This window comes from Salvelinus namaycush, chromosome 2, assembly GCF_016432855.1.
Source record: "Salvelinus namaycush isolate Seneca chromosome 2, SaNama_1.0, whole genome shotgun sequence".
NCBI classification, from domain to species: domain Eukaryota; kingdom Metazoa; phylum Chordata; class Actinopteri; order Salmoniformes; family Salmonidae; genus Salvelinus; species Salvelinus namaycush.
The window spans coordinates 27,119,662-27,263,840 of NC_052308.1; the positions used below are offsets into that span (position 1 = coordinate 27,119,662).

The following is a 144,179-nucleotide window of genomic DNA, read 5'->3' on the forward strand; positions in this document are numbered from 1 at the left end:
AGAATACTGCTGACAGATCAATACCATAGAGATAAAGATACTCTGATAGAATACTGCTGACAGATCAATACCATAGAGATAAAGATACTCTGATAGAATACTGCTGACAGATCAATACCATAGAGATAAAGATACTCTGATAGAATACTGCTGACAGATCAATACCATAGAGATAAAGATACTCTGATAGAATACTGCTGACAGATCAATACCATAGAACCACAATCACATTTCTGCAAGAAATGACTTAAATATGATATAATCGATTTCTCCTATGCTATTTTTATTATTCACGGAACCTATGGCCCAGACAATTTGTCAGTCAAAGGAAATAACACCAATTTGCCTAAAATCTAGTGATCACTCCATCTCATTATACGTGGACAGTGTTTTGCTAGACAATGTATCTCAATCGCTTCCAAACGCATTGAAGATCATAGAGAAATTCAGCTTAATCTCAAATTATAAAATGAATCTAACCAAATCAGCCTACTGCCTCTCAAGACCCCAACGGAGGGCTCCATCTCTACTTTTATGGAATCCCAATCGTTTCCCCTTTAGAATATTTGGGAGTATATATACTTCCTTCCTTAGATAAAACCATTGGCAGAAACTTTTACAGAATGCCCAAATCAACTCAATCCGACCTCAGTAGATGGACTAACATCCCAGGTGCTTTAACCGTCAGAACACCTATTGTCAAAATGAATATATTGGGCTCATTTGAGTGGTAAGAGGTGGCAGGTAGTGGGGTGGCAGGTAGCCTAGTGGATAGAACGTTGGGCCAGTAACCGTAAAGGTTGCTAGATCAAATCCCCGAGCTGACAAGGTAAAAATCTGTTGTTCTGCCCCTGAACAAGGCAGTTAACCCACTGATCCTAGGCTGTCACTGTAAATAAGAATTTGTTCTTAACTGACTTGCCTAGTTAAATAAAGGTTACATAAAAAGGTTACCGCCACTCTGATATCCAAAAGTTATTTCTGGTTGTATGTAATAACACAGAAAATGTTCTGGGCTAATAATGTAAGAAATAACACACACCAAAAAAAAAAAAATACTGCAAAGTTGCTGTAGTAACCTGGTATATTTATGTTTACCAATAGATGGCAGTATTGACTCAAGACGGGGGTTTGCTTCCCGCTATCCGTAGCTATTTCCTATGTCTGCCTATTTAACTATGATTAAGAAAGCTTCAGGTAGTTTAAGCCAGGTGCATAAGAGAATGTAATTATAAGTTACAATTAAATACTAAACCGTACGTAAGTCTCATGAGTCGTAATTCTAAGAAGCCTTTAAGGATACTACATATTTGGCGATGGGGATAACTATGGAGAACTGCGTTGGATTATTTTTTTTTGAGTCATACTCAAGTGAACGGTGGAAGATTCTGAAGGATTGATTCCCTGGATACGGGTAGGACAAATTATTGACTGTGTGAGGGAAGAAAGAATCGGAAAAGATGGCTTTGGCAACAATAGGCTCGCCACCACCATTTGATCCTAAAAATCAGGAATGGGAGGAGTACTGTGAAATAATGGAACATTTCTTTGCTGCTAATGAAATAACTGATGCCGCTAAACAGAAATCCATACTCATAAGCGTTGTCGGTGCACAGACGTACAGCTTAATGAGAAACCTGTTGAGCCCAGATAAACCAGGAGAAAAGTCATTCATAGATTTAGTCGAGCTATTAAAAAATCACTTCAACCCCAAACCCAGTGAAATAGTACAAAGATTCAAGTTTGATTCACGCATGAGAAAACCTATCGAATCAGTGGGGGAATATGTGGCTGAGTTGAGAAAACAAGCATTGGACTGTAACTATGGGAATACATTATCGCAAATGCTTCGCGATCGGCTGGTGTGTGGGATTAATGATGACAGGATACAAATACGATTGTTATCAGAGCCTAATCTCACGTTTGAGAATGCACTCAAACTGGCCAGGGCCATTGAGTCCGCAAATAGAAATGCACTGGATTTGCAGGCAAGGGGCGCAACTGCGTGCCATACAATAAAAGGGAGCAGCGCTGAGCGCGTAGAATTTCAAAGAACAGAAAGCCATGGTGCAGCAGCCAATAGAGACTGTTATCGTTGCAAAGGCAAACACGCAGCGTTTGACAGTAAATTCAAACACGAAAAGTGTTATGCATGTGGGATAATAGGCCACATTGCGAGGGCGTGCCGCAATAAAAAAAAGCCACGGGCTGCAGAAAAGAGGACGGACAGAAAACCGAATACCTCCAGACGTGCTAGCTACAGCTCTAATCAAGTGATAGAAAGTGAAAGTGAGTGCGCAGACGCAGAGCAAGCATTCTCAATGTACAGTGTACAGGGGGCGAATATGAAGAAGGTGGAGCCTTTCATTGTGGAAATGGGAATACATGGATTGAAGGTACCGTTTGAACTAGACACAGGATGTAGTGTCACACTGATGAACAGGTCCCAATTCTATAGGAAGTGGAAAACCGTTGAAGTGCCTAAACTGAGAGACACCCCCATTAAACTCAAAACGTACACTGGGGAGAAGATCACTGTGATTGGAGTTGCTGATGTTCAAGTGGAATATCATGGACAAAAGAAAAATCTGCCTCTTAGTAGTGGAAGGTACTGGCCCCAGCTTACTAGGAAGAGGGTGGTTGGAGGAAATAAAATTGAACTGGGATGAAATCAAACATGTCACCACAGAGACATTGACACTACAGCAGGTGCTTTCAAAGCATGAGTGTGTTTTCAAAGAAGAGCTAGGGACATTAAAAGGGGTCCAAGCTACCATTCATGTTGCTGCTGATGCTACTCCCAGATTCTATAGGCCAAGATCAGTTCCATATGCCATGAAGCCTAAAGTGGATGTGGAAATTGACAGACTCTTAGCAGAGGATATAATTGTACCTGTCAAGTTTTCTGAGTGGGCAGCACCAGTTGTTCCCATACTAAAACCAAATGGTTCAGTCAGATTATGCGGTGACTATAAGCTGACTGTAAATAGAGTTTCCTCTCTGGAGCAGTACCCCATACCCAAAGTGGAGGATTTGCTTTCAACGTTAACCGGAGGGCAACAGTTTACAAAACTGGACATGAGTCACGCATATCAGCAAGTGCTAATGGGTAAAGCTTCACAGAAGTACCTGACCATAAACACCCACAGAGGGATGTTTACCTATAAACGCTTACCTTTCCCGGGTGTCTTCTGCACCAGCTATCTTCCAAAGAACTATGGAGGGAATTCTGCAGGGGATACCCAAGGTAGCAGTTTACCTCGACGACATTCTTGTCACGGGAGTCACGAAGGAGGAACATCTCAGAAACTTAGGTGAAGTTTTGAGGAGGATGGAGGATGCCGGTCTCCGGCTGAAGAGGAGCAAGTGTACACTGTTAGCTGATGAAGTGCAGTACCTGGGTCACAAGGTGGATGCCAAGGGGTTACACACTGTCAAAGCTAAAGTGAGGGCTGTTGTGGAAGCTCCAGCTCCGACAAACGTTACAGAGCTGAAAGCCTATCTAGGCTTACTGAACTATTACAATCGCGTCCTCCCGAACCTCTCTACCCTCTTAGCTCCTCTACATCAACTGCTAAGGAAGGATGTGGCCTGGAAATGGTCAGAAAGACAGGAAGAAGCTTTTGCAAAGTCAAAGGTGTTACTGCAATCAGCTGAAGTGCTAGTGCACTACTCAGCAGACAGAGATCTCATCTTATCGTGTGATGCCTCATCGTATGGTGTGGGGGCGGTGCTATCCCACAGGATGGAGAATGGTGCAGAGAAACCTATCGGGTTCATGTCAAGAACGTTGTCGCCAGCGGAGAAAAAGTACTCTCAGCTGGACAAGGAAGGACTGGCTGTCATATTCGGAATACAGAGATTCCACAAATACTTGTACGGGAGAACATTCACTATTGTGACGGATCATAAGCCTCTGATCTCTCTGTTCCATGAACAAAAGCCAGTACCACAAATGGTCTCTCCAAGAGTTCAACGTTGGAATGTGTGGCTCAGGGCCTACGAGTACAGAATAATTTTCAAACCAGGTAGATACCATGGGAATGCTGATGCTCTGAGTAGGCTGCCCGTTCCAGAAATCATCATTCAGGAAAAAGAAAATGACCAGGTTTTGATGATCGATGTGTTGGATGATGCACCGGTGAACACAGCACAAATCAGGCAATGGACTTCAAAGGATGTGACGTTATCACAAGTGCATGAATTTATCCTGAAAGGATGGCCTAAAGTGACAGAGCCTCAGATCATGCCTTACTACACTCGCCGCTTGGCATTGAGTGTTCGAGATGGATGTGTTCTGTGGGGTTCAAGAGTAGTTATCTCACCACAAGGGCGGGGGTTGCTACTGAAGTTGTTGCATCAGTCGCATCCAGGTATGTCGAGAATGAAAGGCCTAGCGAGGTCATATGTCTGGTGGCCAAAGATGGACCATGATGTGGAAAATGAGGTTAGCCGGTGTGAAGATTGTCAGAATAACAGGAAGTCACCCCCCACCGCGCCATTACATCCATGGGAATGGCCAGAAAAACCATGGACACGACTACATGTGGACTACGCTGGACCTTTCCTAGGAAAAATGTTCCTTGTGCTGATTGATTCTCATTCAAAGTGGATGGATTGTTACCCCATGAACACGTCAATATCGTACACTACGAAGTTGAGACAAAGCTTCAGTGTTATGGGATTGCCTCAAATGTTGGTTAGTGACAATGCTACTTGTTTTACAAGCACTGAATTCACAAGTTTCATGAAACAAAATGGAATTCAGCATGTAACGTCGGCCCCTTTTCACCCATCTTCAAACGGATTAGCAGAACGTGCAGTTCAGACCTTGAAGGAGGGGATGAGGAAGATGCAAGGGCCCATCATTGAAACAAAGGTGTCAAGATTCTTGTTTAGCTACAGGATTACTCCTCAAGCTACGACTGGGTTGTCACCTGCAGAAATGTTGATGTCAAGGAGGTTAAGGTCAACCTTGGATCTCATCAGACCCGACCTGAAAATGAAAATACAACAAAAGCAATGGAATCAAAAATGTAATCATGACACCCGAGCCAAACTCAGAAGTTTCTCACCTGGAGATGATGTCTATACAAGAAACTATGGGTTTGGTCCTAAATGGATTCCAGCTACCATTGAGGATTGCTCAGGACCAGTATCTTATACTGTGATCATCGGAAGTGGACAAAGACTAAGGAGACACGTGGATCAGATTCGAGCTCGAATTCCAGTTCCATCCGGAGATCTGGATCAATTCTTAAACGAGCAGGACAGGACATTGGAACGTTCCCCAGAGTTGCAGTTGGACAAACCACCTGAGACCAACAATGCTCAACTTCCTGAGACCACCAGTCCGGGACGACCTCCTCCTGTGAAGTCTCCACAAAAGGACTTTGTTTCACCATCAAGGGGTGAAGATCTGGTGGCACCAGCTACACCACCTCTGAGATGCTCTATTAGAGAGAGACGTCCGCCAGACTTTTTCAGATCCTAAAGGAGATCATTTTTGAAAAAAATGTAAATAAGAATATAGCATAGCTCAGAAATGAATTACATTGGGTTATTAGCTTTAAAGGGGGGGGATGTAGTAACCTGGTATATTTATGTTTACCAATAGATGGCAGTATTGACTCAAGACGGGGGTTTGCTTCCCGCTATCCGTAGCTATTTCCTATGTCTGCCTATTTAACTATGATTAAGAAAGCTTCAGGTAGTTTAAGCCAGGTGCATAAGAGAATGTAATTATAAGTTACAATTAAATACTAAACCGTACGTAAGTCTCATGAGTCGTAATTCTAAGAAGCCTTTAAGGATACTACAGTTGCAAAAAGTGTTATCGTGTAAATGTTCTTAACTGCACATTGTGTGTTCTTGATCTGAATGCACTGTCTTTAGTCAGCTGTTGCACAACACAGCATTCTAAATTTTGTTCGTTTTATCTCTGATCTAGGTCTAGGATGGTCAACTCCAATCAATCAATCAAATGTATTTATGAAAGGCCTTCTTACATCAGCTGATGTCACAAAGTGCTGTACAGAAACCCAGCCTAAAACCCCAAACAGCAAGCAATGCAGGTGTAGAAACACGGTGGCTCTGAAAAACTCCCTAGAAAGGCCAAAACCTAGGAAGAAACCTAGAGAGGAACCAGGCTACAAAGGGTGGCCAGTCCTCTTCTGGCTGTGCCAGGTGGAGATTATAACAGAACATGGCCAAGATGTTAAAATGTTCATAGATGACCAGCAGGGTCAAATAATAATAATCACAGTGGTTGTAGAGGGTGCAACAGGTCGGTAGAGTAAATGTCAGTTGGCTTTTCATAACCGATCATTCAGAGTATCTCTACCGCTCCTGCTGTCTCTAGAGAGTTGAAAACAGCATGTCTGGGACACGGTAGCACGTTTGGTGAACAGGTCAGGGTTCCATAGCCGCAGGCAGAACAATTAAAACTGGAACAGCAGCACGACCAGGTGGACTGGGGACAGCAAGGAGTCATCAGGCCAGATAGTCCTGAGGCATGGTCCTAGAGCTCAGGTCCTCCGAGAGAGAGCGAGAGAGAGAAAGAGAAAAAGAGAGAGGAAAAAGAGAGCAAAACAGAGAGCATACTTAAATTCACAAAGGACACTGGATAAGACAGGAGAAATACTCCAGATATAACAGACTGACCCTAACCCCCCGACACAAAATATTGCAGCATAAATACTGGAGGCTGAGACAGGAGGGGTCGGGAGACACTGTGGCTCTGTCCGACGATACCCCCGGACAGGGCCAAACAGGCAGGATATAACCCCACCCACGTTGCCAAAGCACAGCCCCACACCATTAGAGGGATATCTTCAACCACCAACTTACTATCCTGAGACAAGGCCGAGTATAGCCCACAAACATCTCCCCCACGGCACGAACCCAAGGGGGGGCACCAACCAGGACAGGAAGATCACGTCAGTGACAACCCACTCAAGTGACGCACCCCTCCTAGGCACAGCATGGAAGAGGACCAGTAGGCCAGTGACTCAGCCCCCGTAATAGGGTTTGAGGCAGAGAATCCCAGTGGAGATTGGGGAACCGGCCAGGCAGAGACAACAAGGGCGGTTCGTTGCTCCAGTGCCTTTCCGTTCACCTTCACACTCCTGGGCCAGAATACACTCAATCATAGGACCTACTGACGAGATGAGTCTTCAATAAAGACTTAAAGGTTGAGACCAAGTCTGCGTCTCTCACATGGATAGGCAGACCATTCCATAAAAATGGAACTCTATAGGAGAAAGCCCTGCCTCCAGCTGTTAACTTAGAAATTCTAGGAACAGTAAGGAGGCCTGCGTCTTGTGACCGTAGCGTACGTGTAGGTATGTACGGCAGGACCAAATCGGAAAAATAGGTAGCCTTAACAGGAAGCCAGTGTAGAGAGGCTAGCACTGGAGTGATATGAAACAATTTTTGGGTTCAAGTTAAGATTCTAGCAGCCGTGTTTAGCACTAACTGAAGTTTATTTAGTGCTTTATCCAGGTAGCCGGAAAGTAGAGCAATGCAGTAGTCTAACCTAGAAGTAACAAAAGCATGGATTAATATTTCTGCATCATTTTTGGACAGAAGGTTTCAGATTTTTGCAATGTTACGTAGATGGAACAAAGCTGTCCTTGAAACCGTCTTGATATGTTCGTCAAAAGAGAGATCAGAGTCCAGAGTAACGCCGAGGTCCTTCACAGTTTTATTTGAGACGACTGTACAACCATCAAGATTAACTGTCAGATTCAACAGAAGATCTCTTTGTTTCTTGCGACCTAGAACAAGCATCTCTGTTTTGTCCGAGTTTAAAAATAGAACGTTTGCAGCACGGTACTGTCTTTCCAAGCTAGTCGGAAGACTTCCAGTTTGGTGTAGCGCCATTTCCATTCCAATTTTCTGGAAGCTTGAGTCCCAGAAAGAGGGCAAATTATCTACAAATTATATCTTTTGGGAGGGGCAGAGAACAGTTTTCAACCAGCGATTAAGTTGTGAGACTCTGCTGTAGAGCTCATCACTCCCCCTAACTGGGAGGGGGCCAGAGACAATTACTCAATGCCAACACATCTTTCTAGCTGATTTACACGCTGAAGCTATGTTGCGCTTGGTGACCTCTGACTGTTTCATCCTAACATCGTTGGTGCCGACGTGGATAACAATATCCCTATACTCTCTACACTCGCCAGTTTTAGCCTTAACCAGCACCATCTTCAGATTAGCCTTAACATCAGTAGCCCTGCCCCCTGGTAAACAGTGTGTGATCGCTGGATGATTCGTTTTAAGTCTAATACTGCGGGTAATGGAGTCGCCAATGACTTGGGTTTTCAATTTGTCAGAGCTAATGGTGGGAGGCTTCGGCATCTCAGACCCCGTAACAGGAGGAGTAGAGACCAGAGAAGGCTCGGCCTCTGACTCCGACTCGCTGCTTAAGGGGGAGAACCAGTTGAAAGTTTCTGTGGCTGAATGAGTGACACCGGTTGAGCATCCCTACAGCATTTCCTTCCAGAAGCCATGAGAAAATTGTTCTGCTGCAGGGACTGTGCGGGGGGATTTATACTACTATCTGTACTTACTGGTGGCACAGACGCTGTTTCATCCTATCCTACACTTAAATTACCCTTGACTAACAATTATGTCTGAAGCTGGGCTTGCAGCACAGCTATCCTCGCCATTAGGCGATCGTTCTCCTGTATTATGAGTACAGTGACTGCAATTAGAGGGCATAATGTTAATGTTACTACTTAGCTTCGGCTGGTGGAGGTCCTGACAAACCACGTCCAGATAAAGCGTCCGGGGTGAAAAAGTTGAATGAAAAAAGTTGAGCGAGGGATAAAATGTAAATATAAATCCATAATTAAAAAGTTAAAAACGTAAAGTTGGCAGGTAGCAAAGTAAGGTTAGCAACAAACTGCACAGCAGCACGTAAACAAGTCTACAAGTTGTGACCAGTCCTTGGGGGCTTGATTGGTGACACACTTTTGCCCCAGCTAGCTTGACTCCAATAATCAACTTATCATGGTCTTCAGTTTAGAATGCAATTAGTTTAATAAGGTGTGACAGTTATAGGGCTGGGGATGAATGATACCAATCAGGCCCCCGAGGACTGGAGTAGGCCTACCCTGATCTAGGTCTACATCTGAACTGGAGACATTCCAGAATCACATACTCATGTAGACAGTTTGCTTTCCCTTCTCCAGCCTGAGGCTGGAACCCTACTGGCAGCACTTGACTACAACCTTTGTAACCATCATCCAGCCTTGTAGAATGCGTAGGGCAACATGATGTAAGTGTGAGTTGTCATCTAGATTGTGAAAATTATTTGTATGATGTAAAACTAAAACAATTACATTTACTAGAACTCATGACATGTTATTGCTGTTATATTTTCATTAGGTGCTCTGCACACTACATTTCTGCACTAATAGTAATACAATTCTATAGACAAAATAATCACCAAATATTGTTATATCTTTCAGCTAAAGAAGACTCTACAATAGCAAGCCTTGAAGGTGAAGTGTCTACGTATTGAAAACTACAAATGACTACATTGACATCCCAGAGCTTCAGAGAGAAGTGTTGAGAAGATTGGGCTCTCAATTGGGGCTACCAAGGAGAATGATCCTGTGATCAGATGACCCAAGACTCCCTGAAGTGCCACATCAACAATGGCTGAGCTGCTACAACTTTGAGAAGTCACCACGCAACACAGGGAGCAGTAAGCACACCTTTGAGCTGGGAAGGACTGGAGATTTCCTTGCTGTCAGACTTGGGGATTCCCGGGAAGTGTGAAAATATACAGAGTACTCAGAATTGTTGTTAAAAGTGGTGGGCCTACAACCAAACATATAAATCAAATAAATCAGGGAAGTTTGTGTTGGCAAGCTAAGCTATCCTGGATAAAATTAACACATTTACAAAAAGGGAAATTCCTAGGACTATCCATATCAAACGATAAATTGTATTTCCAGGCACTAGCATTTTGCCCCATCCTAAATTGGTTTAGACATGATTCTTCCGTCCCCTTGGCTGAGTATAGAGAGACATATGGTATCTCTTATTGCCCTGGAAGAGGTGACCTTCACCGATAAATCCCTTAAACAATGTAAACTACACTTTGGTCCTAATATTGTTCACCAATAATAACACTGTATTCAGGACAAAAGTTACTTGCTTTGACACATTTTCTACAGTATTACTTGAATGCGTTATTGCAAACAAGATGCATGTTTTGGAATATTTTTATTCTGTACAGCCTTCCTGCCTTTTTTTAACCAATTTACCAATAGGTGCCCTTCGTTGCGAGGCATTGGAAAACCTCTCGTCTTTCTGATTGAATCTGTGTCTGAAATTCACTACTCGACTGAGGGACCATACAGTTAATTGTATGTGTGGGGTACATGTTAAACACCATATTGCACACAGAGTCGATGCAAATGATTACGTGACTTGTTAAGCACATTTTTACTCCTGAACTTATTTAGGCTTGCCACAACAAAGGGGTTGAATACTTGACTCAAGACATTTCAGCTATTCATTTTGAACTCATTTGTAAAAATTTCTAAAAACATAATTCCACTTTGACATTATGGGGTATTGTGTGAAGACTAAAGACACAAAACCTCAGTTTAATCAATTTTAAATGTATGTGGAAAAAGTCAAGGGGTGTGAATACTTTCTGAAGGCACTGTATATCTACACATAATACCCCATGATGATGAAGGGCAAACAGGTTTTTAGAAATTTTTGCAAATGTATTACAAATAAAAAACAGAAATACCTTATTTACATAAGTATTCAGACCCTTTCCTATGAGACTTGAAATAGAGCTCAGGTGCATCCTGTTTCCATTGATCATCCTTAAAATGTTTCTACAACTTGATTGGAGTCCACCTGTGGAAAATTCAATTGAAAAGGCACATGATTTGGAAAGGCACACACCTGTCTATATAAGGTCCCACAGTTGACAGTGCATGTCTGAGCAAAAACCAAGACATGAGGTCAAAGGAATTGTCCGTAGAGCTCCGAGACAGGATTGTGTCGAGGCACAGATCTGGGGAAGGGTACCAAAAAATGTCTGCAGCATTGATGGTCCCCAAGAACACAGTGGCCTCCATCATTCTTAAATGGAAGAAGTTTGGAATCATCAAGACTCTTCTGAGAGCTGGCCGCCCGGCCAAACTGAGCAATCCGGGGAGAAGGGCATTGGTCAGGGAGGTTACCAAGATCCCGATGGTCACTCTGACAGAGCTCCAGAGTTTCTCTGTGGAGATGGGAGCACCTTCCAGAAGGACAACCATCTCCGCAGCACTTCACCAATCAGGCCTTTATGGTAGAGTGGCCAGACGGAAGCCACTCCTCAGTAAAAGGCACATGACAGCCAGCTTGGAATTTACCAAAAGGCACCTAAAGAATCTCAGACCATGAGAAACAAGATTCTCTGGTCTGATGAAACCAAGATTGAACTCTTTGGCCTGAATGCCAAGCGTCACGTCTGAAGGAAATCTGGCACCATCCCTACGGTGAAGCATGGTGGTGGCAGAATCATGCTGTGGGGATGTTTTTCAGTGGCAGGGACTAGGAGATTAGTCAGGATCGAGGCAAAGATGAACAGAGCAAAGTACAGAGCGATCCTTGATGAAAACCTGCTCCAGAGCTCTCGGGACCTCAGACTGGGGCGAAGGTTCACATTCCAACAGGACAACGACCCTAAGCACACAGCCAAAACAACGCAGAAGTGGCTTCGGGACAAGTCTCTGAATATCCTTGAGTGGCCCAGCCAGACTTAAACCTGATCAAACATCTCTTTTTTTATTTAATCCAGGCTGTAATGTAACAAAATGTTGACAAAAATCCAGAGGTCTGAATTTTTTCCAAACACACTGTACATACCTATTTTCATATTTTTTTTACTTTCTTTGCTTCTAGGCCCACGGGGAAGGGGTGGTATGGTTAGGACTTTCTCTGGTTGCCGTGGAGGGGGGTGGTAGGGTGGATGTAAAAGCATCCTCGGTTGACAAGGAACCTTTAATGTTTATGGGGATGGGGGGGGACGGGACTGACAGCCATCCTGTGTTAGGGACTTGTGTGGTCTACATTACACCTTCACAGTAAATCACACATCATAGTAACGGGTAACGGGTAACACATAACTACCTACTGGTTCCTTAGTAAACACACAGCAGCCCTCACAAATCACAAGAGTTAATATGTCGGCCGTTCTCACACACACCATCACTTAAACATCTAAAAAGGCCACTAGCATTTAAAGATTTCAAGGCCTCCTGATCTGTACACCTGGTCTTCACTTCGCCAGCCTCTCAGAGAATAGGAAGTGTTATATCCCAGACAGACAGACAGACAGACCTGGCATGCAGTCACACACACACACAGCACAAGAGGTTGGTGGCACCTCAATTGGGGAGGACGGGCTCGTGGTAATGGCTGGAGCGGAATCCATGGAATGGTATCAATTACATCAAACATGGTTTCCATGTGTTTGATGCCATTCCATTCGCTCCGTTCCAGCCAATATTATGAGCTGTCCTCCCCTCAGCAGCCTCCACTGACACACACACACACACACACACACACACACACACACACACACACACACACACACACACACACACACACACACACCAGGGTCTCAAAAAGGAGGAAGTGTTACATCCAGTGGAGGCTGCTGAGGGGAGATAGCTACAACGGAGCTGAAAACAACAGAATACAACCGTGAAATGCTTACTTACAAGCCCTTAACCAACAATGCAGATTTAAGAAAATAGAGTTAAGAAATAAACGAAAGTAGAAAATATATATATTTTTAAAAGTAACACAATAAAATAACAATAACGAGGCTATATACAGGGGGTACCGGTACCGAGTCAATGTGCGGGGGTAATTTGTACATGTAGGTAGGGGTAAAGTGACTGTGCATAGATAATAAACAGCCAGTAGCAGCAGTGTAAAAACAAAGACGAGGGGGGGGTTCAATGGAGAAAAAATAATAATTTAATTATTCAGCAGTCTTATGGCTTGGGCGTTGAAGCTGTTAAAGAGCCTTTTGGACCTAGAACAGTCTATGACTTGGGTTACGAGTCTTTGACAATTTTGTGGGCCTTCCTCTGACATGCCTAGTATATAGGTCCTAGAAGGCAGGAAGCTTGGCCCCAGTGATGTACTGGGCTGTACGCACTACCCTCTGTAGCACCTTGCGGTCGAATGCCGAACAGTTGCCATACCAGGCGGTGATGCAACCAGTCAGGATGCTCTCGATGTGCAGCTGTAGAACTTTTTGAAGATCTGGGGACCCATGTGTTTGATGTATTTGATGCCCTTCCATCCAATCTGCTCCAGCCATCACCACGAGCCCGTCCTCCCCAATTAAGGTGCCACCAACCTCCTTTGGTTATATCCCTGTTAAACAGACATGCTGATGAGATCTGGGTTTGACCACTGGGGATCAGGTTACTGTCAGGGTCAGAGGTCAACAACTGATTTATTATGGGGCCACAGGGTCACCATCTGAGATGTTGGCTGTGTATGTGCATGTTTTTAAATATTTTTTTCACCTTTATTTAACCAGGTAGGCTAGTTGAGAACAACTTCTCATTTGCAACTGCGACCTGGCCAAGATAAAGCAAAGCAGTTCGACACATACAACAACACAGAGTTACACATGGAATAAACAAACATACAATCAATAATACAGTAGGAAAATCTATATACAGCATGTGCAAATGAGGTAGGATAAGAGAGGTAAGGCAATTAATAGGCCAGGGTGGCGAAGTAATTACAATATAGCAATTAAACACTGGAATGGTAGGATGTGCAGAAGATGAATGTGCAAGTAGAGATACTGGGGTGCAAAGGAGCAAGATAAATAAATAAATACAGTATGGGGATGAGGTAGATTGGATGGGCAATTTACAGATGAGCTATGTACAGGTGCAGTGATCTGGGAGTTGCTCTGACAGCTGGTGCTTAAAGCTAGTGAGGGAGGTAAGAGTCTCCAGCTTTAGAGATGTTTGCAGTTTGTTCCAGTCATTGGCAGCAGAGAACTGGAAGGAGAGGCGGCCAAAAAAGAATTGTCTTTGGGAATGACCAGTGAGATATACCTGCTGGAGCACGTGCTACGGGTGGGTGCTGCTATGGTGACCAGTGAGCTGAGATAAGGCGGGGCTTTACCTAGCAGAGACTTGTAGATGACCTGGAGCCAGTGGGTTTGGCGACGAGTATGAAGCGAGGGCCAGCCAACGAGAGCATACAGGTCGCAGTGGTGGGTAGTATATGGGGCTTTGGTGACATAACGGATGGCACTGTGATAGACTGCATCCAATTTGTTGAGTAGAGTGTTGGAGGCTATTTTGTAAATGACATCGCCAATGTAGTGGGCCAGTCTCCACATAACCTGTACAAAAGTGACCTCACATACCAATGCCCATACACAGACTAAACCTAGTCTCACACTGGCTGACCAGAAGAACGAGGGGGCCCTCTGGGGGTCAGTAGTCTGAAATGCATTAATGGTAATGGACTGGCCTACTGTTTTATAAGGATTGTATTGTTATTTTAAAATGACATTTTCTCCAACTCTAAACGTGCTCTACATTATACAGAGGTAACCCATCCATCACCATATCCATACACATATGGCTACAACAGAGCAACAAGTTGCACTTCCAGACTCAATCTCAATGCCGTACATGATGATAGGGATATGTATTTAGCTAATTATAAGGACCCCCCTATGGTGGGTGACCGTATAGATGTGTACAGTGATGATAGACTTATGTATGCTACTGAGCCACCCAGTTGCTTTTGACTGCTGTACAATAATGTCAAACTAATTCAACTATAGTGACTCTCTAGCCTCATACAACCCTCCTGAAATCTTGTGAGGTTACATTCTGTTTCGCTACACGAGAGCACAGTGGTCAGGATGGTCTTGGATCAGGCTAGTTTAGCTATCATTCCACTCATTTCCACTGCTGTCATGCTAAACATCTCAGACTGAAAAATCTATGAATGTGAGCTTTGAAGTACAGATTGTTTGCTCAGTCTCCGTCTGACACAGTGATACAGATATGGTACGTCACAAGCCCCTCCACACACACACACACACAAACACACATTTACAAACAAGACTTGGGTGTAAAGAGGGGTCAGGGGGTTGGTGTGGACAAGGGCAGACAAACTGTTACAGTATATACAGGCACTAGCCTTTTGGGGGCCCTAAGCGTGATTTGGTTGAGGACCCCCCCCCCCCCCACCTCGCGGCAAAACATTTTAGTGTCCCTCCTCTTGATGGTGAATAACATTCTTTAAATTAAAGTTCCTTTTCTTCAGTTGTATATATTTTGTCATGGTGCAGAGAGAAATAGTGGCAATTTGATAACAAAAGTAATGCAATTCGACTCACTTTGCCATTGAGGAGAGAGGAAAAATGTGTCGTTTTACAGCTAATTTCCTGCAATTCTACCCATTTTTCCATTTGTAGGAGACATTTTTGCAGTTTTAAAGCTAATTTCCACAAATTATACACATTTTGCCATGACTTATGTCATGTTAATATGATACTGTATCTGAGCGAGAATGACTAACAAAATCAATGAGGGCCCCCTGGAGGTCAGCTGACTAAACAAAAAAATCATCAAAAAATGTGCCACAATCATGGCTAATTGTCAGCTAATTGATTGACTGGTATAAAAAGAGAAACAATTCTGATGCACAACCACATTCGAAATTGCACCTGGAGTATTCTACTATTCTTGAGACCCTTAAGTTGAGACCCTGACTTGAGTTCCTTTTTGGGGTCCCTAAGTGACCTTATGTTGCTTATGCCCTGTATACAGATGTACAGTAAATGTAGACAGAGTTGGGGAGTAGTGAACTACATGTTGTTCAACTAGCAATTTAACTACAGTACCAGTCAAAAGTTGACACACCTACTCATTCAAGGGGTTTTCTTTATTTTTACTATTTTCTACATTGTAGAATAATAGTGAAGACATCAAAACAAACATGGAATCATGTAGTAACCAAAAAAGTGTTAAACAAATCTAAATCTATTTTATATTTGAGATTCTTCAAAGTTGCCACCCTTGCCTTGATGACAGCTTTACACACTCTTGGCATTCACTCAACCAGCTTTATGAGGAATGCTTTTCCAAGCAGTCTTGAAGCAGTTCCCACATACGTGACTCATTGTTAAAGGAATTTTAATTCCTTTATGTTTATCAACCAATTCAATTAAAACACTCTGTCCATACATAAAAATTTGTAAGATACTTATCAGCATAAAATGGACAGAAACCAGTCTCAAAATCAATCAATCAATAGCGTTTATTCTCGAGAGTACTGATCATAATACATTTTACATCAGGTTATATAATAAAGATGATGTCATAGGTTTTAATGTCCATCCTCCTCTCGGATACAATGGCAGTATAGTTAGCGTTCTCATTACTGTCTGCCACCTGTTAAACTATCTGCAACCAACCCAAGGTCTTTCCCCTCCCTGAGTAGATACATCATTCTAGCCTGTCTGAAGATAAACCCATTCTTTCTAACAAGGAACATATTACACTCAGCATTATGATTATAATAAGTTTCATTCATACAGTAACATCTAAGTCAAATGTATACATATTTTAGTCATTTATTCATAAAAATCCCATAACATATCCACCCTATGACTAAATATTATACCTTTAATCATACTTCTAGTTTTATTAGAAATATTAAAAAGCACAATTCTATTTTTATTAGAAATATTTCTTGTTTTCCAAATACTACCTAAATCAACCACAACATCTTACACTACATCAATATATGTATTTACAATGGCTGTTCCAGGCCTATATCAGAATCATAACTATAATATTCATCAAAGAAACAGTCTAACATAAAAAGTATCAACACAAGATGGGACCTAATATTTATAATGTCTCAAAGTAGTCGGATCCATCCTCGGTCTGGGAACCAGTATTCATCCTCCCACTGGTCAGAACTTGGAATCGGTCCGTATCTTTATCATCAATATTGTCCTTGATTTCTCCAGAGTCCTGGAAATGAGACCTTTCACACCCGGAATCAAATAGCATTCACACAGAACCAAAACACTCATACAGGTGAAATTGGCCCACGACACAGTGATTATGACATTTTTCCATTTTCCAAACATACTGTCAAACCAATTAGTCAGGGAAGTATCCACCCCATAATTTTCTGCTAATTCGTGAGTTAAGGTGGTTAAACCAGTCAGGGTCTTGGTCACTGATCCGTCTGGAGCTGTGTTATCAGGAATAAATGTGCAACATTCTGCTCCGAATAAGACACACACGCCACCCTTTTCAGCCAATAACATATCCAATACTATCCTATGTAAATACTATTGTCAAAAGATCAATAGAGTTCGGTCCAATTGGTAGGCAGGTCAGGCCACAGCCTCATCCCTCCACATAACAACCAGACATCCGCTCTGGGCCTTTTTATCTTACTGAAATCCCCGGAAGTAAACCATCCAGTCAGGTCTTACTTCCCCTTCATCCCATCCGTTTGTAATGTGCCAGGCCATACAATAATAGTGTCCTTCTGTAACTGTGAAAGGAGGAATGGAGGTAATGGGCACATGGGGATAAAGATTATGCAGATCAAAGCAACTGTCATTGTCTGGCTTCCCTGCCTTCATGAACAGCTTTATCATACAGGCCATTCCCCTGAGTATATCAATTCCATCAAATGGAAAGGAGATGGTGGTCAGCTGTGGTTTGGCAGTAGCACAGACATTAACATTCTTCTTTCGCTACTGATCTGGCTGTATATTGAATACCTTTTAACCAAAGTTGGAATCCCCAAACCCAGTCTCCACCTCTATCACTTCTTTAAGGTAACTGTCTGAACTATTCGTACAGGTCCTTTACCCTGGATGTTTATACTAGGAATGTCCGTGGTGTTAGGGAGATGAAGTGAACTCTGGCTGACCATAGTCTCCTTACCAGCTCTAACCTCTGCTACCTGGAATGGTACCATAGTATCAGTTGAAACCTGGTCGAAGCCAACATACCATAACCCGAAATCCTGGGACTTTACCGTTTTAATGTTAATTCATACCTTTATACAATACTTCCTCTGCTCGGGAACACAGTCAGAAACTCCAACCCTTACTATACTCCATCTGTTCCTAAATTGGATGTATGGGTTTACATAGCCCTCTCTCTCCGTGTGTGAGCTATGACCTGTGTCCATGAACCACGGGGACCTTCACAGATATATTCTATTGTGTGTATGTACTGACATGTACAGTGGGGCAAAAAAGTATTTAGTCAGCCACCAATTGTGCAAGTTCTCCCACTTAAAAAGATGAGAGAGGCCTGTAATTATCATCATAGGTACACTTCAACTATGACAGACAAAATGAGGGGAAAAAATCCAGAAAATCACATTGTAGGATTTTTAATGAATTTATTTGCAAATTATGGTGGAAAATAAGTAAATGACCTCCAGCAGGCCACAAATGTGCATGTGTCAGCATATGGTCTCACAAGGGGTCTGAGGATCTCATCTCGGTACCTAATGGCAGTCAGGCTACCTCTGGCGAGCACATGGAGGGCTGTGCGGCCCCACAAAGAAATGCCACCCCACACCATGACTGACCCACCGCCAAACCGGTCATGCTGGAGGATGTTGCAGGCAGCAGAACGTTCTCCATGGCGTCTCCAGACTCTGTCACGTCTGTCACATGTGCTCAGTGTGAACCTGCTTTCATCTGTGAAGAGCACAGGGCGCCAGTGGCGAATTTGCCAATCTTGGTGTTCTCTGGCAAATGCCAAACGTCCTGCACGTGTTGGGCTGTAAGCACAACCCCCACCTGTGGACGTCGGGCCCTCATACCACCCTCATGGAGTCTGTTTCTGACCGTTTGAGCAGACACATGCACATTTGTGGCCTGCTGGAGGTCATTTTGCAGGGCTCTGCCAGTGCTCCTCCTTGCACAAAGGCGGAGGTAGCGGTCCTGCTGCTGGGTTGTTGCCCTCCTACGGCCTCCTCCACGTCTCCTGATGTACTGGCCTGTCTCCTGGTAGCGCCTCCATGCTCTGGACACTACACTGACAGACACAGCAAACCTTCTTGCCACAGCTCGCATTGATGTGCCATCCTGGATGAGCTGCACTACCTGAGCCACTTGTGTGGGTTGTAGACTCCGTCTCATGCTACCACTAGAGTGAAAGCACCGCCAGCATTCAAAAGTGACCAAAACATCAGCCAGGAAGCATAGGAACTGAGAAGTGGTCTGTGGTCACCACCTGCAGAACCACTCCTTAATTGGGTGTGTCTTGCTAATTGCCTATAATTTCCACCTTTTGTCTATTCCATTTGCACAACAGCATGTGAAATTTATTGTCAATCAGTGTTGCTTCCTAAGTGGACAGTTTGATTTCACAGAAGTGTGATTGACTTGGAGTTACATTGTGTTTTTTTTTAGCAGTGTATATATCCATATACATACACATATGCATACATATATACATACACATACCTATATAGATATACATACTTTTTTTGTTGAATTTACCTTTATTATTCCCCGCAAACCCTACCACCCTTCCCCCAATTGGAGTAAACTAATATACAATAACACTTAGGCTTCTACCTTCAGTTTATACATCTTATATACACATTTTACAGACACAATCTATTTTACAATAGTTATATTTTGTTTGTTTTTAGTCCTTCCTCCATTTCTGATGTCCATCCAGTTCTACTTGTAACTGCTATTTCACAACATTTCTGAACCTATATACATTTTACAGACCCCGTATGTTTTACATTGGTTATCTTGTTATTAGTCCCACCCTTCAGCTCCATTCAACCCCTCCTATCTATCTCTCAACACCATCCATTTTGGATTTCTATTTGCCATATATTTTCAACTGTGCTGTGATGCTTCTCAAAAGTACTGAACCTTTCTATTCTCATAGCTTCTACAGATTGTAAATTAAAAATATATTTTTAAAATATATTTTGCTAAAATAATTATTATATTATTGATTGATTGACTATAGCTTTTCAACTCACCCAGTATTGCTATCTGCAGCGTTAGTTCTAGGCAAATGTTGCAATTCTTCAGCCATTCCTGGACCTGTGACCAAAAACGAGCTACATATGGACAATACGAAAATAAATGATCTAATGACACTGCCTCCTCACAGAAAAATCTGAAGAGCTGGGAAGATTGTATCCCCCAAATACATAACATTCTATTGGTTGCAAGAATTTTGTATAGTAATTTAAGTAGAAAAATTCGAAGTTTTGAATCCGGCGTTGTTTTGTGTATCAATTCATAAACCATGTGCCATGGAATGGGTACATCGAAAATCTCTTCCCAACTATTTTGCAACTTATATGGCACAGCTGTCAGTTTTTTGGTCCTTAAATGAAATTGGTATATGTTCTTATTTATCACACTTTTCTTTAACCATTTATGTTTTTTAATACAGGGCCGATATACAAGTTCCTTACTGTTTCCCTCTTCTACTTGCCTCGTCCATTTTAGTGGTAATGCTGCAATTAGTTGGTTGTAATTTTGGGTAGAGCAAAACTTACCCCCCCAAAAAATTACGCCCTCAACCGCAATGCTCTCCAGAGGGTGGTGCAGTCTGTACAATGCATCACCGGGGGGCAAACTACCTGCCCTCCAGGACACCTACAGCACCCGATGTCACAGGAAGGCCAAAAAGATCATCAAGGACAACCACCCGAGCCACTGCCTGTTCACCCCGCTATCATCCAGAAGGCGAGGTCAGTACAGCTGCATCAAAGCTGGGACGAGAGACTATAACACATATTCTATCTCAAGGCCATCAGACTGTTAAACAGTAATCACTAACTCAGAGAGGCTGCTGCCTACATACAGACTCAAATCATTGGCCACTTTAATAAATGGATCACTAGTCACTTTAAATAATGCCCCTTTAACAACTCATCTCATATGTATATACTGTATCTTATACCATCTATTGCATTTTGCCTATGTCGCTCGGCAATCGATCATCCATATATGTAACTGTACATACATATTCTTATTCCATCGCTTTAGATTTTGTGTACTAGGTAGTTGTTGTGGAATTGTTAGATTACTTGTTAGATATTACGGCACTGTCAAAACTAGAAGCACAAGCATTTCGCTACACTCACATTAACATCTGCTAACCATGTATATGTGACCAATAAAATTTGATTTGATATCTTAAGGGTAGATTTAGTATAGCTTAATTTCTTCCAAGTGTGAAGTAATTGGTAGATTCGTAAATAATATTTTCAGAGTAGCTTCCCAACACTGAATGTAGAATGATTTGGTAACCTCACGTTACCTGGGGTAATACAGTTCAAGCAGGCATTCACTGTCTATTCGCATGACCTTCACCTCTGGTTCTCTCTCCATTCCTCTTTTTCAAGCATAAAAAATGTATGTTTTTATTCTGTTTGTTTTGTTGTTTGTTCTGTTGGAAAAAAGCCAGACATTCCATCACTCAACAGGGGCTCCCGAGTGGTGCAGCGGTCTAAGGCACGGCACCTCAGTGCTAGAGGCATCACTACAGACCCTTGTTCGATTCCAGGCCAGGCTGTATCACAAACGGCCGTGATTGGCAGTCCCATAGTGCGGCGCACAATTGGCCCAGCATCGCCGGGGTACGCCGTCATTGTAAATAAGAATTTGTTCTTAACTGACTTGCCTAGTTAAATAAGAGATTAAAAAAATTATAATAAATAACACAGAGACAAATACGCACACAAACACAACTCTCAAGACCAGCCCAAACCAGATACCTGCTGATCATAGTTAAAGACTCACTGTTCTCTCAAGGAAAACAAACACGCTCACACACACGTACACACAGAGTAGTCCAGCCAGATGAACCCCGTTAGTCGTTATCTCAGTGGGGGCTGAGTTAAACTATCACTACCTGTATGCTGTGAGGGTGTATGACATAAGTGTTGTTAAACCAGAGGGGTATATACAGGACAGGGTCTGGGGCTGCACTTTAGAGGAGCCAGCAGACCCATACTTATTCATACCCGGACGGACTGACGGACTGACCTCACCATGAGGGTCGTCAATATTGTACGTATGACTGTAGAAAAAATATATTTAGCTATTACAGATGTAGGATCTTCACTTGATCAGCCTGTTGCAGTAAAACTTTCCTGTAATGCAGGAAATGTAAAGGTTTAAAAAGGCTTCTAAAGTTTTTAATTTACACTGACATTTCAGACCTGATTTTCCCTTACAAAAAATGCATCAAGGCCTACAATATTAATATAATATAATTAATATAACCCACACAATGCCTGTTTCTGCAGGATTGTTGTAGCAAAGGTGTCTGTCTAATGTGTATGTCTGTATGTGTCTGTCTATCATAAGTTTAACTTGGTGTCATTATGCATCTGATAATCAAATAATATTTTGTGTGATCTACTGCTACAGGTTAAAACTTTGTAGGTCTAATATTTCTATTTGAAACGTATGGTGTTTTCTATCACATTCGCCATGTTAAAATGTGTACTTTACTTTCTTTGTCTGTCCCTCTGTCTATCTGTTTCAGGGTCCAGACCCATCTCTAGCATACCGCCCCATCTTAGACCTGGAGCAGAAAGACAAGGACAAGACAGAATACAGGAATTTTGAGGTCAGCAAAGGAGTATGATTTTTTACCATGGTTGCGACATAATATTACTGTTTTAAGGCTGGTAATCACAACACATCTGTAATGTGTGTATGTAACAGAGCGGGAGTCTGATTGATCGTGTGTATAACACATACAAGCTGATGCACACCAACCAGACCCTGGACTTTGTCAAGCAGAAGGTGAGTCTGTCAAGACAGGTTCAGCGCAAATGCAAACTGTGTGTGTGTTTCAGTAGAGCAGGCTAAACCAACCTGTAATGTTTAACGAGGAGTGTAACTGTGACTGTTAACATGTAATATGTTATGTAATATCGTCTAATGTTGCAGATAACATGAACATACCACTCATTAACCTTCCCCACTCCTCCTCTCCTCTGCAGCACTCTGAGTGGTCAGGTTGTGCGCATGCCCAGATGGAGGTGATGGAAGCCGTCATATCTCTGGACCAGCTGGTTGATGAGTCCGACCCCGACGTCGACTTCCCCAACTCATACCACGCCTTTCAGACCGCTGAGGGCATCCGCAGGGAACACCCCCACGAAGGCAAACACACGCACACACACACAAGCACGCATGCACACATGGTTCACAACTCTAATCCTTATCTCTCCTCCCTCTCCAGACTGGTTCCAGTTGGTGGGGCTGATCCATGACATTGGGAAGATCATGGCTCTGTCAGGGGAACCCCAGGTGAATGCCTCTCAATGTTACCCTGATACAGGTTGTGATGCTTGGCTACGCTAACAGCAGTGGTAAAATGGCCTGTAATGTTAGGCAACGCTAGGCTAACTGCACTGTGTCCCTGTCCTGCAGTGGGCTGTAGTGGGGGACACATTCCCAGTGGGGTGCAGGTTCCAGAATGGCATTGTGTTTCGAGGCAGTACCTTCGTGGACAACCCCGATGACAAAAACCCTGCTTACAAGTACTGTTACACTTCTCTTTTTACCAATCTAATCAAAAAGTCTTATCAAACCCCATCATTCACTGCACAACATGTCAGCTATAAGCCAGCCTGGAGAAGTGTTCACATTATGCCATTTAGCAGACACATATATACAAAAAGTTAATGTGCCATCTTATATACTTAATTCAGATGATCACCTCTCTTCCTTACCTCATCACCTCTCTTCTCCTCCCCCGCTCTAGTTCTGAGTGTGGGATCTATAAGCCAAACTGTGGGCTGGACAATGTGCTCATGTCCTGGGGCCATGATGGTGAGTAACACAGAGACATACACACAGTCACCACTGTAAGGCACATGGGCCTGCACAGTAACACTACTGAACTGCTGTCTGTGTTGTTTGTTCCAGAGTATCTCTACAGGGTCATGAAGTTCAACAAGTGCACCCTCCCAGAAGAGGTGAGAATGAGGGTCTATGGTTCTACATTAGCAAAGAGAATACAGGTTTACAAAAACTCAGTGGTTCTAGTTTAAGACTGCTGCTCAGTGTTAACTCACCTAAAAGTCTTCACTCCTCCACTCTCCCTCTCTAGGGTCTGTATATGATCCGGTTCCATTCCTTCTACCCCTGGCACTCCCATGGAGACTACATGCACCTCTGTGATGACAAGGACATGCGCATGATTCCCTGGGTTCGCGAGTTCAAGTACGTCTCAACACACACAAATATATTTTCTCTACCCTCTCTGCAGTCAGTTTGACCTCGAACATTTGACCCCTACAGTAAGTTTGACCTCTACACCAAGACCACTGAGCTGCCTGACATAGAGAAGTTGAAGCCATACTACCAGTCTCTCATCGACAAGTACTGTCCTGGGGTACTGAAGTGGTGACACACACACACACTCAGACAGATGGGGCAGCCACACACACCTACTCCCACCTCAAATGTTTCATAAACCAATTAACTATCACAATTCATTTCTTTTCCGCCCTCTCTCACACCTTCATAGAGATCATATCCAGCAGCAACACCAGGGCATCTCCTCAGATATGGGTAACACTATTAGCTTTATCTTCAACAGACCTGGATAGCCTTTACCATGTTGTCATCATCTGTATGTCAACTACATTATATTCTAATGACAGAACATTCTAAAAGCGTTGTTTGTTGCTTAGAATGCCGATTACAATTCATATAGTTTACAATTCTCTGTCAGATCATTTTGAATTTGTCTAATAATGAAGAACCAAATGGATACATTTCCTATCTTTATTATAAATGATACAAAAACATTAACATTTTCCATTCATGGATGTGATGTTTTTTCAAACGTGGAAAGACGCTTGGCGGGAAAGTGCAGAATTGGTGATTCAGTACATTATATCTGGTAGCAAAGCAAAGGACCACAGTGGCAAACCAAACACCCTTTAACACACACACGGAAACATGTACAATTACAAGGACACTGACAAAAAAAGTTATTTTCTCTTGATTGTAATAATACTATAGATAATTGGAAAACTTTGTCTATTCATTTCAAATAAAGTGATTGTCAAATGTAGAATAAAGCATCAACGAAATTCTTTGGTGAGAAAGTTATTGTTAGGGAAAGGCAGACAGGTAGTCAAGACAGGCAGCTTTCTCCTGAGCACTAGGACACAGAGAGTTAGTGGAAGGGAGGGCTACCAAATCCCATGTTCAGGGGTCAGGAGGAAACTATTTCTTGACACAGTCAGTCAACACTCCCCTCCTCTTCTTCTCCATCCTCTTCTTCTTCCACTTCATCTCTTACATCGTTCTCTTCTCTTTCACTCTCCTCGTCTTCCCCCCTTCGCTCATCCTCTTCTGCATCATCCTCTTCTGCATCAACCTCTTCTGCATCAACCTCCTCCCGCTCCTCCTCCTGTCTTTGTCCTAGACCATCTTTGTCGTTGGAATTGGCCTCCTTAGCATCAGGCTGGTGGGGTGTAGCTGTGGGTTTTGGTTTTGGTTCAGCCTTGGCTGCAGTAGGTTTGGTCTTGAGTGTAATTTCCAGCTGCAGTCCCCGGAGCAGACAGAGGGTGACACTGCAGAAGAGGAGGCTCCAGAGCAGCAGGGGGGCAGATACACCCCTCACCTGAGAGCGCACCCACTTCACCACCTGGGGCACAGCTGCCTCAGACACACGCCGAGGGAGGGACTTATCCTATACACACACACACACACACGGGTCAGACACAAGGACATACAGGACTCACACACTTAGTGCTTGCTGAGAACTACGGGTAGTTACAGTGCATTCGTAAAGTATTGACTTTTTGCACATTTTGTTACGTTTATTCTAAAATGGATTAAATAAATAAAAATCCTCAATCTACACACAATACCCCATAATGACAAAGCGAAAACAGGTTTTTAGAGAATAAAAACTGAAACAATTTATTTATAAAAGTATTCAGACACTTTGCTATGAGATTAAAAAAATGTGCTCCGGTGCCTCCTGTTTCCATTGATCACCCTTAAGATGTTTCTACAACTTGATTGGAGTCCACCGGTGGAAAATTCAATTGATTGGATAATTTGGAAAGGTATAGAACTGTCTATATACAATGTGCCACAGTTGACAGTGCATGTCAGAGCAAAAACCAAGCCATGAGGTCAAAGGAATTGTCCGTAGAGCTCCGAGACAGGATTGTGTAGGGACAGATCTGGGCAAGGGTACCAAAACATTTCTGCAGCATTGATGGTCCCCTAGAACATCGTGGCCTCCATCATTCTTAAATGGATGAAGTTTGGAACTACCAAGACTCTTCCTAGAGCTGGCCGCCTGGCCAAACTGGGCAATCAAGGGAGAAGAGCCTTGGTCAGGGAGGTGACCAAGAACCCAATGGTCACTCTGACAAAGATGGGAGAACCTTCCAGAAGGACAACCATCTCTGCAGCACTCCACCAATCAAGCCTTTATGGTAAAGTTGCCAGACGGAAGCCACTCAGAAAAAGGCACATGACAGTCTGCTTGGAGTTTGCCACAAGATTTTCTGGTCTGATAAAACCAAGATTGAACTATTTGGCCTGAATGCCAAGCATTAAGTCTGAAGGAAACCTGGCACCATCCCTACGGTGAAGCATGGTGGTGGCAGCATCATGCTGTGGGGATGTTTTTCGGCGGCAGGGACTGGGAGACTAGTCAGTATCGAGGGAAAGATGAACAGAGCAAAGTACAGAGATCCTTGTTGAAAACCTGCACCGGAGTGCTCAGGACCTCAGACTGGGGCAAAGGTTCACCTTCCAACAGGACAATGACCCTAAGCACATAGCCAAGCCAATGCAGGAGTGGCTTCGGGACAAGTCTCTGAACGTCCTTGAATAGCTCAGCCAGAGCCCGGACTTGAACACGATCTTACATTTCTGGAGAGACCTGAAAATAGCTGTGCAGCGACACTCCCCATTCAACCTGACAGAGCTTGAAAGGATCTGCAGAGACGGGAGAAACTCCCCAAATACCGGTGTACCAAACTTGTAGCGTCATACCCAAGAAGACTAAAGGCTGTAATCGCTGCCAACGGTGCTTCAACAAAGTACTGAGTAAAGGGTCTGAATACTTATGTAAAATGTGATTTGTATTTTAATAAAATGTGCAAAACATTTCCAAAAAACAGTTTTATCCCTGTAACTAGGGATGCACAATATATTGGTAAACATATCGGAATCGGCCGATATTAGCTAAAAATGCCAACATCGGCCCAATGTCTAGTTTAACACCGGTGTGCAAAACCGATGTCAAAGCTGACGTGCATACCTATATAACGTAGGTAGATGATATGCAACACTACAATCAGCTACACGTGCAACACTTTTATTCCTAATCTAGACCAAAATGTCTGCTGTGTGGATCGAGGCAGTCAACAAGTCCATCAGTCATTTGAAAGAGTAAGACAATTTCAGCGAGACAACTCAAAGGAAAAACCCATTATCGGCAAGATAATGGTATTCATGGCCCTTGACAATCAACCGTTCTCTGTTGTGGATGATGTTGGCTTTCGCCGACTGGTCGAGCACCGGTACACACTACCAAGTAGGTGCTATTTTTCAGATGTTGCCCTACCGGAGTTACACAGTATTGTTGAAACACACCCATGAGCTACTTGCTATTAGCTTCACGACTGACATTTGGACCAGTGATGTCAGCCCCATGAGCATGCTGAGTCTGACAGCACAGAGGGTCGACGAGGATTTCACACTGAGGAAAGCCGTATTGCATGCTCAAGAATGTGCTGGTTCTTATACCGCTGCTGCCATTTCAATGGCATTTGAGAACATGTTTGAAACATGAACAAACTCTTAGCTCCATTCAAACAACTGACTCGGGAAATAAGCTAATCAACTGTGTCTGCAGCAGATGTGATACCCTGTCATGGCATTGAAACGCCTGCTCAACAAAAATGCCAACACAGACCGTCGGGTTAACTTGGAAAAGTACTCTACTAGAGACTGAACAAGCGATTCGGTGGCATTCTCTCTGAGCCTCTACTGTGTCGCCACCATGCTTGATGCTAGGTACAAGGACCGCTACTTTGATGCAGACAAGAAAGAGGGTTTACGTGAAATATTACAGACAGCTGGACAGGATGGAAATGGACAGTGACAGTGCGCACCGAGGAAAATGCCACGCATGGAAAGACAGAGCTTTAACTTCACTGCTTGACATGTATGATGAAATTCTGGTTGAGACTGAACAAATGAACAAAACAGCAAGTAATTGAAAGAAATAGGTTTTGATTTTTACTGTTTTGATTTTTACTGTAAATTCCAACCAAATAACCTTGTGGTCAGTGTGTTTAAACTATTTAACTGTACTTAAATGCTTAAAAGGCCGCTAAAATTTGAAATATCGGTATAGTTTTTTTTGGCAAGGAAAATATCAGATATCGTTATCGGCCAAAAATGTCATCACTAGCTGTAACGTAACAAAATGTGGAAAAAGTAAAGGGGTCTGAATACTTTCCAAATGCACTGTACCTTGAGTCCATGCTGGCTAAGCATGCTCTCCAGGAAGGTGTCGCCCAGATACACTGTGGGATAGAACTCCTCTATGTACACCCTCCTCCACCAGCGCTGAGGATACGACCTACAACACACACATAAATATGTCAGCTGTGACACTGACTCGCGCATGTTAACTGATGATTTCTGCATTTCCTCAAAGATGTCGACATTCAGATTATTGCTGCGCAACATGAATCAACTACCTCATCACCCATCAGTTCTCTGTGTGTACGTGTGTGAGAGTGAGTATGTACTAACCCATCAGTTCTCTGTGTGTACGTGTGTGAGAGTGAGTATGTACTAACCCATCAGTTCTCTGTGTGTACGTGTGTGAGAGTGAGTATGTACTAACCCATCAGTTCTCTGTGTGTACGTGTGTGAGAGTGAGTATGTACTAACCCATCAGTTCTCTGTGTGTACGTGTGTGAGAGTGAGTATGTACTAACCCATCAGTTCTCTGTGTGTACGTGTGTGAGAGTGAGTATGTACTAACCCATCAGTTCTCTGTGTGTACATGTGTGAGAGTGAGTATGTACTAACCCATCAGTTCTCTGTGTGTACGTGTGTGAGAGTGAGTATGTACTAACCCATCAGTTCTCTGTGTGTACGTGTGTGAGAGTGAGTATGTACTAACCCATCAGCTAGTGTTTTAGTGAACCAGTATTTGTAGCGGTGAGCTCTGAGGTACGTGGGAGGCTGCTGGTGGAACGGGTACTGAGACACATCTGACTGGATGAGCTCAATCACTGGAGAGAGAGAGAGAGAGAGAGAGAGAGTGAGGGGCAAACGTTAAGATATTTTACAATACAGTAAATACAATACAGTTTGTGTTAATGTGGCTGTATTGGCAGTAATGCACTGCCATTAACCTCAAAAAGAAGAAGTGTGTACACCCTACCGTCCCTCTTGCCCTGCAGCAGTCTGTACATTAGGCTGGTGAACCAGGGAGAGTGCGTATGTGTTCCCAGGGCTGCAAACCACATCTGCCAGTCCAGCCGTGGTTGATGAGGGGTGATGACCGAGGGAGGGGCACTGAGGTTCCCTGGCTTATACATAAATTCTATCTCCTAGAGGAGGGAGGAGGAGAGAGAGGGTAGGACAATGGAGACAATTCAAGTTGGATGGGGGGAAAAGATGCCTTGGTTAACTTCCGCTTTAAAACAGATTACAGAAACATTACAAACGGGCAAAAAATACACCTCTCCATATACACCTCTCCCACACAAACACACCCCTACCGTCCAGGTGACTTTATCCATGGATCCCTCGATGACCACCTCGGGCCGCCCCCCCACCCCAGTCATGCGTCTGAACAGGCCGTAGGAGTTGACCAGCTGGTAACGACTGACCGCATCATAACCCTGACGCACCCCCGGCCACACACTGGCGTTACTGTCATACTCTATGAAGGTGAATGGGACCTGGACAAACACACACACTGCTGTTAGAATCACACTCTATAAAGGTGAATGGGACCTGGACAAACACACACACTGCTGTTAGAATCACACTCTATAAAGGTGAATGGGACCTGGACAAACACACACACTGCTGTTAGAATCACACTCTATAAAGGTGAATGGGACCTGGACAAACACACACACTGCTGTTAGAATCACACTCTATAAAGGTGAATGGGACCTGGACAAACACACACACTGCTGTTAGAATCACACTCTATAAAGGTGAACAAGAACATGCTGGAACACACAAAGTATGCCTTACCTGAGAGCAGGTACCATTACTCTAGATCAGTGGTTCCCAACCAGGGGTACTAAGAACCCTGGGGGTACTTGGCCTATTCATAGGGAGTACTTCAGAAGACTCACGAGATGAGTCACACATGAAGGGGTACTTCAGGGATACTCCGGGCAGAGCTAAATTCAGTTGGAACAGTAAACGAAAAGGGTTGGGAACTAATGTTCTAGAGTGTTCTACTCACCAGACTGATGGCAAACATAGAGACAGCAGCAGCACCAAACACTGTCCACTGGACTGTACCCAAAAACCTCTTGAAGAACCCTTCCACACACGCACACCTACAGAACACACAGACACACATGTAAATACACACACACACAGCAGTATCCCAAAGCCTCCTGAAGAAACACTCTACACACACCAAGACAACACACAGAACATACCACTTTCCCAGAGAGGTGTGTGTGTGTTACCTGAACATGGAAGAGACTAGTTCCCAGGTGAGAGACAGTACTCCCAGCCAGACCGAGGGGAAGGTGACAGTCTTCAGGAACTGGTTAAACTGGTGGAAGGTAAACACTGAGGAGATAACCAGCAATAAGAGTCAAAACAATGATTATCTACTACAGCTGATATCTGACACGCACACACACCTGTCCTGGAGGAGACAGTACCCTTGTCCCAGTTGATCTGCAGGTCAAACCATGTGACCATTCCGAAGCCAATTAGAGCCCAGACTGCAATCTCCACCACAAACCCTGCCCACCACAACAAGGAACCTGATTGGAGCAGAGACAGAACCAGGGAGTACATGTCACATCCTGCCTCCAGTAACTGACTGACTGTCCTCAATGCAAGTTACCTACACAGTGTGTATGTGTCGGAGTGTGTGTACCTTGGTTAGGGTTAGGAGTGTATTTCTTGCGTAGCCAGAAGTATATATGCTCGTCGTCCAGCAGAGACAGACACATTGTCAGAGTCAGGAGGTTGAAGAAGTTATAGTTTCCAGACAGGATGATCAGCACCTGCAGTACCACCTAACTACCACAGGGGTGACAGAAAACACTGCACTTCACCTAACCGCCAGAGGGGGGAGACAGACCAAGTCCCCAAACTGTTGATGACAAAATGCTACAACATACACAGAGTTAATCTGACCTGCATGTAGAAGGCCCCGAGGCGAAGTCGACGTAGAGGGCTGAGGAAGAGGAATGGAGCAGCGATCTCAATGGCGAAGGTGGCTACCACAGACAGCTTATGCCACCAGACGGGCAGCTGGTGGGCAAACCAGGCCAAGGGTGTAGGGATACACTGGGTCTCGTAGTGATATGTCAGCGCTAGAGACATACACCACCACATGTTAGAGGCACACATCAACAGTAGCTACACTGGGCCTCAATGATATGTTAGGGCTAGAGAGAGATATACATGTTACGCACGCACAGGCCAGAGACGGTGTGATACACTGGGTCTCTGTGGTACATCAGGGGGAGAGAAAGACGCTCAGAAACAGCAGTCTGAGCGGCAGTAACGTCTGATGAGTTAGGTAACCTGCTTGAGCAATTATGCAACACACACACACAGCTACCTGTGAGGCCCCACCAGGTAGGGCAGCGGGAGGTGAGTTTGACGACTCCGGAGGCGAACATCAGTCTGAACAGCAGCCAACGGACCAACCAGAAGGTCACAGGGTCGTGCTCCCTGCCCGCTCGCCACCCCCGCAAAGACGTCACCGGGGCGATGAGCACACAGAGGAACCCAGTCTCCAGGAGAAGAGAGTCCCTGGATGCAGTCACAGAGAAAAGGAAAGGAGAAGGGGAGGGAGAATGAGCAAGGTGGAGAGAGTGTTAGGACCCAGAGACTGAGCATGCCCAGACAGGGCTAATGTTGTAGTGTTTTCATCATGATGCTACTATGGTGATGTTGTTATCAATGTGTTATAGTGTTTATAATCTGGCACCTGACAGATGCAGTTGCACAGCAGTAGGAGCACCAATCACACATACACATCAGCTGACTGCCAAGACTACTCAGTCTCATACACACGCTAACAGCAGTACTGGGGTGTTAATTAACATGCAACCTCAGGGTGGCATTCACTCTCTGGGTGTGGCAAACACACACACACACAACTCACCACTGGAAGTAGAGGAAGACCTGTCCCACCTGGAACAACAGGCAGAGTCACAGATCAGGCGTACTGTATACTGGCTCCCGCTACAGCAGTGTGTATGTGTGTGTGTGTGTGTGGTATAACTGACCTGGTACATTGACAGGTACATGATCCAGAGAAATAGAAACACCAAGCTGTCTCTGAGTGATTCCAGTACTGTAGCAGCCAGGCTCAGTGCTGCCCCCAGCAGGCAGAGCAGCTCCATGGCAGTCTGGGTGTCAAGACCTAGAATACAGTTTACACTGTTAGAATCTATTCGATTTATGATTCAAATGATCAGTTAGTCACAACACATTGCTAAAATGTTGTTTAGGAACTCACCCAGACGTGGCGCGAGCCACAGTAAGGTGGGAGAGGAGAGGAGCTGCTCCCAGAGAGCCTTACCACTGTACCGCAGTTGCCACCGTGCTGGTAACAGGCCATCATTTCCATACAGGCCTGGAAAACACACACCTTGTCAACAGGGAGAAGAAGTAACTTGTACTGGAGGTTTACTTTAGGATGTAGTTCCATAGGAAGAAAACCCCATCTAGCCTAACCGAACACCTAGATAACATTTGTATTATATTGGACATTTGGTTCCCTCTCCTCAATAGCTATTGAACCAAGTATACCATGAGTATGAAGATAGTACACTGCATGGCCAAAAGTATGCTCGTCCCCCCTTTGCTGCTATAACAGCCACCACTCTTCTGGGAAGGCTTTCCACTAGATATTGTAACATTGCTGCGGGGACTTGCTTCAATTCAGCCACAAGAGCATTAGTGAGGTCGGGCATTGCTGTTGGGCGATCAGGCCTGGCTTGCAGTCAGCGCTCCAATTCATCCCAAAGGTGTTCAATGGGGTTGAGATCAAGGCTTAACCCCATCAAACACACCGATCTTGACAAACCATTTTTGCACGGACCTTGCTTTGTGCACAGGGGCATTGTCATGCTGAAAAAGGAAAGGGCCCTTCCTAAACTGTTGCCACAAAGTTGGAAGCACAGAATTGTCTAGAATGTAATTTTATGCTGTAGCTAGGGTTGCAAAGGCTAGGAAACTTTCTGGAAATTTTCCATGGGAAGTTTGATGAATTTTGCTTAAATTCATCAAAAAAGTTAGCTTATAACAGTGAACCTTTTTTGTGGGATACACAAGACAAGTCTTGTGTAATATGTTGGTTAAACTATCCCCAATTCAATGGAATTGCAACCCTCTGCATGCACAGTGCATTCTTCCATCACATGTACAGCTTATTCTCAAGATCTTGCACACTAATGAGATGCTATTGAGTCCACACTGCTACTGTCTGAGCCAAGGACAACAGGCTTTCTGGTAAGTTTTGATTACAATACTGGGAGGGGTGAATATATTTTGTGGCATGATATTTTGTTATCTAGTAAATAGTAGCCGACAGCAAAGTGTGTTTAAATCATTTCTAACTTGTTAATTTCTGCTAGTTAGTTTTGGCTACCATGTGGGTTTTAGCTTGCTTGAGCCTGCTAACTGAGGAGTGTTCATTCACCTGTTTCCATACATGTTTCTTTTAAAAACTTATTACAAAGGAGTTGTTTAATCTAACTGCTTAAATATTTATCTGTACATGGAATTGTATTGGTTTTTTTACTACTTTTTTATAATCTTTACAGGAAAATGCCACGGGCACTATCTGATGTGTGGAGACATTTCACTGCAGCTAATTAGGAGGAAAAGCTGTGTACATTTGCAAATACTGTGCCAAATCATATGTGAAGAATGCAACAAAGATGCAGAATCATCTGGCCAAATGCATAAAGTTCCCTCAGCGCTCACAACAAGCAACCTCTGAGAAAAGTCCCTCTACTTCTATTTGTGGTGAAAATGATGAATCAGACACTTTATTGATAGCAACATCTCATGTTCCTCCTGGAATCTGAAGTGTTTTTGACTCAATGGAGGAACGTAGTCAGAGAAATGCTGATGAATGTCTTGCTCGAGCTGTGTATGCAACTGGTTCACCTCTGATGCTCACAGGCAATGTGTATTGGAAGAGATTTCTGCATGTTCTTCGCCCAGCATACACGCCTCCAACCAGACATGCTTTATCTACTCATTTGCTGGATGCAGAATTCAGAGTTCAAGTGAAGGTCAAGCAAATCATAGAGAAAGCAGACTGTATTGCAATCATCTCTGATGGGTGGTCGAATGTTCGTGGGCAAGGAATAATTAACTACATAATCTCCACCCCTCAACCAGTATTCTACTAGCGCACAGACACAAGGGACAACAGACACACTGGTCTCGACTTTGCAGATGAGCTGAAGGCAGTCATCAATGACTTGGACCACAGAAGGTATTTGCACTGGTGACAGACAATGCTGCGACCATGAACGCTGCTTGGTCTAAAGTGGAGGGGCCCTGCCCTCACATCACACCCATCATGCATTGAATCTGCTCCTCAAGGACATCATGCCACTGAAAACAATGGATACACTCTACAAGAGAGCCAAGGAAATGGTTAGGCATGTGAAGGGTCATCAAGTTATAGCAGCAATCTACCTCACCAAGCAAAGTGAGAAGAATAAGAGCACCACATTGAAGCTGCCCAGCAACACCCGTTGGGGTGGTGTTGTCATCATGTTTGACAGTCTCCTGGAGGGGAAGGAGTCTCTCCAAGAAATGGCCATATCACAGTCTGCCGATATGGACAGCCACATCAAGAGGATCCTCCTTGGTGATTTATTTTGGGAGAGAGAGGTAAGCAGCCTGAAACTCCTGAAACCTAAAGCAGTAGCCATTGCATGGATTGAAGGAGACAATGCCATCCTGTCTGATGTTCAGACTCTGCTTGCATATGTAAGAGAAAAAATCCGTACTGCAATGCCCACTTCACTGCTGCTCCAAGCAGAGGAAAATGCAGTTCTGAAATACATCAAAAAACATGAAGACTTCTGCCTGAAGCCCATATACGCCACAGCGTACATTTAGAACCCCAAGTACGCTGGCAAGAGCATCCTGTCTGGTGCAGAGATCAACAAGGCCTATGGTGTCATCACTACCGTGTCTCGCCACCTTGGCCTGGATGAGGGCAAGGTTCTTGGCAGTCTGGTGAAGTACACTTCTAAGCAAGGGCTTTGGGATGGAGATGCAATATGGCAGTCGTGCCAACATATCTCATCAGCCACCTGGTGGAAGGGACTGAGGCTCTTTCCCCTGTTGCCTCCATCATCCTCCAAACCCTACCAACATCAGCCGCCTCAGAGCGCAACTGGTCCTTTTTGGGAACACACACACCAAAGTACGCAACAGGCTGACCAATACAGGGGTTGAAAATTGGTGTCCATCCGGGCAAATTTGAGGCTTTTTGAGCCTGACAACGAGCCATCCTAAACAAGGTTGGAAAGTGACAGTGAAGATGAGGCCTCCAAGTCTGATGTTCAAGAGGTGGACATTGAGGAGGTCCAGGGAGGAGACATGGAAGCCTGAGAAGAAGACAACCAAAGCTTTAGTTTCTAGACTATCATTTTATAGATGAAAACGTTTTTGGGAGATGCGATGGATCATTGGGGTTCATTCAATATTCCCTTTCTTTTGTTGTTCAGTGAAATCATCCCATGTGAAGTAGAGGTCGACCGATTATAATTTTTCAACGCCGATACCGATTATTGGAGGACAAAAAAGTCGATACCGATTAATCGGCCGATTAAGAAAATCTATCAATTTTTATTTATATATATCTCATACACACACACATTTTTGTAATAATGACAATTGCAACAATACTGAATGAACAATGAACACTTATTTTAACTTAATATAATACATAAATAAAATCAATTTAGTCTCAAATAACATGAGAACATATGTTAAAACGAACCAGCAGCTTTCATGGGTCTTCAATATTCCCAGTTAAGAAGTTTTGGTTTGTAGTGCAGAAAGCAGAGCTTGTCTGCATGGTCCCCTGTCAGTCTGCTCCTCCGCGAAACACAGACCTTATTTGAAGTAGATCAAGACATTCTCTATGGAAGACATGAACGGTAAAATAACGAAGGAAGCCCTTTCAAGTTCAGCCGCAAGTTATTACAGGAATTATAACGAGTCGACTATTTCTCTCTAAACCATATACCTTTGACTAATCCGGAAACTATCACCTCGAAAACAAAACGTTTATTCCGTTCTGTATTTTATCTAACGGGTGGCATCCATGAGTCTAAATATTCCTGTTACATTGCACAACCTTCAATGTTATGTCATAATTACGTAAAATTCTGGCAAATTAGTTCGCAAAGAGCCAGGCGGCCCAAACTGTTGCATATACCCTGACTCTGCGTGCAATGAACGCAAGAGAAATGACACAATTTCACCTGGTTAATATTGCCTGCTTACCTGGATTTCTTTTAGCTAAATATACAGGTTTAAAAATATATACTTGTGTATTGATTTTAAGAAAGGCATTGATGTTTATGGTTAAGTACACATTGGAGCAATGACAGTAATTGATTGTTTTTTTATAAGATAAGTTTAATGCTAGCTAGCAATTTACCTTAGCTTACTGCATTCGCGTAACAGGCAGGCTCCTCGTGGAGTGCAATGTCATCAGGTGTTAGAGCATTGGACTAGTTAACTGTAAGGTTGCAAGATTGGATCCCCCGAGCTGACAAGGTTAAAAATCTGTCGTTCTGGCAGAACGTTCCTAGGCCGTCATTGAAAATAAGAATGTGTTCTTAACTGACTTGCCTAGTTAAATAAAGATTAAATAAAGGTGTAAAAAAAAATATATATATTTTTTAATCGACGCACAAAAATACCGATTTCTGATTGTTATGAAAACTTGAAAATCGGCCATTCCGATTAATCGGTCGACCTCTAATGTGAAGCGTCAACTCATTTAATTAAAGTTCAATTCGTAACTAAATATTTTTTTCTCTCTCTCTATTGGAAGGATTTAATCATTTGCAATTATGTCTCCATATGATATGGTAAATATATCCAACACAAAAAAAATACATTTAAATGGTATTAAAATTAATTTGCATATATTTCCGTTAATTCCCATATATTCCCGTTATTTCCATGGAAAGAGTTTCCACCTCCGAATATTCCCCAAAATGTGCAACCCTAGCTGTAGCATTAAGATTTCCCTTCACTAAAGGCCTAGCCCGAACCATGAAAAATAGCCTCAGACCACTATTCGTCCGCCATCAAACTTTACAGTTGGCACAATACATTTAAGCAGGTAGCGTTCTCCTGGCATCCGCCAATCCCAGATTCGACTGCCAGATGGTGAAGCGTGATTCATCACTCCAGAGAACGTGTTTCCACTGCTCCAGAGTCCAATGGCGGAGAGCTTTACGCCACTCTAGCCAACGCTTGCCATTGCGCATGGTGATCTTAGACTTGTGCTGCTCGGCCACGGAAACCCATTTCATGAAGCTCCCGACAAACAGTTCTCGTGCTGACGTTTCTTCCAGGGGCAGTTTGAAACTCGGTAGCGAGTGTTGCAACAGAAGACAGACAATTTTTATACGCTACGTGCTTCAGCACTCGGCGGTCTCGTTCTGTGAGCTTGTGTGGCCTACCACTTCGCGGCTGAGCAGTTGTTGCTCCTAGACGTTTCCACTCCACAATAACAGCACTTACAGTTGACCGGAGGAGCTCCTATGACTGTGCCACAGTCTACTGCCAATGCTTGTCTATGGAGATTGAATGGCTGTGTGCTCGATTTTACACAACTGTCAGCAACGGGAGTGGCTAAAATAGACAAATCCACTAATTTGAAGTGTTGTTGACAAACTTTTTGTTTTTATAATAAGATTTGGAATTTAAATCTTCAATAGCTCTTACAGAAAGCGTGCCATGACTATGAAAATTATATATTCAGAATCAGGGGAGGATGGAGAAAATCCACAGAAATTTCCACACAGAAATTTCAGCAGTTTTGTTTATGCTTTCAATCTGCATACTTTCAAGAATGCTAATTACTACTGCAACTTTCAAGCTGGTAGAGCTACCTCACGAAATGTCTATGCCTCTCGTCGTAGGGTACATTCCTCTCATGCGGTCTACGTGTAATCGCCGGGGGATACAGGCAAAATTGATTCTTCCTCTTCTGTGGATGTTATATTAAGGTTGGAAACAAACTTTAAGGTGGATTACCGCCACCAATTTGACTCAAGCGTGGACCAGAGACAGGGAAGGTGTAAATCCTACTAATTCTCAAAAAATAAATAATTAAATACTACATCCCCTAAAGATTATATCAGCAGTTAATTTAAGCTTTTTAACATTACTCCTTAAATCTAAGAACAACCTCTCCCCTTCCTTCCCATATTGCTGTCACTGAAATAGAATGTGTTCCACTCAATGATTTAATTACACACAGTTTTGGGGAGATTTTTGTCCATTTTCCCCAGATTCAGAATATATCATTTCCATAGTCATCCATAAAAAATGTGGATTTTTGTCCATCCACCTCCAATTCAGAATATATCATTTTAGTCATGGAACACTTGGTGTAAGAGCTATTTAAGATCATAATACGATTTCGGATTTCACTTTTTTTTTATCCGCCTGATTCAGAGTATACCATCGTCATAGTCATGGCAAGCTTGGTTCAATAACTATTATGGAGAATATCGAATATCCAATATAAAACTAAGTTTTCCTTGGTCAGGAAAGTAAAAAATTACTTAAAAGATATGTGGCCCGTGTCTAGAGACAGAAAGAAGTCGGGCTAAGTATAATAAAATAGAATTAGTGTCTACCGTTATCTGGCTAAAAATACTTAGCTAAACTAACTAGTAACTGCAAGAGTAACAAGTTGCTTAGCTAGCTAGCTAGCTAGCTACAGGGGAACACGTTCCCAATGCAAAAAAGCAATGAAACTTGAAATATGTTTGACTTCAAAGTCAAGTACAATGCTATAGGAGGCTAGCTAGCTGGCTAACAGCTGCTAGCATACCATAACATTCATAACTGTCAAGAAGCTATCCTAGCTAGCTAAATGGGTCAGCTAACTAGATATCTCACCTGGTATCTGCAGGTAGAGGGAGACGAAGGCTACCATGTAGATGAGAGCCATGCACCAAAGGAACAGGCGGCGTGGCAGAGTAATGTAGCCCATGTCTGCTGTGTGGAGGCCCTTCCTGGGATCTCTATCTGTTTCTGCAGGACGCGACAGTAGTCTACTGTAGTGGAACGGGAAGTCGGTGTGGGATTTTCACATAACCTGGAGACAAGTCCCTATCGGTGGATCAAAATGTTGATATTGGGGTAAAGGCGTGGGCATGGGTTCCCACCAATTATGTTTATATACACTAGACTTCCCGGGAGTGCTGTTTTGAAGCCACTGCACTTCCATCTGATTTTGGCACTTCCGCCATTCAAAAAAATATTTTGGAAGCTATAGAAATGCATTCAATGTCTACATTTCTGCCACATTTTTTCTATTACAGACACCTTAGTATACTTACACATGACATTATGTGAGCTAAACATATAAAAACATTTTTCTCAAAGTATACATTTTTGAAAGCTCTAATGTTACTGTCCCCACTACACCAACAAATACGTGTAATTCTGTCCTTGGAAGATTTAATTTAAGGACTGCTTCTACCGGGAGTGCCAATATGGCTGATCCAGTGACTTCAAAGTCTCTCATTGCCCAATCCATAGCAACTAGCAATCCAGGGTTTATATACATCGTTGGTTCCCACTAAATGTGGACGCAGCGTAGTCAACATTATCTATATCGACAACAGAAAATTGTTTGGTTATAATTTAGGGTTAATCATTAGGTTCGCAGTGTGTTTAAGGCTAGGGTCAATATTAAAATGTAATTAGATAAATAGGCAGGGTTTATTACTTTGCCACTTGCCCAGATAGTGAGGACCGGAGGGGTTGGGGAACAGTGTCAGCATGGCCACTTCAAGCTTCACCCACCAAACGTACGTCAAAGTCTGTTCAATACGTTTTGGGGAAACGTGTCGCTGAGTACACACCGTTCCGCAACGTAGCAAACGTTTAAGCGAACTGAACGCACCTCTGTGTAACTTGATCTTTCCTTGTCATGTACATAATCACAGTTTCAAAACAATCTTATCTGCTTTGACATGAAAATGCTTTCAGTAAAAAACATTTATAACAGGAGATAATTGATAGGCACCGAGAGACAGGACCAGACATTGGCAGGCTGTTTTTCACTGTAGTTCAGTTTATTGTGCAGTACTGTTTATCTCAGGCAACAAGCTGACAGTCATGGCAATAGTAGATACATGCTGCTAGACACTAAGCAACACACTCTATATGTATTTACATTCAAGTCTTACAGAGAAAGAGAAACAGGTTGTATTCATTAACAGTAGAACGCATCTCTTACTTCTTACACAATTAATCAAACTTCAAGGACTTCATTAGACATGCAAAATTAGACACCACTAATATACTCTTACTTTATAAAAATACTAAAATCAGATTTTAGAGTACATTTACACAAATAAAAGTTATCGTGGCACCCAGACTATGAACAAAAAGAGGTCATCGCAATAAGTTTATTTCCCAGCATTTACATGATTGTTAAAAACAGGAGAGTTCAGTAGTATGGACACCGTTGAGGCCGCAGTCAGGACAGCCAGGAGTGTGACAGGAGGCTGTCCACGGGGTGGTTGTATGTTTGTGTGAATGTTTGCCAAAAACATTGTCATACAGTGACACAATTAAACTCAATTTAGTTCTCTCTACCATGGCCATCTTCAGTAGTGGCTATCCTGTACTGCAGGGGTCCCCAATTACTAAGTCGTGGGCCTACATTTCCTTGAGCAGATGGTTGGGGATCCGGAAAATAGTTATAATTAGTACCCTGCAAATTGACCGCAAGAATCCCAAACAGATATAGTATTTCACAAAAACAGAATAATTTCACACCTTGATTAAATTGGGATACAATCACATATGCCTATAGCTATGCGTGGGAATACTTGGAAACAGATTTCCTAAATTAAAATCACTTTGAGCTAATTTCCTGGTGATTTTACAGTCTTATGTCAAAGAACAAAAATGATATAAAACCATGTTTTTTTGCGCCGAAATCTTGAGTGGGCAAAATAAAACCACACGGGTCGAATTTGGCCCACGGGCTGCCTATTGGGAAACCCTGCTGTACTGAGTATGGTACTCATGGCTGTCTACTAATGACTACCCTGTACACTTTAGAATGGCCGGCTAGTGACTGGATGGAGAGCAATCAGTCTTTTAGCTGCCTAAAACTTCACCATGTATTGGAATGTCTATTATATCACCAACAGACAGACAAAGACAGACATGACATAATGCCTCTAAATGGCTTATGTAGAGTGCCTTAATGGCCAATTAAGAGACAATTTCTCCAACTAGTCTGTTTATGGCAGACATAAATCACAATTATTTGGATGGCTAGACTCAAGTGTGTGTGTGTGTGTGTGTGTGTGTGTGTGTGTGTGTGTGTGTGTGTGTGTGTGTGTGTGTGTGTGTGTGTGCGTGCGTGAGTGTCATGTGGGCCCATCAGCCCCAGTGGTGCTGGTCTGTCCGCTCGTAATCAGAGGGGGTATGGCCTCCTGGTCTGATTCTCTGACAAAGATGACAGCATCACCACTAACATTAATCAGACACTGAGCCTGGAGAGAGACAGAGAGAGAGAGAAATGGGAAAGAGAGAGAGAGAAGGGCGAGATAGAACGAGAAGACAGACATGAGGGTCTGTAGCCCTTTCCACTCACAGCCCGTCATCCCGTACTCGGGTTGAAAATGTCAGGTTTTGTTATTGATAAGCGCCTAAATTGGAACACAGTGGCTGTACAGTAACATGATATACATGACGTCAGAGCTCCAGTTATCCACTTCACAGCACTGTATGAGTTTTGACTGACAGCCGTTATAAACTTGAGCATCACGTGAAACAACATGCTCCCCATCCCTCCTGCTAACTGGGCTACTTTTGCACATCTGTTCTCTGAGTGAGGGACATGCTGTAAATCGAGAGGAGTTGATTTGTTCTAAAAGATGAGATGTTGAGGAATATAATAAATACCACTGATGTCATGCAAGCTAACCACACACCCACACACCCATGCACCTCACATTTCCTTTTTGAAAACTCATTTAATTTACAGAATCAACGTTTGTGATTGTTATGTTTGATCCAATTACAAGGAAAACATGCTTTATACCCTGGGTTGTCCTGAACAGAATGAACCTATGTTTGTTATATTGTGGAGAAAATTTGCCGCGGAACACGCACTTGAATGCACTCATGACTCCATACTATGCTCACTAAAATTACAATCTGTTTGTCTGAAGTGCCTTTTGAAAGCCTAACACTGTGAGATCATATTTTATAACTTAGCTAGCCATGTTGGCAATAGAATAAGATATCAAATGATGCCCACCTGACCCAGATTGTCATTTATAACGGAACATTCTGGGATTGCATAAACATCAAAATTGTGTGATGGTGAGGACGCAGTGCTGTGTTCCAAACAAAAAACTACAAGTGTGCTTGCTTCAGTTCCTCAACGTCAAAGCTAGGAGAGCTAAAAAAAAGCACCTTATAGTTGAAGACTCTTTCCTTGTGTCATAAAAGTGCATTGAAATGACTTAGTAACTGTCTACAGTTTGGAGAGGTGTGTGGCCACTTCAAGACAACCTCTCACTCAAACCCTTGTAATCTTGTTTTCTTATCTTGCACCTAATCCAACATTTCAATTAATATTCTTATTGTTACTGAATAAATCCAGAGTATTTTCAGATTTCGTTATTGACAAATGCTGTGAAAAGTACAGTAAATATAAAAAGCACATCAAATCAACAGTGTAATGTTTGGAGTCTGGTCATTTACCCATAACCTTCAATGTGTACTCTTCGAATTGCTACCATGGTCATACCTATTTTATTTTATTTCACCAGGTGCTTCTACACCTGCATTGCTTGCTGTTTGGGGTTTTAGGCTGGGTTTCTGTACAGCACTTCGAGATATTAGCTGATGTACGAAGGGCTATATAAAATAAACTTGATTTGATTTAACCAGGTAGGCAAGTTGAGAACACGTTCTCATTTACAATTGCGACCTAGCCAAGATAAAGCAAAGCAGTTCGACACATACAACACCACAGAGTTACACATGGAGTAAAACAAACATACAGTCAATAATACAGTAGAAAAATAAGTCTATATACAATGTGAGCAAGTGAGGTGACATAAGGGAGGTAAAGGCAAAAAAAGGCCATGGTGGCGTAGTAAATACAATATAGCAAGTAAAACATTGGAATGGTTGATTTGCAGTGGAAGAACGTGCAAAGTAGAGATAGAAATAATGGGGTGCAAAGGAGCAAAATGAATAAATAAATAAATACAGTAGGGAAAGAGGTAGTTGTTTGGGCTAAATTATAGATGGGCTATGTACAGGTGCAGTAATCTAAGAGCTGCTCTGACAGCTGGTGCTAAAAGCTAGTGAGGGAGATAAGTGTTTCCAGTTTCAGAGATTTTTGTAGTTCGTTCCAGTCATTGGCAGCAGAGAACTGGAAGGAGAGGCGGCCAAAGGAAGAATTGGTTTTGGGGGTGACCAGAGAGATATACCTGCTGGAGCGCGTGCTACAGGTGGGTGCTGCTATGGTGACCAGCGAGCTGAGATAAGGGGGGACTTTACCTAGCAGGGTCTTGTAGATGACCTGGAGCCAGTGGGTTTGGCGACGAGTATGAAGCGAGGGCCAGCCAACGAGAGTGTACAGGTCGCAGTGGTGGGTAGTATATGGGGCTTTGGTGACAAAACGGATGGCACTGTGATAGACTGCATCCAATTTATTGAGTAGGGTATTGGAGGCTATTTTGTAAATGGCATCACCGAAGTCGAGGATTGGTAGGATGGTCAGTTTTACAAGGGTATGTTTGGCAGCATGAGTGAAGGATGCTTTGTTGCGGAATAGGAAGCCAATTCTAGATTTAACTTTGGATTGGAGATGTTTGATGTGAGTCTGGAAGGAGAGTTTACAGTCTAACCAGACACCTAGGTATTTGTAGTTGTCCACATATTCTAAGTCAGAGCCGTCCAGAGTAGTGATGTTGGACAGGCGGGCAGGTGCGGGCAGCGATCGGTTGAAGAGCATGCATTTAGTTTTACTTGTATTTAAGAGCAATTGGAGGCCACAGAAGGAGAGTTGTATGGCATTGAAGCTCGCCTGGAGGGTTGTTAACACAGTGTCCAAAGAAGGGCCAGAAGTATACAGAATGGTGTCGTCTGCGTAGAGGTGGATCAGAGATTCACCAGCAGCAAGATGTATACAGAGAAGAGAGTCGGTCCAAGAATTAAACCCTGTGGCACCCCCATATAGACTGCCAGAGGCCCGGACAACAGACCCTCCGATTTGACACACTGAACTCTATCAGAGAAGTAGTTGGTGAACCATGCGAGGCAATCATTTGAGAAACCAAGGCTGTAGAGTCTGCCGATGAGGATGTGGTGATTGACAGAGTCGAAAGCCTTGGCCAGGTCAATGAATACGGCTGCACAGTATTGTTTCTTATCGATGGCGGTTAAGATATCGTTTAGGACCTTGAGCGTGGCTGAGGTGCACCCATGACCAGCTCTGAAACCAGATTGCATAGCGGAGAAGGTATGGTGGGATTTGAAATGGTCGGTAATCTGTTTGTTGACTTGGCTTTCGAAGACCTTAGAAAGGCAGGGTAGGATAGATATAGGTCTGTAGCAGTTTGGGTCAAGAGTGTCCCCCCCTTTGAAGAGGGGGATGACCGCAGCTGCTTTCCAATCTTTGGGAATCTCAGACGACACGAAAGAGGTTGAACAGGCTAGTAATAGGGGTGGCAACAATTTCAGAAGATAATTTTAGAAAGAAAGGGTCCAGATTATCTAGCCCGGCTGATTTGTAGGGGTCCAGATTTTGTAGCTCTTTCAGAACATCAGCTGACTGGATTTGGGAGAAGGAGAAATGGGGAAGGCTTGGGCGAGTAGCTGTGGGGGGTGCAGTGCTGTTGACCGGGGTAGGGGTAGCCAGGTGGAAAGCATGGCCAGCCGTAGAAAAATGCTTATTGAAATTCTCAATTATAGTGGATTTGTCGGTGGTGACAGTGTTTCCTATCTTCAGTGCAGTGGGCAGCTGGGAGGAGGTGCTCTTATTCTCCATGGACTTTACAGTGTCCCAGAACCTTTTTGGGTTTGTGTTGCAGGAAGCAAATTTCTGCTTGAAAAACCTATGCTTATTATAGTTCATTTCAATTTGGCCCAAACCACATAGGTCAAGTTCCACGAGTGTAAGGGGTTAACCTGATGGTTCTTTGAGAAAATATTGTTCAAACAGAACAATACTATAGGCCTCCAGTTCTTTAACTAACAGAGCAAATTAACAGTGTGTGTGTGTACCTGGTTCTTGTTGGGGTTTTCCATGAAGACACACTCCTTCATGCTGTATGACACTACGGCGTTGCCCCCCAGAGCTGCTACATGGGCACGGACCATGGCAAACACCTCCGCTATGAAGGAATGCAGGAACCCACTTACACCCCCCTCCTAACACACACACAGGTAAATATGTTAACCTTTGCGAAATCATTGCAATGAGCTAGCAGAGGAACAGACTACGCACACCACAGAAAGACATGTAATCATTTCCTACTCATCTCTGATGACACCTGCAGGAATCTATTGCACAAACGTGTGTGTGTGTACCTCTCGTAGTGACGTGGTCTCTCTAATGAAGAACATGTTGATGATTCCCAAGTATTTGACGATGCGCGTCCTGGGGAGAAAGGACAGAGGAGTCATCTTCACCACGGTAACAGGGGCACCGCATGGCAACGACCTGGTAGAGCGTAGGGACCGGGACCGCACCTCTGGGAGAGGACTGCAGCGCTCTGAGGACGAGACTGGAGGAGGGGGAGAGAGAATGGGGGAGAGAAAGGGAGCGAGCGAGAAAAAGAGGGAGGGATGGAGATACCAGACTCAGCCTTTAAATGGTGCTACAAAGAACAGAGGATATGATGAGCTATGAGCTGGAGGAAATGGATATAGAGTGTGTGTGTGGAGTTTGAATGCAAACTACAAACGGGTTAAATTTAGGCCAGATCCAAATGAGAGCCAGTAACTTTGGAAATGCACATTTTGAATTAGGGATATCTAATGAATTTCTTTTGTCCACATTTCTTTTTCCTCAGCCAACAACACGAGTAAGCAACAGCAAAATCAGACAACCCCATAGTAGAATAGTTTATTTATTAAATTGGTCAGCTTGTCACATTCTATACGAGAAAATAATATTTCTCTCAAGAGTAAGGAGCATTCAAATTTCTGCACAGGAAGAGAAACATGCATGCCCAGTCATTGTACAGCATTTGTCACGAGTGTTATAAGGAGTGGACCAAGATGCAGCGTGGTATGTTTCCATCCTCTTTATTTAGAAGAGAAACTCAAAGAAAAACAATAAATCGCAAAACGAAACATGAAGCTAACAATAGTTCTAACAGGCAACTATACATAGTCAAGATCCCACAAAGCACAATGGGGAAATGGCTGCCTAAATATGATCCCCAATCAGAGACAACTATAAACAGCTGCCTCTGATTGGGAACCACACCAGGCCAACATAGATATATACACCTAGATAACCCACCCTAGTCACACCCCGACCTAACCAACATAGAGAATAAAAAGCTCTCTATGGTCAGGGCATGACAGCATTATTAATGCAGTGGTGGGAAAACACACTTTTGAAAGCAGTTTTGAGCGGCTAGGTTTATGCACATCTAGCACTAGCCAATAGTGTTGAATGCATGGGGAGACCTGTGCTAAATGTAGCACGGGTCAGGTGTAACTGGTAGGCCTACATTATATTCACTGTACATGGTCCTTTGATGAGTGCCAGTGGCACATTTTTGGGGACTTTCAAGCCATCAATATGTTGCTAACTAGCAACAAGATAATTTTTAGAGTTTGGTCAAGCTAATGATCAGCCCAATGGGGTAAATACAGATGGGAAACCCTATGCTTCAGCCTATTTATGTATTGCCACTATACTGCGTCAGTTGGGCTACAGCCTGACGATATGGAGAAATATGTTATTGGGCTCATTTCTGGAGGGGGAAATTATATATTTGATTCATTTGAGTAAAGTGTCCATTTTAAAAAGTTGCCATAACTTACCTTACAGTCATTCTATCAAAAAATGTGTAGGTCCCGCAGCGACCTATTCTGTGATAGGTGTCAGTATATATTGTTTCGGCACGCCCACAAACTAGGGACCCCACACCTCCCAAATCCCAATTGAACCACTCACTATAAGTTGTGAGTTTGTTTGTTTGTTTGTGTGTGTGTGTGTGAGAGAGAATGCGCAGCAGTGTAGCATGATGACAGTATAATCACAGTGATGAAAGCGTGAGCTGCCATGCACCATTCAGTGACAGACAGGCAAACAACCATACAGCCTCTGCAAACAGACAAGACAGACGTACATACAGACAGACAGACTGGCCAGGCCTTGTGTGTGTGTGTGTGCGCGCGCGCGCGTATGTGTGCATGCATTTACCTGTGTGTGTGTACGATCGATACAAAACAGAAACAAATTAGGCAGTCTGCTAAGCAGAATGATTCAATCAAGCCAGAGTGTGAAAGATGTTCCATCTCGTAACATAGTGAATGATGCTTCAATCTGACCTGGAACCTTCAGAGCCAATTTGAATAACATTAAGTCTGCATCTCAAATCCCTCCCCACTCCCTAGTTAGAGCATTACACAGGGATCTGCCATATGGCTCTGGTCCAAAGTAGTGCATTAAAGGGAATAGGGTGTGATTTGAGATGTGTCCTTTCATTTAATCCCAGTTAATTATTCCCAGTTATCATCACAGTTTATGACAAAGTTAATTTATGTAGCATCAAACTGCAATTCCCCCAAGTCGCCAGCTTTAGTGAGATATGTTTTTAGTGTGTTTTAAGATCCTATTTCATGTTTACTTCCTCCATGTCTGTCACTATGGCGACAGGGTCAGAGGTTATACGCTGGCTGTTGGTTGGTTATTCCTCTGAGGGGCGGGGCTTCAACTTCCACACTCTAGTTAATCAGCTGGTGCATGATCTGTGACGCTCCGCCCCCCAGCGGCAATTGGGGAGGGATGTGTATGTTTGTGTGTGTGTGTGTGTGTACCAGAGTTTGCTAGCGACTGTGTCCTCCTACTTGTCTTAACTGATCCTCGTCTTATGGTGTGAGCTTTCAGCCTAAGCAGCTCTAGCCAGGTGCTGCATCTGTCTGCAAAGGAACCGTAATCAACCGAGGAAACTGGAGAAACATACACACACACACACACACACACACGTGCACAAGCTCGCACACACACACACACACACAACATCTACACCGCATACATGGCGCGTGCATACACACACCACACACGTACCGAAAACCGCATACACCCGTGACATAGAACACAATATAGACACATAAAGAAAAATAATATAGAGAAAATAAAGGAGGAGGTTGGGGCGGAGCAGGAGAACAAAAGGATGAGAACTTAAAACAGGGCCGTGGTAGCCATGGCAGCAGGGGGGGGGGGCTTACCTCGAGACGATGAGTGGGTCATGGCACTCTCTGGAACACCTGTGACACACACACACACACACACACACCATGATGCACTGCCACGCACACAACCACAGATGTTGACTCTTCAGGCCTCAGCAAGATACAACACACTGTATCTCAATACCTTACAGACACTTCCTTATACCTGGTCCTATATCCACATCTTGTTCCCTAGTTCTAAATCCTATCTCCTAGGTCTAGCTCCTAGTCCTGGCTGATGTGGAGGAGGTGGAGGGCGGCCATTTTGGTTTAACCCCAGCTCTCTCTCCAGATCAGTGAAGAGCAGGATTGTTTTTCTTATAGTCATCACAGTGCTACTCCACATAGCTCTACACACACACACACATGGCTGCAAGTCTAAAACACCTGAGAGAGGATGTACCTGGTTATACAGTTACATTATTTACCTGGTCATACAGTCACAGGCGGTAAAGTCATGTTTAACACAACTACTACAGAACATATTGAAATAGAGGACAGAGAATAGAACACTATGGTTAAGGGAGCTTCAAGGAGTGAGACGTTCCAGGCGGTTAGAGGATTTCTGATGTTTTGTCTGCTGAGGGATGGCTATTGGAGGTTAAAGGTTAGACAGTTGTTAGTGATCCGGGATTATAAGGGGTAAGGTTTGGTGTACCTGAAGGTTTGGCTGTAGGCTGGTTGTTGGAGGACGTTGACTCTCCACACAGCTCCATAGAAAACTGTAGCTGCTCTTCATTCTCTCCACTCCCTGGAAAACAAACAAACACACACAGAGTTTAATCTCTTTCACTCCTCAACCCACCCAAGTGCACTAACTCGTGTCTCGTCTCCTTCAGCTCTACATAACTCCAGACCCTTATCCCTTTATCTCTAACCCCTGACCTACAGCCTTTGAGAATACTAACCCTTGTTAAGAGCCTTGTCTGCTGCCAGCTGAGTCTCCTTGTCAAAACTCATGGCTACAGCCGTCACCGCCACCTGGAGAGGACAGGGGGAGAGAAAACGGGAGAGGGTATGTGAGAAAATGAAATTATCATTACCTTGTTACTATCATTTATTGACACAAATGTCAGGTAAAGTGATAGGGGGAAAAATGTATACAGTTACATATCGCAGTAATATTTTTGGATATTATATAGATATTTGACTCAAAGTATCGACTTCTTAAAAAGGTATCTTTAGCTAGCGCTAGTCGGCTGTACAAGCACTAAAACCCATCCTATAGCCCAGGTAAGGCTGGGCGATATGGCCTAAAAATCTTATCTCGATTTTTAAAAACATATAGGAGTTTCACGATATATATCTAGATTTTGAAAACATTTTTTTACTTAATACGCGTTGTTGTACAATTAAAGGTAAAATACACTGCATTTCAAATAGTCAGCAATAATCTAAGGAATTCAGGGCTTGTGAAGTTATACCTAGGCTAAATATAAGCCTTCCACAACCATAAGACCCAGTAATAATTTAAGAATTTTATCAAAATAGTTTAAACTGCTTTTTTGCAATAATCACTGATCTGGCTTTCAAGTCTGTCTATGAAAATGCCCTTTTTTGTTACAAATTTAACTAGAACCATGCATAATGCACATTCACTAATAATGACTAACATCTTGTAGCAGCCATTAGACTCTACCATTTTTTTAACACAGGTCTCATCAACAATCTCTCAAGCCCACCTGTCAGTGATTAGTCAGCGAATCTTCATATTTCAAGTTTCGCCAACTTGGGAACTATTTGCTAGCTAACAAGGTTGAACAGTTGAATTGTTATGAACACACCATTCGGTCTGTCTCCAACTCTTTGAAAAGCATGTTAGCCTGTCCACATGTTGAAATCAAGCGGCCTACCTTATTTCTCAGAATGGAAACAAGTTGCCAATTCCTTATATAATTGTGTTTTATGTTTATTGCACATTTATAAAACAGACTAGTTAACAGTCTTTGACTAAAATGCTGCTAGCGGTATGTGGTACCACAATGCCGCGCACGACAAACATAATTCATTTTCCAGAATCAATGTTCATTGATACTCTCGTTTTAGTAGTGTCTGCTCTGCACACAATTTGGGTAGTTGAGACATAAAATGGTATCGTTAGAAAAGTTAACTTCTCCAGTAAAATAATGTCTCACTTTGTTTTTTGGTGTCCATGTGACCGATTCTGTTGGACCAAATCTCAAATAGCGAGTTGAAACCGCTTGTCAGAGAGGAAGATGTGATATCAACTTTGTTGGCGAATGGAGGCAGGGGGAGGGGCTTGGTGTGTGTGTAAACCATAGAGGAAGAGGCGAAGTTGAAAGCAAAGATTTTTTTAACTAAACCAAGATAGACCACAGTCTGTCGTTTCCAATTAGAACAAATGAGTAATAGTGGGCAGAACAAGCAAGGAGTTGGGCAGAACAAGCACGAGCTAGCGAGATCCTATTTGCCTGTTCTAGCATCATCTGCATATAGGAACGCCTACTTTGTGAAGCGCGTGTGTGCAATAACTCAATTCGCCTTTGCACTCCTTCTAAACGACGCAATTTTAAAAAACTGTAACAAAGGGCAAAGTCTACTCTACTTAGTCCCCTCTGTTCAAAACAGATGCTAGTTTTGGAAACAGAAAACTGTATTGAGATCAAATGTTTAATCGGAGAAAATTAGCAGAATGTTGGCCAAAATCCATCTCCTTTCACTGCTGGCCCCTGGGCTTCCTCTCACTAGTGGAAACGCCGGGCAGATGCTTCATATTTATGCATCCAGTGAAATATCTGTCTCATTGTTCTATCTGTGGTGAAAGGTTTCACTTGCTAAAATCTTGTCCAAAATAAGGGCAATGCATTTTCTAGGGGCTATTTTTGAACCTAAGCTTGTCGTCTGCCTTCCCGCCTTGTTAGGGCGGAGACATGCATTTCGTCATTATATACAGATCTCTAGTGTAAATGGGAAGGTACACACAACACAAGAGGAGTGAATGAGACGAAACCAAAAATACAACATGAGAACAAGCGGACATAAATGCTCAAAAAAACAAAAAAATAACAAAACCTTGATTCTTGCGATACAGGCATTTGGAATATGGCACACAAATATACATTCTAATTAATTAGATATATCGCCCAGCCCTAAACCCAGGGTTATTCAACTCTTACCCTACAAGGTCTGGAGCCTGCTGGTTTTCTGTTCTACCTGATAATTAATTGCACCCACCTGGTGTCCCAGGTTGAAATCAGTCCCGGATTAGAGGGGAACAATTAAAAAACGCAGTGAAACTGGCTTCGAGGCCCAGCGTTGAGTTTGAGGAATATAGCTTATTCTCCATCTTCTTTTTAAATAGTGAGCCAACATGTTTTCAGCAATTATTTCCCTGAGTGATCAAAACTAATTTTCTCATGCTCTCTCGTCTCTCTGCAGCAGACGCATAGTGAGCAATATGTTTTAACATCAAATCAATAAAACACCTTTATCGAAACGCAATACATATGGAATCGTGAGAATCGCAATACATATCGTATCAGCACCTTAGTATCTTGATAATATCGTATCGTGAGGTCCCTGGCAATTCCCAGCTCTAATACTGACCAAAATGTTTATAGGAAAGATGGACAAAAATAGGAGAGGTGTGCTTAGGTGTGTGTCTTCTCACCTGTATGAGTTCTTCCTCTGGTACGGCTACAGTGAAGTTGAGATGGCATAGACAGCAGGGGATCATGGAACGTAACTTAAAGTATAGACTCTACACAGACAAATAAAAGCAGACAGTTCAATTTAATACAGAAGTTAAAGATTACGTAGATTAAGTAAGAGGAACAACAATGCTTGGGCTTGACCAGCGTATCCCCATTGTGTGTGTGTGTGTGTGGTCTTACCTTGAGTAAATTCTCACAGAGGTCAGTGAAGATCTTGTTGAGGCCCTGGTTGGTCAGATTGGCATTATTGAGTCTGTAGACCCTGACAGATGTAAACATCTAGGGAGGGGGGGATTGGCGAAGAACGAAATATAAACATATTATAATCTCTCAATAACCTGTAGAACAGTAGTAGTAACAGCCAAGTAGTAGTAGTACACTCGTACAGCATTAGTAGTAATACAGTAGTAGTACACTAGTAGCAATAGAAGTAGTACAGTAGTAGTAGAAGTAAAATAGTAGAAGTAGCACAGTAGAAGAACAGTAGTAGAAGTTGTGTAGTAGTTGTACAGTAGTAGTAGTATTAGTAGAAGTAGTACAGTAGTAGTAGTAGAACAGTAGTAGTAAAAGTTGTACAGTAGTAGAAGTAGAAGTACTACAATAGTAGAAGGAGTAGTACTAGTAGTAGTAGAACAGTAGTAGTAGTAGTAGAACAGTAGTATAATTAGTACAGTCGTACTAGTAGTAGAATAATAGTAGTAGGACTAGTATAGTAGTAGTAGTATAATAATAGTAGTAGTAGAACTAGTATAGTAGTAGTAGTAGTAGTAGAATAATAGTAGTAGTAGAAGAAGTACAGTAGTAGTAGTAGAACTAGTACAGTAGTAGTAGTAGTAGTAGTAGAAAAGTAGTAGAAGTAGAACAGTAGTAGTAGTAGTAGAAGTAATACATGAGTAGTAGAACAGTACTAGTAGTAGTAGAAGTAGAACAGTAGGAGTAGTAAAACAGTAGTAGTAGTAGTAGAAGAAGTACAGTAGTAGAAGTACAGTAGTAGTAGAAGAAGTACAGTAGTAGTAGTAGAACAGTAGTAGTAGTAGTAGAAGTAGTACAGTAGTAGTAGTAGAAGTAATACAGTAGTAGCAGAACAGTAGTAGTAGAAGTAGTACAGGAGTAGTAGAACAGTAGTAGTAGTAGAAGAAGTACAGTAGTAGTGGTAGTAGAAGTACAGTAGTAGTGGTAGTAGAAGTACAGTAGTAGTGGTAGTAGAAGTACAGTAGTAGTAGTAATAGTAGTACAGTAGTAGTGGTAATAGTAGTACAGTAGTAGTAGTAGAAGTACAGTAGTAGTGGTAGTAGAAGTACAGTGGTAGTGGTAGTAGTAGTAGAACAGTAGTAGTAGTAGTAGAACAGTAGTAGTAGTACAGTAGTAGTAGAAGTAATACAGTAGTAGCAGAACAGTAGTAGTAGTAGAACAGTACATTTTTACATTTTACATTTTAGTCATTTAGCAGACGCTCTTATCCAGAGCGACTTACAGTAGAGTGCATACATTTTACTTTTTTTTATTTTATTACATTTTACATACATTTACATTACATACTGAGACAAGGATATCCCTACCGGCCAAACCCTCCCTAACCCGGACGACGCTATGCCAATTGTGCGTCGCCCCACGGACCTCCCGGTCGCGGCCGGCTGCGACAGAGCCTGGGCGCGAACCCAGAGACTCTGGTGGCGCAGCTAGCACTGCGATGCAGTGCCCTAGACCACTGCGCCACCCGGGAGACGTAGTAGTAGTAGAAGTAGTACAGGAGTAGTAGAACAGTACTAGTAGAAGTAGTACAGTAGTAGAAGTAGAACAGTAGTAGGAGGTAGTAGAAGTACAGTAGTAGTAGTAGAAGTACAGTAGTAGTAGTAGAAGTACAGTAGTAGTAGTAGTAGTAGTAGTAAAAGTACAGTAGTAGTAGTAGTAGTAGTAGAAGTACGGTAGTAGAAGTACAGTAGTAGTAGTAGAAGTACAGTAGTAGTAGAAGTACAGTAGTAGTGGTAGTACAAGTACAGTAGTAGTAGAAGTGCAGTAGTAGTGGTAGTAGAAGTACAGTAGTAGTGGTAGTAGAAGTACAGTAGTAGTGGTAGTAGAAGTACAGTAGTAGTGGTAGTAGAAGTACAGTAGTAGTAGTAATAGTAGTACAGTAGTAGTGGTAATAGTAGTACAGTAGTAGTAGTAGAAGTACAGTAGTAGTGGTAGTAGAAGTACAGTGGTAGTGGTAGTAGTAGTAGAACAGTAGTAGTAGTAGTAGAACAGTAGTAGTAGTACAGTAGTAGTAGAAGTAATACAGTAGTAGCAGAACAGTAGTAGTAGTAGAACAGTACATTTTTACATTTTACATTTTAGTCATTTAGCAGACGCTCTTATCCAGAGCGACTTACAGTAGAGTGCATACATTTTACTTTTTTTTTTATTTTATTACATTTTACATACATTTACATTACATACTGAGACAAGGATATCCCTACCGGCCAAACCCTCCCTAACCCGGACGACGCTATGCCAATTGTGCGTCGCCCCACGGACCTCCCGGTCGCGGCCGGCTGCGACAGAGCCTGGGCGCGAACCCAGAGACTCTGGTGGCGCAGCTAGCACTGCGATGCAGTGTCCTAGACCACTGCGCCACCCGGGAGACGTAGTAGTAGTAGAAGTAGTACAGGAGTAGTAGAACAGTACTAGTAGTAGTAGAAGTAGTACAGTAGTAGAAGTAGAACAGTAGTAGGAGTAGAACAGTAGTAGGAGTAGTAGAACAGTAGTAGTAGTAGAAGAAGTACAGTAGTAGTAGTAAAAGTTGTACAGTAGTAGTAGTAGTAGAAGTAGTACAAGTAGAACAGTAGTAGTAGAAGTAGAACAGTAGTAGTAGTAGTACAATAGTAGGAGTAGTACTAGTAGTAGTAGAACAGTAGTAGAAGTAGTACAGTAGTACTAGTAGTAGAACAGTAGTACTAGTAGTAGAATAATAGTAGTAGTAGAACTAGTATAGTAGTAGTAGTTGAATGGTAGTAGTAGTAGAACTAGTATAGTAGTATTTAGTAGAACAGTGGTAGTAGTAGAAGTAGTGCAGTAGTAGTAGCAGAACAGTAGTAGAACAGTAGTAGAAGTAGTACAGTAGTAGTAGTAGAATAGTAGTAGAACTAGTATATTAGTAGAACTAGTATAGTAGTAGAACTAGTATAGTAGTAGTAGTAGTAGAGTAGTAGTACTAGTATAGTAGTAGTAGTAGTAGTAGAATAGTAGTAGTAGAACTAGTACAGTAGTAGCAGTAGAAGTAGTACAGTAGTAGTAGTAGAACAGTAGTAGGAGTAGAAGTAGTACAGTAGTAGTAGTAGTAGAACAGTAGTAGGAGTAGAAGTAGTACAGTAGTAGTAGTAGTAGATCAGTAGAAGTAATATAGTAGTAGCAGAACAGTAGTAGTAGTACAGTACTAGTACTAGTACAGTAGTAGTAGTAGAACAGTAGTAGTAGTAGTAGCACAGTAGATGTAGTAGAAGTAGTACAGTAGTAGTAGTAGTACAGTAGTAGAAGTACATTTTTAAAATCCGGACGACGCTGGGCCAACTGTGAGGAGCAGTAGTAGTAGAAGTACAGTAGTAGTAGTAGTAGAAGTACAGTAGTAGTAGTAGAACAGTAGAAGTACAGTAGTAGTAGAAACACAGTAGTAGTGGTAGTAGAAGTACAGTAGTAGTGGTAGTAGAAGTAAAGTAGTAGTGGTAGTAGAAGTAGTAGTAGTAGTAGTAGTAGTAGTAGAAGTACAGTAGTAGTAGAAGTACAGTAGTAGTAGAAGTGCAGTAGTAGAAGTACAGTAGTAGTGATAGTAGAAGTACAGTAGTAGTAGAAGTACGGTAGTAGTGGTAGTAGAAGTACAGTAGTAGTAGAAGTACAGTAGTAGTAGAAGTACAGTAGTAGTGGTAGTAGAAGTACAGTAGTAGTAGAAGTACAGTAGTAGAAGTAGAAGTGCAGTAGTAGAAGTACAGTAGTAGTGGTAGTAGAAGTACAGTAGTAGTAGTAATAGTAGTACAGTAGTAGTGGTAATAGTAGTGCAGTAGTAGTAGTAGTAGTAGTAGTAGAAGTACAGTAGTAGTGGTAGTAGAAGTACAGTCGTAGTGGTAGTAGAAGTACAGTAGTAGTGGTAGTAGAAGTACAGTAGTAGTAGAAGTACAGTAGTAGTAGTAATGGTAGTACACTAGTAGTGGTAATAGTAGTACAGTAGTAGTAGTAGTAGTAGTAGTAGTAGTAGAAGTACAGTAGTAGTGGTAGTAGAAGTACAGTAGTAGTAGAAGTACAGTAGTAGTAGTAATAGTAGTACAGTAGTAGTGGTAATAGTAGTAGTAGTCGAAGTACAGTAGTAGTGGTAGTAGAAGTGCAGTGGTAGTAGATAGTAGTAGTAGTAAAAGTAGTAGTAATAGTAGTACAGTAGTAGTAGTAGTAGAAGTACAGTAGTAGTGGTAGTAGAAGTACAGTAGTAGTAGTAGTAGCAGCAGTGTTTCAGTGTGTGAGTCTGACCTGTAGCCCTGAAGTCCAGTTGTAAATCCCAGGCATGATCTCTGTGTTACAGCTGTAGAACCCTGGAGAGAGAGACAGGTAGATGGACGGACATCGTAAAAGAGCAGAGCTGAATAGAATAGAACATTTCTAGTAGAACAGTGTGTGTGTGTGTGTGTGTGTGTGTGTGTGTGTGTGTGTGTGTGTGTGTGTGTGTGTGTGTGTGTGTGTGTGTGTGTGTATACGTGTTTAACTATTCTTGTGGGGACCAGAAGTCCCTACAAGAATAGTAAACAAAGTAAAAATTGACCAATTGTGTGTGTGTGTGTGTGTGTGTGTGTGTGTGTGTGTGTGTGTGTGTGTGTGTGTGTGTGTGTGTTTGTGTGTACCTGCAGGCATGGGGGCATCAGTGAGTAGGGATTGGATGTCCTCTACTGCATCAGTGTCATCAATCTAAAGACATGAGAAGAAAAGCATTAACACACAGATTTGATGTGATTTATTAGGATCTCCATTAGCCGACGCCAACGGTGCAGCTAGTCTTACTGGGGTCCAACACATAAGCAAAAATACATTAAGACAAAAGACTTTACAATTTCCATACATTTAAAAACATTAACATGTAGTGTGTGTGTGCATCTATCAGTTACACATACAGTGGGGCGAAAAAGTATTTAGTCAGCCACCAATTGTGCAAGTTCTCCCACTTAAAAAGATGAGAGAGGCCTGTAATTTTCATCATAGGTACACTTCAACTATGACAGACAAAATGAGGGAAAAAAATCCAGAAAATCACATTGTAGGATTTTTTATGAATTTATTTGAAAATTATGGTGGAAAATAAGTATTTGGTCAATAACAAAAGTTTATCTCAATACTTTGTTATATACCCTTTGTTGGCAATGACAGAGGTCAAACGTTTTCTGTAAGTCTTCACAAGGTTTTCACACACTGTTGCTGGTATTTTGGCCCATTCCTCCATGCAGATCTCCTCTAGAGCAGTGATGTTTTGGGGCTGTTGCTGGGCAACACGAACTTTCAACTCCCTCCAAAGATTTTCTATGGGGTTGAGATCTGGAGACTGGCTAGGCCACTCCAGGACCTTGAAATGCTTCTTACGAAGCCACTCCTTCGTTGCCCGGGCGGTGTGTTTGGGATCATTGTCATGCTGAAAGACCCAGCCACGTTTCATCTTCAATGCCCTTGCTGATGGAAGGAGGTTTTCACTCAAAATCTCACGATACATGGCCCCATTCATTCTTTCCTTTACACGGATCAGTCGTCCTGGTCCCTTTGCAGAAAAACAGCCCCAAAGCATGATGTTTCCACCCCCATGCTTCACAGTAGGTATGGTGTTCTTTGGATGCAACTCAGCATTCTTTGTCCTCCAAACACGACGAGTTGAGTTTTTACCAAAAAGTTCTATTTTGGTTTCATCTGACCATATGACATTCTCCCAATCTTCTTCTGGATCATCCAAATGCTCTCTAGCAAACTTCAGACGGGCCTGGACATGTACTGGCTTAAGCAGGGGGACACGTCTGGCACTGCAGGATTTGAGTCCCTGGCGGCGTAGTGTGTTACTGATGGTAGGCTTTGTTACTTTGGTCCCAGCTCTCTGCAGGTCATTCACTAGGTCCCCCCGTGTGGTTCTGGGATTTTTGCTCACCGTTCTTGTGATCATTTTGACCCCACGGGGTGAGATCTTGCGTGGAGCCCCAGATCGAGGGAGATTATCAGTGGTCTTGTATGTCTTCCATTTCCTAATAATTGCTCCCACAGTTGATTTCTTCAAACCAAGCTGCTTACCTATTGCAGATTCAGTCTTCCCAGCCTGGTGCAGGTCTACAATTTTGTTTCTGGTGTCCTTTGACAGCTCTTTGGTCTTGGCCATAGTGGAGTTTGGAGTGTGACTGTTTGAGGTTGTGGACAGGTGTCTTTTATACTGATAACAAGTTCAAACAGGTGCCATTAATACAGGTAACGAGTGGAGGACAGAGGAGCCTCTTAAAGAAGAAGTTACAGGTCTGTGAGAGACAGAAATCTTGCTTGTTTGAGGGTGACCAAATACTTATTTTCCACCATAATTTGCAAATAAATTCATTAAAAATCCTACAATAAGATTTTCTGGATTTTTTCCCCTCATTTTGTCTGTCATAGTTGAAGTGTACCTATGATGAAAATTACAGGCCTCTCTCACCTTTTTAAGTGGGAGAACTTGCACAATTGGTGGATGACTAAATACTTTTTTGCCCCACTGTACATGTCAGTACAAACACACAACAAGTAGGTCACATGGGGGAGAGGTGTTGTGCCGTGAGGTGTTGCTTGGTTTTTTGAGATCCTATACAGATCATATAGTAAGCCCACACACTACAATTACACATCCAACATAACACACACTCCTACAGTACACACACCCTACAGTACAGTACACACAGCCAACCGTACCTCCAGTACGAAGGCGTCCTTCTTGCCGTGGGACAGGTCTAGTTCTGACAGCTCATCTGAACTCTCAGAGGTAGACCTGAACAGTCTGGACCGCTGTCTGTCAGGGATAGGAGACCCCACCACCTCCTCTATACAATCCTATAACAACAATAACAACAACTCAACAATATGTGTGTTTGTGTGTGTGTCTGACCATCCCTGTCCGGGTTGTGAGCCGCTGAGTTAGTCACCATAGAAACACCATCAGTCCAAACCTCACACTAGGTAGAAGTAGGTCATTCCTTATCACACCCAATTCTACCCACACCCAATATTGTGCAATCATCAGAGTACGTTTCTATATTAGTGATACTCACACACACACATTTTAATGTACTCGCATAGAGCTGTGATTCTAGACTGTACTTAGTCTAGAATCACAGCTCTGTCTATCATAGAGCTGTGATTCTAGACTATCATAAAGCTGTGAATCTAGACTATCCTAGAGCTGTGAATCTAGACTATCCTAGAGCTGTGAATCTAGACTATCATAGAGCTGTGAATCTAGACTATCATAAAGCTGTGATTCCTGACTATCATAAAGCTGTGATTCTAGACTATCCTAGAGCTGTGAATCTAGACTATCATAGAGCAGTGAATCTAGACTGTACTTAGACAGAGCTGTGATTCTAGACTATCATAAAGCTGTGAATCTAGACTATCCTAGAGCTGTGAATCTCAACTATCATAGAGCTGTGAATCTACACGATCATAAAGCTGTGATTCTAGACTATCCTAGAGCTGTGAATCTAGACTGTACTTAGACAGAGCTGTGAATCTCGACTATCATAAAGCTGTGATTCCAGACTATCATAAAGCTGTGATTCTAGACTATCCTAGAGCTGTGAATCTAGACTGTACTTAGACAGAGCTGTGATTTTAGAGTATACACATTTACTGTCAAGCTGTGATACTCATAGAGCTGTAATTGTAGGACTACTCATATATTGTGATTCTAGAGTGGGTGTACTGAGATAGAGCTGTGATTTTAGAGGGTGAGGTACTCATATAAAGCTGTGATTAATAGAGAGGCTAATGTGTCATGCATCACTCTAATTGGGCATGCTAGTACTGTATTCAGGCCGGTGAACGCCTCAGGGTCCAACGTAAATAACTTCTTAATAACCAGAGAAAGACACAGACAGGAATTAACTATGATGTTCCACACAGACTTGTGTGTGTGTTTGTCTCTCTCTCACCGGGGGGTGTATGTTGTAGAGCTCCTTGTTCATGGCGATGGTGTCATTGATGCGTTTCTGCATGGTTGAAATGTGTTGGTCGTAGCTCAGGTCACTGGGGGTCTTACCAGCTATCTGGATACCACCTGGAGCTGGCAGAGCTGACAGGTACACACCCGTTGCAGACTGGACACACACACACACACGTCAGAGAGTTAGAGACAGACATACACACACACACGTCAGAGAAAGAGACAGACATACACACACACACGTCAGAGAAAGAGACAGACATACACACACACACGTCAGAGAAAGAGACAGACAGACATACACACACACACGTCAGAGAAAGAGACAGACAGACAGACAGACATACACACACACACGTCAGAGAAAGAGACAGACAGACAGACAGACATACACACACACACGTCAGAGAAAGAGACAGACAGACAGACAGACAGACAGACAGACAGACAGACAGACAGACAGACAGACAGACAGACAGACAGACAGACAGACAGACAGACAGACAGACAGACAGACAGACAGACAGACAGACAGACAGACAGACAGACAGACAGACAGACAGACAGACAGACAGACAGACAGACAGACAGACAGACAGACAGACAGACAGACAGACAGACAGACAGACAGACAGACAGACAGACAGACAGACAGACAGACAGACAGACACACACACACACACACACACACACACACACACACACACACACACACACACACACACACACACACACACACACACACACACACACACACCTTGTAGCAGACATAAGGAGAGGGTCACACAGACGCACACAGACACACACACTCAAACACAGGACTTACAGCTAGTCCTAGGAGCATGTTTTCTCCCACACTGATCTGAATGCGGAGCCCAAACAGAGCGTTCATGCAGCGCAGCTTCAGTTTGTTCATCAGCTGGGTGTGGAGCTCATACTCCATGAAGGGGAGGAGGTTAGAGATGGCTGTGGCATTCACCTCGCCTTGGGCCTTCTTCTTGATACGACACAACCTGCAATATAACACAACATTACACACACACACCTCCCTGGGCCACCTTCTTCATAGGAAACAGTTTAGAGGAACAACACAAAGACAGGATATATGGTTGTAGTGGTAGTGTGTGCGTTACCTGGCCTGTATGAGGCAGCCCTTCCCAGTAACAGCAGCCTCAGCAGGTAGGTCTATGGTAGTAAAGAGCACGTCAGGGACCTTCTGTCTCCTACAGTGGTAGCAGTATGTGAGCTGAGCTGGAAACGGCATGTTGAATTCATCATATGGGATGTGACAAAATCCGCAGCTAGGAGGTGACGCATCATCAAACCTGGAATACACACACACTGCTCAGAAAGTATGCTAAAAAGCTATGAAATTCATTCATTCATTAACATTTTACATTAAGTAATTTAGCTGATGCTCTTATCCAGAGCGACAGGAGCAATTAGGGTTAAGTGCCTTGCTCAAGGACACATCGGCAGTATTTCCACTTAGTCAGCTCAGTGAACCGGCGACCTTTCGGTTACTGGCCCAACGCTCTTAACCGCTAGGCTACCTGCTGCCTCATTACACCACTGTCCATTTAGAAGCAACCCATGACTAGGTTAATTAGTCCAAAACCCTCCCGGCCACTCAAGTTCTCTCACCCCTACACTAACACCCATCCAACACAGTGTGTGTGTGTATATGTGTGTGTTCCTACCCCAGCCAAGCTGAGCTAACTTCCCCCTCTGCCCTCTCCGACCCAACCATGCCGAGGGGTGGTTGTCGTGACAACCTGTGGTCGCTGCCGCCGGCGTCCAAACAGCCCTCGCGCATGAACCTGGGATTCAACATGGCCGCCGTGCCCGACGCAGACAAGATACACACCTCCTCACTGTGGGCGGAGGGGGGAGGGGAGAAGAGGGTGATATGGGGATGTTAAAAGTAGTATACAATTAGATCACTTTCTTTGCCCATCAAACAGACTTTGAAATAGAGCTTTGGTCTAAGTATGGTGTGTGTAATGTACCAGATGGTGGTACTCTCGCTGTATCCCACCACAGCGTGGCAACCCAGGGCTTTGGCATGAGACTTGATCTCCTGACGAATCTCCTCCCACCACGCGTCCCTCGTCTCTGGCTCGTCTGCAACACACACACACCGTCATACACAGATACACACAGTCACACATACATAGCGACACACACACACACACACACACACACACACACACACACACACACACACACACACACACACACACACACACACACACACACACACACACACACACACACACACACACACACACACACACACACACACACACAGACACACTGGCTGGCTACCTGACTGACTGTCTACCAGAATCTAGCGACTGTCAGAAATTAGCTGACCATCAGAAACTAGCAGCTATTAGAAACTAGCACCTATTAGAAACTGGCAACTTTCAGAAATGTACTGACTATCGCAAACAAACTTTTAGAAGAAACTATCAGAAATTAGTGACGGAAACTAGCTACTATCGGAAACGACTGACTATTAGAAACTAGCGACTATCAGCAAATAGATCTGTCTGTATGACCAACAGAGAATCAACTGACACATTTAGCTGATTGGGCTAAAAGGTGCATCATAGCAAGCAGATACCACTTAGCCAACTGTCAGTTTGTAACACAGTGAACATAATGTTGACGACAAATATGAAGACAATGAAGGTGTTTAGTAAGTGTCTGGGCTGTTCTCATCTCCTATAGCATTATCTCCAGGCCAGCCAATCACAGGAAGACAGGGATCTAGTGGGGTGGCGTCCCAAGTCCCCTACATCTCCTTACCTTCATGCCCATAACGGGAGGGGTTCAGTAGGGCACACCAAAGCTAAACATTTTGAAAATGGAAAACAAATAAGAATATTCTTATTGGACAAGTTCAGGGAGTGCCTTCCTGTTTCAAAACGTTACCTCCAGGTTCTGTGCCCCCTGAACACAACCCTGGCTTCACATAAGGCCAGGAAAGGAGGAGAGGAGACCATCTCAGAGCATTCATCATATTTAAATGAGGGACACCTGGTGGAGGCTGAACCATGGTCCTTAATAATGACCATTGGTCCACGCCATACCTCCTTGGACAGGCCACATACAGACACACAGAGAGACAGAGAGACAGAGACAGAGAGAGAGAGAGAGAGAGAAAATGGGAGGAAGGAAGGGAGAGAGAGAAAATGGGAGGAAGGAAGGGAGAGAGAAAGAGAAAAACAGAGAACGGGAGGAAGATGGATGGATCAGGCGTAACAGAACCAGAGCAGCGTCCTCTCTAAAAGAAGCAGCATGTCTCATAGGGACGCTCACATCACGTGCACGCTCATGGGCAGAGGAGGGCCATATTCATTCATCACAGAGTCTAAACCACCTCAGCCGTCTTTATCTCACTACACTACTCTCCGTTGCACTCCCTCCCTCCATTCCTGTACCCCCCTCCATTCTCTTGTCTCTTCCCCCCTCCCTGTATGAATACAGCCCAGTGGAAGCCAGGGATGATATGCACATGCCCAGTCTATCTTTGTGTAAACCTGGACAGGTTTGTCCACAATGAAGATGCTTTGCTGGGTTAGGGGAGCATTAGGGATGCATTGCGTTACAGACTGCCGTAGCAGGAGCAGCCTGGTAGGGTGGGCTAGCCAGGCGGGGAGGGGGGTAGCACATGCTCAGCACACACACACAAAGACAAGAGAGAGATGGCAGCTCAGTGAAAGATTGGCTAGTAACAGAGATTTAGCCTGGGGGTTTAACAAGATGTTTGCACACCCATAGTTGTGTGTGTGTGTGTGTGTGTGTGTGTGTGTGTGTGTGTGTGTGTGTGTGTGTGTGTGTGTGTGTGTGTGTGTGTGTGTGTGTGTGTGTGAGCTGCCATGTCTCCAGTGTGTGAAACCAGTAGAAGGAGGGAGGTACCTGCAGCAACACTATTCCAGTCTAGCAGTTTGTAAGAGCGTGTGCTACCCAACGCTGGGCCAGAACAACACACACCATTAGTACAGAAAGAGAGAGAAAAAGAGAAGATACAAACTACAACACAAGACAACAGCACCACAGTCATTGCAAAGACAGACCACTGAGTCAATACCAGAGCCTAGCAGAGAGAGGGAGAGAGAAGCAGATTGGGTGAGAAGAAGAATGATCCAAGAGAGATGCTGTGGAATTAGAGGAGGGAGAGAGGTATAGCCTAAAGAGGTGAGAACGAGAAGAGGCATGCACTAGCAGATCCACTGCTTTCAGAAAGTATTCACACCCCTAGACTTTATCCACATTTTGTTGTGTTACAGTTTAAAATGGATTAAATTTAGATTTTTTTGTCACTGGCCAACACACAAAAAATCCTTGAAGGGAAACATGGTTTAGTCTGCTTTCTAACAGACACTGGGAGACATATTCACCTTTCAGCAGGACAATAAACCCAAACACAAGGCCGCATCTACACTGGAGTTGCTTACCAAGAAGACAGTGAACGTTCCTGAGTGGGCGAGTTACAGTTCTGACTTAAATCTACTTGAACATCTATGGCCAATGATCAACAACCAATTTAACAAATCTTGAAGAATTATGAAAAAAAATAATAGGCAAATGTTGCACAATCCAGGTGTGGAAAGCTCTTAGAGATTTACCCAGAAAGACTCTTTGAGCCAATTAGTTGTGTTGTGACAAGGTAGGGGTGGTATACAGAAGATAGCCCTATTTGGTAAAAGACCAAGTCCATATTATGGCAAGAACAGATCAAATAAGCAAAGACAAACGACAGTCCATCATTACTTTAAGACATAAAGGTCAGTCAATACGGAAAATTTCAAGAACTTTTAAAGTTTCTTCAAGTGCAGTCGCAAAAACCATCAAGCACTATGATGAAACTGTCTCTCATGAGGACCACCACTGGAAAGGAAGACCCAGAGTTACCTCTGCTGCAGAGGATAAGTTCATTAGAGTTACCAGCCTCAGAAATTGCAGCCCAAATAAATGCTTCACAGAGTTCAAGTTACAGACAAATCTCAACATCAACTGTTCAGAGGAGATTTGCTGCAAAGAAACCACTACAAAAGGACACCAATAAGAAGAAGAGACTTGCTTGGGCCAAGAAACACGAGCAATTTTTATTTATTTTTTTATTTCACCTTTATTTAACCAGGTAGGTTCAATGGACATTAGACAGGTGGAAACTCTCCAAATTGGAGATTTTTGGTTCCAACCGACATGTCTTTGTGGTGTGGGTGAACGGAGGATCTCCGCATGTGTATTTCCCACCCAAAAGCATGGAGGAGGTGTTATGGTGTGGGAGTGCTTTGCTGGTGACACTGTCTGTGATTTATTTAGAATTCAAGGCACACTTAACCAGCATGGCTACCACAGCATTCTGCAGCGATATGCCATCCCATCTGGTTTGGGCTTAGTGGGACTATCATTTGTTTTTCAACAGGACAATGACCCATCACACCCCAAGGCTATTTGACCAAGAAGGAGAGTGATGGAGTGCTGCATCTGATGACCTGGCCTCCACAATCCCCCAACCTCAACCAAATTGAGATGGATTGTGATGAGTCAGACCGCAGAGTAAAGGAAAAGCAGCAAACAAGTGCTCAGAATATGTGGGAAGTCATTCAAGACTGTTGGAAAAGCATTCCTCATGAAGCTGGTTGAGATAATGCCAAGTGTGTGCAAAGCTGCCATCAAGGCAAAGGGTGGCTACTTTAATGATTCTCAAATATAAAATAGATTGATTTGTTTAATACTTTTTTGGTTACTACATGATTCCATATGTGTTTTTTCATAGTTTTGATGTCTTCGCTATTATTCTACAATGTATAAAATAGTAAAAATAAAGAAAAACCTTTGAATGAGAATGTGTTCTAAAACTTCTGACCGGTAGTTTATGTAAATATGATATTTCTATATTTCATTTTCAAGTGACCATGTTTTCACTTTGAATCCATTTTGAATTCAGGCTGTAACACAACAAAATGTGGAATAAATCAAGGAGTACGAATAATTTCTGAAGGCACTGTATCTCTACAGTCTAAAACTTAGGCTAGGCCTAATGTTTTTCTACAGTACTGAGAGTTAAGGTGAAAATACTAGGGCTGTCAGAGTTTAATCAGTTAATTAAAGTAAACTTTTTGTAATTTTTGTGCACTCTTTTTTATCATCTGAGTGTTCAAAATACACTGAAAACATCCCAAATACATAACATTACACGATTACATTCATAGATTATGTTTTCATGTCTGAAATTGATTAATATAAGAATGTTCAACTTCTTTCACCCCCGAAAATGTTTAGGGATCTTTTTCCACAACTGTTCATTTCAGGTATACGCACCATCTAGCCTGCTGAATGGTCCTGGACCCTCTCTGGACCTCCACAGCTCTACATCCCAGAAGAGAGCCTGCAATAACTGTCTGATTAACCTTTCTCCTAACCATGTAACATCGAACACTACACCACAACAGACAGACAGAAAGCTGCTGCTCTCTGTGGAAAGGGTGATACTGCGATGACACACTGACAATATTTTACTGGGTGTAAAGTCTGCTTTCAAATCAGAGGAGTCTGACAGACAACTTCACTTCCACTGCACTTCACCTCTCGTTCCAAAGCCAAATCTACCGCTCTCACAATACTCAATAGTGTTTTCACGATGCCAGAATTTTTACTTTGATACCAATACCAGGTTTAGTATCACAATGTTTGATACCATCATAACACTCAATACCACTGCAAAAAAAGAAGGCATATTAGCCAAAGTCACAAAATGAACAACTCAGCTACTGCTCTAGGCAACTTTTGAGTTCAATATCATTACATTGAAAACATTTTGCATCAACATTTTTCAAAGACAGCCATGTATGCATTAACTTTGACTTTTTTTTACTAACCTAACTACATTATTTATTTTAACTATAAATCAAAACTGGGTAAATCAAGACGTAGCCTAGGCCTATCCACAATACAAGTGTGTGCATGCATTGAGTTATTGAGCTTGGCTGAACGCGATATACAACATCCGTGATTAGCATTTAGCCACGCTAGCAAGGTGTTGGAAAATGGTTTTTCATAAGTATGCATATTTTCCCATTTTTTTTCCTGCCTTCTCATCATTAAATCAAGTTAAGGAGGATATTGAAGCCTATGCAACCTTAATGGAAAATGTTTAAGGTTTGAAATGAGAGATTAGAGAGTTTAATAGTCACATGTACAGGGTTGCAGATGTAATTACAGGGTTTGGTGCAAATCTTGAGCTCCAACAATGAAGGACAAAATTAAGTAAACCAAAAATAATAATATATACATATTAACAACTGTGGCAACGATAAATGTCCATTGGGGTGGGGACAGGGTAAATGTCCATAGAGGGAGCAGTGGGCTGACTAGTGGTGGCTATTCAGCATGATAAATGTCCATTGGGGTGGGGGCAGGGTAAAAATGTCAGTTGAGGTGGGGGCGAGAAACAAACCGGTCCACTAGGGATATGAATGTATTGCCGGCTGCATACAATGTGTTTGGACGGTAAGATGAAACGACTCAATATCGCCATCTGCCGGACTTTAGGCTACCTACAAAGCTGGAAGCTACCGGTATCTTCTTCCATTGTAAAGTGTTCTAGCCTGTATGGACATTGTTTTGTGAACAGTAGTTAAAAGTTTCAACATTTCTACATGCTGTGTCGCATTAAGTGTGTTTACTTATGTGTAGCATGAATGGGGAGCTAACATAATGTAGCCGGTGCGAACTAAAATAAAGAGTCGGCTGAGCTGATAGACAGGCTTGATCCATGAGACACAATTAACAGAAGTACCAAAAATAATTCTAGTATCAAACCGTTTTTCATGATCTAGTATCACAAAAGTACAGAGATTTCGGTATACTGTGTAACACTAGTACTCAGACAAACAAGGCCCTAAAAAGCTCTTGCACCATCCTCTGGAGAGCCCTGCAGTTGTGGACGGTGCAATTGCCGTACCCTTCAACGATACCGTTGAAGAAGTCCCACGGTCTGTGTGAAGGGACCACTTCAGGTAGTCAGTGATGTGCACGCTTTTGACCCTCTCCACTGTAGCCCCGTCGATGTGGTGGGGGTGCGCACTCTCTGCTGTCTCCTGTAGTCCACGATCAGCTCCTTCGTTTTGTTGACGTTGAAGCACTTATTTTTTTCAGTGTGTGTGTTTGTGATTAAGGCTGTTGCGGTTGCTGTATTACCGCTACACCGGAGGTCGCGAGTCAGGAAGGCAGTCAAATTCCACATGACCGTTTAGTCACGGTAATAAGGCTTCTACTATCTCTGATGCTGCTGATGGTCATTAGTAGCCTACCAAACATTCTAACTGCCTGGTACTCAGCACTATTGTCCCTCTAATCACTCTGGCATCAATGTAAATGTAATAAAACACTTCATGAGAGCCCATGAACTCATGTTGCGCAACCTTTCAATAGGCTATGCAATTGCGCAAGAAAACAGAGTGATGGCCTCTAGTAAAAAGAGGAGGATCAGCTTTCTATAGGCTAGGCCTACAATATTTATTTCTCAACTTTCTTAATATTAAGCACTTTACTTATATTTACAACAGGAGTATAGCCTACCTGGCTGGCATGAAAATAAAACACAGCAAAAAGTGTCCTCCATTCGCTATTTAAGTGCATAGATGAAATGTACACCTTCAGGATGTGTAAGGGCTATTTGACCAAGGAGAGTGATGGAGTGCTGCATCATATGACCTGGCCTCCACAATCATCCAACCTCAACCCAATTGAGATGGTTTGTAGGGAGTTGGACCGCAGAGTGAAGGAAAAGCAGAAAACATGAGCTCAGAATATGTGGGAACTCCTTTAAGACTGTTGGAAATGCATTCCTCATGAAGCTGGTTGAGAGAATGCCAAGAGTGTGCAAAGCTATCATCAAGGCAAAGGGTGGCTACTTAGAAGAATCTAAAATCTAAAATCTATTTTGATTTGTTTAACACTTTTTTGGTTACTACATGATTTCATATGTGTTTTTTCATAGTTCTGATGTCTACACTATTATTCCACAATGTAGAAAATAGTAAAAATAAAGACAAACCCTTGAATGAGTAGGTGTGTCCAAACCTTTGACTGGTGCTGCATGTAAAGACAAGATAAAATCAAGAATAGTCTGATGAGTGACAATATTAGCCTATCACTTTTTTTGCAACTTTTTTTAAAATCATAGTCGCACACCTCATGTAGCCTAGCCCATCGGCCTATATGTTTTAATAAGGTTTGTATCACAACTAAAGTGGCCAAATAACTTCTTAAAATTAAGCACATTGATCCGTTTTACAAGGGGTGTATTGCCTAAATGGCAAACATAAGCAGCGAGTGTTTCAAGTTTGGGGAAGATAATTTTCACCATAAAAATGCACCTTTATAATAAAAGCATTACATGCATTATTGCATTTGCGGTCACTTTTGATAATGGTGTTTTCCACTAATGGAACATACGCGCTTATAGCCTACTACCATGTGCGCATTGCTGAGCTTTTGTGAAGAAATAGCCTAATAGTTTATAAACATTTTAAGCTAAACCTTCTGATCTGTTGCATCAGCCACATTATGTAAAACGTTTTTTTTTATGCTAATGGCTGTATTGATTTGGGAACGATCGCATCCCACAACTGTCCCAGACTATGTTTAGAAATTCAATTTCTCGCACAGATTGGAATAGGTCGACCTTTGTACTATGGGGGATAGTAGATCTACATAGGCTAGTGCTTTTGCTGTTTGTTAGGCCTACTCATCTTATTGGCTGACGAAAAGTAAATGTGGACAGTTCTTCCAATATCTTCAATATGCACCTCGGAATTGAATAAAGACGTGCACAGTTGCATCCCCGATGTGTCGGTCTTCACTTGTAGCCTGTGAGAATTATTTTTTTTTATTTTTTTTAAAAGACCGGATTTCTTTAGGGTGCATTACGGCCACACAAGGGGATGCCGCCGTGAAATTCTAGGCATTATCAAGTGCTTGTCAAATTGTGAATGAGTGACTGATGTAGCGTGTACAGCCTGCACAAAAAAAACAAAGCAGAGCTCATGCCTTTCAAGCAACTTTTCTCAAATCATTAGAGTCGCATCATGCAGCCTTACAATGTATTAAAAATGAAATCATATAGCCCAACATTTAAATTAATAACTAAATTAGGCATATAGGAATACCCATTTCTTTGTTAACCGCTCAACCCAGCCGCATTTGCGCACTCCCTCAAATCGTTTGTAGAAAATATCCAGTCCATTTTATTCAGCTTTGTTTAATTGTATTCTTCATATTATAAAATAATGCCACAGAATTCGAAGCAAATCTTGTCTGCTAAATTAACTAGTGTAGCCCACCTAACATAAGGACAACTCAGAGTATGCTATTCTGTTCTTCTGAAATAGACTACATTTTCTTCATATCATGCTTCTTTAGACCCATCTAAAATAAATAATGGATTTATTGTGAAGGTGTATATTACATTGATTTATTAGACTTTTTAAAATGTAGATGTTCCAAAAGGTCAGCATCAGTGGCTTGTAGGCTATGTGTGGAAGCCAGGAGATGCTAAATGTGTTTATGTTAATTAACGGTAAATTACCGTGAGACCGACAGTCATTTGCTTGACAATCACCGGTTGATGAAATGTTGTGACCGCCACAGCCCTATTTGTGATGCTTAGCAAAACTAGTTTGAACATGTTAAATCCGCTCTTTTCTGGATGGAAGAAATTGCAAGTGAGAAATATTAATCTGCCCGGCCATGAGGTTTTCATGGGTCCACCCCTACCTGAACAGGTCCGGGCCCAAAATGTAACTTTTCCCTCGGGTCAGGTCTTGTTTGATTGTTATCGGGTCTATGTAACTATAGCTGATAGACCTGAGTGAACCCGAATGGTAGGCTCAACATTTTCATATCGTCATACCGTCCTTGTCTCATCCCGGGATTTACGGTATTACCGGCATAGCTAGTAGCTACCGAATGTAATTTTTGGTGAGTGTGGACATTTACATGCGAAAGTGAACAAGAGAAATTGTCCAAATTAACAAATTTGGGATGCATGCTTTTCTGAAGGAAGAGCAGCATGTGTACATGGAGTAGATGTGAAAAGAACCAAGGAGGAAAAAAACACTAGTAGGAAGCATCGGGATTTTGGCAATGAGGCCCTTTATCTAATTCCCCAGAGTCAGATGGAGTCATGGATACCATTTGTATGTCTCTGCATGCAGTTTGAAGGAAGCTGCTAACTAACACTAGTGAAATTGCTAACTAGAGTTAGCACAATGACTGGAAGTCTATGGGTATATTCTAGCATGCTAGTAGATACCCATATACTTCCATTCTTGTGCAAACGCTAGTTATCATTGGCTCACGAAACTACCTCTAACTTCCTTCATACTGGACACGGAGACATAAAAATGGTATCCACAAGTTCATCTGACTCTGCAGAAGTAGATAGAGGGCATCATGGCCAAAATCCAAAATAGACCCTTTAACAAAAAAAATTGAAAGAAATATTCAAATTAATTGAAAAACAAATAGTTTTGACAGTAATGAAAAACCATCCCAGGGCTTTTTCCAAATACCCCAGTATACAGTATATACGGTATACCGCCAAAGCCTACCGAATGGACCCGAACACAGCTCTGCATATACAGTTGAAGTCAAAAGTTTACATACACTTAGGTTGGAGTCATTATAACTTGTTTTTCAACCACTCCACAAATTTCTTGTTAACAAACTATAGTTTTGGCAAGTCGGTTAGGACATCTACTTTGTGCATGACACAAGTCATTTTTCCAACAATTGTTTACAGACAGATTATTTCACTGTATCACAATTCCAGTGGGTCAGAAGTTGACATACACTGAGTTGACTGTGCCTTTAAACAGGTTGGAAAATTCCAGAAAATTATGTCACGGCTTTAGAAGTTTCTGATAGGCTAATTGACATCATTTGAGTCAATTGGAGGTGTACCTGTGGATGTATTTCAAGGCCTACCTTCAAACTCAGTGCCTCTTTGCTTGACATCATGGGAAAATCAAAAGAAATCAGCCAAGAACTCAGAAAAACAATTGTAGACCTCCACAAGTCTGGTTCATCCTTGGGAGCAATTTCCAAACGCCTGAAGGTACCATGTTCATCTGTACAAACAATAGTACGCAAGTATAAACACCAAAAGTATCTATATCCACAGTAAAACGAGTCCTGTATCGACATAACCTGAAAGGCCGCTCAGCAAGGAAGAAGCCATTGCTCCAAAACCGCCATAAAAAAAAGCCAGACTAGGGTTTGCAACTGCACATGGGGACAAAGATCATACTTTTTGGAGAAATGTCTTCTGGTCTGATGAAACAAAAATAGAACGGTTTGGCCATAATGACCATCGTTATGTTTGGAGGAAAAAGGGGGAGGCTTGCAAGCCGAAGAAGACCATCCCAACCGTAAAGCACGGGGGTGGCAGCATCATGTTGTGGGGGTGCTTTGCTGCAGGAGGGACAGGTGCACTTCACAAAATAGATGGCATCATTAAGACGGAAAATTATGTGGATATATTGAAGCAACATCTCAAGACATCAGTCAGGAAGTTAAAGCTTGGTCGCAAATGGGTCTTCCAAATGGACAATGACCCCAAAATTCTTCCAAAGTTGTGGCAAAATGTCTTAAGTACAACATTCAAGGTATTGGAGTGGCCATCACAAAGCCCTGACCTCAATCCTGTAGAAGATTTGTGGGCAGAACTGAAAAAGCGTGTGCGAGCAAGGCCTACAAACCTGACTCGGTTACACCATCTCTGTTTGGAGGAATGGGAAAAAAATTCACCCAACTTATTGTGGGAAGCTTGTGGAAGGCTACCCAAAACATTTGACCCAAGTTAAACCATTTAAAGGTAATGCTACCAAATACTAATTGAGTGTATGTAAACTTCTGACCCACTGGGAATGTGATGAAAGAAATAAAAGCTGAAATAAATCCTTCTCTCTATTATTCTGGCATTTCACATTCTGAAAATAAAGTGGTGATCCTAACTGACCTAAGACAGGGTATTTTTACTCGGATTAAGTGTCAGGAATTGTGAAAAACTGAGTTTAAATGTATTTGGCTAAGGTGTATGTAAAACTTCCGACTTCAACTGTACATTAGCATATTTATTTTACACTAATATGGGGAACTGATTGACTTATAGAAGGCCTAGCTAACATATAATGACCTATTCGTTAACAAGAAGAGCAACTTGGCTGATAAACCATTTTTTGGACACTCAGGTCCAATCTATTAGGGTACAGGTCAGGTCCATTCCTGTTTAGGTCGAATTGTTCCCGGGTCCAGGTCCACCCCCCCTTTTTTAATGATCGGATCTGTTCAGGTCCGGGTCCGATTGTCCTCGGGTCCATGTCCGAGAAGACCTCTACCCCGGCCCCTCTCCCCAACGCCCAGGCCCCTCTCACAAATGCCCAACGCAGTGTCCAGGTGCAGCCTTGCTCTCTGCCCTGCAAATCCATCAACCTCACTGACATTATGCAGCAGATATGAGTTTAAAAATCTGTCTACGATGTTATGGATGTGTCTGTTCCTCCTGATCAACGTCTCCCGTTTGTCAGGGACATGACAATGTACTTTCACAGCACCATAGATCAGTATGGTGTGTCTGCTCCGTCCGCTGTCGAGTGAGACTGAGCCTTCCGTCTCACCCCAAAAACGGGTGAGACGTTTGTACAGATGTTGGTTAACGTGTTTACTTTAATTGCTTTTTTTTTCTTACTTCGCATCTTGGTATGGTGGGTAATTTACATGTTTTTTCTTTCGCTCATTCACATGTTAAGGTGGTGGGTAATTTACTGGTGTTTACTTCGTTTTTTTCTCCCCTTTCATCACACATTGAGAGAGCAGTCTTCTTAAATGTACGTTTTGTTTGACAATGCTCTTCTTTTTGGCACCCTGTGTTTTACATTGCACTATATTCCTCTTGTGATCGTAAATAAATATCTAAAAGGTCTGCAAATGTCTTTGTCTGGTTATTTGTACTTGTGGCAGAAAATATTACTGTTTTGAGTCAGTCACTCAGTAAACCTGTACTGCTTTGTACATGAGCTATGTTGATGAAGTTAATGTCTTGGGGATCTGTCCTTATTGTCTACAGCTGACTACTCATTCTCACCCATGTACCAAAGCAGGAAGGTCTCCATTGAAAGGTCACTACATACGACCATGTACAACCTTGTGTTATGCTGATAAGGTAAATGTCTCGAGGGTCTAGCCTTATTGTCTACAGCTGGACAGCCATTCTCACCCATGTACCATAGCAGGAAAGTCCTGATTGAAAGGCCACTACACATAACACAAGGTTAGGTAAATGTCTTAAGGGTCTAGCCTCCAAAAGATATACAACAAAATAAAATAACAGAAGGATGAATGCGACTACAGCTCAGCATTTAACACCATAGTACCCTCCAAACTCGTCATCAAGCTCGAGACCCTGGGTCTCGACCCCGCCCTGTGCAACTGGGTCCTGGACTTCCTGACGGGCCGCCCCCAGGTGGTGAGGGTAGGTAACAACATCTCCACCCCGCTGATCCTCAACACTGGGGCCCCACAAGGGTGCGTTCTGAGCCCTCTCCTGTACTCCCTGTTCACCCACGACTGCGTGGCCATGCACGCCTCCAACTCAAATCATCAAGTTTGCGGACGATACTACAGTGGTAGGCTTGATTACCAACAACGACGAGACGGCCTACAGGGAGGAGGTGAGGGCCCTCGAAGTGTGGTGTCAGGAAAATAACCTCACACTCAACGTCAACAAAACAAAGGAGATGATTCTGGACTTCAGGAAACAGCAGAGGGAGCACCCCCCTATCCACATCGACGGGACAGTAGTGGAGAAGGTGGAAAGTTTTAAGTTCCTCGGTGTACACATCACGGACAAACTGAATTGGTCCACCCACACAGACAGCGTTGTGAAGAAGGCGCAGCAGCGCCTCTTCAACCTCAGGAGGCTGAAGAAATTCGGCTTGTCACCAAAAGCACTCACAAACTTCTACAGATGCACAATCGAGAGCATCCTGTCGGGCTGTATCACCGCCTGGTACGGCAACTGCTCCGCCCACAACCGTAAGGCTCTCCAGAGGGTAGTGAGGTCTGCACAACGCATCACTGGGGGCAAACTACCTGCCCTCCAGGACACCTACACCACCCGATGTCACAGGAAGGCCATAAAGATCATCAAGGACAACAACCACCCGAGCCACTGCCTGTTCACCCCGCTATCATCCAGAAGGCGAGGTCAGTACAGGTGCATCAAAGCAGGGACCAAGAGACTGAAAAACAGCTTCTATCTCAAGGCCATCAGACTGTTAAACAGCCACCACTAACATTTCGTGGCCGCTGCCAACATACTGACTCAACTCCAGCCACTTTAATAATGGGAATTGATGGAAATTATGTAAAAATGTATCACTAGCCACTTTAAACAATGCCACTTAATATAATGTTTACATACCCTACATTACTCATCTCATATGTATATACTGTACTGTATATCATCCACTGCATCTTGCCATCTTTATGTAATACATGTATCACTAGCAACTTTAAACTATGCCACTTTATGTTAACATACCCTACATTACTCATCTCATATGTATAGACTGTACACTATACCATCTACTGCATCTTGCCTATGCCGTTCTGTACCATCACTCATTCATATATCTTTATGTACATATTCTTTATCCCTTTACACTTGTGTGTATAAGGTAGTAGTTGTGGAATTGTTAGGTTAGATTACTTGTTGGTTATTACTGCATTGTCGGAACTAGAAGCACAAGCATTTCGCTACACTCGCATTAACATCTGCATGTGACAAATAAAATTTGATTTGATTTGATTCATTATAGTACTCTTTACTGTGATTTGTAAAGTGTGAATAAGAAAAACAGCATAATCCAAAACAGAAAAACCAAGTGTGTAGCTCACAACATGAAATATTAAGTCATCAACCAGAGAAAAATAACATACAGTACATTCGGAAAGAGTTCAAATCCCTTCAATTTTTCCACATTTCTTGACGTTCCAGCCTTATTCTAAAATGTATTAAATACTTTTTTCCCCCTCATCAATCTACACACAATACCCTGTAATGACAAAGCCAAAACAGGTTTAGACATTTTTGCAAATGTATTAAAAATAAAATCCAGAAATACCTTATTTACATAAGTATTCAGACCCTTTGCTATGAAACTCGAAATATATCACAGGTACATCCTGTTTCCATTGATCGTCATTGATCAGCATTGAAGGTCCCCGAGAACACAATGGCCTCCAATATTCTTAAATGGAAGAAATTTGGAACCACCAAGACTCGTCCTAGAGCTGGCCGCGCGGCCAAACTGAGTAATTGGGAGAGAAGGGCGACGGTCAGGGAGGTTACCAAGAACCCAATGGTCACTCTGACAGAGCTCTAGAGTTCCTCTGTGGAGATGGGAGAACCTTCCAGAAGGACAACCATCTCTGCAGCACTCCACCAAACAGGCCTTTAAGGTAGAGTGACCAGACGACGGATGCCACTCCTCAGTAAAAGGCACATGACAGCCGGCTTGGAGTTTGCCAAAAGGCACCTAAAGGACTCTCATACCATGAGAAACAAGATTCTCTGGTCTGATGAAACCAAGATTGAACTATTTGGCCTGAATGCCAAGCATCACATCTGGAGGAAACCTGGCACCATCCCTATGGTGAAGCATGGTGGTGGCAGCCTCATGCTGTTGTGAAGTTTTCAGCGGCAGGGACAGGGAGACTAGTCAGGATCAAGGCAAAGATGAACGGAGCACGGTACAGAGAGATCCTTGATGAAAACCTGCTCCAGAGCGCTCAGGACCTCAGACTGGGGCGAAGGTTCACCTTCCAATAGGACAACAACCCTAAGTACACAGCCAAGACAACACAGATGTGGCTTCGGGACAAGTCTCTGAATGTCCTTGAGTAGCCCAGCCAGAGCCCGGACTTGAAACCGATCTAACATCTCTGGAGAGACCTGAAAATAGCTGTGCAGCGACGATCCCCATCCAACCTGATAGAGCTTGAGAGGATCTGCACAGAAGAATAGGAGAAGCGCCCCAAATACAGGTGTGCCAAGCTTGTAGCATCATACCCAAGAAGACTCGAGAAGACTAGAGGGAGTCTGACCGCAATTGATTTGATTGTGCCGACTGGCTCAGACTTGCAGTGCTGTGTTAAACGAAATACAGCGAGTAACAGACTAGCACATAGTGTTGCTGAAGCTGCAACATAATTACAGCCATTTCTTTCAGAAAAGTTCATTTTTCTGACCAAATTTCTAATTTGTTTAGAAAAACCCCCATTCCCTCAACCCTTGCTCTCTTTATGTGACACATGTATGCTTCGCATGCACTTGACCAATAGGGCCTGGCCTATAGCATATCATTTCACAAAAATAAATTGGTTATAACAAACTCTGAACACCATAACACATGACAGCAAAATGGATGCAGAGGACATGATAAACTCTAAACGGGGGAATGTTTACTGGTTGCGCAGGAGGTAAAGGGGAAGTCAGATGTGTGGAATAAATTTGACTAATTACGGAAAATATTGGAGATTTAAAAAAAAACTATGGATGGAGCAAGCTCTGCGTGCATATTAGGCCTATGTGTGTCAAACAGGCGCTGTTAGATTACAATATCATTTCTGACCTTCTGGAACAATGTAAACAACACAAAATACATTATAAGCGTACCTGAGAATCTGATGTAACGTTCAGTTCTTTTGTAAAGCCTTTATTACAGCAAAAACAAAAAATAGTTGCATTCATTCGTGAATGCAATTTCTGAAATGGAACGGTTTAGGCCTATTTATTGTTTACGCTATTTATTCAATGGTTGCCTTGTTATTTTAAAACTAAAACGCTTGATTGCATTTCACATCATGAATGACTCGTATGCTGTGTGATGACATTAACTAATGCATTATTTATTGATACAGTATCCTATATAAGTATTGAAATACAGGCCTAAGTAAGTTATGGTATTAAGACTAAACAGAATGCACTCTCAGGCCTACAGCTCGATGGTGGTTATACAAGGCTACTATACTAAGCCTACTAATGATAACGACATTACTTATTATTGTATTGATGATCATAATAATAACAGTAATAATAACAATAACAAGGAAATCAAGGGAAAAGGATGGTTATTATTATTATTATAATAAATACAATCTCTGACCATTTGGAACAGTGTAAACAATACTACATAAATTATAAATAATACCAGAGGCTGGTCTAACAAAAAAAGTGTAAAGTCTTTATTACAGCAGAGCAAAGATTAAAAACAGCAGAATGTGAAATTGTTGCGTGAGTCTTGGTTCTCACTGAATCAGTAGGCTATCAACCAAACACTCAAACAGGCAACAGAAGCAGGATCTGTCTTATTTCTGTAGATATGGATATATATGGAATCCAGGCACATTTAACAGTTAGGCTATTGATTATACACCTAATTAAGTTGGGTTTCCGCTCTCCTCACTTTTCATAGACAGTTAAGGTAAGGGCTGTTTTCTCATCTCCTAACTCTGCTGCAGCCTCCGCAGCATTGTTCTCAACACCAATATGCTGGTTAACTTTGCTATTATGCATATAGCAACATGGTCTAGGAAAAGGCGTCAATTCAACAGCCACTGTGTTTCAGAACCGCGGACAGCGACCACTATCCAATGCAGGAGAAAGCGCATGTTATAAAATATCATTTTTATTTGTGTTGCACCATTCTTACATAATATACATTTTCAGTAGCACATCTTATTAACCTCTATGGGATCGCCCCCCCACCCCCACGGGACAGTAGAGCTAACGTGCGCTCATGTGATTAGCATGACGTTTTAAGTAACAAGAACATTTCTCAGGACATAGATGTATCTGATATGGGCAGAAATCTTAAATTCTTGTTAATCTGCACTGCCAATTTACAGTAGCTATTACAGTGAAAGAATACCATGCTATTGTTTGAGGAGAGTGCATAGTTATGAACTTGAACATCTACTAATAAACCAATTAGGCACATTTGGGCAGTCTTGATACAACATTTTGAACAGAAATACAATGGTTCATTGGATCAGTCTAAAACTTTGCACATACACTGCTGCCATCTAATGGCCAAAATCTTAATTGTGCATAAGCTGGAATAATAGTGTGGCGTTTCTCTGGCATTTCAAAGATGGTACAAAAAAAATACAAAAGAAACAGTTGGTTTTTTTCTTTGTATTATCTTTTACCAGATCTAATGTGTTATATTCTCCTACAATAATTTCACAATTCCACAAACTTCAAAGTGTTTCCTTTCAAATGGTATCAAGAACATGCATATCCTTGCTTCAGTTCCTGAGCTACAGGCAGTTAGATTTGGGTATGTCATTTTAGGTGAAAATTATAGAGAAAAAAAAGGTCAGATCCTTAAGAGGACTGATGGACTGTGCCACCACAATGGCCTTCACAATGGATCAGTCCACTCAGAAAGGCGCAAATCAGACAGGTGTCTTGTACACCATGATTATTATTACTATTATTATTTTGCTACTGCTCGACTAAAGAAATCTCGGACGACCAACAGCCTATTGACCAAACAATCGACCAGTCGACTAAATGGGGTCCGCCCTAATGTATAGTTACATGTATTTACCGCATCTTACCTGGATATGGTCGCATCAGATTTACCCTCAGAGGGGAATGCCTCGTCTCCCACAAAGACATATGGCCCCGGGTTTCTGAATCCCCGGCAATCATTCTGGCCTTGGTAGCGGTAGCTGGCCTGCAATGAGTAGGGAACCGGAGTTGCTTTGTGAGAAGATTCCCGCATCTCCCTTCCAACCATATGAGCCCACGTCGATCATGGTGAAGCAGTACTTTGCATCGCAGACTGCCATTAGGATCAATGAGAAAAAAGCCCTTGTAGTTGTAGTACTCGCTGCCTGAGTTTGCCGGAGCTTGGACCCGAATGTCTTCCGTCGACAGCTCCTGCACAAAATTGATAATTCCAACGCCGCTGAAGCAAGTTGTCAAATCTGGCAACAGACATCCGAAAGTACTGAAAATGTCTCTTACAGTGTTCAGTGGATGAACTTCTTGCCATTTTCTCAGTCTTTCTTTTTATCGAGTAGTAAGAACAGTTTAAACTCTTGCTGTTCAAGCTCTAGCAATTGCAATTCATGAGAGTCATGTTGGCTACTGCTTCTGTGGCAAAAAAAATTGCATTGAAAAGCATAGAACACCAGACTAGCCAGACATTCAGCTAGCTAATATTTGTAAACACAAAAGGCATATCACACCGGATCAGAAAGTTCAAATGTCATCAGTAGCTACGAGGCTTGGGCTGTCACGACCTGACCATAGAGAGCCCTCGGGGTTCTCTATGGTGTAATAGGTCAGAGCGTGACTAGGGGGGTTTTCTAGTTATTATAGTTCTATGTTGGTGTGTGAGTATGGTTCCCAATTGGAGGCAGCTGAATATCGTTGCCTCTAATTGGGGATCATACTTAGTGTGTCCCTTTTCCCACCTGCGTTGTGGGATATTGTTTTGTTTAGTGCCTATGTGCGCTACGTACTGTACGTTCATACATCTTTGTTGTTTTTTTGGAAGTTTCACTAGTAATAAATGTGGAACTCTACTCAGGCTGCGCCTTGGTCCACTTATTTATTCAACGAACGTGACATGGGCAATATACAGTTTATACCATATACTGGGGTATTTAAAAATAACAACGGTAAGATTTTCAATACCATTTAAAAAATATATATATAATATTATTATTTTGTTTTTTTCCCCGTGCTACGTCACTGCTTATAACTAACTATAAGTTAAGTATAACTATAAGAAACCTAAGATGTGTCAAATAAATGATATCCTGCTCAGTGCTCCAGCTATGCATTTGGTTTACTAACTTTCTAGCTAAGTGGCTAAATGTCAAGATCAAGCTTCTTGGTTACAGCAGAGACATTCAATCCCCTCCTGGATGAAGATCCCTGTTGCCTAAATCGTTTTGTGCATCTCCCAAAAAAATGTATAGTGCCCCTTGTGTGCACTTCCGGTTATACCGTATACTCCGGTATGGTACAGAAACGGTATGACGGTTATGAACATCAGGATACAGCACATCCCTACTAGCTAGAGTCAAAGAGAGCCACGGACCCTCTTGCTTGGTAAACTGCTCTGGCTCTCCAAGCCCCATAGTGCAAATACACTACCCAAGGTGGACTTCCTCTCTATGTGGAACGCAACATCTATGTGGACAAAAGTGCGTGCTGCCCATAAAAAAACCTGCCTCCGCCCCCTTGCACATGCATGCACGTCCATCAACGGAGTGAAGCTTGTAGCCACCTTAAGGCTTTGGAGTACAGACCACATCAGGCCAGAGCCTCCTTCAGCCCAAAAGACCCAACACACGACACAGCCAAGCCACAGCACACCCCAGCCATGCACTACCAAACCTCAATACCAGGGGGCAGCAAACACCACACACAGCACAGAGAGGAAGCTACTACACACACACACACACACACAACTAGCAAATCCAAGTCCCCGTAACCACAGATCTAGGATCTGATTAACCCACCCATAATCCTAACCATTAGGAGGATGAAAACAATCTGACCCATTATCAGTGACCCGGGCGTCGGGCCATTAACCGAAAGGTCGCTGGTTCAAATCCCTGAGCTGGCAAGGTGGATAAATCTGCCGTTCTGCCCTTTCTGAGCAAGGCAGTTAACCCAGACCAAGAACTGCTCCCTGGGCACTGACGACGTGAACGTCGATTAAGGTAGCCCCCCGCACCTCTGATTCAGAGGGGTTGGGTTAAATGTGGAAGACACATTTCGGTGGAATGCATTCAGTTGTGCAACTGACTAGGTATTCCCTTTCCTTTCCCAGTTGTTAGGGCTTAGCAGTTCCCTACAGGGCAGGATAGGGCTGAAGGTCTAATGTGAACCTCCCTTTCTCTTTCGCTGGAACATGGTGGTTCAGGCTTTAGGAAGCAACTGTAGAAGGATTCACCTGCTGTAAACATGGGCTGTAGGCTATTCCCACTCTCCACCCTTCGGGAGAAGTAGTACACACTTGGGGATAAGGGTGTAGAATCGGGGGGGGGGGGGGGGGGTAATGGACCAATAATGTATATAAATCATTGGTGCTAGCACACACAGAATAGGATCAATGATATAGCCACATCGCTAATATTTATAAACTCTAGCAGACTAACACACTGATCCCACTATGTGTGTTACCCCTCTAGCCATTTATCGATCCTTAATACAGATGATCCCATTGAGTTTAAACATCTCTTTAACAAGAGTGATCGGTCATGTCATAATCTAACTAGCCTGGAAACAAAACCTACACTGCAACATGGATTACAACCTGTAACACACGTTGCTGTGTTCTCCAATAGCTGGGACTGTGCGATTGTAGGGAACTCACCAGGGTTGTGTATGCGGTCAAGCAGCTTGACCGAGCGGGCGCTGACCACTCCCCCGATGTGAACCAGGAAGCCGGGGGGAAAACAAGTCAACGTGAAGAAGGGGAACTCCTGAAAATACACAGGGTCAGAAAAAAAGTCTGGTTAGGGGTCAAACCTGTCTCCGTGAACGCTGGTTACCATGGAAACAGTATAATTAACTTCTTATGGCTGCAGGGGCAGTATTGAGTAGCTTGGATGAAAGGTGCACAGAGGTTCCCATAGTAAACTGCCTGCTCCTCAGTCCTAGTTGCTAATATATCCATATTATTATTCGTATTGGATAGAAGACACTCTGAAGTTTCTAAAACTGTTTGAATGATGTCTGTGAGTATAACATAACTCATATGGCAGGCAAAAACCTGAGAAAAAATCCAAACAGGAAGTGGGAATTCTGAGGTTGGTCGATTTTCAACACAGCCCCTATTGAACACAGTGGGATATGGATGAGTTTGCACTTCCTACGGCTTCCACTAGATGTCAACAGTCTGTAGAACCTTGTCTGATGCCTCTACTGTGAAGTGGGGCCGAAGGAGACAGGAATGAGTCAGGTCTATCATGACCTCACCATGCTCCGACCATGCGCGTTCACATGAGAGGGAGCTCTGTTCCATCGCACATCTGAAGTCAATGTAATTCTCCGGTTGGAACTTTATTGAAGATTTATGTTAAAAACATCCTAAAGATTGATTCAATACATTGTTTGACATGTTTCTACTGACTGTTACGGAACTTTTTGACATTTTGTCTGCTTTTAGTGAATGCGCTTCCTGACTTTGGAATTTTTTACCAAACACGCTAACAAAAATAGCTATTTGGACATAAATGGACATTACCGAACAAAACGAACATTTCTTGTGGAAGTGGGAATCCTGGGAGTGCATTCCGACGAAGATCAGCAAAGGTAAGTGAAGATTTATAATGCTTTTTATGAGTTTTGTTGACTGCACAATTTGGCGGGTAACTGTATGGCTTCCTTTTGTGGCTGAACCCTGTCCTCAGATTATTGAATATTGTGCTTTTGCCGTAAAGCTTTTTGAAATCTGACACAGCGGTTGCATTAAGAACAAGTGTATCTTTAATTCTATGTAAAACATGTATCTTTCATCAAAGTTTATGATGAGTATTTATGTTATTTGACGTGGCTCTCTGCAATTTCTCCGGATATTTTGGAGGCATTTCTGAACATGGCGCCAATGTAAACTGAGGTTTTTGGATATAAATATGAACTTAATCGAACAAAACATATATGTATTGTGTAACATGAAGTCCTATGAGTGTCATCTGATGAAGATCATCAAAGGTTAGTGATTAATTTTATCTCTATTTCTGCTTTTTGTGACTCCTGTCTTTGGCTGGAAAAATGGCTGTGTTTTTCTGTGATTTTGCGGTGACCTAACATAATCGTTTGTGGTGCTTTTGCTGTAAAGCCTATTTGAAATCGGACACTAACAACAAGATTACCTTTAAAATGGTATACGATACATGTATGTTTGAGGAATTTCAATTATGAGATTTCTGTAGATTGAATTTGGCGCCCTGCACTTTCACTGGCTGTTGTCATATCATCCCGTTAATGGGATTGCAGCCATAAGAAGTTAAGGATTGCGCGCTCAACCCTATCCTCATCATACAAAAAGATGCAGGGTTGTAAGGGCATAAGACAGAAGATAAAAACCCACACTGACTGAAAGTAGTATTAACATATGTCATTAATTTAGTAGCAGCAGCAGAGTAATCTGCTAAATGAGTTAGTGTTGGTTCATCTCTTCTACCTCAGATACACAACTAGACAGATGACAGGCAGACAGAGTATACAACAGGCCTCAAGTCAAGGTCTGGAGGTCTGCTGGTTGGCTTTTTGTCCCTGCTAGTTAGTTCAGTTAATTGATTATCACCGAGGTCTGAATCAGTCCCTGATTAGAAGGGGAAGGATGAAAACCAACAGTACAGAACTCGAGGTCTGGATTTGAATAACCCTGATATACCGTTTATACAATAACAGCATACCAGTAATACAATGCAGAGTTTAATTGAAAATGTCATTGTTTGACAGAGTCAGCCTCCTGGTGTGACGGTCAATAGTCAACCCAGGTGTGAAAAGTGTGATCCAGGACAGGTGTCATTTAGATGAGGGGGTAGTGAGTGGGACGGCATCTCCCCATGCAGAGTGAGGCTGTGTGTTTCAGCCATGCCAATGTTATGCATACGAACTGCTACAGCATACTGGTCTAGACCAGCAATTTCCTAACCTGAGTGATTGTGATATCGCCATGGTAACGGAGTGGAGCGTGCTTGTTACCATCGATCAGGGGACTAAGGCTGCATCTCAACTATCTACCTTTCTTCTCTCCTCTATCTGCACTGGTGACAAATGACAGAACTGGACAGGTAAAAGCATACTGCTAGCAGGTATCCTCCATGTTGCTTCTTCCTGTCCTGTGTTACCAGATCAGTGCAGATGGAGAAGATGAAGTCACTGTAGAATTTTGAGAAACAGCCCAACTCAAGAGTAGAACCCCTGAGCAGAACCCAGACAGGTAAGACAGGTTTGATAGAAGCATCCACAACAGTGAGTGTGTGTGAAAGAGAGACATACCCTGGTGTTTACAAATATACCAGAGGATGAGGCTCCCTGAGAGGACGGAGTGGTCAAGAGGATGGAGAAAGGGAACATTATTCACTCTTACATAATCATACTTCACTCTCACACACACTTCACAATTACCCTTTCACACAGCACAATGCCGTACGGTGTGTGTGTGTGCGTACCCTCTGCTCCAATGCTGATTGGGCCTGCTGTCTGAGGAGGGTCTTCAGAGGCCCTGCCTCTTTCCCAACGCTGATCCCACTCCCCATCCCTGATAGGATTAGAGATTAACACTTCACCAATCACAACGCTTCATTACAGACAGCAGGCATTCCTCAAAAACCATAGGAAGTAAGTAAGTACCCTTGCCAGGCCTTGGCTTGTGTGAGCCGGAACGCCTCGACAACCATGCAAATCCCATATTAATCGTATCCCTTAGACTACTCGGCTAATATGTATCCTGAACAAAAATATGAACGCAACATGCTAAGTGTTGGTCCCATGTTTTATACGCTGAAATAAAAGATCCCAGAAATGTTCCATATGCACAAAAAGCTTATTTCTTTCAAATTTTGTGCACACATGTGTACATTCCTGTTAGTGAGCATTTCTCCTTTGCCAAGATAATCCATCAACCTGACAGGTATGGCATATCAAGAAGCTGATTTAACAGCATGATCATTACACAGGTGCACCTCATGCTAGGGACAATAAAAGGTCACTACAATGTGCAGTTTTGTCAAACAATGCCACAAGTTGAGGGAGTGTGCAATTGGCATGCTGACTGCAGGAAAGTCCAACAGAGCTGTTGCCTGAGAATTAAATGTTAGCCTCCAATGTTGTTTTAGAGAATTTGGCAGTACGTCTAACCGGCCTCACAACTGCAGACCACGTGTAACCACGCCATCCCAGGACCTCCACATTCTGCTTCTTCACCTGCGGGATCGTCTGAAACCAGCCACCCGGATAGCTGATGCAACTGTGGGATGGTGCAAACGAAGAATTTCTGCACAAACTGTCAGAAACGGTCACAGGGAAGCTCATCTGTGTGCTCGTTGTCCTCACCAGGGTCTTGGCGTCATAACTGACTTCAGCGGGCAAATGCTCACCTATGGCCACTGGCACGCTGGAGAAGTGTGCTCTTCACGGATGAATCCCGGTTTCGACTGTATCAGACAGCGTGTATTGCGTTGTGTGGCCGAGCATTTTGCTGATGTCAATGTAAACTGAGTACCCCATGGTGGCGGTGGAGTTATGGTATGGGCAGGTATAAGCTACGGACAACGAACACAATTGAATTTTATCGATGTCAATTTGAATGCAGAGACACCGTGATAAGATCCGGAGGCCCATTGTTGTGCCATTCATCCACCGTCATCACCTCGTTTCAGCATGATAATGCAGGCCCCATGTCACAAGGATCTGTATACAATTTCTGGAAGCTGAAAATGTCCCAGTTCTTCCATGGCCTGCATACTCACGAGACATGTCACCCATCCATTGAGCATGTTTGGGATGCTAACACCAGATACGGACAGGTTCTCAACCACTCCCCAATTAAAAAAAATATATAAGGTATCTATATTCCCAGTCATGTGAAATCCATAGATTAGGGCCTAATTTATATATTTAAATTGACTGATTCCCTTATATGAACTGTAACTCAGTAAAATCTTTGAAATTGTTGCATTTATATTTTTGTTCAGTGTACATTGTAATTACCACATCTTTGTTAATGACAACATTCCCATAGCACATAGCTGCTTTATTATCCCCTCTGTACACTACTCTACCTGCCACTGGCCAGGGAGGCTGCAGCCTATGCCACCTTATAGACTCATAAAACAGGGGTGGGGATCTGGACATGCCTTAAACCACACATTGAGGTGGAAAAATGGGCAGGGGAAAGGTGGTCACTCCAAGGCAGTCAGTATGAGGCCCAGATACCAGCAGTGATGGACAGTTTACCCAAGGTTAAGTGGGGTAAGGTCAAGTAGGGCTAAGGTGGTTTGGAAAACATGTGCAAATATAGTGCTTTCGGAAAGTATTAAGACCCCTTGACTTTTTCCACATTGTTACGTTACAGCCTTATTCTAGAATTTTTTTACCCTCATCAATTTATACACACTACCCCATAATGACAAAGCAAAAACAGGTGTTTAGAAATGTTCATAAACCATGTGCCATGGAATCGGTACATCGAAAATATCTTCCCATTTATTTTGAAACCTGTATGGTGCAGCTGTCAACATTTTCGTCCTCAAATTAATCTGGTATATTTTTGTATTTATGCCAATTCCTTTCCGCTAATTTGTATCTTTAATATATGGCACTTGCCTCCTCCATTTTTGTGGTAATGCTGCAATCAGCTGGTTGTAAATTTGGATTTAGCTGATATTCCCATAGATTTTCGATAGCTGCATATGTGACATAACTCCTCCGTCTCTATTCATAACATCATTAATAAACATAATACCTTTATTTATTTTTATCCATAAAGATTTTTTTTATTATTAAATCAGTATATTTTAGTTTAACCATAACATTTGTTTTGTCTTTTCTGGAGGATAAAACAGAAATTGTAACCAGCGTTGAATGGCCTGTTTGAGAAAGGGCTATACTTAAAACAAAATTTCATTTTCAATCAGTCGTTAATGACAAGTTGTAATCTGTATTAAGGAAAAAAAGGCAATTTTAGAACAATGGATGAGCCTTTCTTAATAATCTACTGGAGAACCATTTTGGGTTTAAGTATAATTTATGTATGAGTGAAGCTTTTAGTGAGAGGTTTAAACCTTTAATATTTTTAGCCCCCCAAAATCATATTCATTATATAAATAGGCACGTTTAATTTTGTCTGACTTATCATTCCAAAAAAATATATATATTTAAAAAATCTGGAGTAGGCAGTGCCATTAGTAAGTAGAGTTGAAGTCGGAAGTTTACATACACTTAGGTTGGAGTCATTAAAACTCGTTTTTCAACCACTCCACAAATTTCTTGTTAACAAACTATAGTTTTGGCAAGTCGGTTAGGACATCTACTTTGTGCATGACAAGTAATTTTTCAAACAATTGTTTACAGACAGATTATTTCACTGTATCACAATTCCAGTGGGTCAGAATATTACATACACCAAGTTGACTGTACCTTTAAACAGCTTGGAAAATTCCAGAAAAGGATGTCATGGCTTTAGAAGCTTCTGTAATCATTTGAGTCAATTTGAGGTGTACCTGTGGATGTATTTCAAGTCCTACCTTCAAACTCAGTGCCGCTGAATCAGCTGAATCAAAAGAAATCAGCCAAGACCTCAGAAAAGAAATTGTAGACCTCTACAAGTCTGGTTCATCCTTGGAAGCAATTTCCAAATGCCTGAAGGTACCACGTTCATCTGTACAAACAATAGTACGCAAGTATAAACACCATGGGACCACGCAGCCTACACACCGCTTAGGAAGGAGACGTACTTTGGTGCAAAAAGTGCAAATCAATACTAGAACAACAGCAAAGGACCTTGTGAAGATGCTGGAGGAAACAGGTACAAAAGTATCTATATTCACAGTAAAGCGAGTCCTATATCGACATAACCTGAAAGGCCACTCAGCAAGGAAGATGCCACTGCTCCAAAACCGCAATAAAAAAGCCAGACTACGGTTTGCAACTGCACATGGGGACAAAGATCGTACTTTTGGAGAAATGTCCTCTGGTCTGATGAAACAAAAACAGAACTGTTTGGCCATAATGACCATCGTTATATTTGGAGGAAAAAGGGGGTGGCTTGCAAGCCGAAGAACACCATCCCAACCGTGAAGCACGGGGGTGGCAGCATCATGTTGTGGGGGTGCTTTGCTGCAGGAGGGACTGGTGCACTTCATAAAATAGATGGCATCATGAAGATGGAAAATTATGTGGATATATTGAAGCAACATCTCAAGACATCAGTCGGAAAGTTAAAGCTTGGTCGCAAATGGGTCTTCCAAATGGACAATGAACCTAAGCATTCTTCCAAAGTTGTGGCAAAATGGCTTAAGGACAACAAAGTCAAGGTATTGGAGTGGCCATCACAAAGCCCTGACCTCAAACCTATAGAAAAGTTGTGGGCAGAACTGAAAAAGAATGTGCGAGCAAGGAGGCCTACAACCCTGACTCAGTTACACCAGCTCTGTCGGGAGGAATGGGCCAAAATTCACCCAACTTATTGTGGGAACTTATGGAAGGCTACCTGAAATGTTTGACCCAAGTTAAACAATTTAAAGGCAATGCTATGAAATACTAATTGAGTGTATGTAAACTTCTGACCCACTGGGAATGTGATTTAAGAAACAAAAGTAATAAATCACAAATAAAGTGGTGATCCTAACTGACCTAAGACGGGACATTTTTACTGGGATTAAATGTCAGGAATTGTGAATGTATTTGGCTAAGGTGTATGTAAGCTTCCAACTTCATGAATAGACAAGTATTTACCTATTTTTGCTAACTTTCTATTGAAATTGATTTTGGTAAGTGAATTTATATTTTTTGAGATGTGAATACCAAGTATAGCTACTTGACCATCCGACCATTTTATTGGTAAACTACAAGGTAGTGTAAACACTGTTTTTTTTACGATCCAATACGTAATATGGTACACTTGTCATAATTAGGTTTTAGTCCAGAGAGGCTAGAAAAGTCATCAAGATCTTCAATGAGACTGTGCAGGGATCAGCATACATTGACACTTTTGTTTTAATCCCCAGAATATCTAACCGTTAATGTTCTTGTTGGATCTAATTTTAATAGCTAGCATTTCAATGGCCATAATAAATAGATATGGAGACAACGGACAGCCTTGTTTTACTCCTCTTAAAAGCTCAATACTTTCTGAGAAGTAACCAATGTTTACTATTTTACATCTGGGGTTGCTGTACATAACTTTAACCCATTGTATAAGAGATTCACCAAAATTAAAGTAATCCAGGCATTTATATATAAATTCTAGTCGTACTTTATCAAACACCTTTCCAAAATATGCTATGAAGACCAGGACTGGTATCCTTGATGTTTCATAATGTTCAATTGTTTCAAGTAATTGTCATATAGTATCTCCAATATATAATGTAAAAAAAACCTGTCTGATTAGGATGAACAATACCTGGTATAACCTTATTTATTTTATGTGCTATGCATTTCAACACAACACTGAAGTGTAAGAGGCCTCCAGATTTTTTAAATGGACTGTATCTTTATACTTACCACCAGGGTCCTGTTTTAGTAGTAATTCAATCAAACCTTCTTATTGAGTACCTGACAGTCTCTAATTAAAACATGCTAATAATGGATCTTGGGTTCATCAAAAAAAGTATGATATACCTCTACTGGTATACCATCCAACCCTGGTGTTTTTCCAGAATGAAAATATTTTATTGCCTCAAAGTCCTCTTCTGTAGAACTTTTTGAAAGGCCTTCATACAGGTCTTTCTGTAAATTTGTTAATTTTACATTATTATTATTAGGAAATAAATCCTTACAGTTGACATCATTCAGTGGAAATGGAGGAGAATGAAAAGTAAACATATGCTTGAAATATTTTGCTTCCTCTTTCAAAATATAGTTTGATGAATCATGGATGACTCCATTTGTAATGAGTTTCTCTCTTTTCTTTTTGGTAGCATTTCTATGTTGAAGATCCAATAAAAAGTGTAAATTTTTCACCATTTTCCATCCAATTCGCTTTATTTTTGTAATACATTACACTTGATCGTTCTTTAATAAGTACTTCCATGTCTTTTTGTTTTTCCTCTAACTTATTTTGTGCCTCTATAGTACAGTTTACATTACCATCTACCTGCGCTGTTACTTCCTCTATTTCCTTTATTAGTCTTATCTCTTTCGACTTAAATTGCTTTTGTTTTAATGAGTATTGTATTGAATGGCCTCTAAAAGTATATTTAAAAGTGTCCCATACAATAAGGGGATCTGCTGTACCTATGTTGAGCAGAAAAAAGTTAATTATGAATTATTTTGCCTCAGTTTAACAAAATGTCAACCAATAGGCTTTGATTAAATTTACAATATCCCAGTCCACGTGAAAATTCTGTAAGAGTTATAAGGAGGTCAATTAGATGGTGGGCCGATCGTATTTGGTCTCCTATTAATACTTTTTTTTAACTTTTGATGCCAGCAAGAATGAGACTAGGAAGTAATTAAGACGGCTAGCTTGATTAAGCCTCCTCCATGTATACCTCACAAAGTCAGGGTTTTTCAGCCTCCATATACCCACTAGTTCTAATGTATCCATGATCTTCGTTATCTCCTTAAGTGCTTGAGTGTGATAGTTTGTAGTGCGATTTCCTTTACAATCCATTGAGGTACACTACCGTTCAAAAGTTTGGGGTCAATTAGAAATGTTCTTGTTTTTGAAATAAAAATGATTTTTTTTTGCCCATCAAATTGATCAGAAATACAGTGTAGACATTGTTAATGTTGTAAATGACTATTGTAGCTGGAAACGGCTGATATTTAATGGAATATCTACATAGGCGTACAGAGGCCCATTATCAGCAACCATCACTCCTGTGTTCCAATGGCACGTTGTGTTAGCTAATCCAAGTTATCATTTTAAAAAGGCTAATTGATCATTAGAGAACCCTTTTGCAATTATGTTTGCACAGCTGAAAACTGTTGTTCTGATTAAAGAAGCAATAAAACTGGCCTTCTTTAGACTAGTTGAGTATCTGGAGCATCAGCATTTGTGTGTTCGATTACAGGCTCAAAATGGCCAGAAACAAATAACTTTCTTCTGAAACTCGTCAGTCTATTCTTGTTCTGAGAAAGGAACGCTATTCCATGCAAGAAATTTCCAAGAAACTAATGATCTCGTACAACGCTGTGTACTACTCCCGTCACTTTCTCTTCTGGCTCTAACCAGAAGAGAAAGAGTGGGAGGCCCCGGTGCACAACTGAGCAAGAGGACAAGTACATTAGAGTGTCTAGCTGGAGAAACAGACGCTTCACAAGTCCTCAACTGGCAGCTTCATTAAATAGTACCCGAAAAACACCCGTCTCAACGTCAACAGTGAAGAGGCGACTACGGGATGCATGCCTTCTAGGCAGAGTTGCAAAGAAAAAGCCATCTCTCAGACTGCCCAATAAAAATAAAAGATTAAGATGGGCAAAAGAACACAGACACTGGACAGAGGAACAATGTCTACACTGTATTTCTGATCAATTTGATGTTATTTTAAAAATGGACAAAAAATGTGCTTTTCTTTCAAAAACAAGAACATTTCTAAGTGACCCCAAACTTTTGAACGGTAGTGTACTTAAAACCGTAATATAATCTCCCACCATAATAATAGATTCATTCGTAGCTTGTGAGCTCAATAGATTATTATATATTTTTTGAAAAAGTGTGAATCATCCTTATTTGGACCACATAGATTTATTAGCCAGATCTGTTTTTGGTCCAATTTAAAATAAAACACTTTAAAAAAAAGAATCCATCTTCCTTGAGGATCAGTTTGCACAGTTTGAACAATCGGATCAACATTTGTATTAATTAGTATAATCACCCATTTTGAGTTTCTTTGCCCATGACAAAAAATATATTTCTCACTCCAAGTCCTTTTTCCACCCAACCTCATCTCTCTTTGCTCCGTTCCATCTTGCCCTCAATCCTGACTAGTCTCTCGGCCCCTGCCGCTGAAAAACATCCCCAAAGCATGATGCTGCCACCACCATGCTTCACCGAAGGGATGGTGCCAGGTTTCCTCCAGACGTGACAATTGGCATTCAGGCCAAAGAGTTCAATCTTAGTTTCATCAGATCAGAGAATCTTGTTTCTCATGGTCTGAGAGTCCTTTAGTTGCCTTTTGGAAAACTCCAAGTGGGCTGTCAACTGCCTTTTACTGAGGAGTGGCTTCTGTCTGGCCACTCTACCATAAAGGCATGATTGGTGGAGTGCTACAGAGATGGGAGAACCTTCCAGAAGGACAACCATCTCCACAGAGAAACTCTGGAGCTCTGTCAGAGTGACCATCGGGATCTTGATCACCTCCCTGACCAATACCCTTCTCCCCCGATTACTCAGTTTGGCCGGGCAGCCAGCTCTAGGAAGAGACTTGGTGGTTCCAAACTTCTTCCATTTAAGAATGATGGAGGCCACTGTGTTCTTGGGGACCTTCAATGCTGCAGAAACTTGTTGGTACCCTTCCCCAGAGCTGTGCCTCGACACAAACCTGTCACGTAGTTATACGGACAATTCCTTCAACCTCACGGATTGTTTTTTGCGCTGACATGCACTGTCAACTGTGGAACATAATATAGACAGGTGTGTGCCTTTCTAAATCATGTCTAATCAATTGAATTTACCACAGGTGGACTCCAATCAAGTTGTAGAAACATCAAGGATGATCAATGGAAACAGGATGCACCTGAGCTCATTTTCAAGTCTCAATACAAGGGTCTGAATACTTATGTAAATAAGGTATTTCTCTTTCTTTACAAACATTTCAAAAAACCTGTTATTGCTTCGTCATTATGGGGTATTGTGTGTAGATTGATGATGCAAAACATTTATTTAATCAATTTTAAAATAAGGCAGTAACGTAACAAAATGTGAAAAAAAAGGAAGGGGTCTGAATACTTTCCCAACGCACTGTAAACGGCTGTTATAGAGGTTTCTAAGGGGTGGTTATAGAGGTTTCTAAGGGGTGGTTATAGAGGATTCTAAGGGGTGGTTATAGAGGATTCTAAGGGGTGGTTATAGAGGATTCTAAGGGGTGGTTATAGAGGATTCTAAGGGGTGGTTATAGAGGGAGTTTGTAAAAGGTGTTTTAGACATTCACGACTTTTGCACTCTGTGCCCTACCTGAGACTATAATAAAAGGCTATTTAACTATTTAAGTGTAACAAGTGTTAGACAGGATGTTGTTGGGCTTCGTGACTCCTGCAAGCTGTTATAGTGTTATGAAAAGAGTGTTGTCAGGACTGTTATAGAGCTTCATGACTCTCCTACCAAAGGCTGCCATCAGCTCTTCACTGAATGATACTCTTTCTCAACACATACCCCTCTGATTGGACAGAGGGGGGAGGGGGCAGGGTGTTGGCTTGGGGGGGCAGACACAAGGCTGCACAGGATTGGCCCGGAGCGAGGAAGGGGCTGGGAGTCGGAGGAGAGGGCAGGGGAACTGGGACAGAGGAAGATCTCAGGATGGGAGACAAACCTCTCTTGGGAGGAGGTCACTGTTGGGCAGAGAAAAAGGTGAGGAAAGCGAGAGAGAAAGGAGAGGAAGAGAAGAGAGCGACAGAGAGGCAGGTGGGGAGAGGAGAGGGGTGAGCCAGAAAACAAGAAGACATCAAGAAAAGCAGAGAAGAAAGGGACAGCGGAGGAAAGTCAGAAGATCTTAAACCTGACAGGAAAACATAAGGAAGGAAAATACAAATCCTTTAGGAAGAAGGGAGTAGAGATGAGAGGAAGGAAGGGGGGTTCCTAGGGTGTATTTCCACCAGTAGGGGGAACCATGTCCTGCCCTAGGGGGTGTGCGGGTTATTACACGTAATAACCCGCACACCCCCTAGGGCAGGACATGGTTCCCATATTTAACTAGGCAAGTCAGTTAAGAACACATTCTTATTTTCAATGACGGCCTAGGAACGGTGGGTTAACTGCCTTGTTCAGGGGCAGAACGTCAGATTTTTACCTTGTCAGCTCGGGAATTCGTTTTTGCAACCTTACGATTACTAGTCCAACGCTCTAACCACCTGCCTTACATTGCCCTCCACGAGGAGCCTGCGTGGCAGGCTGACTACCTGTTACGCGAGGGCAGCAAGAAGCCAAGGTAAGGTGCTAGCTAGCATTAAACTAATCTTAGAAAAAACAATCAATCTTAACATAATCACTAGTTAACTACACATGGTTGATTATATTATTAGTTTATCTAGCTTGTCCTGCGTTGCATATAATCGATGCGGTGCCTGTTAATTTCTCATCGAATCACAGCCTACTTCGCCAAACGGGTGATGATTTAGCACTGTCGTTGCACCAAACCTAACCATAAACATCAATGCCTTTCTTTAAAATCAATAGACAATAATACATTTTTAAACATGCATATTTAAGTTAATATTGCCTGCTAACATGAATTTCTTATAATTAGGGAAATTTTGTCACTTCTCTTGCGTTCCGTGAACTGTGAGGACCATTTATTCCTAACAAAGACCGTAATTAATTTGCCAGAATTGTACATAATTATGACATAACATTGAAGGTTGTACAATGTAACAGCAATATTTAGACTTAGGGATGCCACCCGTTAGATAAAATACGGAACGGTTCCGTATTTCACTGAAAGAATAAACGTTTTGTTTTCGAAATGATAGTTTCCGGATTCGACCATAATAATGACCAAATGCTCGTATTTCTGTGTGTTATTATGTTACAATTAAGTCTATGATTTGATAGAGCAGTCTGACTGAGCGATGGTAGGCAGCAGCAGCCTCGTAAGCATTCATTCAAACAGCACTTTCGTGCGTTTGCCAGCAGCTCTTCGCAATGCTTCAAGCATTGAGCTGTTTATGACTTCAAGCCTATCAACTCCCGAGATTAGGCTGGTGTAACCGATGTGAAATGGCTAGCTAGTTAGCGGGGTGCGCGCTAATAGCGTTTCAATCGGTGACGTCACTCGCTCTGAGACTTGGAGTAGTTGTTCCCCTTGCTCCGCAAGGGCCGCGGCTTTAGTGGAGCAATGGGTAACAATGCTTTGAGGGTGGCTGTTGTCGATGTGTTCCTGGCTCGAGCCCAGGTAGGGGCGAGGAGAGGGACGGAAGCTATACTGTTACACTGGCAATACTAAAGTGCCGATAAGAACATCCAATAGTCAAAGGTATATGAAATACAAATGGTATAGAGAGAAATAGTCCTGTAATTCCTATAATAACTACAACCTAAAACTTCTTTACCTGGGAATATTGAAGACTCATGTTAAAAGAAACCACCAGCTTTCATATGTTCTCATGTTCTGAGCAAGGAACTTAAACGTTAGCTTTTTTACATGGCAAATATTGCACTTTTACTTTCTTCTCCAACACTTTGTTTTTGCATTATTTAAACCAAATTGAACATGTTTCATTATTTATTTGAGGCTAAATAGATTTTATTGAAGTATTATATCAAGTTAAAATAAGTGTTAATTCAGTATTGTTGTAATTGTCATTATTACAAATTTAAAATATATATATATATAAATATATATTAAAAAAATATTATTATTATTATTTTTTATTATTATTATTATTATTATTATTTATTTTTTTAATCGGCCAATTAATCTGTATCGGCTTTTTTGGTCCTCCAATAATCGGTATCGCCGTTGAAAAGTCATATTCGGTCGACCTCTAGTCCACAGCTGCTGTGTGTGTGTGTGTGTTTCTAACACAATGACTTGAAATAAATCAATGAAATGGGATGGAAAAATTAAACACAGTCAGGTTCAGAGTGGGGGGGTGAGGAGCAGACAGAGAGTGTGAGGAAGGGTGGTGGGGTCTTACCCATCTTGGGCGTCAGACTGAGGTCTGTGTCTGAGGAGGAGGACTGGCGACTGCATGGCTTGGATGGAGAGAAGGGAGGAGGAGAGGAGGAGGAAGGAAGTGTTTTGAGAGGGGTGGGAGGGACGGAGAGGGGGTGGGTTGGGTCCTCACTGAACACGTGCCTGCCAGGAGAACACACACACACATCAGTCACCTCACCGTGTGTGTGTATGTGTGTGTGTGTGTGTGTGTGTGTTTGAGAGAGGTGTGTGGAGTGCAAATGACTGGGCTGCGGAACTAAAAAGCCAAGCACATGAAGCGTAAACAGAAGCACACACAGATATATCGAACTGAGGAGGAAAGCATGGCAGAAACACACAACACAACATGGGCCAACCCAACACAACACTAAAGCGATGAGTAGTTTCTTGAATTGGAATTTAAATTCACTTCAAACATAAACTGAATTGAAAAGGAATTGAGCCCAACAGATTCCCGGGTGACTGCCCCTTGGAGACAAATATAGTTGATTGAACTGAACTAAGAGGGATGCTTGGGGCCCTAAAAAAATCTGCATTGCGGACAAAATCTCAGAATCCAGACATTAAAACGGAATATAATGAATATTCAAACATTTATTGAACTTACTAGAAAATACATTAATTTGCCCGAGTTAAATCATAAGACATGAATGAAATGCATCAGTGATTCGTATTTCCCAGAAACTTTCTGAAACGGCACAGGAATGCACGTCTGTGTGTATGTGCGGTGCGCATGTATGTCTACACTTTGTGTAGCCGTTGGCGATGAAGCTAATGATAACAATCTTCTGGTAGAGATGGAAAGGCTTTCCCAAAATCCTTTTCAATTAAATGTTAACTACAAAAGTAGCCTATACCTACCAGACAGAATGATATCATGATAATTTAAATCAATCCTGTGGCCATTTGTTTTGCAAACTCTGCAATCACATGAGCGCTACAGAAACACTCACCAAACAACGGTCTCTTCCTGGTTCGCACTTGCATTAAAGGGTAACTACACACAAACTTTAAATGTTTCATTTTTCCCAGACCTCAAAAGTGGTCTCCTGTTGTGGTGTAAACATTTTTGTGGACTTAGAACATCCAATGTTGTTGTTGTGAGCAGAACAGAATTTTGGGAAAAACTACACGGAATCAGGCAAAATTAGGACAGGTGGGAGGGATGGATCTGCTTGGGTAGGGGCTCTATGATTGGCTGCGGGGGACACAGGAAGAGGAAGTATTTGGGGCTGGTGATGTCACAATCTTCTCATCCAATGGCAAGGAGGAATGGGCTCTGAGGTTTACTTTTTTAGGGGGAAAGACTGGTATTTATCTCACCGATGGCTATCCATTAGTTTCTCTGTCTCATGCTCTATTGCTCTGGCTCTCCCTTTTCCTCCAGTTTACCTCGCTCTTCTATGTCTGTCTCCTTATTTCTCTTTTATAAATCGCTCCCTTTCTATGTACGAGTGAAGACCCATGTAGGAACACAGAGATTCTGGGACTCCCTCCCTCCCAGGGTAGAGCCTTCCCGCTCTCCCTCCCTCCCTCCCTCTCACTATTTTTCTCTGTCCGTACCAGTAAAGACCAGAGTAGGGACAGAGACAGAGAAGTTCTGGGAGTGGGACAGTCTCTGAGAGCTGCAGGCTGAGTGGACAGGGCTGTTGTGGCTGGAGCGACATCCGTGGGCCAGAGGAGACCTGAATCAATCACCATGTAGAGACGGACAGTGGACCAATCCAAACGCATACAGCAAGAGTAGAGCCAATCCATGTGCAGCAGAGGCAGAGAAGAAGAGAAACACAACAACACACCACAACATTGCAGCAAAGAAAAATAGAGCACAAGAAAAGACAAGAAAAAATAAAGAGGAGAGGTTGTCTACCCCCTCCTTTTGCATTATAACGCCCACCTACATGCTGCGGCTAAAGAAAATGCTTGCACCGGCACCCACCCTACCTTCTTTTATCTCTCCATTCATCCACCCCCCCCCCTCCTCCGACCATACTAGCAGGAACAAGCTCATGCACAGCCCTCAGACACACACACACACACACACACACACACACACACACACACACACACACACACACACACACACACAGTCAAATGAGAGAGAGAGCAGCACTAACATGCAAATGCACAGAGAGTAGAACCATTAGAAAACAGACAGACACAGGGGAAGGGGGTGTGTGTGTGTGTGTGTGTGTGTGTGTGTGTGTGTGTGTGTGTGTGTGTGTGTGTGTGTGTCCATGTGCATATCTCAGATATGGCAAATACTATAGCCTTGTCACATGATATAACACACACACCCCAAGTGTGACAGGGCATCTCATAGGGGGCGTTTGACGCTATTTCCTACTTCACAGTAGGTCTGTTTGAAAAAAATACTTATACATTTTTGGGGGGACAGAAATGCCTTCTTGAACATGTGAACGTTCACGTGCATTAATTACAAACTTGTATGGGATCCGTAAATATGACTAAAATGTAAACTCATTAAACTAGTTTAGCCAAGGAGAAAGCACTGAGCTATATAGGGAGAAAGACAAGATCTTTCCTGGCTAGCCATGATTGTTCCGGGATATGTTCCGGGATTCATCGGATGGCATTGAGGAGTTCACCACATCAGTCACAGGCTTCATTAATAAGTGCATCAACGACGTCGTCCCCACAGTGACCGTACGTACCCCAACCAGAAGCCATGGATTACAGGCAACATCCGCACTGAGCTAAAGGGTAGAGCTCACACTTTCAGGGAGTGGGACACTAACCAAGACGCTTTTTATAAATCTGTAATACCTACATGTTTTAAGCAGACCACCACAGTCCCTGTGGCCAAAAATGTCAAGGTAAGCTGTCTAAATGACTATCACCTCGTAGCACTCACACCTGTAGCTATGAAATGTTTTTAAAGGCAGGTTATGGCTCACATCAACCCCATCATCCCAGACACAATGGACCCACTCCAAATCACATACTGCCACTACGGATGACGCACTCTCTATTGCACTCCACACTGCCCTTTCCCACTTGGCCAAAAGGAACACCTATGTGAAAAGGATGTTCATTGACTACAGCTCAGTGTTCAACACCATAGTACCCTCGAAGCTCATCACTAAACTAAGGTCACTGGGACTGAACACCTCCCTCTGCAACTGGATCCTGGGCTTCATAAGAGTAGGCAACAACACATCCGCCACACTGACCCTCAACACAGGGATCCTCAGGGGTATGTGCTTAGTTCCCTCCTGTACTCCCCGTTCACTCACGACTGCGTAGCTGCTCACGACTCCAACACCATCATTAAGTTTGATCCTCAAAAAGATCCTCAAAAAGTTATACAGCTGCACCATCAAGAGCATCTTGGCTGGCTGCATCACTGCTTGGTATGGCAACTGCTTGGCATCTGACCCTAAGGCGCTACAGAGTGTAGTGTGTTTGGCACAGTACATCACTGGGGCCGAGCTTCCTGCCATCCAGAACCTCTATACCAGGCGGTGTCACATTTTTCTCTGAGACTTCTGCCACCCAAGCCACAGACTGTTCTCTCGGATACCGCACAGCAAGCGGTACCAATGCAGTTCGGAACCAACAAGACTCTGAACAACTTCTACCCCCAAGCCACAAGACGTCTAAACAAGACTGCTAAATGGCTAACCTTTTTTGCACTGACTATGCACACACACTGGACTCTACCCACACACATCCTTACACTGACACCCCAACATCCCTTTCCCTCACATAACATGCACACACATATGCATACTGACGCCACAAAATTACACACTGTATTTTTATTCATTATTCACTGTGTATTTATTTGTTATCTTTAACTCTGCATTTTTTTTGTATTTACCCGCAAGTAAGCAAGTGTATACTAAGCATGTGACAAATACAATAATATCATGTCAATTTGACATAAGCCCTCAGAGAAATCTGGTCACAAATGTAGAGAAAGGCAGAAATACTGAGACACGCACAGGAGTCAGTCCAAAGGCAGGGCATAAACACATACTCTCTCCCTCTCTTGCTCTCTCTCTCTCTCACACACACACGCTCATGCATTCGTTCAATACTCACTCTTTGCTTTCCTTAGAGGGGGAGTTGCAGGCATTGGATGCCGGGGCGGTGTTGGGGTGTGTGATGGTGTTGGAAGCAGTCCCAGGGATGAGTTTGTCCAGAGTGCAGGCGGTGCCGATGGCTCGGACCACCAGACCCGACTCTCCCTCCAGATCAAAGCATTGCAGGTAGCCCACCACCGCATTACCACCCATCTCCAACACCTTCAGACCAATCTTCCTCTGCAGCTCACCTACACACACGCCTCGTTAGAAGCCCTGGGAGTTCTGATGTAATATACTCTAATACTATAGAATAGTTCTATAGTGTAATATATATACAGTTGATGTCGGAAGTTTACATACACTTAGGTTGGAGTCATTAAAACTTGTTTTTCAACCACTCCACAAATTTCTTGATAAACTATAGTTTTGGCAAGTCGGTTAGGACATCTACTTTGTGCATGACACAAGTAATTTTTCAAACAATTGTTTAGACAGATTATTTCACTTAATCACCATTCCAGTGGGTCAGAAGATTACATACACTGAGTTGACTGTGCCTTTAAACAGGTTGGAAAATTCCAGAAAATGATGTCATGGCTTTAGAAGCTTCTGTTAGGCTAATTGACACCATTTGAGTCAATTGGAGGTGTACCTGTGGATGTATTTCAAGGCCTACCTTCAAACTCAGTGCCTCTTTGCTTGACATCATGGGAAAATCAAAAGAAATCAGCCAAGAACTCAGAAAAACAATTGTAGACCTCCACAAGTCTGGTTCATCCTTGGGAGCAATTTCCAAGCAATTTCATCTATACAAACAATAGTACGCAAGTATAAACACCATGGGACCACGCAGCCGCCATACCGCTCAGAAATGAGACGCGTTCTGTCTCCTAGAGATTAACGTTCTTTGGTGCGAACAGTGCAAAACAATTCCAGAACAACAGTAAAGGACCTTGTGAAGATACTGGAGGAAACAGGTACAAAGTATCTATTTCCACAGTAAAACGAGTCCTGTATCGACATAACCTGAAAGGTCACTCAGCAAGGAAGAAGCCACTGCTCCAAAACCGCCATAAAAAAACCAGACTACGGTTTGCAACTGCACATGGGGACAAAGATCGTACTTTTTGAAGAAATGTCCTCTGGTCTGATGAAACAAAAACAGAACTGTTTGGCCATAATGACCATCGTTATATTTGGAGGAGAAAGGGGGAAGCTTGCAAGCTGAAGAACACCATCCCAACCGTGAAGCACGGGGGTGGCAGCATCATGTTGTGGGGGTGCTTTGCTGCAGGAGAGACTGGTGCACTTCACAAAATAGATGGCATCATGTGGAAGAAAAATGTTGTGGATTTATTGAAGCAACATCAAGAGATCAGTCGGGAAGTTAAAGCTTGGTCGCAAATGGTTCTTCCAAATGGACAATGACCTCAAGCATTCTTCCAAAGTTGTGGCACAATGGCTTAAGGACAACAAAGTCAAGGTATTGGAGTGGCCATCACAAAGCCCTGACCTCAATCCTATAGAAAATGTGTGGACAGAACTGAAAAAGCGTGTGTGAGCAAGAAGGCCTACAACCTTGACTCAGTTACACCAGCTCTGTCAGGAGGAATGGGCCAAAATTCACCCAACTTATTGTGGGAAGCTTGTGGAAGGCTACCCCAAATGTTTGACCTAAGTTAAACAATTTAAAGGCAATGCTACCAAATACTAATATAGTGCATGTAAACTTCTGACCCACTGGGAATGTGATGAAAGAAATAAAAGCTGAAATAAATCATTCTCTCCACTATTATTCTGACATTTCAAATTCTTAAAATAAAGTGGTGATGCTAACTGACCTAAGACAGGGAATTTTTACTAGGATAAAATGTCAGGTATTGTGAAAAACTGAGTTTAAAATGTATTTGGTTAAGGTGTATGTAAACATCCGACTTCAACTATATATATATATATATATATATATATATATATATATATATATATATATACACATACATACATACACCCACACTGTAGAGAGTTAGATAGCTGGGTTATGTACCAGACATGAGGGAGATGAGTCGCTGGCGGGCCTCGTTAGAAGCCCTGGGGGTTCTGATGCGGTCGATCCACTGGTACTCCGGGTCCTCGTTCACCACCAGCTCCTCAACAAAACCATGGACCAGCGCCGCGCGGTAACACCTCGGGATGGATGTTGCTAATACATGCATAAACACCTTATCATCATCATCATTCATTATCATCATCAGCCATTTCTTGTGACTAGATCTCTCTACTATAGTACATCCCCATAGGGAACCAGGACTCACTGCAGAAGAACTTGACCCCACAGGAGGACTGTCTGAAGCGGTTTAGGTCGTTGAAGAGGTCCACCTTTACCAGAACATTAATCTCCCCTCTGATACCTGTAGGAGAGGACAGAATGAACAGAAACATTACTACCAGACAAAAACACCACCTAACCCTAGAAACCCCAACTCTTCACAAACAAACTCCTCTCCCCTCTCAAACCAGGAAGACAGGCGCTACATCATCATTACTAGATAGATACCGTTAAATAACAGTTTTTAGTAAGGCAGTGTTTTTACAGCAGAGAGGAACAAAATGCATTTACAGGCTGTTACAGAGAACACTGTGTATTTCTTTAGAGGCCTGGCTATGTATCTGAAAAGTACCACTGTGGCCATGCACCGTTGATGGGTAAGTATATAACTTGTGTCATAGATAGTGGAAGTATATAACTGACTGTGTATAGTGTGGTAGATGGGGAATTACACTGAACAAAAATATAAAACACAACATGTAAAGTGTTCTCATGAAGCATGGGACCAACACAATTCAATTTTCCAGACGCACAAAAAGCATATTTCTCTCAAATTTTGTGCACATTTCTCCTTTGCCAAGATAATCCATCCACCTGACAGGTGTGGCATATCAATAATCTGATTAAACAGCATGATCATTACACAGTTGCCCATTGTGCTGGGTACAAAAGGCCACTCTAAAATATGCAGTTTTGTCACACAACACAATGCCACACGTCTCATGTTGAGGGAGCACGAAATTGGAATGTTGACTGCAGGAATGTCCACCAGAGGTGTTGCCAGAGAATGTAATGTTAATTTCTCTACCATAAGCCACGTGCAACGTTGTTTTTGAGAATTTGGCTGCATGTCCAACCAGCCTCACAACCGCAGACCATGTGTATGGCGTCACATAGGCGAGCTGTTTGCTGATGTCAACGTTGTGAACAGAGTACCCCATTGTGGTGGTGGGGTTATGGTATAGGCAGGCATAAGCTACGGACAGTGAACACAAGTGCATTTTATCAATGGCTATTTGAATTATTTATTTAATTATTTATTTATTTATTTATTTAAATTGACTGATTTCCTTAAATGATGTTTAACTCAGTAAAATCTTTGAAATTATTGCATGTTGCGTTGATATGTTTGTTCAGTATCTATAAGAAACGCACCGTGTATAGTGTCATAGATGGGGAACCATCCAGAGATGACGGTAGCAGCCTCGCTGGACAGCAGAGGGTCGATGTCAATGTAGACCTTCCCTATTGCATCGTTGGCACTGTAAGTGTCATGGTCCAACACTGTGATCTGTAATGGCTCATCCTGCAAATCCTCATCATCCACCTAGAGGAGGGGGGACAAAGTTGGGGAAACAATAATACAGGACAATCATGTTGACTCTATCGGGTTCGCCCCAGGATTTAACAAGGTGGTGCTGCTGAGTACAGCCGGGAGATGCCTGGAGGGGGGCAAAGATTTTAGCATTTTTTTAACACATGTAACTGACATTTCCTGCAATCTAAAGCAAAAATGGCAAATAGAGTTGTTTATTTAACATTGTGGCGCAGCCAGTCCACAAAGTGGCGAAGCGCCCCTCTTACATTCTTTGTGGAGAACCCTGCTCCAGCTTCTTCACCCTGTAATCCTATGCCATTCACAAACACCTTCCTTCACAGAGAAATAAGTCAAGAAGTCCTATTCACACATTTTACCTCAAATTTGAACCAGTCTGAGTTCCACTGTGGGTTAAGGGACTTGGGGTAGACATCCGTTTTGAAAGTTGTGTTGCCAAACTTGACCTGTAAGACACAACATCAATGAAGAACACCACAAGGCTAGTACTGCATCACTGTAACGAAGTATATGTGTTGAAGGGGTTGTAAGATTACGTTGACCTGATGTTTTTTTCAGGGTAAACTGAGAATGGACCATGCTCACCTCTACGAAGGCATCAGTGAGGTCGCTGGCTCTGTCCATGACTGGTAAGTGACGCCCCGCCACAATCTTAGCTTTCAATTTACCCGGCATGATTCAGCTTTGTCATCACCTTCAGATCAAAGAATTACAGGTAAATCAATACCAATATTGTGTATTTTACCTGTATTCACCAATGATAAAACCTGGCCAGCAGCATACCACCCTGCATCCCACTGCTGGCTTGCTTCTGAAGCTAAGCAGGGTTGGTCCTGGTCGGGAGACCAGATGCTACTGGAAGTGGTGTTTGGAGGGCCAGTAGGAAGCACCCTTTCCTCTGGTCTAAAAAAACATCCCTAGGGCAGTGATTGGGCCATCTTTCGGCAGGGACGTTAAACGGGTGTCCTGACTCTCTGTGGTCACTAAAGAGCCCATGGCACTTATTGTAAGAGTAGGGGTGTTAACCCCGGTGTCCTGGCTAAATTCCCAATCTGGCCCTCATACGGTTACCTAATCATCCCCAGCTTACAATTGTCTCATTCATCTCCCCTGTAACTATTCCCCAGGTCGTTGCTGTAAATGAGAATGTGTTCTCAGTCAACTTACCTGGTTAAATTAAATAAAGATGAATTGATTGATGAGCTACCAGATCTAAGGTCACACTGCAGTTGTGGCTACTGAGTAGTAGAAGGCTGATACTAGTCCTGCTTGGCACTGACATGGTCAGCTGACATATGTTGGTGACAGTTGACATACAGAGATTGACATGTACCAGCAAAGCAACATATTCTGGCCATGTAGCTAGCTAATGCACTTCCCAACAGTGGTCGCTCTACCTTGTTACTGTGATAAGTTAGCTAACTGGTTTATAGAACTAGGTTACTTGGATGACAGACTTAGTTAGCCAACTACTGATTCTGCTAATCAGCCAGTTAACTAATTGAGAGCTTATTACAACAGCCACACCGTTAGCTTAGCGTTACTGCACAGCAGTTGACTGACATGCATGCATGCATAACGTTAGCTAGATAACGTTACCCCCTGTATTTCTGTGAGACCGGGTCGCCACACAACATAATGAAATCTAGTTATGTTACAAACAGTATAACAAACTGGCTGTTATTAGACGTTATTGAGTGTCCTTACCACGACTATGTCATAAGAGAGAGCTGGGGAAACAGCAGCGTTTTTTCAGCCGGACTTTGTTGACAGCCCGCGCGCCAGACCTCCGCATCAATACCAAACATGACGAGATCTTCTCTCAAAAGCCCGGTAGATGTGGCTAATATTTACTCTAACGACACTTTATCGCCATTGACTGCTTAAAAATATATAAGCTAATTCATATTTCAAATCCACTGTACACACATTGCAGTTAGTATTCCCGGCCAGCTCAACGAATGGAAAATGCTAGCCAGCGCTGTGTTCTTTTCCGGTGGAAAGGTGGTCACTAAATCTTGTTCACGAGATGTAAAACTGTAACACCGGCTTCATCTTCAGGCTTCACGTTAGGCTTTCTCGTACTTAGCCCAACTGATCGCATGATGCCGCTATTATTCCATTTACGTCGTTTGTAATCTTATTTTACGCTTTACTGTGGCCAGCAAGTAATACACTTGTGTCCCAAATGGACCGGATCGTACATAAAACATCCTCCACTCGGGCTGCACATGTGTCCGTTAGCTCGATTTAATGGCTTGTTGGTGAAAAAAAACGGGGGACATATGCATACTGTCTTAATAAAACAAAATGTTCAACCACCATGCTAGAGTGGCTAATGCTAACGTTACTTGCTGATGTTGCCCACCATGTTCAACCAGGGGTAAACAACAGGCGCAAGAGGTGTGCAACATCCAGAAGTTGTCCGAAAATCCAAAAAACAAAAACACGATTTTTTCACATACAGTTGAGTAAATCAACGCCTTTGCACCCTGAATGGAGGATGTTTCATGTACAAGCCGGTCCATGGGGGCCAGTAATTTTTTACCGGATGGCCACATTAGTCAGACAACGACATAAAAGGAATAATAGCGCCATCTTGCGACCGGTTGGGCTGTCCCATACACAATGAGGTGAAGTGTGTACAGTATTAATATAACGGTAGATGTAATATGCACTAAAATAGATACATATGCATCAGATTTTGCCGTATCACTTATGCCCTTCAAAATTATCCACAATGAGGGAGAGATAGAGTGTGTGCATGTGATGTGTGTGTGGCTGTAAGTGTGCACATGTGTACGTGTTTAACTATACTTGTGAGGACCAGAAGTCCCCACAAGAGTAGTAAACAAACAGCAATTTAACCAACTGGGGAGGTCAAATGCTATTTCTAGGGGGTTTACGGTTAAGGTTAGAATTAGTGTTAGGGTTAGAATTAGGGTTAGGAGCTAGCGTTAGGTTTAGCTTCGGTTTTGGGGTTATGATTAGGGTTAAGGTTAGGTTTAGGGTAAGGGTTAGTGTTAGGTTAAGGGTTAGCGGTTAGGGAAAATAGGATTTTGAATCGGACTGAATTGTGTGTCCCAAGTTATACAAGACTGTGTGTGTGTGTGTCCGTGCTGTTTGCTAGGTAGATTTGTCTGAATTAAATTATAAAGCCTTCTTCTTGACACCTGGTTAGTTTGTCCCTGGGGGTGTGTGAGGGGATAGGCTGATATTTTAATCTCCGAGCACACAGATATCCATAGCATCCTTGGAACCTTTTTTCCCCTCTCTGCCAAAGACCCGATGGCCGCTATCAAGGTTACATGGCAGGCTGAGTGGCCAAGCTCATTTCCATTTCAGTCTCTCCTTCCTCTCCTAACCCCCACTCCTAGGAATGGATGGCATTTAGGATACAGAGAATAGACTGCTGTATACAAAAATAGACCCTGGTCATTACACACTTAACATAATATATACATTGCACGTTACCCATGTCATACACATTGTACACATCTCATATGGCCACATAATACATATTGCACATTTCCCTTATATTTCCCTTGCATCACAGGCTCTCTTACCACTGCCCCTGAAAACCGGAGTCATCTGAGTTCCCCCGACCCCGCCGAGGGTGATGGCGTACTAACACAGCTCAGCTTTACATATTGTTGTTTAGGTATTCAATAGACATAGGAATGAAGCTTACATGTAGGGACCCTATAGTGTCTGCCTGAGGGGAGGCGCTTATACATGGAATGAAGTACAAATAATTTTCTGCGCTTGTCTGGTAACGGTCTTTTCAAAAATTGTCTGCAGGGATGGCTGTTGCTTCACACCCATGACCTTCATGGCAGTTTGTGTCAGGCATGCAATTTGAGATTTCAGTTGGACTGATAAATTGCCAAAATAAATTGTGATCCCATATCTCAGGATACTCTCTATAACCGCATGATAGAAAAGGAGCATTCTTTTCTGGTCAACTCCAAAAACCTGAGTCTATGTAGGAAATAGAGGCTTTGTTGGACTCTGACACTCTCTACTTGGACCTTCTAGCTAAGCACATTGTCCATATGTACACCTAGGTATTTGTATGAACTAACCTATGCTATGTTGCCATTGTGGACAACCACAGGCGTGTGTGGTCACCGACAGATATGGGGTCAAACACCATCTCTTTTGTTTTCTTTACATGAAGGATGAAATTGTGCTCATCACACCACTTGACAAACCTTTGAATCTCTGACCTGTACACAGTAGTATCAGCCTCTTAATACAATAGACCAAGAATGGCGGTATCATCTGAAAACTATACAATGTAATTATCAGGATGACTGCTGGTTCATTCATTTGTGTACAGTGTGAATAAGATGGGAGACCTCACACAACCCTGTGGGGCCCCAGTGCTAATGTCTCTAGACTCAGAGAGGGTTGCATTAACGCTAACCTGCTGAGTCTGGCTAGTCAGGAATGAGTGGTACCACCTAATGGTGTAGGGGTTAACACCCCTCTGCTTCAACTGGCCCTTCTGTTGCAGACCCGACTGCCATTGCATGCCCTTCGTGGAGAACGTCTTTATTTGTGACTCTAAACAGTAAACACTGTGGATGCCAGAAAAAGCATAAATGAATGGGGAGGCCACATTATGGTGGTGTCAGAGTAGTCATTAATTACGATTTCTGGGCACAGACACATGCAAGACAAGCTGGCTTGACTGGGGCTGAGGATGGGGCTGGAGCTTGGGAGTTGGGGCTGGGCTGTAACTGGGTTAGTTTGGGCTGGGATACAGTGCTATGAGAGAAGGTTTGGTTAGGTTAGTGTACAGGGTTATGAGAGCACTGAGGCTGGGTATAGCACAGGGCTGTGGTGAGTCTGTCACCTGTGAATGATCTATGGTGAGGCAGCGGCTGGGTGGGAGACAGATGGAAGAACGGGCCGCAGCATTGTGTTGAAGACAGAGATAGCAGCAGAAAGGTTACTGAATAAATAGAACACAGTGGAACATCTGCTGTTGACTTAACATAACATACCCCAGGCTCTTACAGTAGACTATGGGAGAATCTCAATTGCACTCTCCTTGCGTCCTCTCTCCTCGCCTCCTTCTCAAAACCCATTGGAGGAGAAAGTTAGAGGGAAGGGACCTCTGGCTTTCTCATCCAATGGGTTTTGAGATGGAGACGAGTAGAGAAGAGAGAGGACGCGAGGAGTATGCAATTGAAATTCTTCCAATATTCACGAAAAAAAGGTGCTATCGAGAACCTCAAAATGTTCTTCAGCTGTCCTCATAGGATAACCCTTTGAAGAACCCTTTTTGGTTCCAGGTAGAACCCTTTTGGGTTCCATGTAGGGCGGGAGGTAGCCTAGTGGTTAGAGTGTTGGGCCAGTAACTGAAAGGTTGCTGGATCAAATCCCCTGGCTGACAAGGTAAAAATCTGTTTCCTGATATTTACAATGATGGCCTAAGAATTTGTTCTAAACTGACTTGCCTAGTTAAATAAAAAAATTTAGGACCCTTTCCACAGAGGGTTCTATGTGGAACCAAAAAAGGGTTCTCCTAGGCAAAAAACCCTTTTGGAACCTTTTTTTTAAGAGTGTACCTCTTAAGAGTGTCTCTCTCTCTCTCACACACATACACTCACTCAAACAGCACAGCTCGATCACACCAGATCATTACAGTAACTTCACTGAATACAATGATAGAGCTGTGTCTTGTGTACTGTTTGGGTGATAATCTTGTCAGGCTGTGGGAATCTGTAACATGAGTTAACAGTCCGAGATTTCCAGTTGATCCCGCATGATGGACTGATAGATTTACAGCAGTGTCACTGGGTCACAGGAGGGATGGCATGCTTCACACAGGCAGCCAATACCGTTGTCTGGTGTGTGTGTGTGTGTGTGTGTGTGTGTGTGTGTGTGTGTGTGTGTGTGTGTACTATATATACCAGCCGATGCCTACATGCTTGCATAAAAGCCTTCAGTCCAAAAGCTTTCAATAAAGAGAGCACCTAACAGTGCAAAACAGGTAAGGGAACATCAGTAGAGGATTTAGTGATTATTATCAAACTGTCTTATTATTGATTTGGTAATGTATTGCACTGATTGATAGCTAGTTAATGTTAATTTATCATACTCATACCATGAGGGGTTTATGCCTCAACTGTAGTTTTTCAGGGATGTCTCTCTGACTCTATGTCTCTGATACTAAACAGACTGCTCTCTCTCTCTCTCAAAGGTTCAACAATGGCTGATGAGTAAGTACTACTTTTTAGAATGTTGTTACATAGACAGTGTTTATTTACTCCTAAATAGCTCATTTGTCATATTGAAATTAATGTTTTGTTCAGAAGTGAGTGAAGTCCATGCATTCATATGTCTGTCTGTCTGTGTGTGTATCTGTCTGTATGGGTGGCTTTCTCTCTCTCCCTCCTTAAACTCTAAATGGCCATTGCAGTGATGTAAGTTTTTCTTTTAACTCTTTTGAAGTAAATCAAAATGAAATGTTTTGATATGTATGTGTACTGACTGTGTGTGTGTCCTCAGAATGCCCCCATGCCAATGGCTCCGAAGGTCGAACACACCAAGGTAGATCTAATGTAATAATTGTCCATCTGTTACAATGGAAATGTGTCTGGAACTCTGCTACCAACACAACACACAAAGTGCTCCCAACACATCTACAGGTGTTATCAATATCAATGTTAACTCTCCTCTCTTGTTTTACCTCTCTTGTTTTATTTTCAGGGAAAGGTATGACAGGTGTGGGTAGGACTGAGTGGGGTACCGCACGCCAGTCATAGAGACTTTGGCTAATTTTAGAGGTGGACGCCATGTTGCTGCCTCTGAACATTCTATTAATCCAGTTTAACAAGTATTTGCATCATAATTTTTGCAGTTCAGTTAGCTAGCTTTGTGTAGTTAACTTAATAAATTAATATGTGAACTGCTGGGCCACTATTGCTCAGGAAGAAGCAAAATGGCTGCTGCTGAATTATGTAATGTTGTGTAAATGTGTCTTCATGTGCTTTTTGGTTGAAACCGCCATCGCCAATCTTTCTATGTTTATGGCTCTGGGATAGACCTGAGTGGGGTATGGCTGTAGGAATGTGTGGGGTAGGGCCATTGCTCTCAAATATAATGCGTACCGGAACCTAAATATAAAGAGTACCGGCACCCAAATTGAATACTGGCACCTATTTCAGTCCACCTCGAGCACTGGGTAGGACTGTAGGAATGTGTGGGGTAGGGTTGTGTGGGGTAGGCTTTTGAGGGGTAGGGCTGTGTGTGGTAAAAATGCATGGGGTAGGGACTTGTGAGGTAGGCCCATGTGGGGTAAATCTGTGTGGGGTAAGTCTGTGTGGGGTAGGGATTATTGGGGTAGGGATTTGTGGGGTAGGGATTTGTGGGTTAGGGTTGTATATACAGTATTACAGTCTTAGAAAAAAAGGTGCTATTTCGAACCAGAAAGGGTTCTTTGGCTTTCCCTATAGGAGAACCCTTTGAAGAACCCCTTTTGGATCCAGGTACAACCCTTTTGGTTCCAGGTACAACCCTTTTGGTTCCAGGTAGAACCCCTTTGGGTTCCATGTAGAACCCTTTCCACAGAGGGTTCTACATGGAACCCAAAAGAGTTCTACCTTGAACCAAAAAAAGTTATACCTGGAACCAAAAAGGCAGATCTATTTAAGGAGCAATACCACATATTCCAACTGTTTTGAAACAAGCAAACTTCCACACTGGCTTTACACAGATGTGGCCCAAATCTAGGACCTTGGAACAGAATGTCACACCCCCAATTATTAAACACTTATTTAAATATAATTTATTTGTTATATTTTCAGCCCAAGTCCAAGATCTCATCCTCCCGCAAGGTGTCACTGAAGGTAACAAAAGGTCACTGAAGGTAGCAAGCATGGACGCAAACACATGCACACACATACGCGTGCACACAAACACACACACAAAAGCACCATCTCCTCCACACCGTCAAGCTGCTCAAAACAGCTGATACAGAGTAACAGACACACACACCACCTCTCCCTCTGTTCATCTACCCCCACCAGATCCTCCTATTGTCACGTGCATTGGAGGAGCTGGAGGCAGAGAAACAAGCCAGAGAGGAGGAGAAGGTTCGCTACCTGGGGGAGCAGCTCCCGCCCCTGCAGGTGTCTGGCCTGTCCTTGGAGGAGCTGCAGGTGAGTGACAGACAGTACAGCAAATCTGGGAGGAGCATGAAGAACTAAAGAGGTACTTTACCATTAGAAATAAGGGCTACCTCCCGAGTGGCGCAGCGGCCTAAGGCACTGCATCGCAGTGCTTAAGGCGTCACTACAGACCCGGGTTTGATCCTAGGATGTGTCATAGCTGGCCGTGACTGGGAGACCCATGAGGTGGCGCACAATCGGCTCAGTGTCGTCCGGGTTAGGGGAGGGTTTGGCCGGACGGGACTTCCTTGTCCCATCACGCTCTACCAACTCTTTGTGGCGGGCCGGATGCCTGCAAGCTGACTTTGGTCGCCAGCTGGTGCCGCTGGCTTCCGGGTTAAGCGAGCAGTGTGTCAAGAAGCAGTGCGGCTTGGCAGGGTCGTTTATCAGAGGTCGCATGGCTCTTGACCTGCGCGTCTCCCGAGTCCCTAGTGGAGTTGCAGCGATGGGACAAGACTGTAACTACCAATTGGATATCATGAAATTGGGGAGAAAAAAAGGGTAAAAGTACAAAATAAAATAAAAGTACAAAATAAGGGCTGCATGTATACTGTGTGTATGTGTTGTAGAAACTGTGTAAGCAGCTCCATACCAGGATTGACCAAGTGGATGAGGAGCGCTACGACTGTGAGGCCAAAGTCTACAAGAACGGCAAAGACGTATGAAACCACGTAACCACCTACAGTACTACACACATTCACACCTATTTAAACAAACATCAATCATCCATCATCTAATTGATGATCATTTTATTAGTTTAATGTCAGGGACCATGTAGAACAAATAGCAAACATCTGATCCCTCCCTCCACTGCAGATCCACGAGTTGAAGCTGAAGGTGATGGACATGGGGGGTAAGTTTAAGAAGCCAGCTCTGAGGAAGGTCAGAGTATCAGCAGAAGAGATGATGAGAGCACTGCTGGGCACCAAACACAAAGAACACATGGACCTCCGATCCAACCTCAAGTCTGTCAAGAAAGAGGACATCAAACAGGAGAAGGTGAGCAAATATGAAACTAGACAGACAGACAGATATGCAGACATAGAATACAGACAGCAAAACTGGGATCTGGGATGAATTGATTCTGGCCAGCTAGGACTGGTTTGATGCAGTTATTTCTAGTCTGATGTGGTCTTGTTTGCCCCCGGCAGGAGGGCAACCTGGAAGTGGGAGACTGGAGGAAGAACGTGGAGGCCATGTCTGGCATGGAGGGCAGGAAGAAGATGTTCGATGCTGGCGGGGGCCAATAAGGTGGTTCCTCACCACATGGGGGTGGGGACACAGACTTCCATGACACTGAGAGGTAAAAAAAAAATGTAGGAGAGAGAATAGAGGAGAGAGAGTGGAGATAGTGGGAGGGACTGGGAAAACCCATGTCCATGACTGAACTAAACTAAAGGTGCACAACTCAGGTCCTAAAACAGGGCTTTTAGACACCACACTTCACACTTCTGAGTCTCTATGTCAAAGGTATTACTGCTGTAGAGCTCATGTTGCCTGCCGCAGGTTATAGCGTAGCTACAAAAGTGCCTATCTATCAAATCACTACTGTATTTAGTCTAACCAATGTTTTCTCAAGTAGTATCTTTTTTTTATCAAGTTAAGTTTAAGGAATGTGAATATACTAAACTGCCCAATGTTATTTGTAAAAAGTCAGAAACTTGTAAATAGTAATTGTGTTGACTTAGCCTACACATACTGACTTGCCTGTAGTAACATAGCCAAATGAAATGACATAACCACAAAAACATATTAAAAATCACTGTAATTCAAAAACCGAAGGTTGTATGTATGAATGTTTGACAGCCAGTTGCACAACATGCTGTAGTACCACTATTATAGACTACTGTACATAATGTGTATACTGTATTATGAACATAGTAGAGTTACACGGTTACACTTGTGGCGTCTTATGAGTCAACAAAACAATTAGATGCTTAATTTTCTATTTTATGAATTGACAATTTCAATATAAATTTGACAGTGATGAATGTACTCTGCATACCACCATGCAGGCAGCTGACAGCATATTTCAGTGTGTGTGGAATGGGATGACCTTGTCTTCAGACATCCTGACAGTGTAAAGGCAGAGGCACAGTGTTAACCTCTGACCCAGGATATACTTAGCCTCTGTTCCTTCCAAGAATTCATTCCACTCTGACAAATGCCTCAGACACATCACAGGCGACCTCAGTATAACATCACTGAATGACCTCGGAATGACAGGTGAAGGTTGAGAATCAGAAACACCTCAGGCATGCAAAAACAGAGGCCAGCAGAGGTGGAACACAGGTGTGTGTGTCGGCTCACTCGCTCGTTGTCTGTATATGTACAGATTTTAAAAACAATACTTGCTCACTCAGAATAGTTTTTTTTGCAATTTTGTGCGACCAAACCACAAACAAACGTATTATAACATCACGTTGGATAAAAAAATTAGGAACATCAAACTGTAAACTCTTTATTTATTGCTAAAACTAAAGTAGACCCATTCAGCTGCTCTGACTGACTGCATATTGTCACAGTCAGTGTAGTTTTACACTGTTTACTTGTTCAATATCAGCAATATTTCACAATAAAGAGTTTATGCATTGGCACAGCAATACAAATAGCTAGCTAACATTGTAGAAAATATTAATCAGTTGGGTCAGTCAGTGTCTCTCTGAGCCTGTGTGTAAGAGGCACAGGTCAGCAACTTCTCCAGCCACCCTGTGCATCTCCATGTTCCTGTCTGCAGGATGCAGCATGGCCCTCAGGCTGGACCAGAACACCCTGCGCTTCTGCTCCTCCGCCAGCCACTCCTGGTAGGTCTGCTGCTGCAGGAGTCACAGTGCTGTTCCATCTAGTTTGGCAGATAAAAACACCTGCTGACGTTTTGTCAAAACTGGTCATAAACCAGTACAACTCAGTCGCAGGTAAAAGGGTCCTATAAATGATCCTTGGTGGAAGGAGTTGATGTGGTCCAGGTGTAGCTCTTCCAAGGATGGTAAGTAAAGGTTTCGAGGCAGTCTCTTGATTTTGTTTGAACTAAGAGAGAGACCGCTCAGGTTTGTCAGAAGCAGGAATACATTGTGAATGAGGCTCTATCCCTGTCTGTGATAAGTTAAGACTTCTTTACCTAAATGGTTTTCACTCGAAGACAGGTCTTTGAGATGAGAGGGCCAATAAGAATTCTCCTTTAACTCAATTCTGTTGGGGCTCAAGTCCAGTAACTCAAGACACTAAATCTGATGGGTGTGGTTGGCGATAGCATGGAGTTTCCTAAACCTGTTTTTTCTCAGGATGAGTTCTTTGAGTCCTGGGAATATAGGGTTGTTTTCACACTCAAAATGCCAAAACCCTGCAGTCTGTAGGACCTGGTTAGAGAGGTCCAACACCTGCAGGTTTGGCAGGCCTGAAATCAGATCACAGAGCATGAAGTTCATAGCTGTCCCGGAGATCCTCAGCTTTACCAGACTTCTATTAATATGCAGTACCAGTAAAACATTTGGACACACCTGCTCATTCTACTTTGTAGAATAATAGTGAAGACATCAAAACTATGAAAAAACACATATGCAATTGCAACAAATAATCTGCTCAGACCCCAACCAAGGATCATCAAAAGTCATGCTATAAATTCTCAGACAACCCAAAGATTCCTAGATGCCCTTCCAGATTCCCTCCGCCTACCCAAGGACATCAGAGTACAAAAATCAGTTAACCACCTGAGGAACTCATTTTAACCTTGCACAATACCCTAGATGCAGTCGCACCCCTAAAAACAAAAAACATTTGTCATAAGAAACTAGCTCCCTGGTATACAGAAAATACCCGAGCTCTGAAGCAAGCTTCCACAAAATTGGAACGGAAATGGCGCTACACAAAACTGGAAGTCTTCCGACTAGCTTGGAAAGACGGTACCGTGCAGTATCGAAGAGCCCTCACTGCTGCTCGATCATCCTATTTTTCCAACTAAATTGAGGAAAATAAGAACAATCCAAAATGTATTTTTGATACTGTCGCAAAGCTAACTAAAAAGCAGCATTCCCCAAGAGAGGATGGCTTTCACTTCAGCAGTGATAAATTCATGAACTTCTTTGAGGAAAAGATCATGATCATTAGAAGCAAATTACGGACTCCTCTTTACATCTGCGTATTCCTCCAAAACTCGGTTGCCCTGAGTCTGCACAACTCTACCAGGACCTAGGATCAAGGGAGACACTCAAGTGTTTTAGTACTATATTTCTTGACACACTGATGAAAATAATCATGGCCTCTAAACCTACAAGCTGCATAATTGACCCTATTCCAACTAAACTACTGAAAGAGCTGCTTCCTTTGCTTGGCCCTCCTATATTGAACATAATAAACGGCTCTTTATCCACCGGATGTGTACCAAACTCACTAAAAGTGGCAGTAATAAAGCCTCTCTTGAAAAAGCCAAACCTTGACACAGAAAATATTTTTAAAAATTCCTTTAAAAACAAATTAGAAAAAACTGTTGCGCAGCAATTCACTGCCTTCCTGAAGACAAACAATGTATACGAAACGCTTCAGTCTGGTTTTAGACCCCATCATAGCACTGAGACTGCACTTGTGAAGGTGGTAAATTGCCTTTTAATGGTGTCAGACCGAGGCTCTTAATCTGTCCTCGTGCTCCTAGACCTTAGTGCTGCTTTTGATACCATCGATCACCACATTCTTTTGGAAAGATCGGAAACCCAAATTGGTCTACACGGACAAGTTCTGGCCTGGTTTAGATCTTATCTTTTGGAAAGATATCAGTTTGTCTCTGTGGGTGGTTTGTCCTCTGACAAATCAAGTGTAAATGTCGGTGTTCCTCAAGGCTCTGTTTTAGGACCACTATTGTTTTCACTATATATTTTACCTCTTGGTGGTGTCATTTGGAAACATAATGTTAACTTTCACTGCTATGCAGATGACACACAGCTGTACATTTTGATGAAACATGGTGAAGCCCCAACATTGCCCTCCCTGGAAGCCTGTGTTTCAGACATAAGGAAGTCGATGGCTGCAAATGTTTTACTTTTAAACTCGGACAAAACAGAGATGCTTGTTCTAGGTCCCAAGAAAGAAAGAGATCTTCTGTTGAATCTGACAATTAATCTTGATGGTTGTACAGTCGTCTCAAATAAAACTGAAAGACCTCAGTGTTACTCTGGACCCTGATCTCTCTTTTGACGAACATATCAAGGCTGTTTCAAGGACAGCTTTTTCCATCTACGTAACATTGCAAAATTCAGAAACTTTCTGTCCAAAAATGATGCAGAAATATCCATGCTTTTGTCACTTCTAGATTAGACGACTTCAATGCTCTACTTTCTGGCTACCTGGATAAAGCGCTAAATTAACTTCAGTTAGGACCCAACATTTTTTATCATATTACTCCAGTGCTAGCCTCCCTACACTGGCTTCCTGTTAAGGCAAGGGCTGATTTCAAGGTTTTACTGCTAACCTACAAAGCATTACATGGGCTTGCTCCTACCTATCTTTCTGATTTGGTCCTGCCGTACATACCCACACGTACGCTACGGTCACAAGACGCAGGCCTCCTAATTGTCCCTAGAATTTCTAAGCAAACAGCTGGAGGCAGGGCTTTCTCCTATAGAGCTCAATTTTTATGGAATGGTCTGCCTACCCATGTGAGAGACGCAGACTCGGTCTCAACCTTTAAGTCTTTATTGAAGACTCATCTCTTCAGTAGGTCCTATGATTGAGTGTAGTCTGGCCCAGGAGTGTGAAGGTAAACGGAAAGGCACTGGAGCAACAAACCGCCCTTGCTGTCTCTGCCTGGCCGGTTCCCCTCTCTCCACTGGGATTCTCTGGCTCCAACCCTATTACAGGGTTGAGTCACTGGCTTACTGGTGCTCTTCCATGCTGTCCCTAGGAGGGGTGCGTCACTTGAGTGGGTTGAGTCACTGTCGTGATCTTCCTGTCCGGGTTGGTGCCCCTCCTTGGGTTGTGCCGTGGCGGAGATCCTTGTGGGCTATACTCGGCCTTGTCTCAGGATGGTAAGTTGGTGGATGAAGATATCCCTCTAGTGGTGTGGGGGCTGTGCTTTGGTAAAGTGTGTGGGGTTATATCCTGCCTGTTTTGCCCTGTCCGGGGGTATCGTCGGACGGGGCCACAGTGTCTCCCGACCCCTCCCGTCTCAGCCTCCAGTATTTATGCTGCAGTAGTGTGTGTCGGGGAGCTAGGGTCAGTCTGTTATATCTGGAGTATTTCTCCTGTGTGAATTTAAGTATAAATATATATATATATATATATATATATATATATATATATATATATATATATATATATAAGAGAGATTAAAGTAGATGTCACGCGTCAAAATATTGATTGATGACCCTAAGTCCTGCTGTCAAAATAATGATTGATGACCCTATGTCCTGCTGACGTGTGCAAGCCCAGGGTTTCCTGTCTGGGTTTCCTGTCCTGACCCCCCTGTTGGTTTGAGGGGGGGCGTGGTTTATGACCCTATGAATGGTGCTCCTGTTTCTCATGGCTTAGAAGAGTTTTATGGTAAAAGAGTTTTATGCTGTTTTTGAATTTGTCATGCTGTTTGATGTCATGTGTCCTGTTGGGGACCGGGGTGGGTGGGGGTGTGTGTGCTGAACATTTCAAAGAGTAAGGCCTATTTTATAGCTTATAGCCCTCTGGGGTTGTTGTCTAGGAAACACGAATGTCAGGGGCTTTGCAACAGCCTTATAAAGCCCCTGAACAATCCCTGTTTAAGACTGTACATGATAACCCCCTGAATATTAAACAAAAATGCCACCTATGCCAATTTTCGGGATGTTATGCTCGGCTTGTCATGAACCCAGTGACCAAAGCCTTGAAGAAGTTCTGTGTGAAGCTCCAGAATGTTTTAAAGGATTTTTGGGTACGAGTGATGGCCATATTTCTTACATATTCCACCCGGAGGATTCTACGGTAAAGATATTCACAGACAGTGGACCCAAACCCCTTTATCAGGCAAAACCTGGGAGTTTTTCTCCTGCTCTGGGGATGAGAGAATGGCTAAAGATCAGGCTGGCGCTCTGTAAAATTGAACAGGCTCTGAGTGGTACACATGTGCCCGGCTATGCGTTGGAAGAACAGGTCTTCGGGGGCAGGGATCTGAAGGCTCTAAGAATCGCTTCAATGGACTATAGCCCTGACAACAAAGTGACAATTTTAGCCTGTGAAGTTTATGATGCTGGTAATGCTACAAAGTCTGTCAATTCTCCTGTATCTTCCAGAGCATGCAAAGATGTAAACTTTTTTATTCCTGTGTTTAGTTTTAAATGGTTGGATTATCCGATTTTCATAACACTTATGAATAAGCTGGACAGTCTCTTCCAAAATCGCGAACAGTTAAAGCGCTGGCCTAGGCTGTCCTTGAGACATAGTCACGACCAAAAGGCCCGACGTAGGATCTACCCCTGGAGTGAAAACTTACGCAGTTTTGATGAACCTTGCAAGAGATCCCGGCATTTAGATGGTGACTTGGAAACGGATAATGGTCAGGGCTAACCAGACCTCTGGATCTGTAAGAAAGGCATCGTAAAAGACCTTAATTGTGAACGGTTATAAAATGTATGTACTAAATATTTTGAATGAAATAAATGGTTTTAAAAGCAGAATCTCACCATGTCCTGAACTCGCTAGTTTGTTCACTCTTAGCTCAGTCTGTCCCTGAGGAAAAAAAACTTTCGGAAAAAGCCATGTGCGAGCGTGTGTGTGCGTGCGGGTGCTGGAGTGTATGTGTGTTTCAAAACAAAGAAAACGGGGCGGGGTGTGTGTTCAAAAAAACCATGCGTCAGCGCTCAAGGCTCTCTCTCTCTCTAGTCTTTGTCTTACGGCCACTTACGAATCATTAACAACATGTCAAAACATAATTTATGTTTTAGGGTCTAAAACAGAGGCTGTAGGGGTTTAAAAAGTCAATCAGTCCCTCGTTGTCTAGAACTCCCAACCCCAGGGCTTGAAACGTACATAGGTTGTCTATTTCCCGGTTAGTTTGTAGAATATCCTAGGGTGTAATAAGGTTTAGCCACACCAATCCCTTTGTTTGAACCAAATAACTTAGGAGTTAAATATAGCTGGGGTCTAGTCCTAAAAAAACGTCAACCCGATGCTATGTGAAATCATACCGTACTTTCTCTAGTTAGTGGGGGGACAAACTCTATTGACAACCGCTACCCTGTTAGCCTCGTTTTAGTTCAGATGCAAACAGACCCTACAGAAACCCCAAGAATCGTTATCGGACTGACCCGTTAAAATAGCATCTTGGAAAACCTCCTAATGGATCTTTCTGAAGGTGAGTTCTTGAAATATACATATATTTATAGCAGATTTGTCTGTTGTGTGGAATTGTTTGAACATTATGTATGTTATAGCAATATTAAACATGCATTAGGGCCTGTATTCTTAACGTATAACATGTCAATATTATATAAAGGGATTAGAGCTTTAATATTGTCGAATGTTTTATAGATTCTGAAGCATTCACGCAGATACTCCGAGGTATAATAGAGCTCGAACCGTCCATAGGGTCTCAGGAACAAATTGCCTGCATCCCAACGCCGTCCCATTATTGTAGACGTGAGTCCAAGAATTCCATACATAACCATATTTATACCTTAAAAAACTAAAAGTGTGGGCATCTTATATTAAAAGCTATTTTTATGTGTTTACAGCGGACATTCAGCCTAGAAGGATAACTGACTCCATATGGAATCTGAATGGTTTCCGCGGAGCAGAGGCCTCTGATGCAATTCTACCCTTCACCCCTGATGTTTTATTAAACACATCGAGAACAGAGACTTTAAAAGGCAGGTCAAATCCCCCGGGAACGTCCTACGTATCGAACCATATTTCTAAACACCAACGGACAATCAGTGCCCAGATCCACAGTTCCGCTTCACCCGAACAATTCTACTTGGCCGGTATTCACGAGACCGCGTTCCAAGGACAAGGTATGAATCAATTATATATTATTATTATTTATATATATTATTATTTTATTATTTATATATATTTTTTTATGCCGGAATATGTTAAAACAGGGCCTAATGCTGTTTTTTTTTCAGGCTCACCAGCTACAGACCAGGCAGATGCTGTAATTCGGGTTGCCCAAAGACATGTTCCAGCGTTTTCAGAGCTTCTTCAGAACAGCCCTCGTCAAAAAAGCCTGAGGTATTTAATTAATGTATTGTTAATATATAGGCTTATATCTGAAATGTATTTGACATTTTTATCTAACATATTTTAGGGTTAATAACCTATTTTTGTATAGTATTATTTTTATTTCAGACTCCTCCCGGCTTATAAAGACATCGAAGAAGCTTACACATCTAGACCCCGAGGAGGCGCCAAAGACCCCAGTCAAGAGAACATCGAAACCTGATGATTTCAAAGTTTTAAATGACATTTCTGAGGTAGACGATTTGATGTTCTGTGAAGTGGCCAACCTTCTTGAATCGGCCAATTCTGGGGGGGCAACAGCCGATTCTGAAATAGACCAAGCAAGGTTTTTCAAGGCTTTTACTCAGGGTTTAAGATCACGAAAGGCTTTACTTCAACGACGGATGTGTATTCTACTAGAGCATCAATACAGTCAGGATGTGTCATTCTGGCGTAGCGAGCTTCCCCGTATGTTAAAAAACAGTAGGGTTAAAACAAGCAAATACCGCCGTTAAAAAACACATATGTAAACACAAGAACACACATCCTTAATTAGACAAATGGCGCCACCTATAGACCTAAGCGAGACAATTGAAAAGCTCTTAGCCCAGATCCCTACAGAGCTCCAAGATATAATTAACCATATGAATGATTCGGGGATAATTGACATAATGACTATAGATGAAAACCTATTATCCCAGATTCCCGCCGAACTCATAGAAATTATTACTCGTATGAATGAGTCAGGGCCTTCCGATGAAAACAGGTTATCACAGATACCCGAAACAATCATATCTCTAATTACCCAGATGAACGAGAGCCCGAGGTTTAATTCTGAACCACATACACTTCTAAGCCAGCCTTTAACACCCAGATCCGAAGAGTCTGAAACCCAATACGATGTTTTTGAACAGCTTGGACAAATGTCTAGCAAATCTGGAGGGGGAAGGTCTTGATCGCAGTGTACAGAACGAGAGCCCTAGGTTTAATTCTGAACCACATACACTTCTAAGCCAGCCTTTAACACCCAGATCCGAAGAGTCTGAAACCCAATACGATGTATTTGAACAGTTGGACAATTGTCTAGCAAATCTGGAGGGGGATGGTCTTGATCGCAGTGTACATGTTTTGTACCGAAATAAATTCAACAATATTGAGGTTCGACAGTTTTTCAATTTCGCATGGGGGGTCAGAATTCTGGAATATGCTGTGTTTTACGTAATGCTTATGGACACTTTGAATGAACTGTTAGATAGGGTTAGAGATTATAGCGAACCAAGGGATCTCTTACAGTTGGAAATTTGTGGAGACAGTCTACATAGCAATGTATCGCTTATTTTACAGAATGGTGAAGCAGATCTTGAACAATTTGTTAACCTGCTAGAACGCCTTGTTCAGTCAAATTTAAACATGCTAGCAGATAGGACCCTCGAACTTGTAGTGCAATTAATACGTCAACCCCAAGGTGGCGGTGGTCAGAGAAGGAAGCTCGATAGCCTAATGCAGTCAGAAATCATAAGCAATAAACGGGCCTACCTCATAATCGTTCCCAATCCTGGTAATAAGCTATGCTTTGCCATAGGTTTGGCCCACTTACTCAGCCCAGGATGTACATGATCTAGCAGCGTTACAGAAAGCTCAAGAGCTACAAACTGCTGTGGGTCTCGGTATACAGGATGCTGTGGCTTTCTCAGGACATAGTCCAATTTGAAAACTTTCTGAATATCAAGATTGTGGTTTTGTACCACAGTAGGGCTAATGACGCTCTCTTGAAAGTTCCAAAATATACAAGAGCCACATCCTAAGACTATGTACTTTTATGTGCAAAATGAGCATTACTATGCCGTAACTAACATCACAGCTTTTTTAGGCGCCCCATATGTCTGTCCAGCCTGTCATACCGGCTACACACGCCTGGGTGGGCACTCGTGTCGTTACAATTGTTCAGTATGTCTGGATAAACATTGCCCTATGCAACCGCTAAACTTGACACCCTGTGAGGATTGTCACCGCACATGTCGCTCGGCTTACTGTTACGAAAAACACAAAACTGAAACATGGCACCCCTAAGGCCTGTAAATCTGTAAGCAGTTGTGACATTAACAAGAAATGTCCAAAATGTCATTGCAATTACAACCTTAAAATAGACTAGCCCTAAACCACATGTTTGTGGAATTCTACACTTGCCCCATCTGTAAAGGGCCTTTGAAAAGCAGAGACGCAGAAGTGGTTCAAGAAGTACCACATGAGTGTTACATTCAGCCCTTGGCTGAAGATGAACATACAGAGAAATATGTTTTTTATGATTTTGAGACAAATCAGCAATCAGGGGTTCACTTGCCTATTTTTGTATCTACCATGACTTTCACCGGTGAAAAGTGGTCGGCCGAGGGGCCCAATTGTGCCCGGCTCTTTCTAAAACATTTTAGAAAGGCCCAGTACAGAAACTTCACGTTTATAGCTCACAATGCGCGAGCCTATGACTCCTATCTGCTTCTGAACCCTTTGATACAGCAAGGCGTTGCGCCCAGTGTCATAGCTCAAGGGAGTAAAATATTATGTTTTGTTGACCCCGCCTTCAAACAGAGATACATTGACAGCTTAAGCTTCTTACCCATGAGATTGGCTCAAATGCCAGAGGCCTTGGGTTTTGAAAACTCTGTCAAAGGCTATTTCCCCCACTTCTTCACATCTGAGGAGAATCTACATTATATAGGATCTTATCCATCCCCCGAAATGTACGGGTGTGATCAAATGTCTCCCAAAGAGCGTGAGAAATTCATGACGTGGTACGAGACAGTAAGACATGGCACTTTTGATTTTCATAAAGAGATGGAATCATACTGTGACAATGACGTGGTTATACTACGTGAAGGATGCCTCAGATTCAGAGAAGAGGTAATCAAAGATGCGGGCATTGACCCCTGGAGCTGTACAACTATTGCATCCGCGTGCATGAAAACCTATCGTACACACTATCTAACTCCAGCATCTATAGCTATCCCATCGCCAGACAACTACCGACGCCAATTCAAGGCCTACTCTAGTGGTTCCATTCAATGGTTGGAGTACTTGGCCCAGGATAAAGATATTTTTATCCAACATGCTTTGAATAGGGGTGAGAAGGCGTTTGGGCCTTACCATGTAGATGGATACACACAGATTGACGGGGTTGAGACAGTGTATGAGTACAACTGTACAATTGTACAAGTACAATTTAAAAGCAAATACTCCAGAACACCTTAGGCTACGTACAGGTCTGTTTCCGTGGGAGTGGCCTGCTGCATACCTTCCTAAAAAGTAAACGCTATGTCTCTGCGTTTAAAAAGAAACCTGCCCCTCTTGAGAAGGCTAGTTGGGTCTACAGCTAAAGAACGGAAGGCCATCTTGGGTCGCTGTTCTTCAGATCTCATATTAGCCCTATGTGAGATTGCTTTGAATCTTCTCAAAGGACGCATTCCACTCACCCTGAACCAATTGAAAAAATTAAAGAGACAAAAGACCGCGATCAAACTCTTTGCCAATAAAAGGGCCAGTCTTCAAAAGAAAAGACATAGTATACAACAGTCTGGGGGTTTTCTTCTGCCTTTACTCAGTATAGCCGTACCCTTCATCACCAGCCTTATTGCGGCCCGACGTGGGGGTTGACCACGCGGTGTGATGGCCAATAAAATGTACTTGGTGCCTCAACAAGAGTTGGATAGACTTAAAAAACAAATGCAGGGTCCTTAAGATATCCGACAAACAGCGGAAAATGATTTGGATACGGCCATGAAGGATGTTTTGAACCGAAAAGGATTGAACCCCTATGATAAGATTCAAAAATACACAAACCTAATGCAAAGGTATTTGACTCTGGTAAAGCAAGGGGAGAGAGAGACTAACCATTTAACACTTTCCCTACCGGACCCTTTAAAAGATGTTGAACCTAGCGATAGCCAAGCCCCTGTAAGGCCTGTACCGGCGATCTTACCTAGTGAAGATCATATGTCTGGTGAAGCTCAAATGCCCTTTGAAGATAAAGTTATGCATGACCTACTGACACATGTGCCTTTACGTAACAGGAAGAATGTTAAATACATTATGAACAAGATAAAAGACTCAAAGGGGATAGCTGCTTGGAACGACTCTGGAGAGTTATCCTTCAGGGCTCTGTTGTCAGGGGTTCACATATGCTGGACTTGCTTAAAAGTACCACGGCTGCCCACAAGGTTGCTGATGACCGAAGGCCTCCCGGCTGGCGTCAGTTTCTTAAGGCCCTGGCAATCCTCAACATTCCCCTCTCGGGTGTACCCAACTATAAGCTTTGTCAACAGATTCAAGCTTTAAAACAAAAACCTTCAACGAGCTACAGCACCCCTAAAGATGTCCCAACAACCCCGCCCCCTATGAAAGGGATGATGATAACTCATTTACTCCCATGAACGTCTCAGGACCTTTTCCTAATCCCGATCTCTCGGGGTGGTTAACCTTTTGAAAATGACTTTTGAATGACTATGATTAAATTCAATAAATTTTTTATTTGAAAAATAAGCAATTTAACATTTGTGGCATTCTTGAAACATATGACGTGAGCATACGCCTTGATTACGCGTTCTTAAAGGACACACATTTGAACACTTTTGATATTTTCTAACAAAACAAGATACAAGGTTATCATTACTTCTTAAATCATCCTTATAAAGAGACATAACATCGTCAAAAGAAACTCCCCGGGCTCTTTGGCACAGGTAAAATACACAGTGGTGACCGCATGTAGTGGAAAGGTTATCTTGCACTTGTTTGATGCTGTAGTAGATCTTTGAACCGTTTAGGGTCAAAAAATCTTTAATAGATTTAGGGAAATGTGAAAAACCGGGGGGAAAGCCATAGGAATCAAAAAAAGTTGAGATTTTTCTTCCACCTTCCTGTTCTAATGTCATAGCTAGCCAATGTTCACCAGGCATGTGTTTAGGATGGGTATTGACAATAAACATTGCAGGCCTCTCAGGCCATATCTCAATAGGTAATTCATCACAAGCCAACACTCCACAAAATTGTTTTCCAATCAAGCGGCTCATGAGCCCTTCCAACTCTTGGGTATTCATGTCTTTGCTCAAAGGTCCTTAATAATAATCCACTAAGACCTGTCTTCGGGCATTCACTTCCAAGATTGAATCAGAGCATGCATAAACAATCATGCTAACTGTGCAGGCTAAAGGTGTACGGAAACACATTTCCAGCCTGAGGTTACCTTGGGACAACACAGACAGATTTCCTGAGGTGTCATCATCAGGGGATAAATTGAAAGCATACAACGTGTAACCCTCTGCAAAATCATTTCTGTCAATAGGCAAAGAGAGATCTTTGAGATGTCGCCCTGTAGCCAGGAATAGATTGTAAAATTCTCGCACAGATATGTTGTTATTAAATTGTGGTTGGAAAGCCTTAGCAGGGACCTGACGTCCGTCCTGACAGAGAGCTACATACTCTGCATTGAAGTGTTGAAAATTAAAGTTTTTTTTATCTAAACTGCCCGTATTAGAGGCGTGATCAACCAGACCTATAACCACATATCTAGGTAAAGGGCCTAGAAATAGGTTTTCTTGACTGCAGATTCTACTGCCCACAGGTATGCTAAAGGTTTTCATGGTAATTCTTTGGAGAGGGTAAAGGGCATTTCCTTTCATCAAAGCATGGGAGTGACCCAGACGTACTGCCGGAGATACAGACACCTTTTTAATAAAAAGGGTGGCCCCCAACACTTTCAAACTAAAATCCCCGTCTTGGGGAGACATCAGGCAAAACTCATCCTTGGCCCTGGTTAATTTTAATCTTAAATCAACCGAATTTAAGAGTAACCGTTCTTGAAAGAAAATGTCAGAGTGTATAGGGCCTAGCAAATGAAACTCTCGAGATTCGGCGCAGTAGCGAGCGCGTGCCGCCAGTCCTTTGTTTGCACCGGTGGAAGGGTCTGTCGATTCCATAGCGGCTCCTGCAGTATCCTTGCTAAACAACCCGGCGCTAAATTGTGTTTTGAGAGTGTCTTCGGAGTAGTTTAGCAAACACTCCATGATGGCTCTATAAGGGTATGTGGCGCTGCTTTGACTGATTAGGCGTTCACCCAAAGTCACGTCCACTTGGGAGAAGATGGTGGCCAAGGGGTAATTAATGAGACTCACTTTGGCATCGCCTGCAAAATTTGTGCCATCTCTTTTGGTCACTTTTAGACGTAAATGCACCAAGGTGTTGTTGAGGTCCAGATAGTTGTCACCGTGGCCTGGTATGAAAAATTCGATAGGCCCGTTATCGGTAATAGCCGAGAGGGGGGCTATCTCCACATAACTGGACCTGTCTATTGAATGCTGCGTTAACGGTGCCGTGAAAAGATCGAGTTCTGTCTTTATAGCTTCAGAGGACATTCGGTGTAAAAGAGCCATGTCAATTATTCTTTTAGAAAATACTTCCTAGCATTCTTTTTGACGTTTTTGGTCCAGACCTCCTCCCTTTACCCCGTCTTTGACTTACTGAGGTTCTTTTAACAGTTAACCTCCGCTTTTTAGGTGCCGGCCTGCGTCTTAAACCTGGGGGTCTCTTTTTTGGCCTTCGAGATAATATCATAAGCCCCGAGCCTTCTTGATGCTCCACATCTGGTGACGCCCTTCGGGTCATAGCATTGGCTACAACCTCACTTACTATATTTTTAGCCGCTGATTTTAAATGTGGTTTGGCTATGCTGAAGCCTCTCTTCATAAACGGTAAAACCATCCTAAAGAGGTTACGAAATATACCCCCTATCCCCGCACCGTACATTGTCGGTGCTCCATGATATCCTGGTAGTCCATTACCAACTTGATCCACATAGTATGAAACATAACGGTTAGGGTCGAGCTGATGGTGCTCCATAACCCTTTTATTTCTATTATGTTTATAAATATAATACAAATATTATATATGTAGAGAGGTTTTGGTGGGTCTAAAGTGGAGTTTTACAATCGTTTTACCATAAGTAAATTCAATGTTTTCGTTCTGATCCGTTTTAAGCTCAACCAGAATGTTTTCAATATATTTCTTGCTGACATGTACGTAGTGCGGCTTGTCATAATTGACAGTGACGATGTCCCCATCCTTTCCGTCTATATGAACTGTTCTCAGGAGGGGCACACATGTGTCTCCGACCCTTTGATAGGTTATGATGTCGGTATACACAAATATGTTGTAAAATCCTGCATGTATATCCGCAGGGAATGGGAATAATTTATCGTTCACATACGTCCATTTATTGGGACCCATCCCCAACATGTAGGCTAAATTACCGCTGGTCTTTATACCCCCGTTAGCAGGCCCTGAGATTTGGATCCTTTTATGGATAGGGTTGTAGAATAGGAATATTTCCATCCTGTTCAGGGTTAGGTGTTCATTCAACTCTGAGACGATCCTGTCGACGGTTCTATAGAAACCTTTTTTAAGCTTAATAAGTTTTGCAGGTTCCGATAACTTTTTGCAATAAAAATCACGGTCCTTATCTTTGATATTATACCAACTATGGGGATATGTAATCTCGCTGAGACCTACTTCCCAAGCCTCTGATAACTCTATAGGCTTTGGAAAATTGGTTGTATAATTCGAACTCTGATTATTATGATATATATGTGCAGACGCATTACTGGGGAGAGTCAGGTAGAAGCCGCTGTGTTCCATGATGCACTCCTGTGTACACGAGAATGATGAGCTAGTTATCATGCATTAGGGTTTAAGTTAACCCCAGTTGCCTCAAACATATCGTGCTCCAATACCCAACTGTTGAACTTTTGGGGCCAGTTTTTCCAGCGGACCAGCAACCATTTTTTACCCTTTTCTCTCTTCTGATCTAGAATCTCCTCCACGTGAAAGACTTTGTCTTTACCCAACTGGACCTTCTGTAATTCCTTCTCATAAAAAGATCCCTCTATAAGCTCCCCGTCATAATCTTTTAACTTGTAGACCGGGGGTATGCGTGGCAGACATTCTGTAATGGTAAACAACTCATCGCTGTAACCTTGCTCATACTTTTTGTCGAAAACACCCCTCAACTTAGATATACGCACCAAGTCACCCACGTTGAATTTAAAGTTAATTTTTTTCTTACGGCGAAGGGGGAACAAACCATACAGATTTTTAAAGACTTGAAAAGAGTTTTCAGAAGACACCTGCGAAGGCTTCATACGTATACTCTTATGGTAGCTGTTGTTGTAACCCTGTACTAAATCAGGAACTATATCGATATATCTATGTGTGTTGTGAGCTGTAAAATATCTCCACATCCTCTCCTTCAAAGTTCTGTTAAAGCGTTCAACAACTGAAGCTTTCAAATCCGAGCCTGTAGCAAAATGTATTATATTATGCTTCTTCATGAGTTTCTGAAATGTATTATTAAAAAATTCTTATCCTCCATCAGTCTGCACTTTCTTGGGTGCGCCTCCTGCCTTCAAGATCGAGTCAAAGGCCCGGGTTACCTCGGCCCCGCTCTTATTTTTTAACACCCTTACAAAGGCTACTTTAGAGAAAATATCTATAACCGTTAGCATGTAGCGATTTCCATCATTTTTATCGGCAAGGGCCTGCATGTCACATAGATCCGCCTGAAATTGGGCCAAGGGATGCGTAGAAAAAACTCTATTTCTTGGAAATTGTTTTCTTACAGGTTTATGGAGAGTATAGGCATCCTGCTCTGCTAACCACTCATTCACTTTAGCATCGCTTAACAGGCTACCTGTTTCTTCGGCTATAGCTCTCTGTAAACGCTCTTTACCCCCATAAGACCCGGGGTTAGCGGGATAATAAATAATTTTTTTCAACAGCTGCTCAGCCATCCTTCTTACCTCTCTGAGGGCCAATAACGTTAATGAGCCACTTTCAAATAACGACAACATTTCAGTTTGAGAATTTTTATTTTTTAACACCTTGTATTACGTATACAGCCAATTCAGGATTTGTTGCAAGATACACGTCCCAGTTTTCTCAACAATCACAGCATGCAACAACCTATATATTTGGTTTAGATTTACAGGTTTGTGTCGCTGAATTTTTTAAACACACACGTCGGATATATAAGTATATAAACAACAAATATGATACACGTTCACATTAAATGGTGGTTCAAACAAATAATGTAAAATCTTAGCCAAAGTTATTTCTAGATCTTCAGAATCATCAACAATTCTTGATACCATTTGTGTCCATTGCATACTCTCCCCCGTATGTCGTACATGATTCATGATTTGTTCCATTTTCAGCAAACGCTCTACATTAGCCCAGGTATTGTGTGTCGTGTAGAACGATACATTGTTCACTTTATTTTCAATAATCTGCTGCATAACATTTGTAAGGTCTCTCAAAAGAAAAAATGTATTTATTCGCTCCAACATCGTAGACACATAGTTACCCATAGCTTTACGTCTAAATAACAAAATGTCACTCGGTCTCTTGGGATTTATTGAGCCAGAAAAGCATCACATCAGCCACCACAGCTTCCCTGTATTTGTTGTCGTCCACCAGGGTGTGTCGGATTTCTTTGAGTTTCTCGTGGATGAAGATGGCCTCCTTCAGTTCATGTAGGAAGGCTTCGGTTACCCCGTAAACTCTAGGGATAGACGGCACAAGACCCATAGACTCCAGGGCGATGACCAGCGCTGGTATAAACCGGCAGGACCACAGTCTTTTCACCAGCTCCTCAAAATGATTGAAAAAGTAGTATCTAGGAGGGTCGTAGAGGCAAGGATGACGACGCTGGCTGGGATGATTGATCTCACAGCCGATGCATTTTTCTCGTATATATTCGCCAATCACCACGTCTAAAAGTGTAGCTACAGAGGCCTTGATGGTATCCACAAAAATAGTACTGGCCACCCCATCAAACACATCCTCAGGCTGTGTAAATGTCGGGGGTGTCTCGGGTCTTGCCAGGGGGGAGTAGAGTGTAGGGCTTCGTGGCATTGAGTCCTTAGTGTCGGGCCCCCATGACGTAGCGGAGTCCTCGTAGATGGTCTGGATATCCATGGTGTATGATGAAATGAAGAACTGGCTGCTTTTTTCTTTTTATTGTAGAACCAGGCCTTTGGGTATCTGGGCGTGGTTAAAGCATCCGCTTACTTAGTTTTCTTCTGACGCTGTATCTTCTTGAGGCTCTTTTGAATCGTAATCTTTACGATTCGTATATATTATGCACTTCTTTAAATGAACAAGGCTCTGCCGCTGTTGGCTCTGTACAAAGAGAGCATCCAACGCCTGCAACATGTTCAATTCCATTACATCCCAACTTTTAAAAGGAATAAGCAGACGCAGTCTGGAATCACCAGTCAGGCCCCCCTCCCTAATGTTTTGTTTTCGGATTTCCTCGGTGCCGATATAGAACTCCACGCAGCCGCACGGCCGTCCATTCTGTCTTTGTATTTTCACCCTGTGAAATATTCGTCCTGAGGAGTCAGGGGTACCTTCCCAACGGGTCTCGTGGCCCGTGAACACACTATACCCCTTGGTGATAAGGCCCAGTTCAGGACACACAACCTTGCGAAAAACCGACCAGTCTTCAACACCATAGTCCAAGCCTACAGTCTGGTCTGTATATTCTTCTCCTTCAGCTACCGTATAGAGGGTCACTCTACAGGCCAGGTAATCAAACCGATACCCCCACAGCTGGCCATTAGACATCAACACTTGATCTTTCAGCGCATTTGCTGGCGGTATTTGGGTTCTATACACATTTAAAAAACATTTTTTTGGCGCATCATATATTGCGGGTTGATACTTGGCCCTTGCTCTATGGGCAACCCTAAGGCCCGCTTCAGTTGTTACAGTCATCACTGCTTTGTCACTGATCCCAAAATCCATGGTTATTCTTAAGATCTTGTACAGTCTTAAACAGGGATTGTTCAGGGGCTTTATAAGGCTGTTGCAAAGCCCAATACCCCCTGACATACGTGTTTCCTAGACAACAACCCCGGAGGGCTATAAGCTATAAAATAGGCCTTACTCTTTGAAATGTTCAGCACACACACCCCCATCCCGGTCCCCAACAGAACACTTGACATCAAACAGCATGACAAATTTAAAAACAGCATAAAACTCTTTTACACACTCTAAGCCATGAGAAACAGGAGCACCATTCATAGGGTCATAAACCACGCCCCCCCTCAAACCAACAGGGGGGTCAGGACAGGAAACCCAGACAGGAAACCCAGGGCTTGCACACGTCAGCAGGACATAGGGTCATCAATCAAAATTTTGACAGCAGGACATAGGGTCATCAATCAATATTTTGACGCGTGACATCTACTTTATTCTCTCTCCCCTCCTCCTCTCTCTGGATGACATGATGTAACACATAAGGGGTGGAGAGTCAAAGGGCTAACAGCAGTTTCACCGTCGTCATGGTTGCTGATTCCAGACCTTGTTCAGCACTCAGTAACACAATACACAGAGACAGACACACTCACGCAGTCCAGTACTTCATTCAGGCCCAGTGGTTTCCCAATAAACTCAAAAACACACACAATCACACACACACATTCCAAACTGCAACACATTAATGAACAGCTTTTGTAAGACAAGGCTGAGCTCTAGGACTGAACACTGAATATTCCCAATATACAAAGTCTTGTGTGCCAGCCTCATACAAGACAACAAACAAGATCAGTAGGAAGATCATTCACTGCCTACTGCACACTCCTCATCATGGATGTCATGGTGGAAACTCCCTCCAGCCAATACAATGTCTTTAAATCCATGACATGGAGTTCGTAAGTGCTATACACTATGGGAGAAGGGTGCAGCTGTAACGGATGTGAAATGGCTAGCTAGTTAGCGGGTACGTGCTAGTAGCGTTTCAATCAGTTACGTCACTTGCTCTGAAACCTAGATGTAGTGTTGCCCCTTGCTCTGCAAGGGCCGCGGCTTTTGTGGAGCGATGGGTAACGACTGGTTCGCGCCCGAGGTCGGGGCGAGGGAATGTACTAAAGTTATACTGTTACACAGCCGCAGTCTCCTTTCCTTGTCTCCTGTCCTTCATTTCCACTGATACAGGTCAAAGGACTGGATGGGTGTACACCACAATGACCTCACCTATAATAGATTGAGGGGAAGAACCAGGGGGCTTGAACCAGTGACTGCGGTAACAGTGAGTGCACTGTAGACTGCCATCATCTCGCACACCAGCCCTCCCAAGCAGTAGTCTTGGGAGGAGACCCCCTAATATCCACACATTAAGACTCTGCTGGGTTATGGAGGAAATTGGATACATGGAAATGGGAGCATGTTGAGGCTACTGAGACCTGTGTGTGTGTGGTCTCTCTCACCTGAGGCAGCGCGGTGTTGATCTGACGCTGAAGCACGTCCCTCTCGTGCAGTGCACCCTGCAGCTTGCTCTGTGATTGAATGAGTGTCTCCTGCGTCTCGCGCAGGGACTCCAGCAGCTTGTCTCTCTCGTCAAGCATGTTGACCATCAGCTGCTCGAAGTTGGCTTCGGGGTCTGAGCCGTTCTGAGTCCCTCCACCCCGGGGAGGTCCCCCCGAGTCCCCCTCGGTGATTGTCGGCATCACCTCGCACATCATATTCGCTGCTTGTGTAGTATAGCCGTAATGAGAGGGGTGATATCCTTGGCGGTCTGAAGGCTAATCAACCGGCTAATAAACACGATGACTGATTGATGTGAATAGGCTATTTATCTTTGATGATTACGACTAATGGAAAACAGCATGGAATGTGCCGCGCGCACTGGGGATAGATATCCTAATGATCTTCATGGAAAACTTTCTTCCCGAACCCTTCAGTTCGCCCGTAATAAATCATTTAGACCGTTATTCGATGTGTCTATTTATTGAAAATGAAATGAGACGAGCGATAACCTTTTATCCATGTCTGCCGGCGACGGTTCATCCGGCACATCCGCCCAACCCCGCGCGCCACTCACATGTAATTCCAGTGTGTGTGATTTGATTGGCAGATCAGAGACACCGTGATGCCACAGCCTAGCCTGTCGATTACATTTTCCAATAAACGGATCTGGGTCCCGGGGTTTCTTCGGTGCTTCTTCGGTTCAACAGCCACCAGTTGCCGGTAACCTTTCAGCGAGAGAGACGGCGATAGCCAGCTAGGCATGTCTACGGCATCCGCCTTCTCAACCCTCCGATGCCATCTCCACACCGCCACAGAGCAGAAACACTCACACCCACCACTCCTCCCTCACAAACGGGTTCCCGCAGCTATCACCACTACCGCTACGGAAACGGAGCAACTCCCCCCTATCTACAAAACATTTACGCATAATTTACATCGTTCCCCCATGTGCCCACAGGTCACGTCGTTTATTTCCCCCTTTTGTCCCTGTGAGAAATGCTGGAAGGTGTTTAAGAAAAACGTTCGAATGCTCTCTCTTCCTACATTTGCTCAAGCGGCAGATCTCCTCACATCAGCACCACCATGCGCATTCACATGCTGTCATGCCACGCTATGCACGCGCGCACTGCGCGCTCTGGTGACTGAGACCAAAATAGTGTCATGCGCAGTGCTCCCTGGTGGGACTCGTTATGAATTATGGAACTGGAATGAAATGGAAATTAAAATACTGCATTGGAGATAAACTGGATGTTATTCATACACAAATAAATAATTAGGGTGCTTAACTGATAGCCTATTGGACCTGCCCTCAGTGGCCAGTTAATTAGGTACACCCATCTAGTACAAGGTCGGACTCCCCTTTGCCTCCAGAACACCCTGAATTCTTTGTGGCATGGATTCAACAAGGAGTGGCATTCAAACGCTACTCAATAGGTATCAAGGGACCTAACGTGTGCAGGAAAACATTACAAGACCGCCACCAGCCTGTACCATTGACACCAGGCAGGATGGGGCCATGGACTCATGTTGCTTACGCTAAATCCTGACTCAGCCATCAGCATGACGCAACAGGCACCGCGATTCGTCGGACCAGACAATGTTTTTCCACTCCTCGGTTGTCCAGTGTTGGTGATCACGTGCCCATTGGCCCCAAGTGGCGGTGGTGTAATGGTGCGGGAATGTTTTCCTGGCACACGTCAGGTATGCTTCTTCTTGGTTTTAGCTGATATGAGTGGAACCCGGTGTGATCGTCTGCTGCAGTAGCCCATCCCCGACAAGGACCGACAAGTTGTGCATTCCGAGATGCCGTTCTGCACACCACAGTTATACTGCACCGTTATTTGTCTGTTTGTGGCCCGTCTGTTAGCTTGCACGATTCTTGCCATTCTCCTTCGACCTTTCATCAATGAGCTGTTTTCGCCCCCAGGACTGCCACTGACTGGATGTTTTCTGTATGTCACACCATTCTCAGTAAACCCTAAAGTCTGTCGTGCGTGAAAAGCCCGGAAGGCTGGTCATTTCTGAGATACTGGAACCAGAGAGCCTGGCACCGACGATCATACAATGCTCAAAGTCACTTAGGTCACTTGTTTTGACTGTTCTAATGTTCAATTGAACAGTACCTGAATGCCTCGATGCCTGTCTGCTTGCTTTATATAGCAAGCCACGGCCAGGTGACTCACTGTCTGTTTGAGCGAACCATTTTCGTGAACTGTGTAGGCCTAATGAATAGCCTACCTATCCAAGACTAGGCTTCTGTTTGTCTTAATGTGTCGTTCAGGAAAAACACCCCGCCTCGTGGCCCTAAATGCTGTAAATGCTGCATTTACAGTTCATAAATCCCATTCCCATCTGATACATTTTCACCGATAAAGATTTGACATAAAAGTTCTAGTAGTAATATGGCTGACATTGCAATAGCCCAGGCTTGTAGAAATAAATGATATCAAAGTTTATTGGTAGCGTAAACAGATTTGCAGATGTTATCGCAGGTGCAGCGAAATGCTTGTGCTTCTAGCTCCAATAGTGAAGTACAACACACATAATCCAAAAAGTAAAAAGAAAGAAATTAAGAAAAATACAGTACCAATCAAAAGTTTGGACACACGTACTCATTCAAGGGTTTTCCTTTATTTTTACTATTTTCTACATTGTATAATAATAGTGAAGACATCAAAACTATGAAATAACAAATAGGGAATCATGTGGTAACCAAAAAAGTGCTAAACAAATCAAAATATATTTTAGATTATTCAAAGTAGCCAACCTTTGCCTTGATGACAGCTTTGCACACTCTTGGCATTCTCTCAACCAACTTCACCTGGAATGCTTTTCCAACAGTCTCGAATGAGTTCCCACATATGCTTAGCACTTGTTGGCTGCTTTTCCTTCACTCTGCGATCCAACTCATCCCAAACCATCTCATTTGGGTTGAGGTCGGGTGATTGTGGAGGCCAGGTAATCTGATGCAGCACACCATCACGCTCCTTCTTGGTCAGATAGCCTTTACACAGCCTGGAGGTGTGTTGGGTCATTGTCCTGTTGAAAACAAATGATAGTCACACTAAGCGCAAACCAGATGGGACGGCATATCACTGCAGAATGCTGTGGTAGCCTTGCTGGTTAAGTGTGCCTTGAATTCTAAATAAATCACTGACAGTGTCACCAGCAAAGTACCCTCACACCTCCTCCTCCATGCTTCATGGTGAGAACCACACATGCAGAGATCATCTGTTCACCTACTCTGCGTCTCACAAAGACACGGCGGTTGGAACCAAAAATCTCAAATTTGGACTCATTAGACCAAAGGACAGATTACCACCGGTCTAATGTCCATTGCTTGTGTTTCTTGGCCCAAGCAAGTCTCTTCTTATTATTGGTGTCCTTTAATAGTGGTTTCTTTGCAGCAATTTGACCATGAAGGCCAGATTCACGCAGTCTCCTCTGAACAGTTGATGTTGAGATGTATCTGTTACTTGAACTCTGTGAAGCATTTATTTGGGCTGCAATTTCTGAGGCTGGTAAATCTAATGAACGTATCCTCTGCATCAGAGGTAACTCTGGGTCTTCCTTTCCTGTGGCGGGACTCATGAGAGCCAGTTTCATCATAGCGCTTGATGGTTTTTCAAAGTTCTTGAAAAGTTTCTGAATTGACTACCATGTTTTAAAGCAATGATGGACTGTCATTTCTCTTTGCTTATTTCAGCTGTTCTTGCCATAATATGGACTTGGTCTTTCACAACACAACTGATTGGCTCAAATGCGTTAAGGAGGAAAGAAATTCCACAAATTAACTTTTAACAAGGCACACCTGTTAATTGAAATGCATTCCATGTGACTACCTCATGAACCTGGTTGAGAGAATGCCAAGAGTGTGCAAAGCTATCATCAAGGCAAAAGGTGGGTACTTTGAAGAATCTCAAATATAAAATATATTTTGATTTGTTTAACACTTTTTTGGTTACTACATGTTTCCATGTGTGTTATTTCATAGTTTTGATGTCTTCACTATTATTCTACAACGTAGAAAATAGTAAAAATAAAGAAAAACCCTTGAATGAGTAGATGTGTCCAGACTTTTGACTAGTACTGTATAAACATATAAGGGTGTGTAAAGACAGTATATGAATAGAAAAGGTGTGTACAGCAGTAGTTACAGTATATAGGATGATGAGCATGACTAGAACACTATATATATATATATATATATATATATATATATATATATATATATATATATATATATATATATATATATATAAATATATATATATATAAAGTGGGTAAAACAGTATGTAAACATGTAGACCAGTGTAGACCAGTGTTCAATGACTCTATGGACTGTAAATAGGGCAGCAGTCTCTAAGGTGCAGGGTAGAGTACAGGGGTGGTAGAAGGCTAGTAACAGTGACTAAGGCAGGGTTACCTTGACCCAGACCTGCTGTTTTTGACACCTCTCTCCCTCTCTCCATCAACCGCACCTTTTGTCTCGACCTTTGAATGCTCGGCTATGAAAAGCCAACTGACATTTACTCCTGAGGTGCTGACCTGTTGCACCCTCTACAACCACTGTGATTATTATTTTACCCTGCTGGTCATCTAGGAACGTTTTAACATCTTGAAGCAAGATCTGTCTTTAATGGCCATGTACTCTTATAATCTCTACCCGGCACAGCCAGAAGAGGACTGGCCACCCTCCAGAATCTGGTTCCTGTCTAGGTTTCGTCCTCGGTTCCTGCATTTATAGGGAGTTTTTCCTAGCCACCGTGCTTCTACATCTGCAGCCGACGTGAGTAAAACATTTAAACATGTTAACCCTCGCAAGGCTGCAGGCCCAGACGACATCCCCAGACTCGTCCTCAGAGTATGCGCAGACCAGCTGGCTGGTGTGTTTACGGACATATTCAATCAATCCTTATCCCAGTCTGCTGTTCCCACATGCTTCAAGAGGGCCACCATTGTTCCTGTTCCCAAGAAAGCTAAGGTAACTGAGCTAAACGACTACCGCCCCGTAGCACTCACTTCCGTCATCATGAAGTGCTTTGAGAGACTAGTCAAGGACCATATCACCTCCACCCTACCTGACACCCTAGACCCACTCCAATTTGCTTACTGCCCCAATAGGTCCACAGATGACGCAATCGCAACCACACTGCACACTTCCCTAACCCATCTGGACAAGAGGAATATCTATGTGAGAATGCTGTTCATCGACTACAGCTCAGCATTTAACACCATAGTACCCTCCAAACTCGTCATCAAGCTCGAGACCCTGGGTCTCGACCCCGCCCTGTGCAACTGGGTACTGGACTTCCTGACGGGCCGCCCCCAGGTGGTGAGGGTAGGTAACAACATCTCCACCCCGCTGATCCTCAACACTGGCCCCCACAAGGGTGCGTTCTGAGCCCTCTCCTGTACTCCCTGGTCACCCACAACTGCGTGGCCATGCACGCCTCCAACTCAATCATCAAGTTTGCGGACGACATTACAGTGGTAGGCTTGATTACCAACAACGACGAGACGGCCTACAGGGAGGAGGTGAGGGCCCTCGGTGTGTGGTGTCAGGAAAATAACCTCACACTCAACGTCAACAAAACAAAAGAGATGATTGTGGACTTCAGGAAACAGCAGAGGGAGCACCCCCCTATCCACATCGACGGGACAGTAGTGGAGAAGGTAGTAAGTTTTAAGTTCCTCAGCGTACACATCACGGACAAACTGAATTGGTCCACCCACACAGACAGCGTTGTGAAGGAGGCTTGTCACCAAAAGCACTCACAAACTTCTACAGATGCACAATCGAGAGCATCCTGTCGGGCTGTATCACCGCCTGGTACGGCAACTGCTCCGCCCACAACCGTAGGGCTCTCCAGAGGGTAGTGAGGTCTGCACAACGCATCACCGGGGGCAAACTACCTGCCCTCCAGGACACCTACACCACCCGAAGTCACAGGAAGGCCATAAAGATCATCAAGGACAACAACCACCCAAGCCACTGCCTGTTCACCCCGCTATCATCCAGAAGGCGAGGTCAGTACAGGTGCATCAAAGCAGGGACCGAGAGACTGAAAAACAGCTTCTATCTCAAGGCCATCAGACTGTTAAACAGCCATCACTAACACAGTAGAGGCTGCTGCCTATAGGCATAGACTAGAAATCAATGGCCACTTTTAGAAATGGATCACTAGCCACTTAATATAATGTTTACATATTTTGCATTACTCATTGAGTGGCTGCTGCCAACATACTGACTCAACTCCAGCTCACTTTAATAATGGAAATTGATGGAAATTGATCAAAAATATATCACTAGCCACTTTAAACAATGCCACATAATATAATGTATATGTATATACTGTACTCTATATCATCTACTGCATCTTGCCATCTTTATGTAATACATGTATCACTAGCCACTTTAAACTATGCCACTTTTATGTTTACATACCCTACATTACTCATCTCATATGTATATACTGTACTCGATACCATCTACTGCATCTTGCCTATGCCGTTCTGTACCATCACTCATTCATATATCTTTATGTACATATTCTTCATCCCTTTACACTTGTGTGTGTATAAGGTAGTAGTTGTGGAATTGTTAGGTTAGATTACTCGTTGGTTATTACTGCATTGTCGGAGCTAGAAGCACAAGCATTTCGCTTGTGTATGTGACAAATAAAATTTGATTTGATTTGTTTTGGGTTTTAGGTTGGGTTTCTGTATAAGCACTTTGTGACATCTGCTGATGTAAAAAGAGCTTTATAAATATATTTGATTGATTGATAGATGACCAAATCGTTATATTTAGGAAGTCAGTGTGCTACAATGGTTTCATAGTAGCCGACCGTGTCTCTCTGCTGCTACACTGTAATAAGATTTTAGATGATGACGTAATCCTTTGGGAATTTAACTCCACCTCCATCCAGTGAGAGTGAACAGACTAATCTGACTGGCCAATGACCACTCAGAAGACGTCTTGTCCAATCAGATTCGAAAATGATGAGCTAGCCATTGAATAACGATACGAAGAAAGTCTCGCGTGATTTAACGTACGTAAACTCACTTACGTCAGTCCCATGATGGCTGAAGATCCTGGAGGAACATTTTTCAATTTCTCTCCCACTTTTTTATTTTTCTCTTTACCTCTGCTTGTCATAGAGACATGGCAGGATACACAGCCTCGATAAGCGGCCACAGACCCTTGTTACCGCCATGCCCAAGAAAGGGAACCGAAAACGGCTGAAATTTCGGGCCGGGGACGTCTGCTCGGAGTCAGGTACTGTAGTTAGCTTGCTAAAGCTAACTTGTTTCCCCTGCCGGTAACAGGCCGCCGTACGTAATCTGTAACGTACAGTGGTGCGCAGAGTGGGTGGGTCCTCGAGGACGAAAGTCAAACCACCCGATTCTACTACCATCATTAATATTCAATACATTGCTTGTTCATATTAAGGAGGATTTCAATGTTAGACATAAAAATAGAACGTTCAGATACAAATATGTAGGCCTATTTTTGGAGGATGTCATTCAGACATACCCACCAGTTGAGTTTAAAATTAAACGCTAAATTGGGCGTAGCTACGTCCGACTTTGGTATCAGAATTTACACCTGTTGCACCAACCTAAAATTAAACTAGTCGTAGCTAAATCCGGTGTAAGTAATGCGCGTTCATGATCATTTATGTTTTATAGTGATGGTTACTAGGCAGCGCCTCTATGCGTGCACGTTTTCTTAACCACAACTGGATGGATCAATCAATAATTACTGTTGGAATGAATATCACTGATGAAAATATTGAAATAAAGTAGGCTAATGACATTGAAAGCATGTATCATATTGTTCCTTACCGAAGCTCCCAGTCATCCAACCGTTTTAAATACTTTAAATCAATAGCTGTGTGTGGTGAACTATAATTTCAGCTCTTTATGATTGGGACAGCGTTATCGCGCTGGTTTGAGACAGGCGTGGGGACTCGTCTCAATAAATCCATTCAATGTCAGATTTTTGTTTTCACATACACTCCGTCTGGTTATTTGGTTACAATTAGGCTGGGAAAATGTTAGCCAAATTGAGGTGAGTGTTCATGATGATTACCGTCTACCATTGTTATGAGAACATTTTGCGTGTATGTTCTGTAGCCTATGAATTCCATGGTGAAGGAAGTCGGCTAGGCAAATAAGTGGCGGTGGCAGCTCATCTATTAGTCTGATAATATCTGAGACACATTTAGAAAAACCTGCGGAGGTTGTGAAATATGACACAAGACTCACATCCTTTTGAAAATATAGTTTGCTATTATTTTCTGTCTATATCATGAAATTGCACCCTACTCCTGCTCCCTACTGGGAGTTGAGTCTACTCCTGCTCCCTACTGGGAGTTGAGTCTACTCCTGCTCCCTACTGGGGGCATTGAGTCTACTCCTGCTGGGGGCGTTGAGTCTACTCCTGCTCCCTACTGGACGTTGAGTCTACTCCTGCTCCCTACTGGGCGTTGAGTCTACTCCTGCTCCCTACTGGGCGTTGAGTCTACTCCTGCTCCCTACTGGGCGTTGAGTCTACTCCTGCTCCCTACTGGGCGTTGAGTCTACTCCTGCTGGGGGCGTTGAGTCTACTCCTGCTCCCTACTGGGCGTTGAGTCTACTCCTGCTCCCTACTGGGCGTTGAGTCTACTCCTGCTCCCTGCTGGGGGCGTTGAGTCTACTCCTGTTCCCTACTGGGCGTTGAGTCTACTCCTGCTCCCTACTGGGCGTTGAGTCTACTCCTGCTCCCTGCTGGGAGTTGAGTCTACTCCTGCTCCCTGCTGGGAGTTGAGTCTACTCCTGCTCCCTGCTGGGCGTTGAGTCTACTCCTGCTCCCTGCTGGGAGTTGAGTCTACTCCTGCTCCCTGCTGGGGGCGTTGAGTCTACTCCTGCTGGGGGCGTTGAGTCTACTCCTGCTGGGGGTGTTGAGTCTACTCCTGCTGGGCGTTGAGTCTACTCCTGCTCCCTACTGGGCGTTGAGTCTACTCCTGCTGGGGGCGTTGAGTCTACTCAGACGTAGTTCATTGAAGGGCTTACAGGGTGCAACATGTAGAATTTTTAGGTCCGGCATAGATCACATTTTACATCGGACATAGTTACGACCAACTGGTGCAAGCGGCCTCACTACTAAGGGGAATCTCAGTAGTGTAGCTCGACTTGTTCTCCTCCTTGTCTTCCT

The 144,179-nt window shown here is 42.9% G+C and overlaps 5 protein-coding genes across 5 annotated transcripts in view; 3 read left to right on the forward strand and 2 right to left on the reverse strand.

Moving 5' to 3' along the window:
* The first annotated feature begins 21,990 nt into the window (after nucleotides 1–21,990).
* miox (myo-inositol oxygenase) lies at nucleotides 21,991–25,173 on the forward strand. Its single transcript, XM_039010134.1, has 10 exons — nucleotides 21,991–22,123; nucleotides 22,605–22,688; nucleotides 22,787–22,867; nucleotides 23,068–23,230; nucleotides 23,310–23,377; nucleotides 23,501–23,610; nucleotides 23,835–23,902; nucleotides 23,999–24,048; nucleotides 24,183–24,295; nucleotides 24,374–25,173. Exons 1-10 carry the CDS (start codon nucleotides 22,106–22,108, stop codon nucleotides 24,480–24,482), a joined length of 864 nt encoding a protein of 287 aa, XP_038866062.1. The 5' UTR covers nucleotides 21,991–22,105; the 3' UTR covers nucleotides 24,483–25,173.
* lmf2a (lipase maturation factor 2a) lies at nucleotides 24,849–39,773 on the reverse strand. The gene is made up of 15 exons (XM_039010122.1): nucleotides 39,482–39,773; nucleotides 32,814–32,930; nucleotides 32,581–32,717; nucleotides 32,457–32,485; nucleotides 31,908–32,101; nucleotides 31,478–31,656; nucleotides 31,215–31,356; nucleotides 30,973–31,098; nucleotides 30,793–30,898; nucleotides 30,561–30,657; nucleotides 29,857–30,039; nucleotides 29,517–29,685; nucleotides 29,253–29,364; nucleotides 28,592–28,700; nucleotides 24,849–25,778 (listed from the first exon to the last, which is right to left on the reverse strand). Exons 1-15 carry the CDS (start codon nucleotides 39,573–39,575, stop codon nucleotides 25,326–25,328), a joined length of 2,247 nt encoding a protein of 748 aa, XP_038866050.1. The 5' UTR covers nucleotides 39,576–39,773; the 3' UTR covers nucleotides 24,849–25,325.
* Nucleotides 39,774–40,664: 891 nt separating this feature from the next.
* Nucleotides 40,665–107,253, reverse strand: c2cd5 (C2 calcium dependent domain containing 5). The gene is made up of 27 exons (XM_039010145.1): nucleotides 106,977–107,253; nucleotides 105,855–105,963; nucleotides 105,629–105,715; nucleotides 105,089–105,260; nucleotides 103,920–104,015; nucleotides 103,652–103,807; nucleotides 101,624–101,855; nucleotides 97,536–97,696; nucleotides 86,189–86,277; nucleotides 83,380–83,488; nucleotides 62,899–63,013; nucleotides 62,590–62,763; nucleotides 62,023–62,214; nucleotides 61,716–61,902; nucleotides 60,879–61,043; nucleotides 59,641–59,778; nucleotides 57,579–57,642; nucleotides 57,211–57,272; nucleotides 52,900–52,998; nucleotides 52,677–52,766; nucleotides 49,954–50,026; nucleotides 49,704–49,796; nucleotides 49,043–49,081; nucleotides 48,662–48,733; nucleotides 46,163–46,359; nucleotides 45,857–46,003; nucleotides 40,665–42,102 (listed from the first exon to the last, which is right to left on the reverse strand). The coding sequence occupies exons 2-27, from the start codon at nucleotides 105,942–105,944 to the stop codon at nucleotides 41,977–41,979; spliced, it is 3,225 nt and encodes a 1,074-aa protein (XP_038866073.1). The 5' UTR covers nucleotides 105,945–105,963; nucleotides 106,977–107,253; the 3' UTR covers nucleotides 40,665–41,976.
* A 5,776-nt stretch (nucleotides 107,254–113,029) lies between these two features.
* On the forward strand, nucleotides 113,030–114,702 carry tnni1c (troponin I, skeletal, slow c). The gene is made up of 5 exons (XM_038969532.1): nucleotides 113,030–113,131; nucleotides 113,312–113,443; nucleotides 114,022–114,111; nucleotides 114,269–114,451; nucleotides 114,604–114,702. Exons 1-5 carry the CDS (start codon nucleotides 113,030–113,032, stop codon nucleotides 114,700–114,702), a joined length of 606 nt encoding a protein of 201 aa, XP_038825460.1.
* Nucleotides 114,703–142,069: 27,367 nt separating this feature from the next.
* The window catches only part of LOC120060744 (transmembrane protein 183A-like), a 7,673-nt gene continuing 5,563 nt past the window's right edge, over nucleotides 142,070–144,179 (forward strand). The window contains exon 1 of the mRNA XM_039010157.1: nucleotides 142,070–142,259. Coding sequence (XP_038866085.1) covers nucleotides 142,196–142,259 — 64 coding nt within the window. The 5' untranslated portion in view covers nucleotides 142,070–142,195. The remainder of the gene's footprint in view (nucleotides 142,260–144,179) is intronic.

What these genes read in the sequence shown, in the direction of transcription:
- miox (XM_039010134.1), top strand. An exon ending in CTCTGTCAGGGGAACCCCAG is followed by an intron (nt 23,378 to 23,500) that starts GTGAATGCCTCT and finishes CCTGTCCTGCAG; the next exon opens with TGGGCTGTAGTGGGGGACAC. An exon ending in CCCTGGGTTCGCGAGTTCAA is followed by an intron (nt 24,296 to 24,373) that starts GTACGTCTCAAC and finishes TGACCCCTACAG; the next exon opens with TAAGTTTGACCTCTACACCA.
- lmf2a (XM_039010122.1), bottom strand. Translation starts at nt 39,575, where the DNA reads ATGGGCTACATTACTCTGCCACGCCGCCTGTTCCTTTGGTGCATGGCT. An exon ending in GTGGCTCGCGCCACGTCTGG is followed by an intron (nt 32,718 to 32,813) that starts GTGAGTTCCTAA and finishes ACTGTATTCTAG; the next exon opens with GTCTTGACACCCAGACTGCC. An exon ending in CTATGTTTGCCATCAGTCTG is followed by an intron (nt 30,040 to 30,560) that starts GTGAGTAGAACA and finishes GTGTTTGTCCAG; the next exon opens with GTCCCATTCACCTTCATAGA.
- c2cd5 (XM_039010145.1), bottom strand. Translation starts at nt 105,944, where the DNA reads ATGCCGGGTAAATTGAAAGCTAAGATTGTGGCGGGGCGTCACTTACCA. An exon ending in TGGGGTCAAGTTCTTCTGCA is followed by an intron (nt 103,808 to 103,919) that starts GTGAGTCCTGGT and finishes TGCATGTATTAG; the next exon opens with CAACATCCATCCCGAGGTGT. An exon ending in AGACCACGTCACTACGAGAG is followed by an intron (nt 46,004 to 46,162) that starts GTACACACACAC and finishes TGTGTGTGTTAG; the next exon opens with GAGGGGGGTGTAAGTGGGTT.
- tnni1c (XM_038969532.1), top strand. Translation starts at nt 113,030, where the DNA reads ATGTCACACCCCCAATTATTAAACACTTATTTAAATATAATTTATTTG. An exon ending in CCCGCAAGGTGTCACTGAAG is followed by an intron (nt 113,132 to 113,311) that starts GTAACAAAAGGT and finishes TACCCCCACCAG; the next exon opens with ATCCTCCTATTGTCACGTGC. An exon ending in AGGACATCAAACAGGAGAAG is followed by an intron (nt 114,452 to 114,603) that starts GTGAGCAAATAT and finishes TGCCCCCGGCAG; the next exon opens with GAGGGCAACCTGGAAGTGGG.